The sequence below is a fragment of the Symphodus melops genome (assembly GCF_947650265.1).
Source record: "Symphodus melops genome assembly, chromosome: 19".
NCBI classification, from domain to species: Eukaryota; Metazoa; Chordata; class Actinopteri; order Labriformes; family Labridae; genus Symphodus; species Symphodus melops.
In genome coordinates this window covers 1,138,647-1,280,778 of record NC_136709.1, presented here as the reverse complement: position 1 = coordinate 1,280,778, position 142,132 = coordinate 1,138,647, and the positions used below count along the sequence as shown (strand labels likewise).

General features: G+C 43.8%; 2 protein-coding genes and 1 long non-coding RNA gene across 4 annotated transcripts; 2 read left to right on the top strand and 1 right to left on the bottom strand.

The window, feature by feature from the left end:
• Window positions 1-6,107: 6,107 nt before the first annotated feature.
• On the top strand, window positions 6,108-20,642 carry LOC306840158 (uncharacterized protein; the record flags this gene model as incomplete). The annotated part of the gene is made up of 5 exons (XM_079369252.1): window positions 6,108-6,170; window positions 8,830-8,905; window positions 12,242-12,327; window positions 19,464-19,542; window positions 19,866-20,642. The coding sequence occupies 5 exons, from the start codon at window positions 6,108-6,110 to the stop codon at window positions 19,892-19,894; spliced, it is 333 nt and encodes a 110-aa protein (XP_079225378.1). The 3' UTR covers window positions 19,895-20,642.
• Window positions 20,643-76,047: 55,405 nt separating this feature from the next.
• LOC306840938 lies at window positions 76,048-138,235 on the top strand. Its single transcript, XR_013781403.1, has 8 exons — window positions 76,048-76,096; window positions 76,261-76,368; window positions 128,746-128,812; window positions 129,299-129,364; window positions 129,701-129,800; window positions 130,547-130,808; window positions 130,965-131,047; window positions 136,928-138,235. It is a non-coding gene; the product is annotated as an uncharacterized lncRNA (long non-coding RNA).
• LOC306840935 (uncharacterized protein) lies at window positions 79,679-82,252 on the bottom strand. Of its 2 annotated transcripts, XR_013781402.1 has the most exons (3): window positions 82,156-82,252; window positions 81,710-81,792; window positions 79,679-81,271 (listed from the first exon to the last, which is right to left on the bottom strand). XR_013781402.1 is itself a non-coding variant. In XM_079370530.1 (2 exons), exons 1-2 carry the CDS (start codon window positions 81,778-81,780, stop codon window positions 80,917-80,919), a joined length of 426 nt encoding a protein of 141 aa, XP_079226656.1. In that variant the 5' UTR covers window positions 81,781-82,146; the 3' UTR covers window positions 79,679-80,916. The 2 variants fall into 2 exon arrangements, 1 of the variants encoding a protein (XP_079226656.1); XM_079370530.1 differs by lacking the exon at window positions 82,156-82,252 and having other exon boundaries at window positions 81,710-82,146.
• Window positions 138,236-142,132: the final 3,897 nt, after the last annotated feature.

Below are 142,132 nucleotides of genomic sequence, written 5' to 3'. Positions count from 1 at the left end.
TCTTTCTTCTATGACACCGACATGAGAAGTTAAATCAGATGTTTGTGTCCGTCGTCCTCGGCTCCTCCTGAGCTGCTGCTCGAGGCCTTTCATTCAGCAGAGGAATGCTTTGTTTGAGCTTCCCCCGACCACATCCTTTTCTTTGTCTGATTTGTTTGATTTAATAAAGGTAATGATGTTTCAGTGATTGGACATGGCGTATGTATTTTAAACAGTCGGCCTCTGCATCATAACCGCCACAGTCTAAATGGAGTAAGTGTTCAGATCAGCCACGTCAGGTCAGAGCCTGAATCCTCTGTGCGTTCGGTGTGGTTGATTGTTTCAAATACTACATTACCCATGAAGCACACGCAGAGTCAGCGAGACATGAATCAGAAGTACAGCAAACACTCATTTTATCATTTAGGAACAAAACATTTCACATAAACTCATTTAAACTGCACAATATTTTATCTTCAGAGTTTTCACCTTCAACTCAGCGACAGAGGTGCATCCTCCTAAACTCCTTATTGGACACATTCCAGTCATGGTTGGTATTTCTTCCCCACAGAGAGGTGTGACAAAGAGGTTAAATGCAAACGTTTTATTGTCTTCTTCTTCTTCTTTGAGAAACTCTGGAAGTTCTTCTCGGCATTTTATGGTCTTCCATAAAGGCAAACAACTCCAAAAAGAGGATGGAGCAGGTTTTTATTTGAATTCTCTGTGCTGCTGAAATCAGACAGAGAAGTCCACTTAGAGGGAGGAACAACTGGACTGACAAAGAAAAAGGTGACAATATAAATGTTGACTATTCACATGAATGCAGTGTGCTCTGTTGATTAATCTGGAACAAATACATTGGCAGAAACGTGTCATCGTTTGCTGCATGTCACACCCACTCATCTTCAGCAACTCTGAAACAGGTGTGCAGACTCTTTGCAATCTTTTGGCTCCGCCCCCTGCTGAGGACTCAACCAGGAAAAGGTGAGCGCTGCTACTCTTGGAGTTAACTTGATAACAGTGGGGAAAAGAAAATATCCTGACCTGTTAGTCTGATTGTTTGCTCATGTTCTGGAGCTTCCTGTTTGTTTGTTTTTTACACTGTAAAAATATTCAAAGCCTCAAAGTCATCAAACACAGCCGGCCTTCTGAGGGCTTCTTCTTCTTAAAAATGTAACCAGGCTGTAAACATGTTCATGTCTGCTTTTTGAGTGGGTGTGTATGTGACTTCCTGCAAACTGCAGGATTTTTGCACGTCCACATTGGCTGGTTGTGTGTACCACAGGTTGCTGCTTATTGTACATCCAGCTTCTCTTGTCCTCTGTAAACAAATGTCTGTGATCCGTCAGAATGAAAACACGTTTTTAAACATCAATTTTATTTTTCTTCTATCAATAGTGAACGTTTCAAACTCAGTTTGTTCTTAGATATTCATTAAAATATATATTCTGTGGAGACGTGCTGTTCAGCATGCTTCCTCACTGTGCGGTGATGAAAGGCACTCTGGGAATTGTAGTAGAAAGCTTGAACCGAGCAGATGGAAAAGTAAATTTCTGTGTTGCAGTAAAAGTCTTAAAGTGCAGTTAACATGACAGAGTGATGTTGTGTGACAGTGGCAGTGAGTGAGGAGGTGACGGCCGCGCTGCACTGTGTGTTTTTTTTAAAGAAGCTCTTCTATTCTGGAGGTCCTTAAGCCTGCTCTCGCTCTGATAGTGGGGTATAACGTGTTCACTGCGGCCAAAGCAAACACATGAATAATCTAGATGAAGTGTACCTATCAAAACACGTGTCCGCCGCGCCCGGCCGGCCTGCTGCGCACCGCAGTCTGGGGTAATTGTGGTTTTTCAATTGGTTGGTGATGGAGAGCAGAGTGAGCATGTAGCAGAGTGAATGTCTGACCACTTATTACTGCTGCAGGGTGAAGCCGAGGCTGCAGGCTCCCGGGACAGGGTGTGGTTTAGAGGCTGCAGGGTTACAGAGAGAGGAGAAGGCAAAGAAGGGATCGGATGTGTAATGGAGCAGACGTGTGCAGCACGATGTCAGAGATGGAAATATAAATTAGTCAAATTTAAAAAAGCTTGCACTCTGGCGATAACTGGCTCGTAGTTTTTGTTGGAAACATAATTCTCCTACCCGTCTTTAAACAGATGTGTAAAGTATTTTTTTTTTTTTACATGATTAAGATGAATAATAATAACGAGAACTTGGATGTCTGTGCATCTTTCACAAGCTGATGTTGATCGATTCATGTCGATGAGCTTTAATCAGAGGTCACCAGTGAACACGTGATGTGCTCCTCTCAATGACTGCTGACTTGTTGTGTTAGGCATTTGATATGAAAACAGTTAGAGTTTGCCTGGGTCGTGTGGGTTTGTGGTTCTGCCGGACGTATTTGTGCACATAATGAGGCTGTTTCCTCTGAACCCTGAGACCGCCGAGGCCCTGTGAAGAAAAAGCAAATTACAAAGAGGATGTATTATTTAAACCCAAACCAGCAAACCATCGCCTCTTCAAAGACCTAAACAAACTGTGACAGTTGGGTTAGTTTCGGAAAAGATTGTAGAGTGGAAGACAATATTACCCCCCCCCCCCCCCCCCCCCCCCCCCGATTTACAGTAGCCCTTTTGACTGCCAGAGTGTATTCAGGCTGTCATCCATGAATTATTAAAATATGAGCAATATTTTATGCTAGTAGTTTATTTTTAGGACCAGCAAAGTGACGCTATTTATTTTTAAATGGTAAAAATGATGACTATTTAATAGAGAGAGAGAGCGAGCTGCAGGAAAGGAGCCACAGGTTGCCCGCCGGGGTGCACAGAACAACCACTGGGCCACTGACGCTCCAACGACACATTGCAAGATCTTATCCAATAAGAAATGTTTTTTCAGCATTTTATCCAGTAGAATATCCACAACATGATCGGATCAACGGAGAGGTTTGTTTAGGTGTGAGATTCTGTTGATCTCTGCAGAAAAAGAGACAAGGGGAAGAAAATAAAAAATAGTGTGGTGACTGTGGCTCAGTTAGATTTGGTTGTCTCTCAACTGGAAGGTTGAGGGTTCGATCCCCAGCTCCTGCAGTCACATGTCCGATGTGTCCTTGGGTAAGACACTTAAGCCCAAGTTTCTCCCGCTGCTTGTTCACCGCCGTATGAACTTCTGATTGACTCTTCACTGCAGTGTGTGAATGCTGGTGATCACTGGATTTTAAGCTCAAGAAGTCGGGTTTGTGTTTGGGTATTGGGGGAGTTTGTAGGTGTTCTTGCCCCCGTCCCCCCCTCGACCCGCACAGGAATGTTTGCCCCAAGTTCAAACCCACCCTCGGGGGATTTCTGAGTTTGTAGCTGCTGCTCACCTCTGTCGCCGACACTATCCAGAGAACTCCACCACAGCTCCACCTGAAACGTCCAGCATATTTATATCACCCCACAACGTCAGCCCATCACCCCCCACCCGCTCCCCACCCTGTCGTCCCTCTCTCACAGTGGAACGCTTGTTTTTGACCCCGGAGTGTCCCCCCCCCACCCCCCTGTCCTCCTTCACTCTGTCTCCTAGCTGCTGAGAGCGAGGGGTAAATAAAACAATGTGTGGATTAATGATCAAGTGATTTGAAGGCTGTGTTCTTCCAAGAGCCGGAGCAAACCGCTCTTTATTTACCCAGAGGATAAATCAAAATTATGGCCTGTATCAACAATAGAGCAGCGCTCCCCAGAGGAGCAGAAGATGATAGATCATCAGTGGAAAAGAGAGCCATGAATTAGCAAAGTCCCCTCTGTCTAGTTATCTGATAATAGCTGCTCCTTCACACGAAACAACACGACACAGAGATTATTTCAACTGCTCCGAAATGATCCTCCGCTGATGATGTCAGAGGGTCAGAGGGAGAAATCCCACGTTCTGAAGTCAGTCCGATAAGATGATGTGTTTATTGCAGCGTAAACAGAAAATCCATGTTGATGAAGTTTGACAAAGATTTATCAATGCACGGTTTTCCATCTCACGGGGGGTCCTGACCCTTCAAACTCGAGGCCACGGCAGGAGGCTGGAAGGACCAGAAACACTTGAACTGGGACTTTGGGATTTTTATTTTCGAGCTGCATGAGAGGGTCAAGAGTCGGCACTCATTCTCAGCTTTTAAATGTGAAGCAGCAGAAGGGTTAAAACATGAATCCTCACACGGAAAAGGAGGTAATTCTGTGTTTATCATTCCTCCAGCAGTGTCCGACTAAAGGCGTTTTTTTTTTGTCTGCTGGTCCTTTCTGTCAAACACCTTTTTCCCTCCAGTTTGGGCTGCTGTCACATTTTTTCAAAGTCTGGAAAGTGAATTATTTATTCATTCACACTTCATAAAAACACCTTTAACTCTTTCAATGATCATGTTGCAACAACTGCACTCACAAAGATGTTTCATTCCTAACCTTTCACACCACCCACACTGAGTCCACTCATGGTAGGAAACGCGTCCTCTCACCTAGCTTACCTTTCTCTGACGACTCACTGCATCATCAACTGGCGGCCCACGGGCAACATCCGGCTCCCTAAAGCTTGCCGTCCGACCCTAAAAATAAAATCCCAAGACTGCAATACTCTCATTTCTCGGTTGCTTCTTCACATGGAGGCTCGACAGCTGCTGGCTGATGTGGATCATTTAAAGTCCAGCCCCCGCCGTGTCTGTCCAGATAAACGCCGACCCTGGTTAGCTGTTGACCCCTGCCCTCCACCTTCTCTCTACTTCCACTATGTCACATCAAGGGCCGTCCAAACCCTCTGACAGCAGGTCTGCACTGACTTACTGAACAGGTGCAACACCTTTCATGATCCTTCATTAGTTATTGATCAGTACCTTAAAGGTGAGGTAGGTCAAGTTTATCCATAACCCTCCATGCATACAAACAGAGCGCTTTAAGGAGGGAAATACGGATGGAGACTCGTCCTTCTGTTTTTTTTTCTTCTTCTTTGGTGCCATGTGGTTGTCTCTTTGAGTCTTTAATAACTGGAGAACACTTCATGCGTTTGCCTTTTGGTTCTGTTATCGTGGGGTATTTTCTGAAAGAGGATCTTTTTGAGCATGTTGGTGGTTCAGGTTGGGGTCTGAGAGTTCAGACCCCTCTGTTTGGAGCACTCCTATCAGGATCGTTCCCGTGTCAGAGAGAAAAGCCTGGACTTGTGGATTCTCTATATTTAGTCGTGAGTGCAGCGCTGAGTATTTCTTATCTTTCAGCATGTCTGTCTTTTAGAGTTTGGCCTGGAGCTGCAGCCATGAACAGCTGCGTCTGTTTACGGCTGACGTGCAGCCAGTAGATCCTAATTGACTGTTGCATTAGATTTGCTTGTCGGCCTTAAACAGCGAGCGGGCTGTTGTTTGCTTTCGAGGAGAGAGCAGCGTGCTTTTAGACGGAGACGCACAGGAGAGTGAGAGCTTTCAGTGCTCAGAAACACGAGTCTGCACGGGCCTCTTCAGCCCCCTGCTGGAGGAAATCTGAACTACAGTTTGAAGAACACTGACTTCAGCTCATCCGGGTCAATCTCTCACACTGCGAAACATTACTATGTTATTATTACATTATTATGTGATAGATTTACTGATTCACTGTGATTATTAGTAACAGATCAAACATTTATGAGAAGACTGGAATCATTGAAAGAAACGCATTCATAGTTTAATTACAATGAAATTGCTAAGTTCCAAATGGAGCACAGACACACAAACACACACACACACACACACACACACACACACACACACACACACATTTGCAGACGATGAAGCTCGTTTCCTTTGAGGTGTGTGCAATGCAGTCCAACCACTGAGTAATCCAGTCCATGAGGACTTTGATGCTGACTCTTAAAGTCACGTGATGCACTTTATAGAATCTGCAGACTTTTACTAATTATTAGTATTTAAAGGTGAATTTTTGCGCCAAAAAAAAATTAAATAATAAAATCACTAATTTGATGTTGCATACCGGCATTATTCTTTTTTTCTTGGACGAATGTTGTGCTTCATCTTTTTTCTCATACTGAATACAACGAGTCCTCTAATTTGAGAGCTGCCTTTTATTATTGTTTTTTTTCTCGTGCGGCAGCGACAGCAGGCGAGTCAAAGGGAGTGGGCTGCACGGGCCACGATGACGGGAGGCAGCAGCTCAGTCTGTCGCTGCTTCAAGTCACCGAGTCTGGATATCTGTTTGGTAGCTGGAGAGAAGCCAGTCCACTTCCTGAGCACTGCCCGAGGTGTCCTTGAGCAATGCACTGAACCCTGTGTGTCAGAGTGGGGGGGGGGGGGGGGCTTCTCCTCATGGGATCACTAAAGTTTATCTTCTTGAATTGACACCGGCTTCTATTTCATGTTTCACAGTTCAAACCGTTGAACACATAAAATCCACATCATGAAAACAGATTAAAAAAACAGAAACAATAGAGATACATAAGCAGTGAATATTGATGTGCAAATATTATAATTACATAAATATAATACCAGAAGCCAGCTCTTATCTTCATGAGGTCTGCTTCATTAATCAGTCAGAAGAGTACCTCTCCTTGTTGTCTGCTCCAAAAGTGAAAAACGGAGCTGGAAAAAAAAGGCGTTTAAATTAGCTCCGTTTACTTGCAACAAACGACAAAATGAAGTGAGACTTCACAAACTTGTCTTGTTGGAGAGGAAGTTCACTGACTTGGAGGCAGACACATCTGGCTGGAGATGTTCGTCCTGATACGTTTTGTGGATGAACCTGGAAAACATCTGCTGTTCAGATCTGTGATTTGCGTCTTTTAATCGCCTCAGGATGTGTTTTTGTGTTTCCACGTTTGGCTGCTTGCGTCTGTCTGAAACTCTGTCACTTCTGTCGCTGCTTGTTTTGTCTTAAAAAAGAGATTTTTTAAATCTCGATCAGTTTTCTCTCCTGGTTAAATAAAGGTTAAATAAATAAATAATCTGCAGGCCCTTTATACCAGATGTCTTCCAATGATAAATAGCTCATGAACATTATGATCTTGACAGTAGGATTTAAAGTGCTCTGTGTGGTATTAGGCAGGCTGCGGTTTCACAGCAGCTCGGTAAATAAAGGATAAATAATTCAAGCTAATGGCCGGGTGTTTCTAACTGAACGTCGGTTTATTAGAGGCGATTCATTCCCATTCCTGTGGACGGTTTAAGGCTGAGCTCAAACTGAATCCGGTGTGAACGTTGTTTTTGTTAACCAGCGAGGCAGAACACTCAGAAAGTCGATCCGAGTTGTTCTGCAGAATCTCAGGAGTTTGTTACGGCAGGATGTCCAATAAGTAAGCCTCCTCGTTCATGAGAGCACCACGCCATGATCACAAAGCGTGTCCAAATACCTCGTTGTTGGGTTTTTTTTTCCCCTTCCAGTCCAGATGAAATGAGATCTGCCTCTTCATCGTCAGCAGCAATCACAGCGGCGTCGCTCAGCTCCTCTTCCTCTCCTTCACTGCTCGGAGCTCGTGGGCTTGTTGCAGATCTTGATCCTTACTGGAAGACGAGCGGCCCTGGAGGGAGGGGGGAGGGGGGGGGGGGTTTAGCATCAGCAGGGGAGGCCGAGGGTCTGTGGAGGTCCGGAGAAAAAACTCATCTGGCGGTCATGGTCGGGGAAATGTTCATGCTCGTATGCCTGATTATGTCCGTGTGTGTGTGTGTGTGTGTGTGTTTACATGAGCATTACAGATATTGTTACCATGAAAATATAATGAAGTTATGAGTCAGAACACCATCTCTACATTTAGTTGTTGGGGCACCGCTGGCTGAGTGGTTAGCTTAGCGTGCTCATGTACAGAGGAAACGGGCAGCACGGGTTCAAATCCGACCTGTGGCTCGTTTCCAACATGTCATTCCTCTCTCTCTCTCGCTCTCTCTCTCTCTCCCTACCTGACCTCTCACTCTGTCAGCTGTCCCTCCAATAAAGGCTAAAAAAAAAAAAAGAATCTTAAAATGCGGTCGACTTTTCTAAACGTTCACAAAAATTAGGCGACATGAAATAGCACTCACTTATTTAAACAAAGATGGAAGACACACACACACACGCACACACACACTCTCAGTGTCATCAGACAGACCAACTCGTTTAATGCAAAGGACGTTACATAACGGAGGGATGGAAGTCATGACCCAGATTGTCTAATTTCAGATGTTTTTCACAGTTTGTATTTATTGACACCAGACGCTGATTTTCACGTTGACGATTTTACTCTGATTTCTTCTTCTTTCTTTTGGATCTTGTTGCTCCACACTTCTCCTTTTTTTTCTTTTCTTAACAACTGAAGTGCAGAATATATCAATGATGAGTTTGTGTTCTTTATTGTGCGTTGCCTTGGTTACGTCTTTTTTTTATTCTGTTGTTTTGTTTGTTTGTTTTGTTCTGTCAGTATGAATGTCATGGATGTGACATGTTGTGGTGAAGGTCGATGTTGACCCCATGAGGAGCTGCTGTTTAACACAGAAAAAAAAAAAAGTTCAAAGACTAAATTTTAAATTAAAAGTTAAAATGTTCTATGAAGTCTGTTTTTAATGAAGAATGGAGCAGATCACTTGGTGTGATTTTAAAAGGTGATAAATCTGCAGCTCCTACATGTTTGATTGATTCAGATATAAACAGCAGGGGGAACAAAATGTTTAAATCATCATATTTATGATCATGTTTCAAATTATTTTATATTTTGTTCTTGAACGCTGAATCAGACATGGAAAGTCAAGGTGATTTAAAAAAAAACAAAAAAAAAATTCATATCAAACAAAGTATTGAAAGTAAAGTCCTTTTTACAGCGCTGCTCATCTGCAGTTTGGTAACTTTATAGGTCTGTATGTGTAGCTTGATTTAACCCTTTCGTCGTTTACAGATGTTGACATCGAGAGTGAAGAGTCGTAACACGGACACCACCACTTCCTGCTTCACTTCCTGTTCTTCTGTTTCAGGTGAGTCTCATCCTAACCGTAAAGAGTAAGTTACACAGAGGCTTCAGTAAGGATTACATCAGAGGTGAGAACCTGAACAAGAAACAGATCGACTTCCTGTAACGTGGCCTTTTACTTTACTTGACTAAAATATCACCATCATGATGCAGATTTGTAAAAAAAGGAAAAAGTCGAGGCCCGTCCTCAAGACGAGAAGAAAATAACTTTTAAAATGTTTTTGTTAAAAGAGGTCTCAGTGAGGATTAGTGCTGCATTCAAGGAAGTCTGGAAATCTTAGCTGTGATTGGCTTTTGCACCACAACATCAAGCGTTGATATTTTTTTGTTTTTACATGCTGAGATCAGTTTCTAGAGGTGAATAAATCAACAACCGGCGCCTGCTTATCATCATTTAGATTTCAATACGTGTTTTGCCTGCTGATACTTGATTTGTCTGTCATTCAGTCTCCTAAACACAAACTCTGAATGTGTTTCATCTGAAAATAGAGATTAAGGTGTTTTCACTTCTCGCAGCCTGAGATCTGAAATCTGTCCAAACACATTTTTTGAAGTTTCATGAATTCCCTCAGAAGACGGCGAACACGTGAGCGTAAATATTTGACTTGTCTTTTGAGGTGAGTTGAGTTCGAGTGGAGTGGGTTCAAAGATGGCTGACGGGATGAGAGGGTGGCGGCGTGAGGCAGCATGAGGTGAGGGAGCTTAATGGAAAGCGATATAACGTGTGATTACAGTCATCTCCACTGACCCCAGAAAGAGTGCGGTGTTGGCAGCCGCTGGCTGTCTAATCTCCAGCTGCTCGGTGACTAATTGGAAGTGAGAGCTTATGTATTTTTGTAACGAGCTGACAGCATATTTCCACTCCTCGGCCCAAAGCCTCGCCTAATCAACATGGTCACGCTGTTTCTCTGTTAGTGACAGCTCTCACCACAATGGCCGTGACAAAACAAAACGTCAAGCGCAGAATGGACGCCTGTGTGTGGAGGCTTTGAGTGTGTGTGTGTGTGTGTGTGTGTGTGTGTTTTGGGTGGGCTGCAGCAGTCAACTCCGTATCAACATCCCTCGTTCACTCTGCAGCCTTGGACGAGAAGCCAAGCTGCCTTTTTTTTTTTTTTTTTTTTCTTTTTTACTCAAAAGGCCTTTTTGTCCCAGGAGCACGATCGATGATTTACACGGATGTGACATGTGAGTGAGGGTGACCTTCATGTGTCACACAAAAGCAGAGGATGAAAAATTCTCTGATTGTTCAAGATTAAACATTTGGATCAATTCTTCTAAAGGGAGTACGAAGGTTACCTCGAGTCCCCAGCTGCATGTTCTCCCCTGTGCACGAATACTCCGACTTCCTCCCACAGGCCAAAGTAAGGCCTGCTAACAGGTGACTCTTAATTGCCTGTAGGTGTGAGTGTGAGTGCGGCTGCTTGTCTGTCTCTATATGTCAGCCCGGCGCTCAGTCCAGAGTGTGTCACGCCTCTCGCCCAATGACAGCTGGGCTCGGCTCCAGCACCGCCAACACAGAAAACATAAGCAGTATAGATAATGGATGGATGTTATAAGGACATTTCAGACTTCTGATATAATTCTGTAAAAGAAACGCAGCGCTCAGGCTACATGTCATAAATTCAGCCTTTAATAGGAAAACAACCAAAAACAGAGCGAGCATGTTTTCACAGCTGCTGTTGGACTCAGAGTGCGGCTGAGTTGTGCGTCAGCTCCACTGATCGTCATCACCGCTGCGAGTTAGGAGAGTTTAGATTGTGTTCCAATATAAAGACTCATGAAAGTTAACTTCGGATTTTTTTTTCCTCTGCAAATCCTTTAACTCCAAACATCTCTCACCTGCTCTGATCGCCCGATCGTAAATCTTTACTCTCTTTAGAATCTGCACAACTTCAGATTTCTCTCTAATGATGTCAGCGGGTCACGCTGCAAGCCAAAACAGAAAGGGGTAGGTATGAAAGAGACGAGTCAGATGCATCATGGGAAATGTAGGAGTCAGGGTTTTCTGACTTAAACGTCACGTATTATTAAAAAAAACCTCTAACACGTGTCTCTAGTCTGTCTACCAACCCTCCAATGATGAGAAAAGTCCGTCCTCTCCGTCTTTACGTCTCCATCTGCATCTTAACACTTTATTCTTTTGTTGACTCTTTATCTTTGGTTAAATCTTTAGTATCGTATATATTGTCCATTTGCTGCTTTGTGCCTTTGAATTGTCCCCCTGGGACAAATAAAGTTTTTTGAATATGAATTTAGCCTGATCCACTTTTCAGAAATTATGTGCTGAAACAGGCTGTTTGGAGATTTTTCCCTTCATGACATCACAAAGGGCAGTAGCCCCTCCCCCCCAGGTGGGTGTTTGCTCTGCCCTCTGAGTGAGAGAGCTCGAGGGAGAGTCCACGTGTTTCATCGTGCTGAAGAGGAGGACAACATGTGACCTTTAAAGTTTGGTGTTTTTAGTCAGATGTGATCTTACCTTCTGAGCCAAGGTTTGAAGAAGCTGTTGGAAAGACACATTTAAAATTTAAATGGTTGGTTGCTTGTATTGAATTTGAATATTTAATAACACAAGGAGGGAGCTAAATATGTGTGGAAGTTGGAGTCCAGAAACAAATTTCTCTGAGGGGACAAAAGAAGAGATCTTCTGTCATGGTCGTAAAGCATCTTTGACTCGTAGAACTTCGACAACGGGTTTTTAAAGGAGTCTTTATTCTCCCTCACAAATGTGCATCTGCACCAAAACAACCAACAACCTGAAGCCAACATTTTTCTCATGAGTTTTTTTTTCTTCTTACTTCGGTAAGTGGAGACTTCTGTGATTGCTCGTTGCTTGGAAAAGTCAGGAAATATCGGAGCTGAAAGAGGTGAAAAGGCAAGCGATACAAGAAGGGTCCTGTCTTTTGAATCTGTAATTTAAGCTGACGGGGCTACGTGGGAAATAAGCTTTGGCCGAAGGCTTCGCGGATTAGACCCTATCTGCTGCGCTCCCTGTGGGCCGCCGGCCTCGACCGCACACCCACGACCCCTCCGTCTACACCGTGGGGAGGGACGGGACCGGGAGGGGTCAGCGAGGATTGCTTACGGAGGTGTTCCATTTAAAACGCCAAAACAATTTCTCCCCCTGAGCTGCTGAGAGTCCTCCTGTGCCACTTCACCCACAACGCCGCTGCTGACACGTGACACCGCTGAACCCGGGATAACCTGCAGATTTCATGTGGACCCCCTCTGCAGGCAAAGAACGACAAACTGTACTTGCGTCGTGAGCAGACCATCGCAGGCTGTGTTACATATTTCCTGCAGTCATTACAATCACGGCCCCTCACTCTTGTTTCCCCCTCAGCGTGTCCTTGCTGTAATCTGGAGCTCCTGGGCCGGTCCGGGGCCGCTCTGGTATCTGCAGCACGGGGCTCCAGTCCATGCATGACGGTATGTAATATAATCAAAAAGTCAGTGCTGTGTTTTATACAACCAATCAGAGCCAATCAGTGTGAGCCCAGTGTGTGATGAGAGGGTGGAGGAGGGGGAGGGGGGGCGGCTGAGGGGTTACAGGGGGCCCCGGCAGAGTGTGTTACTCATCAGTCTGCGGGGCCCGGCGCTCTGTTTGGATTGCTGTGTTTGGATAAAGCAGATTGGTTTGCACTTAACCCTGTAATATATGCAAAACTATTCTCCTGATAATTCCCCCGAAGCTCAGCAGTCAGCGCCGTGGCAGATCCCGTAAACGTGGCGAGGCTTGAAGAAAAATGGCGAGTAATAAATTGTGACATGGTCGCACACGGGGGCACACATGTCCCCTTAATTCCTCCCCCCCCCCCCCCCACTCTTCATCTAAACACACACGGAGAACTCACCTCTATGACTCCTACAAGCAGGATATGAAATGTGTATTAAAGGACTGCAGGTCAGAACGAGTCCGACTCGAAGCTGACGAGCTGGAATAATGAACTCATCGTGCAGACATGGAGCAAACTTCCAGACCAGCGGGGGGGGGGGGGACTTATTTAGAAGTGTGAACGGAGAAGATTAGTCATTGTTCACAAGTTGTAAGTGAGGGATGAATAGGATGCACGGTGGTGCAGCAGTTAGCGAGGAGGTTGCTGGTTTGAATCCCCTTCTGTGTGCAGTCTGTATGTTCTCCCCGTGCATGGCGTGGGTTCTCTCCGGCTTCCTCCCACAGTCTGAACACATGCTGCTTAGGTTACCTGCTGACTCTGAGCGGCCCGTACCGTCGGTGTGGCTGGATGTCTGTCTCTATATGTCAGTCCAGTGTGTAACCCCGCCTCTCGCTCCGGCCGCCCGCCGACCCAGCGACCGTTAGGAAATAATAAAACTATTTCACAAAGGAAAGAACAGAAAACTTTAAAATGTAAATCACATTTCTGGTCATTTCCTTCCACATCCATACGTTCATATTTTACCACTCAGTTATTTAACGTTGAGCAAACATCGTGAAATAAGGAAGTTTAATTTTTTATTGTTTTGTCTAAAATGTGATGAATTTTGAGACAGAACTACAATTCAGCTGTAAAAATAGTGAAATCAAACTTGGTGTCTAATACATACTCTCCTCCGAGACTCCTTTTTAATTGAAAGTAGAATTTAAAAACGATTTCTGAGGATGACCCTGATGAACGCAGAAACACGTCGGCCTAATTTCTTGATGAAGTTGAAGTTAAAGTGCTGCTGGAGCATTTTCACTCTTTACGCACCTTGTGCCCTAACAATCCTGCTCTCCTGGGTTTGAAACATGAATCAGAGGATCTGGACTGCTCGAGGTAAACCACTCCTCCGAGCACTGAAGAACGATCTGACTCTGAACATTAGACCCATGTTGACGAAAGGCTGCGGAGAGCTTCTAATGACCATGTGGGTATCTGAGAGATACAGCGGTCGTTTTCTCACAGCTCAGCATCAGATGAGATCTCTGTCCATGTCTGAAGTAACTCCTCCTCAGCCCACAGTTCAGCAGGAAACCTAATAAGAACCCGCTGCTGCAGACTGCGGGGGATGCGATGCAAATGATGGCATAATCAAATATGTCTGTTTTCCCAGAGTTCAACTGCACCCTCAAGGTTTCCTCCACTGCCAGGACTCCTGCAGGAAAATAACACACAGCTGAAGTTAAGATCTGCTCGCCTACTTTCCAGTTTGATTACATTCTGCTACATTCAAAAAAAAACTCTGCATATGTTCATATCTTAATATTTTCATCCTGCGTCCTCTGGAGCGCTGCCACAAACTCCACGCCAGGAACGCCAGATCTCTTTTATTAGACACACTAACCGGAGAGAGGGCCTTGTATGTACACCAAAAGATCCAGTAAAAATGATAAAGGAGAAAGCATGTTTTTAAGGCACCTTTTCTTTCAGGTGGAATAGGTAAAAAAAAAGAAAAGGAAAAAAAAGAAAAGAAGAAATGTGATGAAACAAGAGAAAAGAAAACAGACGCATTTAAACTGCACAGTAAACCAAGCAGTCAAAGGAAGAACATCCGAACAAGAAGTTTGTTTGTGACATCAAAAACTGAAAGGATGAAATGACAACTATCCGGGAAGGTTAAAGAATTTAAAGATGTGTAAAAATCATAAAGAAGAGAAACAGTCAGACGTCATGATAATGGGAGATTCATGTTTTGTCAGTGTGTTTGTCACAGAAGCTCTCGGCTGTTTTTACTGCAGAAGACTGAAGCAAACATGCAGCTCTGTGCAGGACACAGGATGGATTATATGAGGCTCTTCGTCCATCGATATGCTTCATCTAAAACCTTAAAGGTTCGATTTATAGAGCATCCAAACTCCTGTCTCATCACAGCGGTGTGATTCTGTTCATGAGAGCGACGCCCTCGTGTCTGAAGAATTCACCCGAGCAGAGAATCGATCTTTATTTGGATAAGGCCAGTAATCTTACCCAGGTTGAGCATTATCCGCGCCGAGTCACATGACGACACGCACGTCGCTTGGACACATTTTGTCTTCAGAGAAAACGAAAAGAAGTCAAATTTAAACACGAGTTATTTATTTTCTACAAGTTTCAGAGAAGATACAAAAATACGTTTTCATTCCAAGACGAGCTTTGATTTCAGTTTGTAAAATGTAATAAATAACCATAAAACAGTCAGACATGATCACTCTGTCATTAGAAACACATCCCAGCTTTAATAGTTTTACAGCAGAGAACATGTCAGTGAACTATGAGGGCCAAAATGGGATGTTGATTTTGACAGCTGATGTCTTGAGAGCTTTATAAACGAGCGGATCATACTCTGCACTTTGAGGTGAGGCCGGAGCAGGCTGTGCATGAAGGAGGACGGCGTTGGTTAGTGGACGACAGTCCAGTGTTGGAGGCACGTTGACTATTTTACACAAGTAGGAGAAGACGTCTGGGCTGAGTGAGTGAAAACAAGGTGCACAGTCACGTTCTGCTGCAGGCTCTGTGGCTTCAAACTGTTTTTTTTCTTTTTTTTTTATATTTATATCAAGTCAGAAAAACTTTTAAATTCCTGTCACATAATGGAACCACCTCTGGAGCTGAGGCTTCTGGGGGTGTAAGGCAGAAACACGAACAGCAGAGGGCAGCAGAGCTCTGCGACACGCCATCACACAGATCCAAAGATTTGACCTTTTAGTCCAAAGAGCTGAGTGTCGTTATAGGCTAAAATAAAGCTGCTCCAGATAATCATCTTGTTCTAAAAAGTTATTAACTTGAGGACACAAGATTTTTTTTTTTTACTTTTTGGGACGTCCGGGTCTCCGTGAGTCTTTCTCTGCTGCAGAAAATGACTTGATATTTAAAGCCGAGTCACCAATAATGTAAGAAAATAAAAAATAAGAAACAATGCATCATGTGTTTAATCTTGCACAACATGTGACTGAAGAACTGAACCTGAGATGTCATGAAGATCACAGAGTGGAAAAAAAAAAGTGAAAGAATTTGAGTATTTCTCTTATTTCCACGCTCTCTTTCTTTCCCAAACCGGAGCGCTCTTACATCACGTCCTCTTCATTCTGCTCACAGGAGGGAGAAACCCACACGTCTGCATTTGATGCTATAAAAAAAAAAAAAAAAAGGATTTCCAGGTGTCACTAAAGTGTTTTTGAAGTCAAAATAAAAAGCAGAAGTCAGACACATCCAACTGTCTAACTTATATCCAAATGATTTTTGAAGGGATTTGGAAGTTTCTCACTCACACGGACTTAAAAGCGAGGGAGGGATTAAAGGATGATGCATCTCATTCACCTCCAGCTTCCTCTGAGAGGAAGCAGGAGAGACTCACAGGATGTCAAAGAGAAGACGCTTTGATTAACACCAGAAGAGTGAGAACAGATATGGAGCATGTTAAGAAGAAACTCTTTTTGGTGCAATTTACTTTTTTTTTGACTCTGATGTCAAGAGGTCACCGAAATGAAACTACCTGAGAGTTTCATCAGCTCGTATGGAAATGTGGCCAATCTGAGCGTTCCTGTCCAGCAGCCAGTATGTCCTCCTTCTAACTTTAGATTCTGCTCCTGAATGCTCTGGATTTGATTGGACCAGAGAAGGTAGGCGGGGCTTTGAAGGCCGTTTTGGACGCCCCTGGGTTTGCCAGATATGAGAGCAGTTATCAGGTGAACAGGTGTTGCAGCGATGGAAGCGGGCAGTGGAACTGCTTCAGATAGAAGTGATTGTACCCGAGCTAAAAAGCCTCTGCATGTTTCTAATAAGCTCCAGCAGCAGAAAGCTGCTCAAACTAGGATCAATGTTGGAGATGCTTTTGAAACATGGAGAGAGGTTAGAACGCAGAAAGCTTTACAGACCCATGCAGAGCTGGCTAAACACTGAAGCTACAGTGTCCACCACATGCAGAGCTGGCTAAACACTGAAGCTACAGTGTCCACCACATGCAGAGCTGGCTAAACACTGAAGCTACAGTGTCCACCACATGCAGAGCTGGCTAAACACTGAAGCTACAGTGTCCACCACATGCTGACCTGCCATTTTGCCTGCTTTGCGCATTTTCTGCCCATATTTGTAGTCGTTCTATGTTTTGCGTTTTTAGCAAGAACTGTAACGAGAACGCCATAAAAAGACCACATAGTGCATCTTTCAGACCCGTCCAATAATCCGTATCTCTCTCTGTTTTTTGAGCTCATTAGCACAGCTATGGATCTACTTTGTTTGCTTTCACATCAACATCCAGGGACTCGCATGTTAACAGTAACAACCTGAAGTCTCCGGGGTAAACCTTCCCTCACAAACTCCTCGTCTCTGTGTTGTGATTTGCAGTCGATGCTCACAGAGGAGATATTCTTAGTCCCGTCGTTAGCCCGTGTTGTCTAACAGCGCCTCCTCTGCTTTGATTCCCCCAGAGACTCATTTGGACAGAATTCATTTCTTCTGCCTCTTTTTCTTTTTTTCAGTGAGGTGGATTGACTTTACACAGAGTGTTTTCATTTACTCCACTGCATGCTTTAACCCCCCCCCCCCCCCCCCCCCCTCCCTCGTCACACTGCAGGAAACTTCAGATGTGTATGTGAAGTTCTGACATCAGTTAGTTTTTATTTTGATGCAACCATCCGACAGGAGGAATGAAAGTTTCAGCAACAAACAGACACGGCAGGCAGCGTCTTCGACTAATTAACAAGAAACTCATGAAAAGAGCGCTTTAATTCTAAAACAACAATTAAAGCCGGGATCACGTTCAACCATTGTTTTAAGAAATGTAACAGCGAGATGAACAGAACACATGACAGCTTAAATGGTTTTGTTCCTGTCGTGTCTGAAGAGCAACATAACGGATCAGAGTCCGGACTCTTTAAACTCTGTATCTGGATCAGGTCGATCCAGTCTTCTCTGATCAACAGAGAGCTGGAGTTTAGTTTGATGACCTTGTTTAGTCGGGATCAGTTCCAGGATTTCTCTGACAGACGCCAGTTTCCAGCGTTCTGTTTCAGATGGCGGAGCGCCTTTCCATCTGTCTCCACTGAGTGACAGTTTCAGTGTTTCTGACGAGCCACACTGTCAGCTGAATCTGTCCTATATGAACCACAAATACACAGATTTAGCTGTGATTTAAATAGCACAACAAGTCTAAAAGGACATGTTGACATGCACATATTTTACCATCCCATGTGAATAAATGAATTTGCTTTGTGTGTTAAAGATCCTTCATAACTACTATATGAGATACTACCTGAGCAGAGTGATGCACGTCGTGAATGGAGTTTGTGAATGAAAACAAAAAGTTGCAAAAAACAGGATACTTGATGACAAACGCAGTAAGACGCTAAATGTTCTCGACTTCTTTGTGATATTAAGCCATCACAAAGGCGTGCAAACTACATAAAGACGTGCAAAAATATGCAGAAAAAGAGCTCGAGGCAAATTACTAAACGATGGAGGTTAAATGATGCAGTAGAGTCAAACAGAGAGATGGTGAACACGCCATTTTGTCGTGCTGTCTGATTTCTGAGTGAGCATGGTCATTCCCTATAGTCCACTCTATGTATCCCACAATGCATTTTGAAAAGTAGTGGACAAGCGATGGTCACTATCCAAGCAATATGTACCATCATGCATTGCGTTTGACTCGGCTGAACGACCAGCGTGAACGCAGAATCACAATAAAGTTTATTTTTGGAGCATTTTTAATAAGATCTTTGATCAGTTTAAATAAAGAGTCAATATGTTAGAAACAGCAGTTTGTCCTGATGATGATGATGACAGACACGAGAGTCTGTGAGCAGAAAGAAATGAGTCTGAAAATCAGTTTAATTACATGTAAAAGTTAATATTCTATCTGTATTTATTACATGTCAATGTTTTTGTAAAGTTTTCACTGAAATTCATGCCGTTATTTAACGTTATTATTGACAACAATGACGTCACTGTCAGCGGCCAGCAAGTGGGCGAGTAGTGTCCGAAATGTTTTTTAATTCTTCTGAGTGAGTGCACGAGTCCACTACATTAAACTCACTATATAGTGAACATAGGGAGTGAGTGTTTTCAGACACAGCCATGATGACAATTTGCACACAAAAAAAAAAAACTCACCACAGGAAGCTAGAAAAGATAGATAGATAGATAGATAGATAGATAGATACTTTATTGATCCCGAGGGAAATTCAAGTAAAGAGCACAAAGGGAAGAAAAGGAGGCTAAACGATAAGCAGGAGGTGTACGTGTGAATTAAATGACCAGAAAGAGAAGCCGTATGACCACGAAGAGATGCTAACTGGATTCAAAGAGACTCCATGTAATTCCACCTGGTACAGAAAAGGTCTCCAAACACACAGAGAAGTCAAACAGCTGCAAAGACGCACTGAAAAAAAAAAGAACAACACGACCACTGAGGGACGATAAATGACCATAAAGAGAGGTGACGTTTACACAACGAGACACTCATCGGCCACAAAGCTGAGTGACATCAGAGAAATGCACAATGACCGCACCAATGATTTAAAAAACCACCGCCATAGAAAAAAACAATCCAAAAGCTGTGGCTGAGTCAGAGTCAGTCTTCCTGTTTTATGAAGACGGGGGATGTTCACATATCTGTCCCTCTTGTCTTGTATTCTGTCCCTCCAGGTAGACGTCATCCTGTCGACTCTCCGAGAACAGACCTGCATCTCTGTTGATCTGTACCCGGCTCGTCCTCTAGATGGCAGTAAGACGTCACACTCCTGCAGCACACTCTGACACTCCATTTCCCGCTCTGTCTGTCACCACATTATTATTGCTTACCAGCGGGCGCCCTCAGGCACAAGGTGGAACTTTAATATGTATATTTTCCGCCGGTCGAGCCACATTTAAGTGTTTCACAAACAGGGATAATTATTTGTGAGCGGTGGAATTCGTACGCTCCCTGCTGACCTCTCTACCTTCAACTGCAGTGTCTCTCAGTCTGTTTCACTGACAGCGCCCCCCCCCACCATCCCCCCCAGCTCCCTCAAATCTCTGCTCTCTGTGTTTAATTGGCATCATCTCCAGCAGAACGAGGGAGCGGTAACACTGGTTAGGTTTGTGACGGCCGCTGCTGACGGTGTGAGATGAACCAGTATGGACGACATCATGTGAGCCACCACAGTGACGAGGAGAGGCCTCCAACCACACGTGCTTCATTCAAATATGAAAATGACTTCTGAAGTTCAGGAGACGGTTAGGCTTCAAAGACACACAGAGAGGCAGTGTGATCATCATGGACTGACATCGTTTCCTAAGTTGGTTAAAATAATGTAATGGTCGAACATCCGGTGTCGTTTCTGACCAGATTTCTACGTCTCGTGAGGGATGGATTTGCGTCTCGTTTGACGAGCACAAGGGCCGAACACTGCCCGATCAGCGGCTTGCACATCGAGAGCGGAGCCTTGATCCCATTCCCTACATCACTGTTTTTTTTACCTGATTGGAGCTACAAAAAAAGGCAGTTTTTTTAATCACCATGAAAACAAATCCAGCCTTCCTCTAATTCTCTTTGCAAATTGGTCAAACTGTCCCTGACTTCCCAGCCTATATGTGCAGGCGCCTCGTTTTTTTTACACGCCATCTTTCGGCATGCTCGTACAACAACTTGGACTTCCTTGATCTCTGACCTCAGCTTCGCTCTGTGGAAATCTTTCAACAAGACTTTATCGACAGTTGTCAACACGAACAGTGTGAGAGCTTTCGTCGGGCTTTGAGCAGAACTTGGTCGGCTGCAGGAAAACAGTGAATGCTTCAGCTTTAAGAAGCCCAGATGATCAGTGATCCATCATTCACAGCATTCCTTTGTCCTTTAAATAAAGGTATCTGCATGAGTGCAGATTAAATGTCACTCTGAGAATGTGTGTCTCCACTTCAGCTCATTTTAGTGGATATATGTCCTGGGTTTTAATTCTGGTGTCTTTGGCCTCCAGTGTAGTTTTGACTATTTCCACAGGTAAAAACGATGTCTCAGTCTTGATCAGAAATCACAGCTTCACTTTGCGCTTCGTGCCCCAGAAGTACAAAACAAAGTTGTGTTCACTGCCCTCAGTGACGTCCTCCTATCAGGACGTATAGCAGCAGACGTCAGCTGTCTGTGGAGTTTAATGTTCTGTTTTATCCTCCGTCTGGTTCACTCATCCAGAATACAAACAGCGATATGTCTATGTGTGACCCACCTCTGGGTTACATTGACAGATGTTGGCTCACAGACATGTCAAATGCAGAAGTAGTAAAACACGTGTCGATGAACAATGAGCTGAAAAAAAAGACATTTTCCACTTGTGAAGTCCGGTGAACCTGGTGCGGTGAAGGTTTGCTTCCTTTGTAAAGTCTGTCAAATGTTGTGTACCGCAGCCTCCCTCCACTAGTTGGAGCTGCAGCTCAGGTCAGCGGCAGTCAGTGTTTTGATCGATAACATGGAGATAAAGGAGATACGTTATGTCTGCTGTGCCGGGTAACGGCTGAATGTACAACATTTCACACATAATGACAGCAGAGTCATGACTGTCAGTTTGACACCCGAGCCACGCTGTGATGTTGTCTGAGTCGTATCTACACCGTGTTTACATGGACAGTCCGCTCGTCACCCTGCGGATAAAAGTTGTTTAATTTTGGGATTAGTTAAAAAAAAAAAAGATTAAAATACTGTATTGGATGTTAGTAAGCGTTTTGAGATTGTGGTCGTTTCATATAAATTTACATGCAGTGTGAATTTTGGAAGTAGCATCCTCTCGGTGCTCCGTATTCACACACCTCCTCCCCTCTGTGCTCCCTCATAAGCCACGCCCCCTCACTTACTCACTTGGGCCCATGCATGTATGGGGTACAGAGGTGTGACTGGTTTATAAAACGTGCAGACGTTGGTCGAAGTTTTTACAAACAGTTTTCTTTTTCAGAGCACATGAATTATTAATTCCAGGAATTTCAACCAAAATTGAAGAAAAAAAAAGTGGATCTGGAGAAAATGACCCACTCTGCCTTTAAACTGGCATTTCGACCAGAGCGATACATTTAACACACACGTGGACTTAAACCTGCAAAGAGGACTGAAGGCTGGTGTTGCTGGCAATGGTAACGTTAGCCATACTCGTTAGCACCTTCCCTTTGTCTGGCAGGAACATGTTCTCTTCTGGAGCACTTTGAAGCCAACCAAGACTGTTTTTAAGCGGACCAGAGTTCGGTTCTTTGGTCCCCCAAACAAACCGGACTATCCGACAAAGTGCACCAGAGAATATTTTTTAAATGGACCAAACAGCTCAGGTGTGAATGTGCTCACTGATTAACATGTCTGAAATGCATTCAAATACAAAACAATATCAAGCATGAATTAAAGAAATTATACATTTTATGCACTTGGATGAAGCCTATTCCATCCATTAGGTACATGTAGACTAAAGTGCATTCAGAGCGGGACACGTCTTGCATTTTAAACACGTTGTTCAACTTTGTGCACTTTTTCTCGAGTCTGCTGTGGAAGGAGAAAAATGTCGCCTTAAATCATAAATCTGTATTTGTTTTCATACCTGTGTATGGACGATAAATGCAAAATGAGGCAGGAAAATGAACAGTGCAGCAGTAAATGTCACACTGTCACCAGCTTTATGTTGTTTTATGACACTTTCATAAGCGGGGAAGAAGTTACCTGTCAAAGTGTAAAGAATGGAGACGGGACAAATTAGTTGGTGGAAGAAAAAAAAATCAAGAAAAGTGTCATTTCAGCCAAATTGGCTAATATAGTGTGGCAGGAAATGCAGACAAAAGCCCATCTTAGTTATTAGATTCAACGACATATTGGAAAAATGAGGATAAATGGAATTGACTCTGCCAAAATAAATGTGCAGAGGTCTACACTTCTCTTTATTAGTGTGCTGTAATGTCCTCACCGTAACTCTTCAGGACCTCTGAGCGTGCACACTGAGGGTAAATATTGTGCATGCAGGAACGATACGAGACGTGCATAATATTTATTGCACTTTGCATTTAATGTGTTCAGAGTGTTAGAGCTCCAAAGCTGCAGCCTTTCATATATTCCTGTGTTAAATGACGTGCACTTTCCCTCATCTGTTCTCATACATGTCTTCCTGTTTGACTCTCCTCACTGTCGTTGTCAGCAGCATGCAGCTGTGTACAATTTAAAAAAAAAATGCTGTTCACAACCTGCTCAGCAGCAAACACACACCTACACACACACCTACACACACACACACACACACCTACACACACACCTACACACACACACACACACACACACCTACACACACACCTACACACACACACACAGTCTGTAATAAGCTGGGGAGTTTTTAGCAGCACAAAAAAAGAAATGTCAAAAATACACGCAGGAGTAACAAGCATGACTCGACATGTTAGCTCTGATAGCATGGTAGCACAAAGTGCCTTCATGACTTCACACATAATGAGAGTATTATACATGTGCACACACAGCCAGTACAGTATAGTGTACCATGACAGTAAGTGGATGTGCAATCTGGTTGACGTAAACAGTAGAAAGTTTTGAGTGAAGGCGAGGTTGAGTTGGCAACAACACTGACTGACATAAAGACAAATCAGCGTTGCTAGCATGGTGTATTGTTGGTTAAAACTGGGAGAGGGACCGTTCAAACCCGGTTCATATTAGTGTGTTATAGATATTCGCAGGGGACATATAGTCACCCTCTTGAGGATTTTAAAGTTTGTGTTCATCTTGGTGATGCGTTACTAAAACTTTGCTTTGGTGCAAATTCAAGGAAAAGCTCCCACTTTATCAACTCCTAGTATTGTTTTTTTCAGTTCCGTTGGAAAATCTCTGAGTGCTGTTCACTCACTATTCCACTTTGAAGAGATTATAGATAAAGATACCCAATCAAATCAAATGATTAGCGATGCCAGCGGAGCTTTATTCTCGTATATGGATGCACAGTGTTGGTGAGAGTGAGCATGAAAAGCGTGCACACTGAGTTCTCATCAGTCATTTAATTCAAAAATGTTAAAACCCTGCAAATAATTTCTGTTTTAATCACAAGTCCCCTGATGACTGAGTACTCCAGAGTCTTTTTTTTCTCCCTTTCCCTGCAGCAGTGTGTTTGAGCTGTTTACTGCATGTCAGTGCATCATCAGTGACCCACTAAATCTGACTGTAATTATAATCAGAGCTCATTCATCTGTGAGTAAAACAGAGGAAAACCTGCTTTCATGGACAAATAACAAAGTGGGGATGTTTTAGTACTTCCATGCCTGACAGAGGATCTGCTCATCCGGAGGAAATCTTCCAAGTACAAAAAAAACTTCATTGAACTTTTTTTGACAGTATTTTTTATTTTAAAGCCCTTCTGGGCAAGCACAGCCTTCATCTGGGCGAGGGGGCGCCATTGCCTCATCACATATCTGTCTCTCCCCTGGTTAAGCCCCCTCACATATGTTAGCTTTTATTTGACAAAAAAAAAAGATGAGTAACTTTATTTAAATAGACTAATCAAACCAAAATCATTCACTGGCAGTCCATAGGGACTTGGGTTGGGAACAGGAGGGTTGCCAGTTCGAGTCCGAGTGTGGACATTTGTCTCATAGCTGGAGAGGTGTGTGTTGCATGATCATCAGAGTGTAAACACCTAATGTACACTTGCAGGGATCAATAAAGTTCATCTGAATCTTTCTTTTTTATACCAGACCGGAAGCATTTTTATTTCTGTCACATTCATACGAAATGTGTACGTGCAGGTCTTTTGAAGCCCCAAGTGGACACTTGAGGTACTTCAATTAGCTTAATTTTTTATCCCCACTCTTGATCACAGCTTAAAGTGGGACAGCAGAGTTGGAAGTCATTATAAACGCTTAAAAGCTCTTTTATTAATTATTTATTATTTGTAAGGCTGCGAATAAAAGAGACTTTATTCTAATTTTTTTTAACTGAATGAGTAACTTGGGAAGAAAGAAAAGCAAAGTACCATGTTTCCCATGGGTTTAGGTGAAAGTATGTTTCAGGAAGTGAGGACCTGTTTTACTGTCTGTCCCTAAGATTGATATGAAGTTAAAGTGTTGTAGATGTGTGAACACAAGTCCACTACATGGAAGACTCGCTCAGGATGTTTAAAGCGAGACACTACAGAGGATAGGGATTTTTTTTAAATAATAGATATCCCCATGAAACTTTCTCAGTTGATTACTTATGTAAATATGCAAATGAGGCACTATCTAACTAAATATGCACACATTTGCATACATTTTGAAAAACGAAATCTGATCATGCGATAAAGCCAGGTTCAAACTTTTTCATTCGCAGTGAGGCAGAGCGAGAGTTTAGTTTCTCGTCCTTCTTTCCCTGATCTGTGTATGCTTCGCCTTCCACTCTTGAAAAGTGGATCGAAAGCCATCACACATCTTTGCTGGTCATGAATACAAGGACACATCTTCCTGTCTCTTAATGCAGATCATGCCTTCAGCTCTGATTGTTTCAATAATAGCTGTTTACCCCTGCATGGATTCCTCTCTCCCAGATTGTGTTTTTTTTTTTTTTTTTTTTTTTTTTCTGTAACGAGCCTTTCTTCAAAACATCCTCATTAATCTTTGCTGGAACCATTTCAGACTGAAGGAGAAAATTGTTCTGTGAACCTTCTCGGACTTTAAATGAAGCTGCGGAGGAACGCTCCTACCACAGAGGTAGAGCTTCATTGTGACCCGTGTCTCCTGATTTCCCGGGTTAATTGTTTGTGCAGGATGTTACCCTGCTATTAGCAAATCCTCAGATCCCCAGCAGTGTCTTCTCACAGCTCGGGGGGGAACATCTCGGCTTGCTAATCCTTTCTCAATCAGTTGGCTTGGAGGCGAGAGAGAAAGAGAGAGAGAGAGCTGAGTTTGGTAAACCAAAGCCGTCTCACTGTTCTGTGGAAACACATTAGTATGATTACATAACACAATGAAGGCGCTCCGGGACGTGTTTCTATGGTGAACCGTATTTACATGTCATTCCTCTGCACACAGAATTAGGTCAAGTGTTCATTGTGAGGAGACATGCCACTTAATGATGCTCTGAAATCATTGTGCATTTCCAAGAAGCCGCAGTTTGTGGAGTCGTGAAAACCAAAAGATTGCCTCTGGCTCCGAGTGCTGCAGAGAGTAAGAGGCAGATTTAAATCAAACAATCTATGCAAATAATATTCAAATCATTCCAAAATATCCAACTATGAACACAGCGTTGCTGCTCTTTTTTTTTAATCTACAACACAGAAGCTACACTTTGTACCACTGTGGACCAAAAATCATTTTAGCATATTCAACAAAAAAAAGGTAAAAAAAAAAAAAAATCAATATTAGTTAAAAACAACAAAATGTAACTAAAGCTTCTCAAATAGTTATTGTGGATCTAATAGTAAAACTTTCAGCAGAGAGAATGGCGCCTCTCTCGTGTCCACAGAACGCCACAGCCGCCTGTTTTCAGTGCTATGTAGCTTTAGCATTGGGCCGCCTTCGAATTAACCTGACAAGTTTGGAACCATACAAACCTATAGCTCAACTAGCATGTAGTACATCCCCCTCTCTAATGCAAACATCTAGACGTGGCTCATAGACGTCATGGTGACAAATGCTGAATTTGTTTGGGCCATTATTGCCTTTATTGGATAGGACAGCTGAAGAGAGAATGAGAGTGAGGGATGACATGCAGCGAAGGGCCGAAGTCGGATTTGAACCCACAGCTGCTGTGACGAGGACTTATAGCCTCTGTACAGGGATTGTGACATAACCACTAGGCCACTGGCACTCTAGAGTTTTATTGCTCAGGTCTTCCCCAGACATTTCTTTTCCTGCGTTGTAATAAATTTGCACACACCAGTTTGTGCCGTTTCTGCATAACTTGATGATCATCATCTCATCAAGGACTCGGCCTCTCGCCTCTCTCCACCAGTTAAATCACCCAGCACTAAGCTGAGATGGGTTGTCTGTTGGTTTATTTTTTGGCTTTAGAGACGGGACAGTGGATAGACTCAGACATCAGGGAGAGAGAGAGAGACAGAGTGGGGAATGACATGCAGGAAAGGAGCCACAGGTCAGATCCAAACTCTCGCTTCCCGCTTTAAGGACTAAGGTGCACACACTAACCACGAGGTGACTGACGCCCCAGCTGAGGGGTTGTCTATTTACTCTGTAAAACTCCACTGCAAAAAATCTGAACTGGCCCTTTAAAAATCAAACACCTCTAAGGTCTGATGACAGAGGTAACACGAGACGATGGACTCCATGAACACCCTGAGCTCTGACTTTGACAAATCGCACATATTTACCACATCCTCACAGGTTCAAATTGACTGTAATCAAGATAAATGTTTCTCGCTGGTTCAATTACATCTGCACAGCTTGTGGTTCTTTAAACTCTCATGTTTGAGCTTTGCAGAAATCAATAAGTTATTTATTTTGGCCTTTTTTTCTCACCATGCTGAGCCAAACTGTAAGTGGCAATAATAAGCAAGAGTGGGCGTTTAATTCGGTTTCCCCGAGTTGGTGGAGTGCTTGACAGACAAATGGGTTTTCCTCCATATTACAAAGCACTTTTAGAAACGATGCTAATAAATATAACAGTCTAACTCTGGTGTGAGCGAGCATTAATAGATTCCCGAGCAGTGAGCATGTGCGGTGAGTGAGACTTTAAAATTGTAAAGTTTGCTTTTGTTAAAGCCGTAAATAAGTTAAACATAAAAACCTGTTATGGAATTTAAAAACACATCCAAAAGTCCAAAACAGACCGAACTACAGAAAGCTACAGCCTCTAACATAGAGGGCAGGTGAAAAAAAAATATTTATATAAATATTGAGATTCTTATCTTTCAAGATCTAATATATATTCATAACTTCCAAAATGTTTATTTTTATTTTATTTATTTATTTATTTTTTTTTGGGGGGGGTTGTTTGCTAAGTGCTAATGCTAGCCTAACAGATGACTGGAGCAGAGAAGTAGTACTTCTCTGTGTAACTCAAAATTAGATGTTAAACCACAAAACCAGAATTGTTTTGAGTCAAAAATTAATTTGAATTGATTCTTGACCCCAAGAATCCTAATCGATCGTTAGACGGCCAAAGATTCCCAGCCCGACTCTCAAATAACTACATGAACATCAAACTCAATGTCAATGCATAAACAATGTCAAACCAAAGACAAAAAATATACAGTATGTCCCCAAAAACGTCTTCAACAGAAGAGCTCCAGGCCTGAAGGGGGCGCTCAGTAGTAGACTATGTTTAGAAAGAGGGGTGAATGGTTTGGCGACACAGTAACAATGAATTTGCAACGTTGCTGAATGTTTTTTCTGACATACCTTGTTTCCGTTCTTGCCCATAATTTGCCTTTTTTTTGGCAGCTAGCATTAGCACCTTATTTTTTTATGATTGAACTAGATTATTTTTCGACTACGACTGTGTTAACAAACAGGAACCATGCCGATTCTTACACATAACTTGAACACAGCTGCGCACCTTCTTCCTGCCAGAATATCCTCACGCTAAGTACGGTGGCCTTGAGTCAACAAACAGGACGATCATTTAGTAAACAGCCTGCACTCTGGCCACACTCACAGTGAGTGCCAATGGACTGTCTGCATCACTGTTTCTGCGTTAGGCCTCACAGATGCTTCTCACCAGCAGACACAGAGACAGACAGGCTCATTCCACGCCGTGAACGCGGCCTGTCACACTCTGTCGCTTGCAGACATTGTGTCCTAAAGCTGTGCGGACACTCCAGCAGGCACAGAGGGTCAGGTCCCAGACAGCGTGCAGCTCACTGATATGATTGGAGCTTTTCTTCTGAGCTGTTGTCATGTTTCAGGCTCTCACTGTCTCCAGATGAAAGTTAGCGATGGGGCAGGGGAGGAAAAACTGGCTGCATGACCTGTAATAATTGGACATGGAGCACTGAGGAGCCCTGAGGGGAAAGAGGAGGAGGAAGAATTACATGTGTCAGAGAGGATGAGGGGGAAAAAAACTGGAGGACATGATCCAAAATATTTCAGAGGGATGTACATTTGAGGATTAGTAAAGTAGTTAAAAGATGTTCCTTGAGCTCCAGCAAGAAACCAAAACAAACTGCAGTTGGTGACACCTCCGCTATTCTGCTTCCTCCTCTAGACCCTCTCCACCCTCGTTCACATGAAGGAGTTAACCATTAGGATGCACCATAACTAGGAACCCGTGGACAAAATTGTCCTTTGTGTGAGCTGCAGTTACCTCTGTCCTGCGTTGTTGTGTTAGCATGCTTTGGTCCGCTCGTAGCTTCACGTTGCACGTAACTTGACACAGCATGACCATGTGCTAAAAATGCTCATGTGACATCCAAATAATCAGTGAGTATGTTCTTCTTCTCTCTAAAACAGCTTTTATACACAAGGGGAGGAGCCATGTAAACACAGCTCTGACAACAACACAGCCAGCAGGACTCCAGCTTCTCCCTCACTGGAGACAGTCAGGACTCACACACACATTTACACACACTGGAGTTCTGCTGCGTTTATGTGTAAAATGTTAAAGTAATAAATACCAGGAATGAGCATTGTTTTGGGCCAATGTGATTTGAGCCCAAAACGTTTTTTTCACGTATGATTATGTGTGCTGGGACCTCCAATAGTTTTCATGCATTCCCTAATAGTAAAAAGGCCTTTTACACACTGAGTCTGCATAGTCATGCTCGCTCCCAGGTTTGTTTCGGGTTCTCAGTGGTCCACTTTGATACGCTGCTCTCCACGCACATTAAAAAGAAGTCAATTTTGAAGACTAAAACAAAACGAACTCGGTGTGCAAAGGCGTTAACAGTGATGTGCAGCTGAGGAGTCCTCTGCACTTTATGCAGCATTTTCTTCTCGCACACGCTTGATTTCACCCCTTATTCCTAAACCGGGTCAGGAAGTTATTGCTTTGTTTCAGACCAGCCATTATCCCACTACGTTGAACATATTAGCTTCCCTCTGCAATTAATAATCACATTTTCATTTGGCTGCCATCAGAGGCCTTTACACGCGCTCATTTCCTTAATGACCTGCCTTCCACTAACATTTAGATTATTTTAAATGGAGCAGGGCCTAATTATGCCCCAGCGTTAATATTCATCAGTGATGTATTTCACCTTATTAAGCGTTTAGAAAAAAACACACCAAACTGTTCAGGATCATTAGAAGTGAAATGTAAAGACAAAAGATGGCGAGAAAGCGGGGGAGGAGGTATCTCACAGAAGCGTGTGAGTCCCTTTTAGCTGCTGATAAAGAGCGAGCCCCCTGCTAAGTGGATTAATAATTCAACAGCTGCTGGATCTCCCGTGATTCAGCAAACATGAACAACTTTTATTACCTGTGTTTAATCACATGAGGTGTCTGCAAACGAGTATAATATGGGAACAACAAGGAAAAGGTTTTCTGCTGAGCTATTACTCATCGTAATGACTCTGAAAAAAAAGGCTAAATTCAGCAAGATGAAAGCCGAGCGTTTGTGTTTCCAGAACTTTCACTTCTCTGCAGACTTTTTCCGAGGTCTGGGCAAATTTTAATAGAGCAGAATTGTTCGGCGCTGCATCTGGCAAAGGAGCGACTCATATTCTATTCCTTTTAATCAGAGCGGATTCCTTCCCTGTGGACGTAATTACACAGTTCATAATCCAGACCTGGCGCTCTGCAGCCGGCTCCACACAACACAAACACGTCCTCTGTTCGCCGACACGATCGCTGTTAGACGCAGATCTGAGCGTTAAACCTCCGAGCTGCACGTCGTCACAGACCTGGTGTTCTTCGTGCATCAATCGTGACTAATCTGACAGAGGTGTGATTAGCTTGTCAGTTTATTTTATGTACAACATGTTTTTAAAAAAGCACAGATACTCAATTAGAGCCAGCTGTCTGACAGATTGCCAGACGTTTAAAAACACTCCCAGTCGACTGCTGACTAAATGTTTTGAGTCATGTCATCATCACTTTTGAGTTTTCGTCTGTTTCAGGATGGTGACCGTGTTATAAAACCTCCACAACAGGGACGAACACTCAATGAGCTCATGGTACCATGAGATGAAAACATCTTTTCATTTTGTCCTTTCTATCACGCTTCTTCCTCAAACCTCATCACTACAAAACACAAGGATGGCATTGATGTCATACAACATTATTCACTTATCTATGAACCGATCAGGGACCTGCTGTGGTGACGGGTAAAGGTTACCTCGTAGCCTGTTAGCCTCACTGAAGTAAGTCACAGAAGTTATACTTCCAGCCTGTAGCCACTCTTTGTGTTAGCCTGTTTTAATACGGTCCTGGATGTCCTTACACAGCAGGTCCTGTTAGCATGATAAGCTATGCTAGCTTAGCAACAGCTAGCGACCCTGAGACTGACTGACACAGCTACAGAAAGATCGTTATTGAATGGTCGCGGTGCATTTGTGAAGTTTTTCTATTGGTTAAAAAAGAACCAGCACTGGTACCGACACTGATGACAGATCAGTGCTGTAAGCACGGTGAACTGTTTTTGAATTTTAATTATTTAAAACCAGGACAGGGACCGTTCAGGACCGAAACAAGTCTGGACATGGAGCTTAAGAACAGGACCGGACGGGTCAAACCGAGACCGATGATCACCCTCCAGTATGTTTAAGTCATCAGCAAACAGCGAAGCTAATGTGAGCCATTTAATTACTGATGTATTTAAACTTCAGGGTCTGAGGTGTCAAAAACAAACAAAATGTTTTAGGAGAAAAAAATCATGGCCAACAGAGACTTCAACATGTTGTGACGTCCTCACTCGTCTGTGCAATGAGTGATCAGTTACCATAGAAACCAAAAGAGCACAAACCTGGCTGCCGTGAACCACTTTTCATAAGGAGGTATCATCGCTGAAATATCAAAGCAATAAATTAAGGTCTCAACTTGATTATGATTTTACAAAATGTCACATGAGTAATAAAAACGACGAGGCCGTGTGCGGAAGCAAAATCACACAGAAGGATGATCAGTGACATTTTATGGTTTACACCTTCTGGGCGTGTGTCACCACTCTGTCGTTCCAGAGAGTTATGATGTAACTTTGTCTTTAACGCAGGAGCTTCTATCTTAGAAATGCAGAAATCCCAACTCTGTTTGTTTATGTTCGTCTGGGCGAAGCTGACTTTGCACCCAACAGGTTCAACCAGCTTTAATTGGACACGGACTCCCACTCTTAGTGATTCTCTGGAGATGGGCCCTGCAGCAGGTTGATATAGACTGCAGTACTCTGTGGGGTCACAGACTCCAGGAACAACAGGAGCCTGTTCAGCACTGTGGCTGTTAGCGATGAATAATGCGGCTATTAAAGTCAGCAACGTCAGTTTTCTCTACAGGGATGCTTGACTCAGCTCCTGCACTGGCAGCCTCTCTCTCCAGCCTGCACTTCTGTTGTTGTCTCTCCCCCCCAAAAATCATTTTTGTGATCTGTATATTTCAAAAAGATGTCTGTTTTTAAAGCAGTGATTGTGAGTTGAAGAAAGATATCTGCCTGTCATATACGGGATGTTCTAGAAAGAGTGTAAGGCTGTTCATGCAGCTTTATGTAATTAGGCCAGCTGCCTTTGGATCAAGCTTCAGATGACCCAGGATGACTGAGAACCTGCACAGACATCAGCAGAAATACGCTTTTCATGACTCAGCACGCAGCTGCCTCTTCAGTGAACCTTTTGTTTGCTACTCTCCCCCCTGATTTTCCGTTTCCTGAAAGGCATCATCCAGGGATCGAGAGACGAGATGATAATCTCTGGGGTCGTGAGAGCCAGACAGAGATTCACTGACAGCACGACGTTCACTTGCAACAGACCATGAAGGACACTCAGGAAGAGTCAAGTCTTTGGTCTCACTTATTATGAGACATTTGTTCCTGGGAGTAAAACATTGGTTCGCTTCATTTAGAGCCAAGCCAAGGGACATAATGTGGCCTATTTCCTCTGATTTATGATAAAACATCACACACACTCTTTTCAGATCTCTCTCTGGCGGGGGGGGCGCGCACAATTAGCTCAGATCAGAACGGGGCACACTGAACGGGGTTTCAGTGTGTGTCGGCGGGTTGGAGAAATTCTTTAATCAGTTTCCCTTATTGGAAATGAATGGTGCTGCAGAGTCAGAGGACAGGTTGGTGAGAATATGGGCGTCGATACGTCCTTTAGAGATCAGTGGAAATATTCAAACGTCAAATCATCTGCACGACTTGTTATTGAAGTTAGCTGCAAGCGGTTTGCACACTAAATATCCAAACAACCGTCCCCTTCAGCTCCCCGTTAGCTCACCCACGACGATCGTCCCTCCTTAAACAGGCGGCGTGAAGGGAGCTCAAACGCATCACACCTCCAACCCTGTGATTAGTTAGACACAAACTGAACAGTACCTCGTAAAAAAAAGACAGACGGCTCTAAAACTTCTGAAGGACGCCATCATTGTCAGGAGAAAAGAAACGTTCCACTCTGGAGGTAATTGACTTTTCGTGACAACATGTCGACCTGCACAGGTTCAGTCAGGATTTAATGAATCACGGTTTGAGAAGGTTTCCATACAGGATTTTATAAAAGATAGAATGCATATCCCTGAGAGAGTAAACGTACAATCGTTCTCTTCACACAAGATATTTAGTTTCATCCGCTCCCATATGTTTGAAGGTTGAATGAAGAGGTGCATCCTGGGACTGCACACTGTGCATCAAAGCTGGAGTATTTTTTTTTTGTCATTTGTGTCCCCCTTTCCAAAGGAAGACCTGCTCGTTACCAAAATCCATCAGATAGAGAATGATTAAGTTGTGCAATTATAATTCCCATTATTCTTCAGGCGCAGGCGGTGCAGAGGGATTTCACCTCCAGGCTTCTTAAACTCAACGGGGGTTCTTTCATCCGATGACTTTCCGCCCGTCTCTCAGGGAGGTGTTACATACAATTATCTGTCTAACAAGGCGAAGCAAATCTCCGGAGCCTCACATCAACATTCTGTAATTAGCTAGTAATGTCTGAACACGGCTTTTCCTCCTCTAAAACAAGACTCACTGTGTGGACCGGAGAGATCTGTAGGTAGCACCACGGGGACAAGAAGAGATGTGTGATAAATGATGCAATTTAGCTTTAGCTGACTGTCCCGAATGCTAATTAGTGCAGACTTGTATAGTTAAAGCTAAAGCAATGCTGAGTGGGTCACGAGTTTCTGCTTTTAGGCTGCGTTAACACCTTTACCCCCCCCCGGCTCGTCTTCTGAAACAGACCTTCACTTTATTTCTGTAAATCCCGTAAGACTTTTAAGGAGTAAAAAAATCTTGAAATAAGATTTTTAGGTTCTTTAACAAGTTTGGAAAAAGTCCGCTTTCTTCCACAATGAGAAACGATTTAGCAAGTGTAAACCTAAATCTCTGTGTGTTTAAATGGGGAGAGAATAACTCTTCATTCTAAAGCAGTGTGAGTTTCATTCATGCCCAGTATCCGAACCTTTAAAACAACCTATTAAAATAAGAACACCTTGACATGGAAGTGTAGCGGTAGTATCCTGCCTGCTTTCCTCTGGATCCTCCACACGCTGAAAATAAATAAAATCTCAGTCTATCTCTCAAATCTTCTGAGAGTCTAAAGTTTCTCCCCGTCCTTGGTCGGCTGATTTTACAAATGTTCTCAGCTACCTTACACTATCACTCCCTGCCTCCCACCAGCACTTGCTGTGAAACCTCCCCTGCACACTAGCAAAAGCTCACTTCCTATGAATAACAAACCAGTTCCCCAGGCCATCAATAATACATAGAAAAACAGGCGCAGCAGCGTAGCGATGCAGCAGCCCGCCCCTCCCTAACATCGATAACTACAGCTGATGCTCAAACTTCTGAGGCCTTCCATGTTGACTTTCTCTTTGTGATTTATTCCACACACACTCCGAGCTGCAGAAGTTGATATGCCCTTCATCTGGAAGGACGTAAAAAAATGGCTGGCCGTGATGTGTGAATAAAGGCGGACCCTGCAGGGCGGCCTGAATGAACCATTACAAAGTCATTATTACAGCTGCGTTTGATGGATCCTTTCCCTGGGACCTTCGGTACGCCTTAACAATTAACCTACAAGCCATTAAATGTTGGCGCTACGGCAGAGTGTCAAGTAAATCACAGCATTTTACACCTGCAGACTCAACTTGGACGAGGACTTTATTAAAGTGACATATTGAATCTAAGATTAAGATTTACATCGACTAGATTAAAACCCACTGTACGTGATGCAACGATCCTTAAAATGAAGCAATCCCATCACAGTCATGGCTTCTGATGACTTGGAATCAGTGGAACAATAAGGAAGGTTAAAACAGTGTTTTTAAGTTGGAAATGAGAATAAATTAAAATCTGCTTCTAAGGATGTTTTGGATAAAAAGACTTCTGGGCTCGTATTCACGAAAGCTTTACTCATTGTGACGAGAAGAAAATTTCCCATCAATTTTAAGACGAGTAAAGATGAAAGTTATTCATAAAGCATCGTAGCCCTTCACAGAGCTCTGAAGGTGTAAAACTGTGAGGATGACGAGTTTCTCAAGCTGGGGAGAAAATAAAGAAATGTTCTTCAAACACGACATGAAGAATAATTTTGACTCATCGATGGGCAGAACAGACAACAATGATCTGTGCAGACGTGTTGGACTTTTCTTCAGTACAAAGAGAGAGTGAACCTGCGCTGACCTCCACAGGTGAATCCAGTCAGGACTGAACTCTCTTCTCATGCTGATGACGAGATCAGGCATGTGATTTCAAACACTGCATACCTTTTTAAAGTACGACAAAATTATTGTCTTTTTTTTCTCAATCGTTTTGGATTCACAGCTTCTGAAGAAGAAATACTGATAAACGGGGTCAACCTGCCGCCTCACTGCGAGTTTCTGTCTCTTCCTCGCTCGGAGTTGCTCTGAGATTCTTCCTAAATCGCTCCCGGTCTAAAAGTCCTCGCTCAGAGTTTTTAATCTTAGTGTGGAGGTCTCGTGGGGCCTGCTCCTCTGAGAAACCGCTCAGATAGAGTTTAATGACCCGCTTAAACCAAATGACCCGGATCACAGAAGCACGCACAAACACGAGCATAAATCTAATGATTTTTTTCCCCCCCAACTTTGGATGTCTGTCTGTTACTTTGGAATCACTTGAAGAAGTCATTAAGTTTTCAGACCAGCATTAGTTGGAAACCTTCCTGTCTTTTAGTGCTGAGCTCACACTTAAGAAAAAAGGATTGTTGGGGGTGGAACAGACCAGAACCAGAACTTCATTTGGACGGGGATGTAACCTTTAATGTGAGGGTCTCAGGCATTACCCACAGTTCTCAGAGACAGACAGGTCCAACACTCAGCAGAGCCTGCAGGCTCACAGCACCACCACATTCCCCCTCCGTGCTGGAGCTAAAGTAATTGCTTCTCTGCTTTCAGTCTAAAAGAAGCCATCATGGCTCATCTGAGAAACAGAATTCAATTCCTCTTTTATCCGGCACTTTCATTCAGCCTGATGGACCTGAGCCACATGACATTTAAAAGCTTCTCATTTTACCCAGAACTCTGCTCAGTCCAAGTGGTGGGACATGGATTCCTACAAAGGTCAGAGACACAGCGGTGTGCTTTTCAGTCAGAAGGCCTCGATGCGGTGATATTTCTGAAAGGAAACGACGCAGGCACCAAACGCGTAGAAGTCATTTAAACGCCCGAGAAAACTTCAGTCCTTCCTGATCAACCAATCAAAGTTTATTCAGCACTTTACATGCAGGCATGAGGCTCAACGTTTACATGGAAAGAAATCGAACATCATTCATAAACAAGGTGAGAAAGAACGAGATAAAACCAGAAACTGACGGACGGAGGAAACGTGACTCATGAAGTGTTGATGAGGGATCACGAGACGTTTAACATTTTAAATTCAAGATGGAGTATCGCACAATAATAAAATAAAACATCAAATTACGTTCAGATCAAAGCTGGACTAAAATCCTTTTTAGTGTTGAGTTAAACTATAATTCTCGTCTGCTGTTCACTGAACAGGTTTTAAAAGTTTGATAACATGTTAGCTAGTTTTTCAGCTCCTGTCTGAGTCGACATTTCACTTCATCTAACGAGTCAAATCTGTCTGACTCGATGAAGGACGTTGGTTTAACCATCATGACGCAGATTTGTAAAGCTCGTACTGCACACTGTCCTCTTTAGGTCTAAGGTCTTCATTTGAATAGAATTTGCATTTACTGTGAAAATGCAATCACACAACCTATCCAAAAGCTAAATGATGCAAGGCTTTTGAAACACTAAAATGTCTTCCTGACGGTCACGGGTATGGGTTCCTTGCTCCTCCAAATGCAAATTAAGCCTTGCCTTTGACTGTGTGTGTAATCGTGCTGCATGAAGAATTAGCTCTCCTTTGGTCTGAAAGCCTTTCGACCCAAATCACACTCGCAGCTCCTTCGGCTGCAGATTTGACTTCCTTTATTAGTGTTTCTCACAGAGCAGAAGACTCCATAAAATCTCTCCTGTCTTTGTGTATTTAGCTGTGAGTCATCTGTGACACTCTGAAAACAAGATGGTGATTGCAGTAAAGGCCATGAAGAGAGGCTCCAAACTGCATCCTGTTTATCCGCGGCAGCAGAGTTAAGGTGTAACAGATCCGACACTGTGAACAACTCTCATATGCCTGAATTATTTTGTAATTTCAGTGCCACCACTTGGCTTGATTATATCTCCTCTCACAGCAGAGAGGGAATTAAAGTCCATCAGCTGGAGAGCTGCGATGCTATCTGAGAGGAATGACGCGGCGGTGGGATCGCTGCTTTATCCCGGCTCGCTCGATTGATCCTGGCATCTTTGATCTGCAGGACAAATTGATATGATTAAAACATGATGTAGCTTCGACACCAGCACTTCACAGCTACATGAGACTAACATAACACTGTCAATTTTCTGAATGTGTGTGTGTGTGTGTGTGTGTTTGTGTCCGCACTCAGGGAAGAGATGGTGATTTTAAATCCAAAGTCAATTTTGAGAGGAAAGCAGTTTGAGGCAGGGCCTTCAATGACTCCTTTAACACTCAGAGAGACACACGGATTTCCTTTCTCTCTGATTGCGATGAGAAAATCTCTATCAGTCCTTATCTGTTTGTTGGGGCAGAGTCGGCACACAGTAGCTAATCTGTAAACCAATCTGTACCCTCCTACTTGTTTGGTAAGGGTGAACTGCAATCCCTTGATTGGTCGAAAGAATCGTCACTTCCTGTGCGACATCTGGATTTGGAGCGATAGATTTCCAGGCTGTCCTTTTTTTTTCTTTGCGGCTCTTCTCAGCGTGTAGCAGCGCCCTGTGATCGACCTCGGAGATGCAGACCTTCCTAGGAATCATTGATCTTTGCTTCCTGTGTCACGTTCTTCTTCTTCAGCTTTGGAAACGCAAGATCAGAGTTAATTGTACCAAACTGTACTGAACCCAATCCGACCGCTTGCTGTTAACAGGTCTTTAGCCTAGCTTAGCAATAAAGAAAAGCTAAGCTCACTGAAACGCACGCTCGGTCTTGTTTCCTCACGCCATAAACAAACGGAAGTGTGAGTGTTTGTTGTGTTTTCACAAACACAGATAAAGCAGAGCAGTGAAGGAGTATAATCATTGAGCAAACATTGAGGATGAGTGATTAAAGACAAAGTATTTCTGAAATGATGACCAAGTTTGCAACTTTTCTAAAAGATGTTTGAATCCCAGTTTTTTTTTCAACCCTCCATTCAGCCTCAGACAATTACCTCCTCTCCTCTCTGTCTCTAGCTGTCAGAGCAAACCATCTGACGAGACAGTTAGACAAAGACAACAGAGTGCTCTCAGCGCTGTGTCATTGTGCAGGATTAGTAATGAGGAACATGGTCGGACAGTAATTTGACAGCGGATAATCTTGAGACACTCGGCTCGGCTCTGCTCGCTGCCACAGTGCTGTTAAGTTCCCGTAATTGATTTGTCGTTGTGTATTTGTGGAAGTGAGGAGCAAAACCCACTCAAAGCCTGTCTGGCTTTATTTGATCGGGAAAAAATCTAATTTATTGGAACCCTAAGAGGATGAGGGTCAATAGGAAATACACCAACCAATCAGAAACCAAAACGGATTGTTTTAAATGCAGAAGTTGAGGAGTAATGAGATAATATCTTAAACCGCCAGTCGGAGTGTGCAGATGGATGGAAGCTCGAGGGTAAGACGGGAAATATCGCAGCTGGCGTGCCGGGAGCCTAGTGGTCAGTGTGTGAGCCCCATGTACAGCGGCCTGTCAAACCTGACCTGTGGCTACTTTTTGTCAAGTCATTCCCCTCTCTCTCTCTCTCTCCCCCCAATTTCTGACTCTATCCACCATCCTGTCTATGAATGAAGGCATAAAAATCCCAAAAATAAATCCTAAAAATATCACCATATTGTCATGTTACACTGACAGGTGATCATGGTAACTGTGCTGCTTGCTCGAGCGAGCAAGCAGCCGTCGCCCTGTTCTCCTAAACCTCTTAACTTTATGGGTCATGTGGTTCTCTGTTGGTGCACATGCTGAATGTTCAACATATTGTTTATACACGGCTACGTGCTGAGTATGAGAGGGGAGAAATCCTTTGTATTGATTAATCTGCCTCGTCACTCCTGGAAAGGTTATTCTGGACATGTCCTCATTTTGTAATGTAACAAGGGCCGGTGTAATTACCTGACATCAGCCTTTACTTTGGTCTTTGCTGTAATCTATTTATCTGACATTTACGTATTGTGCAGATGTTAATTCTTTCAAAAACCTTTGAACCTAACTTGAAATTGACCACCATAAAAGGTCCTTCATGGATGGACCTTTTATTCTTTAGTTTCAAAACTACACTGTTTAAAGGTCACTTATTCCAGCTACCCAAAACGTGTGTGTGAAGTGTGTTGTTGTAAATCCACTCTGATCCTGTATTTGATCATGTCTATAAACCCCTCTATTTCAGCCCTGCTCAGAACAGGCTGTTTCTGCGTCTGTAGCTTTAAATATGTAAATGAGCTGTGTCTGACCACGCCCCCTCTCTGGAAGGGCTCGGGTGTACTCGCTGCTTTCTGGCTCCATGTCCTATTGTTTACGATGAGAAGGCAGACTCAGAGGGCAGAACAAACACCTAGCTGTGGGAGGGTCACCCACCTGGGGGAGGGGCTACTGCCCTTTGTGATGTCATGAAGGGAAAACCTCCAAACGGCCTGTTTGAGCACACATTTTCTGAAAAGTAGAGCAGGCAGAAGACGGAGAGGATGGACTTTTCTCATCATTGGAGGGTTGGAGACAGATAGAGAAACCTGTTAGAGTCAGAGGAACATAGTGAAGGGGGGTCTGTATGATATGTGAACTTTAATGGGCGGCAGTAGCTCAGTCTGTAGGGACTTGGGTTGGGAACCGGAGGGTCGCTGGTTCAAGTCCCGGCACGGACCAAGTCCAGAAACTGGGCTGGTAGCTGGAGAGGTGCCAGTCAATTTCCTGAGCACTGCCGAGGTGCCCCTGAGCAAGGCACCGAACCCCAAAAACTGCTCTGGAGCGCCCGTTGTGGGCAGCAACCTCACTCTGAGACCTCTCCATTAATGCAGAGTGAAAACCGAATTTCCCCTCGAGGGATTAAAAAAGTATATATAAAAAAAAAAAAATAATAATAATAATGTTCATCCTGCAGTCTCTCAAACGTTGTACTTACGCATCCACATGCAGACACACATTCTACGCTGATATCTCTGATTGCACTTAATGACCATAATTGTAAAAATCAGAGAATGTAATCAAGCCAGCGATCAAAGAAGTGGAATCAGAATACATTACTTTAATACACAATGCAGGAAACAAAAAATTGAGCTATTAAGTATAATCAGTTTACACTCTATGATCACAACCAGCTCATCAAATGAAAAAAAGACTGTGAAGCATCCTAATGTGAGACAATGAGCGTCACACAGACCTCAAAGACGACTTAAAACAGGCGACACACTCGAAGTTTGAAACTCTTTCTGCACACTCTCAGAATTAGAAAACTTTTGGGAGAATAAGTTCGGCACTCCGTCAGCAGTGCTTTATGGATGTTCAAAGAGTCTTCTGGCAGTAGTGTTCATTTTCATCACTGGATGTGTTAGAAGAAGAATGACTCCTTGGACCACTGATGCTCCTGCAGACCTGATCACAGGGACCAATCACTCTGTGGAGACGTACATTTGATTGTAAAACTGGAAATCTTTGCTGAAACTGAGGTCAGAGAGAAGGGAGTAAAACAAGAAGTAATGCTCATTTTGTGAACAGACCAACAGTAACAGTTGGTATCGCTGCACGATCTTCTAGTACAGTGTTTACATACATTTTTGGCAGCTTTGGTAAAAAGAAACCTTTTCACTCTTTGATTAAACCATAGAGTCGACCGTCTGTCCACTGGAAGCTTGAAGGTTCGATCAGAAGCTCCTGTAGCTACACGACCGATGCAGCGTGGGAATGTGTACGGATTATTTACAGTCTTTAAACAGCAGCCTCTGCAATCAGTGTGTAAATGTGTCGGTGTGACCTGCAGGGTGAAAGCAGTCAGCTCAAGTCCATTTATCCTTTTTCATTGTTTCCTGAATCCAGATAGTCATCTTGGAATGATGAGTTTTGAGATGTTTGTATCTCAGTTGCACGCCATTGGGATTCAGTTATATTCAGTCATGTCCTGATTTGTCTCAAGTCACCACATAGTCGGACTGAATGCATTTCTGATGCATGAAGAGACATTAGCATGTCTTATGAACACAGCTGATTCCCTCTGATCAGGGAGCGCTTTGCTTCTGAGCTGTAAAGATCTGAGGTGTCTGCACAAACTCGACAAAGCAACCAACCACATGTCAAACCCGCAACAAAATAAAACTGTTAAAGTGAGTAGTCTGCAAATGTTTGCTACTTAAATAGGTCTAATTAAGAGCTTCTGTTGGGAGTTTGAGGATGTGGTATCTCTGATGTCACTGCAGCCAGATCTCTCAGAACGCTGCCTGAAAGTTTACTTTGAGCCCAAAGTATCTGCACGAAGTTGCATCTTAACTGTGTCTCTCTTAAAGCAAAGTGTGGAGTGTGCATCTATATGTAAAGCAGCTGCCCGCTCCTGCCCGACTGCTGTCACACCAGTATCGCAATCACTAAAAGTTTGTGTGATTACTGCAGGCAAGGGCACTGACAACTGTGCTGTCTCAGGCACAATTACAACAGGACTATCAATAACAGTTGGAGCTGCTGCAGGCAGGCAGGCAGGCAGGCCGAGGAGACGCACACACAGGAGTCACTTTCACGACTTCACACTCGCCCTGTACCGGAGCTGTCGGGAGAGAATCTGCTGTTTAGAGCTGCAATGTAAAGTTCAGGATCGCTAACACAGTCAGTTTGAAAGTCTTATTAAGTTGTGCAAGTATTGTTTTGAAACTGTCATATAACTTTTCTTACAGTACACAAACGCATAACTTCCCTCCGTTCATCTTAACGTGTGCTTCAATAACTGACCCTCAATCACCTCGTACTGCGTGCACGCCAAGGTCCGTCAGCGCCGTGCCCTGTACGCCGTACTTAACGTGACGCCAGCGCCACGACGCTGTGCTCAGAATATACTGTAACAACCCCGACAGGAAGTCAGACAAGGAAACGCACAGGGCATCGAGTGAATTTCAAAATAAAACACAATACACCGACAAAGCAGGTACAAAACGAACAACCAAACCCTCCTCGGACAGACAAAGCAACATGGGATGTGTGTACGGGTGATCACGACTGCGCTCACGTTCCAGAAACAGATCCAGCTCTGCAGAAAAATACTGTAATTTTACAGGTTTTATTTCCCCAAATTATTACGAATCAATGCTTTGAAATGTCTATGTAATATACGTTTGCATACATGGCAGGCTTTTCATTACGATAAAGCAGGAAACACTGAATTCAGACATACAGTAAGAGACACTTAGAACACACACACTTGATTTCCACCTGGACTAACGAGGCGTTCCTCCACTGAGAGCCCTGGGACAGCTTGAGAGACGATGTTTATAATTGACTTCACACAGTGAACATGTTTAATTTCCATTCAGGCTGAAAAAAATCACGCACACTGATTACCTGCATCGTTGTGGCTCCAGGATTTATTCAGTCGCCATCACTGAGGCAAGCTGCTCATTGATCACTGCAGGGAGTCCGCATGGTTCATGATTAGGAGAGCTTTCTATGGAGGGTGGGTCAATGACAGGTCCTTTGGTGGCTTGTTTGATATAAATGTTCATAGCTTCATTCGGCATCAGAGACGGACTCACTGCATTCAGACCATGTGTGCATGTTTGTTTCCCTCTGTGGCTTCTGCTCTCGTATGCTAAAAAATTCCAGGTCTTGCCCTGCAGTGGATCAATTATGTGCGTCCTCTGTGAGCAGGAGCGAGGGCGCTCTGCAGAAACAATCACTCTAATGAAGCCAGAGATGTTTCTGTTTAAAAAAAAAAAAAAAAAAATGGCTGAACAGTCACCGTAACATACAAGGAGGAATCAACAACCTGCAGGAACAAGCTCAATATCTTCATCTCCTGTAAGACGTTGATGCAATCTCATTTTTACTTGAACATATTTTAACTTTTAATCATATCAAGGATTTTTAAATATTCAATTTTAAAGTTTCTTTTCTTTCCTCTGCCATGATGCACTTTGATTTGCCTTGTTGTTGAATTGTTCGACATGAATAAACTTGCCGTGCTTCATTTGATTTAACCACATTTTGGTCAAGTCGATTAGATCAGAATGTATCCGGATCTTTATATGAACCGGTGCTGGTATCACGCCGAAATCTCCGGTGTTGAAAAATTAAGCCAATGCAAAGGAAGCAATAAGTGCAGTTCCTCCTGTGTCCACTTGAGGCAGGTTACAAAAGCCTGGATGTGACGATGCGTTCATAGTCGGTCATTAACAGTCTGATACATCTTTAGGACCGCCCCTCCTGCTGTCGTCGAAACTCTGACCCAGAAAGAAATTCAGCAGTCTGACTTAAAATCCAAATAACAGTAAACTTGAAGCTGTAATTATGCTCATCAGCAGCTTTCTGTGTAATTAAATCTCTTCATGTTGCGTGTGTTTTTATCACCAGGGAACAAAACAAAGCTACTCCATGTTGAGTCTGACGTGTATATGTTAAACCTGTTAACTCGAGTGTGACGTCATTCGCAGATCCGAGGTACAGTATCTGGAACGCACCGTCATATCCGCCCCGTTTCCACCAAGCGGTTCAGTTCGGTTCAGCTCGGGACGGCACACATGTTGTGGCGTTTACATCGACTAATGTTCGTTAGTTATGTGGATTGTGTTTTTGTAACAAAGAGCCACATGCCTATGACAAACTTGAGTTTGTTTACTGCACTGTCGCATTTTTCTTCTTTGTTATATTTGTAATGCTGTGATGTCAGGCTATCACCTAGCTAACCGCTATCAACATCCGGCTTACATGAGTGCCTACCAAATAGTGCAACTAGTCCATAGGCTGTGGAAAGACAAACAGGATCAGACTTTACCAAACCAAGCCGTACCAAACTGTACTGATCCATACTGGACAGCTTGGTGGAAACTTTACTTAACACACCCATTTAAAACAATATTCAGATATTCATATTCACAGCCTGGTACAACAACAAAACGAGAAAAAAGAAAACAGGTTTAGTCTGAATAATTCATGTCTTTATGAGCACACAGTGTAGGGGAGGAAAGGATGATAATGAGTTAGAATAAAGGGCTCGTCTGATGTGATTGCTGGAGGGGGCATTGTAGCCGTTTGCCAAAAGGACACACACCACAGTAGTGTTGACCAATCACGTATCAGCAGGCTTTAGTGTATGCAGGAAGAAGTCTACATGGATTTGGCTAAAACCTTTCATCAGGTTAAAAAGACAAATCTGATTTGATCTATAATACTGCTGATTCTTCTCTGGCGCATCATTTCATCTTTCACTCCTGTAATCTGATCCCAGCCGGTCTAATTATCGTGCAAGTTAAACACAGAGCTCATGCTTCCCTCTCGTGATCTGCTCCCTGTTTGTTGAGCACTTCCTCTGTTGAAGATCGTAGCCCCTTAAATGATTAATTCCAGCCTGCTCACAGCTTGAGAGGCCATGAAGGCGCATTCATATTCGGGTTGGATGATTGAAAGAGAGGAGGAGGAGGAGGAGGAGGAGGAGGAGGAGGAGGAGGAGGATGAGGAGGGATGAGAGGGGGGCTGCATCATCTGTGAGGCCAAATATTCTCATTGATCCCTGTTTAAACAACGTTCCACAGAATGATCGTCATTCCTCCGAGCGCTCGCTCTGCCAGCAGCCTTTTTCCCAAACTGAATAACACTGTTTTATGGATGCATTCAAAGCTTTGACTTCTCACACGCACCGTCCAGCTCGGCCTCTTCGCTGCAGGCTGGGGGTTTCCACACGACGAGTGGCCTCCTGTAACTGGCTTACAGTGTGTGTGTGTGTGTGTGTGTGTGTGTGGTTGATTGTGTCATTTGAGGGAGGAGATAAACATAGCACATGCTTCGTTCATTGATCTGACCTCAGAGATCATTTCTCTCACTTTGAATCCTCAGGCTCATCACTAAGAACAAATCCTCCGCGGAGCCCGACGGAGGGTCTCTGATGCTCTTTATTGCATGATGGATGCCCTTAAAGATGAGCTTTATTGCCCTCAGTGAAGCCATCTACTTGCTGGACCTGGATCCCTATCGTCAAGCTTTTTGGGTTGAAAATGCTGAAGGGGGAAGGAATATGTATTTTCCCGACAAATGTATGTCAAACAGCAATTAGCAGGATTAAAGAGTTAATCCAGATGTTCGCCCTCCTCTGCTTCCAAGGCACTCTCAATAATGACCGTTTAATTTTCTTCACCTTCTCCCCGACTCTGCTCCTGGTCTAATCTAAAAGGAGGTGAAGCAGCACAGCTGTTGCCAGATGGTTGAGGGCACGGACCCAGACTCTCACTACTTTGTTTCTATTACCACCACGCTGCAGCCGCCTCCGAGGCGCTCTCCTGGCAGCCTGCTGCAGCCCTGGAACAAGGCCTTGGAGACTGCAGGACCCAGACCCATTCATCAAACGCCGTGCCCCTCGTGTCACCTGCGTCCAGGAACGAACGAGCCTGTCCTCCCAGCAGCTCTTAACAACCCCGCTCTGCAGCGTCCCCACATGCAAAGAGGACACTCTGTGGAAATAAGTCAGCACCCTCCCAGGGCTTTATTACCGACTGGCCTGACACCACAGGCAGCTGCAGGGGGAGAAAGGTCTCGATGGAATCAATTGTTCTTCATTATAGGCGAAGCCTTGTTTGACAGCTAAAGCCTTGACGTCAGGGTCTTTTCATACTCTGGAACATTTTAATATTTCAGGACAGCCTGCCTCTTACTTTCTTTCTAAAGTTCTCCTTTCACAGTTTTTGCCATCATGTCTTTAATACGTGTAACTGAACGTATTCACAATATGAACAGGAGAGTGAAAGAGAACATGCCGAGCAGAGATGAGCAGGAGGCACTCGCTCGGTCTCCATGATATATCCTAAATATCCTAAATGTTACAGACTTGAGAACATTTTGCGAGCAGGCATGTGTGCGCTAAAACTTTCTGCCCTCCCTGAAATTTCTGTCTCCGTTTGGGAGTCCATCGCAAGTGTAAAAGGGATTTTAGATAAGGCAGCAAACCAATTAATTTGTGAAACACCAATTCATAGCAAATGTTATTTCATAGCTCTTTCTCTTTGATGTATTATCCACAAATAATTGAAGGTTAGAAGTTTTTTTTTAAAACTAATCCAGGGACTCAAAACATAAAAGAGCTCATTTCAAGCTCCTGATATTTCAGTCAAATACACGATGAAGGAATGAAATGCATTCACAAACAGTCAGCTTGTGATTGGGGATCTGGTTTATTTTTACTCGTGTGTCGTCTTTCATGAATCGCTGCCATGTCTCAGGGTCGTTTCTCTGCTGTTCTGATGAGTCTAATTATTCAGATCTTCACGGTGGTTCAATGCAAAGTGCACGGTTATGTGAGTATTATGCCCTGGCTTTAAAAACATGTTTAAACACAGCAGATGGAAGATTAGATTTCTGAAGACGAGGAGAAAGAAGTAGCTGTGTCGTTTTAAATCTGAATAAAGGGAATTTAAATCCAAGACTTTAATTTCACTCCGTCAGAACTGTTACAGACTCCGGTCATTAGCATTCATTTTATGAGCTCTCATTGATTGTTTTTTCCCCCTCCATCATTTGGAGAGGGGGCCGTGCACCGGGGGCCTCGGGGGCCAGCTCTGGACACAAATGAAAAATGAAATGGTAATTAAGTGTGAGATGGAGGCAGCAGCATGGCTCTGACGGCGGGAGGGGGAGAGGAGGTGAAGGCGGCCGCACTGCAGGAACTCTGAAGGCTCAGTGTTTCACTGCTGACAGATCTCAATAAAAGCACCGAAAATTTATTTCAAGGCCTCTCATTACTCGCTCAGACTGCTCACACAGGTGTCGCCGTATCAGGACGAGAAGCTTTTAACCGAGCGTAGGACACAGAAGGAGCAGCGTGCAGGAAAGCTGACGTCAAGCTCAGAGAGAAAGCTCAAAGCAATTTAAAAACGATTCAGCAGATATCGAACTTAGAGAACATTCACTCTTATATTTACATGATCACTCTGAGAGTTTAAAATACAGAGGTGTTCAGGTTTGGATGCTTTCAGAGTGAAGAAGAGTCGACGCAGTTCTATGTTAGCTAACCTCTAGTGTTACTGTAATCTACTGTAACGGATCAGATTAAAATAACGTTGGCAGTGACTGAATTCTCCCGAATGTGTTAGCTTGACAGGACCAAGGATTCAAGGACCTATGATTGTGTTCTATGCAGGTTTAAGCGTGTGATTGGTCGAGAGCTTGAGAAAAGGTGGGACTGCGATGTGTGTGAGAACGGAGCCGATGTGTGTGTCTAGGAGAGAGGATAGGCTTGTTTTGTTATTTTGGCGTTGGCTGCGGCCTACAGTAGCCTGTGTTACGTTGTAATAAACCCCCCATGCACGCTGAATACGTCTCCGAACTTCATGACCCAAAACGCTACAATACTTAGAACTAATGCAGACAATGTATTCCCCTCCAGAACAATAACTTATGATGCACACACACACACAGACAACGGTATATTTAAAATATTTGACATTTAAACATAAAATCCAGAATATAAACTGCAGCAAGTTTACAGTGTGCACAGTGTTCAAGCGTTTGTGTGCAGCTCTTTCTATCTTCTGTTTCTACCACGTTGTTTTTGATAATCCTGATGGCTGCTGGTGCAGTATGAGCGTTCAGCCTGCAGTAATGTCGTGGAGTGCGGACACGCAGCAGGCGACCAATCTATTGAGTCGCTTGTTGTCTCTAATTAAAGAGTCCTTTCAGTCCGACCAGCACTCCGCTCGGCCTTTTTATTCAACAGTCTGTTTTCTTTAAGTGCTTGATCTCATGACCTGGTGAGGGAAGTGAGGCTGTTTCAAAGTGGCGCCACGCAGCCTGGTCCATGTTGCTATTCATCCCAGCATGCTACAGCAGCTTTCAACACACATTAAATGGAGGCAAGCTTTTCCGAGCATGCGTGGTCATGAATCATAACTTTGGACAGAAGATGGTGTCTGCCATACCTGTCACACAGCACGCAGCTGAGCAGCAACCTGTGTACACACTGTACGAGGGGTGAATGTTTCTATAATGCATCTGTTTTATGAACGACACGTGTTCCATAGTTAGTCCCCAGGCTGACATGGTGGACAAGCGGGCACGGTTTGTCCAGAGGTTTAAAGCCCGCCACAGCTCCAGCTCTCAGCCTGTCGTCAGGTTGACGGAAAGTTAGGATGAGACGGCATCGACTGCTGCTGATGGGCCTCCAAACAACTTTAAAACAAACAAGCATCTACTGAATGTACATTTACAACCCAGTAGGACAGAGGACATTTATTGCTCATAAAAAAATGACTTATACTGAGCAGAAATGAAACACTAGCATACAGTAAATCAAAATAAATCGACATATAATCAAAGTAAATGTGTAAAAATAGTATTTCTCTGATGAAAATCTGTCCTATTGTTGTCTTTAAAAGCTTTACCAAACATTTCTAGGTCTCATTTATTACAATGACTTATTGCTTCTCTGTTGATAAAATAAAGAGCTTCCTGAACCAACACAAGCGGCACCTGTTGGCAGGTGTGAAACAGGGCGCTGACTTTTTGCTTATTTAATTTGTTGGCGGATAAACAAGGCAGCGCTGAGAATCTGTTAGCTGAAACATGCACTGCTGATCGAAGCTGTTTCTGAAGTGTTTAATTGAAAGTCTGTGAAATGAACGTGGAGTCACACGTGATGCTGCTCTTCCTCTTACTCCTCCTCTGTTCGTCAGCATCACTGTTCGACTGCGAGCGTGGAGAGGAGCCGAGCGGAGTCGCAGCAGATGGAGAGTCACACACTTTGGCAAACAGCAGGGTTTCCTTTTCTGAACTCTATGTGACATATGCCTGACGGGATAACAATGTGTGGCTCTCTGCCTTCATTGAGGATGCAGCTAGGAGCTTTTTCCTTCCACAAGGTTAGAATAACGACCTGTTTTTTTTTAATCATTTGCAGAAAAACAGAATGAGCAGCCAAAATCTACAAAGAAAAGACTCCAGTGCGTCCGATTGGCTGCAGTCAGTGCTGTAGTGTTAAGATTAAAAACACCATCAGTTAAATGATTAAGATAATGAGCTGAGTAACCGTCGGTGAATCTTCCTGGCACATCGAGTCGATGAAAAGACAACAAAACATAAACTTGTTTCGGCTCTAACGATCTGCGAATTCACCGTTACCTCCAACAGCAGCTTTTGACTTCTTCAGAGAGACGGGTCGATGCAGAGGAACAGCAGCAACATTGATTTTAACGTCTGATAAGCAGGTCAGGGACATTATTTAGCCAAATTAGCTTGACTAACGGTAGCATATTGTTTGCTATTTCCTCTATTTTAAGGAAGAATGTGCAATATATTATACATAAATGCAGCATAACTCCAGTGTGTCCTGTGTGAATGTGTGTGTGAGTCCTGACTGTCTCCAGTGAGGGAGAAGCTGGAGTCCTGCTGGCTGTGTTGTTGTCAGAGCTGTGTTTACATGGACGGGACGGCCGGCTCCTCCCCTTGTGTATAAAAGCTGTTTTAGAGAGAAGAAGAAGAAGAACATACTCACTGATTATTTGGATGAAGAGTTTTTAGTCCATGTTCATTCTGTGTCAATGTGAAGCTACAAGCTAATTAAAGAGCGCTAACATTAGCATGCTAACACAAGGTGATTGCAGCGCTAGCAACGGACAATTCTGTCCGCCGCTCGTGCTAAATTATGGTGTATTCTTATTTAGAACATCTTCACCTGTATGTTACTCTTACCATCACCTGCCTGGGGAAAACAGATGGAAATTAGCTAGTTAGCTAAATCTGCATCTCTTCTCTTTTAGAGACTAAGGGTAGAATGTCCCTGATTCAAATAAACGTATACTATAAAATAAACAGACAGGAGTGGAGAGGGGTTGGAGGTTTGTCTCTGGAGGAGAACAGAGGCTTAAGTATGGAGGAGGCATGACCAAACAGAAGTTTGATTTTTTTTTTTTCATGTTGGAGCTCAAAGGCGACATCTACTCGATGAAAAAGTCACACATTCTTCCTTTAAGGCAGAAACCTGCTCCAAATCATAAAGACTGTTAACAGGATAAAGTTACAATAGGAAATTTCTTCCCTTGTCCACAACTACTCAAAATTAAATCCACATAGAAATTATTTACAAAGGTAGGCTGATAAACGCAGCTTATGAGCACACAAAAAATGCTTTTCAAACGCAAGTGTCCTTAATCACCTCTTTGATGGTCCTGGGAGCGATTTGCATTTCTCATTTCCACCAACCGTCACTCCTTTAACTTCATATGAAAGAATAAAACAATATTATCTCTCGTTCCATTCGTCTTTCTCTCTCCTCTGTCTTCGGCATCGCCCCTGTGAGATCGGCCCCTGCCCTCCCCTTCGCTCGCTGCAGATTGCTTTCCTTTGTCGAGGGCCCCTCAGGTGAAAGACGGCATCTGAAGTGAAGATGAATGGAGGCGAGGCAAAGGAAGGGAGAATAAAATATTGACAAAGTGAGAAAAATGAGACCCTGTGAGTCAAGAAATGTGGCATTTGTGGAGAAGAGAAAAGATGGAGTCTGTATTTGTGATGTGATAAAAGAACCGGGTCTCTGTCTTTGCACTGTCTTGCTGTGAATGATGTAACTCATGTCTTCAGGAGCACAAAGTATCCAGGTTCCCTTTGGATGGAGAAAACTCTTGGTTGTAATTTTGACTTTTAAAGTAATTCTGATGTTCACTGTGTGCAATGTGATTTTATTCTTTTGTGATCTTGATCTTGTCAACGTAAAGTTTTTAAATCTTTGTAAAAAACTTTGTTGTCGGTCTGTGAAACTTACAGAAGAGCTTTGCAAACATCTCCTTTTTATTTATATAAATAGACCTATGGGTCTGAAATAAAGTATAAATGAAAGTATCTCATACTTGCGACAGTAAAAACCCTCATTTTAGCCTCTTCCTCAAGAGGATTATTTTCAGCTGCTGTCTTTTGAACGCCTGCCCCTCTCCATGTACCCACTGTCTTCTGATTGGCCAGCTCTCTGGCAGCCTTCCCGGGGGCAGAACGCTGCAGGGCTGCCAGTGGAGAGTTGCTGTGAAGAGGTTTCACCAGCAGGAATCTGCAGAAGTTTTGTTGCAGATTAGGTGCATGTCAAGTTATCTATGAAGGTTCTGAGACGCCAATCAGACGGTAAAGAACTCGTGGCTTCAAAAACCACCCGTGGCAGCGCCTCACGTCGCCTTTGTCCTGTCCAAAAAGTTGCAGACGACAGACAACCACCACATACTTATTGGTTGCCTTTTAATTAAAATTAATGTCTGATAAAAGTTGAAAATAGCATTTATGTTGTCAGCCCTTGGTCTTTTTGTGGGAAAAAAAAAGAAGAGGCGGAGGCGACAAATAATGAGAAACCGCAGTGGGTGAAGGCATAAATAGAATATAAAATATTTTGTTTTATATTTTATTTAAAATATTTTGTGGACAAAAAAAAAGAAGAGGCAGAGGCGACAAATAAAATAAAATAAACCGCAGTGGGTGAAGGCATAAATACCACAGCGGCAGGCTCAAGGGTCTTTGACGAAACTGTGTCGAGAGCTGGAGATAAATGAAACCTCCAATCAGAGAGATTCCTTTCATCAACCGCACAGTCGCTGATTCAACATGTTGAATCGCCTGAAAAAGGACAAAAGGGCCATTGGAAGCTGGCTGGTAGCGATGGAGCTGGACACACTGCAAAAACAAGGGCGAAAATTGTTCACTGACGATCCGACTAGGACGGCCATCAATCCTCTTGGTGTGTCTGGGCTTTGAGCCTGCAAGGAAAGCAATATTTGAATAACCAAATGAAATAGTGAGGAGGATGTGAAAACTATTATTGAAATTCATTTTTCAGTAATAGATAACATGTCATGTCGGTGCTTCAGAAAATGCAAAAAGTGTTTTCTCCGTTGTGGACGGTGCGTTCTGTTTTTCAGCATATCGTGTTGTCGGGTCACAGTGACCTATCGGCTGCTCACTGATTTGTATTGCAGCCACAGAAATCCCTGAGCTGTGGAGGCTGTGTGGAGCTGTCCGTGCCTGCAGAGCTGATGCTGTGATCATCTCTCATCATTCCCCCCTGTGTAGATTGGGGGAGATGAAATTGATGGGGGAGGTTTAATGTAGTCCTGGAGAGTTCTCATCAGCAGGAGTCCGGACAGGGAGTGAAAACCAATGAGCTGTTTATTAAATCTCAGGACTTTCTGACACTCATTGTCGACACACTGACAGTACGGAGAGCTGCAAATCACATCCAGCGGGTGAGGAAGGGGGATTAAATCATCACATAGATGCGCTCCATGGAAATGCATTTAATACTGGCTTCATGATCAGTTTAACAATCTCTTCCCTCTGCTTTGTTTTCGGCTCTCGGCTGATTGACTCGCCCTGGGATTTGTGTCGATGAAGACAAGAGGAGAGGCCAGTTTAAAACCCCCGTAAAGGTCTGAATAAGTTGTGATATATTTCTGTTTCATTGCCTTATAATGCAGCTGTGTATTCACATAGTTCTGAAAAATAGCTTCATTCAACTGGACTTATAATTGAGTATAAATCCACGGCCCATGGTGTGTTGAACCCAAGCAGCAACATCTGATTTAAGTTACTTAAGTTACAAAGTTCCTGTGTTTTTATTGATATCTCCATCAGTGACGATTCAACATCGACTCGACTTTCATTACATGACTGCTGTGGTGCAACCCTTGCCTCAGACGCTTTGATCTGAGGAAGGAGCTCGAGGAAAATCCTGTGTCCAATGCTTTGACCTTACTTAACAAAGTATCTCAAATGCCCTCTCTCTCTGATTTACACGTTATAAAAGTACATCTTCCTGTTGATAGCGAAGCTGCATTCGGATCAGAGTTGTGAGGAGTCGGCGGGAGGACGTGACCAAACGGACAGACGGAGTATCTGGAGCCATCTGTGAGCTGATGTGTGAAAAGTGCGATCATGTTTCAGCTCTCACATCTTAAACCCCAGAGTCCGTGACGGAACTAGACTTTTATTTAGGTTGAAATCTCTCACAGCTGCTGCTTTAGGACAGTCAGTTTGAGTGTAATGATGTAAATTTGAAATGAAGCATGAAAAGTGTCAAATATGGCTGAGCGCTCAGCAGTGAACACAGACAGTCTGCTGGGACATTGAATGAGGCTGAAACACAGGGCGTGCTCTCTCTTCCATTACCTGCCACAAGTTTGTTTGTACTCTGGTCTCAGCCGCCGCATGCATCTCTTCAGCAAACAATGATTTGACCTAAAGATAGGAGCCTGTCTGACCACAGCTCGTTTTAACACCAACTTCCACTCTGTGCGACATTTCGGTCACTCGTACTCGAGCTACTATCTCAGATAATGTGAAATTCAATTAGCCAAGCGTGACAGTCATGTGCAGCTAAACGCTCAGGAAATGCTTAGCAAGTGGATCTTGAGTTGAGATTCTTCTGTCGTCATCAAATTATTCCAAAATGACCATCCAAACCTTAGTCAAGAATAAAGCTGCTCCCTTTAAAAAGGCCACCAATCATCCCTGTAATCAGCGGATAATTGACACACATGGCAGGCTTCCTGGGCACTGAGGTCCCTCTATAGGAGGTGACTCTTTGCTCCTTAATAAAAGCTGCAGCACGCAGCATGAAATGAGCTTTCCACAGAAACATATTGCTCTCCCTCCACTTGTTAATACAACAGCATGAGCCTCCAACAGGCACCACGCTAATTAACATTCTTTGTGTGTTGATGTGTTTCAGCATGTTCTGCCTGCCAAGAGATAACTGCTCTGTAGCATTAGCAACTCCATCTGCAACGCTCCGTTTTTATTAGCAGCAGAAGTATCAGTCCCATTAGCTCAGCTAGCCCCTGGCAGCCTCCGAACACTGAGACATCCGCGCTGCCTCTCGTTGTCGTGATGTGAGTGCAAAAACAAGAGCTCGCACCAAATCAAGGGGAAGTGATATAGTGGAGGGACCTGACACATAAAGGCACTGCTGTCTAAAGAACTGCAGGATTGTGTGGAATCTGTTTACCCACTCACAGTCCCGGGGGGGGGGGGGGGTAAATACAAATAACATTGAAGATGCAAGAACATACATGGCATTAACCGTTGCATTTAAGGCTTATTGTGAAAAGAATCCTTTCCTCATAACACTGTTGAACACAAAGAAGAGAAACGCTGCACAATGGCCTCAATACACTTAAGTTCATGCAACATTTAACATTTCGAGATATGGTTGGTGTTTTTTCTTTAAGATACAGTTTTTAAGACTTTGGTTGAAATTGTCTTTAGGTCCTGACAGAAATTAATAACTCATGTTCTCTGAAAATAGAAAAACTTCAACCAATGTCTGCCACGAGGTACCAATCTGATGAACCAATCACGTGCCTCCCTGTCTCCCTGCTCGCGGGCACGAGCCCCCAGCATCACAGATGACAGTTTACACTGTGAGTTTGTCGTTGACCGTGGTGAGTAGTTTAATAGTCATTGTTTTTCTGAGTCAGTAGAAGCGTTTCGCCTGCAGCTTCCTCGGGTTCGCCCTTCATAAAGCTGCAGAGCACACAAACACACGCTTTACTTTGTTCTACGAAACTTCAACGGACCTAAACTCTGTTGACATCCCTAATATGTTAGAAAGTTAGAAGGAGAGGAAATCACAGAATAGGATAGCACAGTGATTGGTTAGTCTGTGAGTCCTTCAGGATCAGGCAGGAGGCCAATGAGATTCCTCCCACGCTCGTTTTTTTAATGTAGATCATCTCTGTTGCCATTTTTATCAAATATGAACAATATGAAAGATGGACGACATGATAACTCCCTCAGAGCAAAGGAAACTAGATTGCCCCCTGTTGGCTCGCTGGCTGCAGTGTTGGTCATAAGCTCCGCCTCCTCCATTTAAACAGTGAGGACATGGGTCGCACTTTAAAGTCAAACTGTACGTCGTATATTTCTCTCTCAAACACACTTCCTGTCATTATCGTCTCACTATATCATGCTTGATGTCCAAGTGGTCATCCTTCTGAGAAATGAGTTTTGATTCGTGATTTGATCCTATAAAAAAAAAGGGGGGGGGGGGGGGGGGGAATGATTGACAGCTCTGTTGACAATTCAGGCTCCTGCAGTGCTGTGTGCACCGAATCATCAGTGTAACAAACACTGACACAAGAATCATTGAACTTTCAGAATCTGTGAGTGTCTCCTTCAGACCGGCACCAGAATCTGTTCTGAGCCCACCTGAAGGATCCTTGGCTTTTTTTTTTTATCACTGTCATAAATCAGTGTTTTAGTCAGAGGAAGGAGTGGGACATCAATAATGCAAGTCTACTGGCCGACCCCCCCCTCCATCTTTTGCTCTCCAAATGTCCTCACAGGAGGTATTTTGGCTTCACTTTTGTACAAGGCAAGAAGCCGGAGATGTGCCAGCCACCTTTATCTTACATTGTTCAATTCTTAAATACCTCCATGCAAACACCGCCAGCATCCAATATGTTATAATTACCCCCTTACAAAAGAGTGTGTTATCTTTTGACCTGTATTAAAACCACGAAACCTTCATCACGGAGGTTAAAAGCCAGTGTACAGCTATTAACCCCGTCCATAGTCACTGCTGACCGTTTTCCTTATCTACCGCTTGGAGCGTGTTTCCAGAGGATGCACATTTCTCCTTCTCTTTCGCCTGCAGTCTGATGTTTCATTCCTCTCTTCCCGCTCTGTGACAGCTCCCCAAAGGTAGGAATATATGCAGACAAAGCACCAACATTCATTTCTCTCTGGAAAGCCATCTTAAGGAGTATGATATTCAGATGGAGGGAGATAAAGTGTCAACCCTCACCATCACCCCAATCCCCATTCCTCTGAAACTGATACGTCTTATTGTTTTCTTATGAGAATCTGACAAGAGAACATCCTGATTGTGCGCTCGGATTCTGCCACGTTCCTTCACTTTCGCTTCTCTTCGGGGAGATGATATGATAGCTCCAGTCCTCATGTCTCTGCACCAGCAGAGAATTGTGTTTTTTTTTTTTTTTTTTGCCTGAGAGGAGGCGTACTCACAGGGGCTTTTGAATCTCCTGAATTCAGACAGACTGGTGATTAATTAGGCCCTGAAACCGGTGCTGCCCTCAGACCTGAGGGATGACTCGCTCTCATCCCCCAAAACAGACTTTTTCCTCCTGGTTTGGAGACTTGAGCTTTTTTCCCCCGACAGACTTACGTTTGGCCTCAAGGTGCCTGTCCTACATTTCACACAGCTCTGTTCTTACATTCTTTCAATTTGGACAAGGTGTTGTGCATATTAAAGCCATCTGCTAGGACTCACAACACGCAGAGTTCAGGCCACAGTGAAGCATTCTTGATGGTGAATAATGAATGACAACGTGTCACGTTGTCGCTCGATAAATATAAAAGCCAAACTACATTATTGACATTTTTTTTGGAGGAGTAGAAAACTTTTACCGAGCAGAGCCTTGAGCGATTTCCCCTGTCACATTATGCAATGCTTCATAACGTCACTAAGTTTTAACTCCTGTCTTGTCAACGTCAAACACACTGACAGACTTTGGGCTGCAAGTGTGAATTGGCCTGCATAAACTTCAGCTAAAGATAATCAGGGCAAACTTTCCTGACTCATAAAATGGGAGAATGTAGAGGACGCGTGCAGTGAGGATTATTCCTGAAAGTCTTCCAACATAAACATTTTTTAATCATAATGAAAAATGTGTCGCGTCTGGACTGGGGCAGCTAATAATCACTCGTAAATGATGCAACCCTAACAAGCAGCAAACTGCAATTCCTCAAACATCCACTAGAGGCTTGCTTCAAACGTGAGTCGATCCCCATAGAGCTCCATGTTAAAATGTCCAACATAACAGCAGAAATAAACCTGTTCACAGCCTGGTACAAACAGCTGCTTAAAGTTATGCATAATGAGGGGCGGGGCTTCTTTGATTGACAGGTGGGTGTTGGAAATGTCACCTCAGGTCGTTCAGTCACAGACCTGAAAATCAAGCTAATGAAGCTAAATGTTCTTACAATGCGGTTTATTATTCTAACAGATTGAGAAGTCTGAGCTCCAGTGAAGTTTCAATGTCACACTATTCATATTCTTTCCGATGTTTAGTCTATTCAGGATGTGAATCCTGTTACGTTCTGTATTTTCATTGGACTGTTCTGTGGGTAAGTCTGTTGTCCTCAGTAGATGAAATGTCTCATTCAGAAGCTAAGTGCCACTAAATGGTTTCTATAGGCCAACATGTCACCTGAATGACAAAAAAACCCAGAAGGCTGATGAATGTTTTCAAGTTTAAAAGGCTTTTTTACAGGACGAGAGAGGACTGCATATGTGGTTAAAGGCCAATGCTGCTACATAATAAGCTCCTGGTGTGCATGTAGACAGATTTCTGAGTAAGAAGAATTACTGTGGGAAACTTGCTACACCTCATGTGTTCACCAAGGGACAGTGTTGTAGGCCAGCGGATGGAGGTTCTGGTGACTCATTCTCTCTCTCTGTGTTGTTTTTTTTCCCCTTCAGGTTTTAGAAAGTATCACGCACAAAATGATCCACAGAGAAAACAATGAGGTAAAGGCTGCGTGCTCGCTGTAATCAGAAGGCTTGTCTCCACTCAAACAGAGTCACGTTATGCACGCTCCACAGATGCAGACCACACAAGGATTAGAACCAACACTGTGCAGACCCCAAAAAACTGGACATTTCAGGCCATATACATGAATGTCCACGTGAGGTGCAGGATGGAAGGATCCTGTGCAACAGTCTCCTACCCTCCAGCTGGCCAAAACCTCCTTCTATATGGTGCATGGACATCCTTAAAGCACACTCCTGCATTTCTTCTACGTCTTGCCTCAGCATGGGAGATTTTTTGGAAAAGATGAACGAAACCCTGTTGTTGGTTGATTCTCCAGCTGATGGACGAGAGAGTTAAAACATAAAAGACAGGACTGCTGCTGACCTGCCTGCACCTACTTCTCTGTCATAATAATGACAAAGATTTTAGTGCACATCTTGTTCAGTATTAATGTTTTGGAGTTAGATTGCACCTCCCACGTTCAGAGGCTTTCGTCTTCCAAGAGAGCGATCCAGGTTGAAGTCCGTCCTGTAGCTAATTTCCAACCCAGTCTCACAGTTTGCTCACAAATAACAGTGTGCAGTGCACACGCTAAATTGCAATTTTGCGTGCATATGATACACCTTGCAACACATATCGACTGGTTATGGTTAGGGTTAGGGATTGGGAGAGGTTAGAATGGTTGTCTATGGGTAACCCTTTGACTCCTCCTGACGGATTAGCGTATCATATGCACGCAAAATTGCAGTTTGGCGTATGCATTGCATGACATTACAATGTCGTGTTTTTTGTATGCAAAACTGTGAGACTGGGCTGCTAATTTCCCACATCTCATTCCCCAGTTTCTCTCGACACTGTCTGGAAGATTTTTTGACCGTACCATCTGTCAATTCTAAATGAATCCTTGATTGGACAGTTTCCAACCATCGCTGCGCCTTTCTTTTTCTTTAAATTTACAAACCTTACTCCTCACTGTTGGCGAACTTAATGGGGTTTTTAGAACAGATTTCCCCCAACAGCCACTGCTTTGTAAAACCTCAGTCATGAATCATCCTCCACGTCGTCCTGCAGAGCTCTCAGCCTGAGTTTCCCTCCTCGGACCACAATGTGTTGTGAGACCTGTGGGGAATGTCAGGATGTGGATAAGTTGCTAACAATAATAGAGGCAGAGTGCCTGGAAGTGCCACCTTTACCAACCATCCCGGGGATTGTGCTCAGTGAGATGGAAGTCATGTAAAGGTCAGATTAGGAGGAGAAAGACTACAGAGCACCTCAGAGGATGTTTCCTTAAAGGTCAGTGTTGGGACTTAAAAAGAATGCAAATCGTGAAGTTTAGAACGAGCAATGAAAGGTGGAAACACTTGGCTGTATTAAGGGTTGAAGAAAAAGCACAATGATCAGAAGCTTGGTAAAAGCCTGAGAAAATACAAATTCAGACGAAGTGAGAGTGTTGGCTGCAGGTTTTTTGTTGGATCTTCCGTCCTGTGTGATTTTTGTGCTGCGCTCTCGCACCGACATCCGTAAGGAAACCTGTTTCTCACATTTTTAGTCTGTTAAAGATCCCAGCAATAACTCCCAAAATGACTAATGTGGCTGCTATTTCTAACGACTTCAGAAGTTTAGAGGAGAAAAGTGTGCCATCGACAGATACCACACAGCGGGCCGAGGTAGTGAAGGTAAACTCTTAATGAACCCTGGACTTAATACTTCCAGCTGATTAGAGCATTAAAGAAGCGGCAGCACAGCTCAGCTTGACAGAGGGGAGGAAGAGGTAACGTGAAGGTGAAAGACTGAGAGGGAATGTGCGGGAAGACGAGGACAGGGAAGGACACCACAGGACAAAAAGGGTGTGAGATTCATGAATGAAGAAAAGACAAGAGAGACGAGAAGGAGACAAAAAGGAGACGACAGAATTACAAGAGTGAATAAATAATAGGATGAATAATATATAGATAAAAAGCATGACCATCAATCACAGTCGATATGATTAGATTGGGATGAAAGTGTAAAGTACCCCCAGGAGGAAACGGCCGCTTCAGTAGGAAGCGCTGATTTGATCTGTGGATATCAAAGATTTTAAACATTAAAGCTGTCGGGGGATTTTCAATAGAGAGGTCGAGATATGTTAAATAACATACAGTCTATTATTACTGCCCGTTCTCAGCAGGTTAGTTTCCGAACTCGTCCAATCACATTTTCTATAAAAGTTGTGAAATCGTGTTTGAAATGTAGAAAAAAAGAGACACGATGAAACCGCCGGATTTCTCGAAGGTCTTGTTCCTGACTGAGGGCGGAGTGATGGGGAAACTGACAGGCGGTCGGAGAGTGAGCTGAGCTTAGAGAAAGGGTGAGGGGCGGCGACATCCAGAGGAAGCTGGGAGTCGAGCTGGCGCTCCTTATGCATCGAGAGGAACCAGTTGAGGTGGTTTCAGGCCTCTAATGAGGATTCCTTCTTGATGCCTCCCTCTGGAGGGTTTCAGGCACATCAAACTGGGAGGTGACCCTGGGCTAGATCCCAAACACGGGTCTATTTTTCACCTGCCCAACGGAGAGTCCCCTCCAGAGACGGCCGGATTAGCTGATGAAAACACACGGCGGGAAGGAAACTGATGTAACAGAGTCACACATTTGAGGGCGAGTTAAATGAGTCCGAATATAGTGAAGAGCAATTTGGGCGTGCAGACGAGGGTTTGAATCCGGCCTGAGGCTCCTTTCCCGCATGTTGATCCCCACTCTCTCTCTCTCTCCCTCTCCCCGATTTCCATCTCTGTCTACTTTCCTATCCCTCCAATAAACGCACAAAAATAGATCTTTAAAAAAAAAGAGAGGAAAAAAAGGAGTTGATGAAGCAGCAGTGGATTTTACTGTGTTGTAGTTTTCACAAGCATTCATCGTCTGAGTGGTTTTTCATTCTCAGATCATTCAGCACATGGAGGCCTGTTTTGTGTTCACATTTGATCATCCATTGGAAGTGCTGGTCAACTTCCTCCTGTAGAGAACAGCCTGGAAGAGGCCTTAAGAGGCAATGAACACAGTGCATTCTGGGAGTAGAAGTACTTTAATCACAGTCGTTTTTCTGAAGTTGTCAAAACTGTCCGTACCATTTGACACTATGGCAGATCGAGTGATGCTTTTTCTTTTATGTCAACATTGTTGTTTATTCCATTGGAACTATGTTATTTATCACCGCAGCTTGAGAATAAAGAAGAAGAATGCTTGCTCTGTTTTTCACAGCTGACACATGCACACGCCAGTGATGGAAGAAAATAAGCCATTTAGAATCTAAATTGTTCCACTCGTCTCCTTCTTGACATCTCTCTCTGTTTGTGCGGCCTGGTCTCATCATTTTTTGGTCTCATCACCTTCAACCTATCAAACGTCGTCTCAGCTCCGCCATCTCGTCCGTTCTCAGTGTGAGTGAGGTCAGCCGTCCGAGACAAAGGCCGACCTCTCATTCTGTGCTCGGCGTCCGTGCTGACCTCTGTGCCGTGATGGATGGAGAGCGATTCTGAAGCTTTATTGACACGGGATGAGGCTCATTACGAGACTAAAGGGCAACGCTTTGGACGATCATTCAGCGCAGGGCCGATCAAATCTTTGATAATCACCTCGTTGAAATGCTTTAGTGAGCTACAGCTGCCACGTCTGCCAAACTACTGTCTGCATCTGTGAGGTCTGAAACATGAGGGAGCGATCACAGCTGACAAGAGATGTGGCCAATATTACAGACATAAAATGTAAATCACATCGTCTAACAGCTCATAATGAGAGGAGCCGCAGTGTGTATAACAGTGGAGGTGATGGGAGTGACGTGGGAACAGTTATGTCTTTTAGTGAGAAAATCCATCACGTTTGATTTTGATTTTCTTTTTTTCAGAGGAAGAAATGTGTGAAATTTTGGATTTTTGATTCAGTAGATTTTCTAAAACAAAACAAACACCTCCGCTGTTCTGCACCTTTCGCTCTCCTCCAACAACCTGAAACCCCTCTCCACTCACTTCCACATGAAGGAGTTAATTACATTAATCAGGATAAATTATAACACACCATAATTAAGCACGTCGAAGTGCAAGCGGCAGACATAACTGTCCTTTGCTTGAGCTGCAATCGCCCTGCATTGTTGTGTTAGCATGCTAATGTTAGCGCTCTTTTTGTAACTTGACACAGAATTAGCGTGATCTAAAAACTCTTCATCCAAATAATCAGTGAGTATGTTCTTCTTCTTCTCTCTAAAACAGGTTTTATACACGAGGGGAGGAGCCGGCCGTCCCGTCCATGTAAACTGTAGGACTCCAGCTTCTCCCTCACTGGAGACAGTCAGGACTCACACACACATTCACACAGGACACACTGGAGTTATAAGATATGTTTGTGTAAGATGTTGCACATTCTTCCTTTAAAAAAAAGAAAAAGTCAGCTGATCAGAATCAGATCACTGACATTTGTTGTCCAACACCTCGTATTAGAAGGACTTTATACTGTGGTTTATTTCCTGTTGTGTGTTTGTGACGGTGTGTTTGTATCCTGAAGCGCTAAACAAAAAGTGTTTACATGTGCAAAGTGTCTGGAATGAGAAACTGTTTCCACATTACCAAACCTGAGCGGCTGTCTCCGAACAGAAAGTCTCCCAGATAATTCTGCTGTTGTCTCCTCAATAACAAGGACGTTAGCGTGCTCCTGTCTGCTCCAGCAGCCTCGCTGTTTATCGCTGCTGTGTCTGTGTCGTCTCATTCATCATCCCAGGCTGAGTCCAACCTGTGCGTGCCGTCTGCAGCTTTTAAACTCTGTTAACACACAATGCTTCACTCTCCAACTTGAAACACATGAACCAGGTGACTGCAGGTTTTCTTTGTCACATACTCACACAGGATGTGCAGTGAAATGTTTTTGTGACATGGACTGAACTTCTGTGCTAAACTGCAGTAAAACAATATAAACTGATAAAATATACGAGGCCGCTGTGACGTCATCATTGGTTTTTAATCCTCTTGTTTTGTGACCTTGACTTTGACCATCTTGCTTTAGTTGAATCAATAGTGATTATATCAAGACAGCAGAGTGTGTATGTATTGGAAAATGTGCCACCTTGTGTGGAACATATAAATATACAGTCTAGGGTATATATTTGCAACAAGTCAAAGAACATTTTCAGTCTTTGGATGAAAAGTAGAATAATCAGGCCTTTGCTGACTTTTGGGAATCGGGCATCGAAATCGTCCCGATTACCTTGAAGTGTGGACCCCGCTTTCGCTGACCACTTAGCTCTTATTTTGCCCGATCAAGGCCAAAAGTGAAAAGCTTTCAGTGGGAAAATATTTGAGCTTAACCTTTAAAAAAAAAAAAAAAAGTTTCTGCATTCTCGTATGTGCTGCCAACAAGCATGACTTTATGAACCTTTATGCTTTGCTGTAGAGACGGTGTAGAGTAAGAACTTTAGGTCACTCGTATCTCTGCTAAACTTGGACTGTGTCCAGCTGGAACGTTCGAGTAAAGATCAAACTGTCTAAATGACGAATGAATGCAGGCAAACACACACTCATTGTGTATTCTCACTTTCAGCCCTGACGTGTTCAGAGAAACATCGCTCTGAAGCTTTACGTCTACAAAAAAACTATAAGTTAGGCTTCTCCTTTTAATACAGTTCGAGGTATTTGTTCCAGTTAGTCGCTGCACTGTTGGGCGCTGTCCAGAAACAAATGGGTTACTGTGGACAGGTCAGTGAACAGTGAAATTAGTAAAGCGCTGGAGGTGCCTCTTAATGCAAAGTGTGGCTAAAATTACCCCGAGGCTGAGTCGACTGCCATTATTCAAAGCCTTCCACGCTGTGCCTCTCATCTCGTCTTCCAGGGAAATTAAACGCTGCATAAGGAACTCTGGAAAATACATTATAATGCTACACAAAGGCTAACAATGTAGAGAGCAAAGACTGAACTTCCAAATGAGCTTACAAGTTCCTGCCTCCTGTTTTACAAGAACCCCTGTTTCAGGGCCAAACACCCCACTGTGAGCTTTTCCACTCTTTTTTTTATTTACGCTGCAGATTCGTCCCCTTACGTCTCACTTCGATATGCCCCTGGCATAGGCAGTATAGGCTAAAGCTAGTGGCGCCAGCCTCCATAGGGGGCGCCGCTAACGCCTCAAATGGGTGAGGAAGAAAAGTTGAAGATAAGAAGAAGAAATAGAAGTAAAAATGTGTCGTTTTTCTAAATACTTTTAATCTTCTCGATGATTCTTCAGCTCACAAAGTTTGAGGAACGTCTCGGATTTGAACAGACTGTACAACGTCTGAGTTTGAACATTAAACTGTGGGTCAAGCGGGTTTAAACCAGGGACTCTAGATTATATAAACTATTTATTGTATATGGAGGTCAAACTGAGAGCCAGAACTTCTGTGCAGAAACCAAAGTGTAACTTAGTAAGTCAACTTTGACTCCATGTTCTCTTCCAGAAACGTTTCTCTCGCCTGATTTTTTTTTTTTTTTTCCTAAACAGCCCTCGGCCTGTTTTCCTGAACTGTTGAACTTTCTGTCTGTGATGTTTAGGCATTTAGATGCCTGCAGTGTGAGTCTAAGAATAAGTCTGGATGTGCAGACCAAGCATTTGTTTGTACTCGTACAGTAGCTACAAAGATTTAAGAACCGCCTACAGAAACTTCAGCAGACCAAACTGTATAACTCTGAACACACTGTTCCTGTTGGTCGATAAGCTTCAGCACTGAGGAACTTCATAATATTTTAAAGAAAACCCAAAAAGGGAAAATTGTCATTTTGAATTGGACGTGTAGCTCTTCTAAGACTCAGTGAAACCTCTGAGAGCTGAAACAATGACAGTTGGATTTTTAATCTCTTTGTGCTCGTACAAAGACGTAAAAGAGCGGACGCTGCAGAACGCCTGCACAGTTAAAGAGAGCAGGGCCGGCACCGAGCACAGCTGTGTTTAAAGGACGTGCAGGGGAACAATGAAGTGATTTAGTTGCGAGGCTCCCCGAGCACTCGGCCCGATTTTCTGCAATAAAAACCCAAATGATTATTTAAGGAGAATAATGCAACCATTAAACACAGTTGACTTTATGCCTGTTGGGCATGGCACAGAGGTCTAATGTTCCTCTTACAAATGTTTGACTTTCCTGATAAATGAAACAAACACATAAACGTGCCGAAAACAAATCCGGTCTCTCCCGTAGGAGCTGCACGAGGAAGGGAGGGAGAGGGCTGTTAAAAAAGGCAGCTACTTTACTTCTGTAGATTTATGCACCAAACCTACTCCTGTTTTTAAAAGTGTCCCTCACCCTCCTCTGTACCATATTAAAAATACATTTACTGAGACTGAACAGTGGACAGTTCTCTCTCTCGTCCTATTCAGACTGCGGTTTGAAGCCGTGATGTGTATGTGACGTTTCACCTTCGATCTGAATGTTGCAGCGCTCAATGGGGAGGCGACGTGGTCCCGCCGTCTGCGAAGGTCGTAACAGAGGCCAGACAGTTTCAGCAGAGCCAATGAAGGAGCGCTGTGCTACGTGTGTGTGTGTGTGCATGTCTGACTTTGTGTGTATGTGGAGCTACCATTGGGGTGTGTGTTGGAAACGGCATAACAACATGTAAATTCAGAGACACCAATATGACATCATTGCTGAATCAATATACATGAACAGATCTAAAACGAGACATGATGGATGAAGAAGGAGTCAGTCAGTGTGGTGTCAAAGTGAAATAATCATTGGAGGAAAATAAGTAAAGCTTCAGATTGCAGATCCAGTCGGAGTAAAGGCCGACAGAATCGCGAGTACAGCTTTGGACAAACTGCAGGACAGAGCAGTGAGAGAGAGACCGAAGTATGAGAGAAGTCCTCCTCACACAAAGAGGATGAAGATGGCCGACATCATCTATTTCCCATGAGCTCTGTAGGCCTTGGCAGCTGCAAAGCTATGACAATATCAGTGTTAGAAGTGATGGAGAGTGTGTGTCACACCCACATTATTAACTGAGCTGCAGTCCTGAGATCAGCACACAGAGGCTGAGAGGAATGTCTGCTGCCGTCCTCTTAATGTACACTCAGGTTCTCCTCCTCCTCCTCCTCCCCCCACCTCCTCCTCCGTCTCCCTGCCAAGGTCAACTGACCTGATTGGTATCAAAACATATTAATAAACCATTTGTTCCAATTACACGGAGAGCAGTTGGCAGAGTAATCCTGCAGGACGTAGCTCAGGAGAGGCTTCAGTGGACATAATGCTCACGGTGGTGACTGCGTGGCGCTACAAGACCGGACAGAATGAACTGCATCACTTAACTGATCACAGTTTTCACCTTGACGGGGAGCTGAAGGAGATGACCGATAGAGCAGATCTGCCTCTTTACAATGGAGCCACTTTGCGCTGCTGAAGTATGATTGACCTTTTGTCTTCTTAGAGGCGGGACGCACAACAAATGTTCGCGCCATAGAGTCCAACAGTGCAGAGGATATATTAAGGTTGTGATTGTGATCATAATGAGCACATAATGTTTGGTTATTTCTAGTTTTTAATCACCAAATATTTCAGCTTAATGTCTCCACTTAAAACTTGGCAATGTTTTTCTGCAATGTGGAAAAGTGTTCTCTCCTGCCTGCTTTTAGTTCAAGGTCACATTATTATTAAAATCCACTTCAACATGTTTCTCTTACACTAATATGTCTGTAGTCTGTCTACAAACCCCCCAATGACGAGAAAGTGTGCTCAAACAGGCCTTCTGGAGATGTTCCCTTCATGACATCACAAAGGGCAGTAGCCCCTCCCCCAGGTGGGTGACACTCCCACAGCTAGGTGTTTGTTCTGCCCTCTGAGTCTGCCTTCTCACCGTAAACAATAGGACATGGAGCCAGAAAGCAGCGAGTACACCCGAGCCCTTCCAGAGAGGGGGCGTGGCCAGACACAGCTCATTTACATATTTAAAGCTACAGACACAGAAACAGCCTGTTCTGAGCAGGGCTGAAATAGAGGGGTTTATAGACATGATCAAATACAGGATCAGTGGATTTACAACAACACACTTCACAGACTTCAGTTGTTTTCATCATTATGGATCATTAAATAACATTGAGTATATCGGTTTTACTCAAATGCAATCAAAAACTATCGAAGTACAAAACATTTTGACAACCAGATGCAAAACACAAATCAGCAGGATTGATATTTCCACATGTTTTCTATCTTAACATTGGACCTGCTGACTGTGACGACCATACAGAGAAGTATGCTCTCTTTGCAATCACAAATAAAAGATTTTGCAGCCAGTAATGCCGCCCTTCATGGCTGTGAATGTTTTGTCACCATGGAACATGTGTTCTATTTGCTTCATTGATAATCACAGTCATATTTCAGAGACTTGGACACCCAGTCTCTCCACCAGCCAATCCTACGAGCTCCAGCAGTCTCTGCTGACATTTTGTGGCCTTTTCATATTTTCTCTGGGGAGCAGGAATAATAAATCCCCTGACTTCAGTGACCCTCGACTCAGCACAGGAGAAGAAGAGCCAAGAGGAGGTCCAGTCAGGACACACTGAGTGGTTTAGATATGCAAATCCATAATCAAGTGCACATTCAGTATGCAGATGTGTTGATGCACACACAGACACAAGCATGGACTCCAGAAACTGTGAGACACTTTGACCCAAAGCCTATTAGCTCGAGGCAAGAAACGCTGTAGTGTACCCTCCAGATCAGCAGTTGATGGTTTGACTTTAAAATGAATCAACAGGTGCATGGATGACATGCACATAAACTCTTCCTTCTGCAGAGCAGTGAGGTGTAAACATGTGAAAAACATGTGAGCAGCACATACAGAGCTCAGGAGTCTGCCATTGTTGTTGCTTGCCACCTACTGGAACCCCACTGGGCATGTGCAAAACCGACTTGTACATAGCTAAGGACTGGAAGCGTGATGCACATGTTCATGTCTGTCTCTGGAGGAACAGTGTCTCCAGGTGAGACACTGACTGAAAGGATGCTGTTTACAAAGGTTGCACCCTGGAAGCAGTGTTTTAAACGCTTTCCTTTCAGGCACCTAAAACGTCGTCGTTGTGTCGACGAGCAGCCAAAACACAACAAGATACAAACTGTTATATCTGAAGATTTTGTTGTGTGAATGTGGCCTCATGATAACATGCATACAACGATCGCAAAAACAAGCTTGCCACCCTAAATGTCAACGACTCCGAACAATCCTGTAGAGTAAACATGTTTATTTTATTTGGAGAAATGAGAACTAAAACAGATCAGTGAGTGTCTGAAAATACTGCCTGAGTTTCAGTGTCTCAATCAGGTCATTGATTTTCTCATGTTTTCTGCGAATGCTTTGTAGTTACATTTCCTGAAAGAATGAATCATTTTCTGACGTTTGATACTGATGTTAATGAAGTTGTGGATAGTCATTGATTACAGGTACATTATCAATTCGCTGGTTTAGTTTTCCACATCTGTGCAAGTATTGTTTTGACTGTTTTAGCTGAGATGCTAAGTCAATAGTCATTACAGCAGATTGTGGTGAGAGGACTTCTGCACAGTGTTTTAAACCCTGCTGAAGCAACACAATCATTAAGATTGCACTTCTCTCTGTGGTTCCTCTTCCCTGACAGGCCTGCAGATTACTCAAGTACACATCGATAAACCGAGGGCTGGAACAGGATGCGTCGACATTCATTTGTTGGTAGCTGCTGGTGCAGGGTCCTGAAAGAATAAAGGAACATTTGACAGGTTTTCAGAGATCAGGACTCACAGTGAAGATGTTAACATTTCTGTTTGATTTGATCTTCTGATTTTTAAAGGCTCACAAACAGACCAAAACCAACATCTATCAAGGCGGTTTTTTTCTGATTTTGTTGTCTGGAAATACCTAAACTCCCATCGCTGAAGGATCTCAGTAACTTCTAAAAGAATCAAACATGGTCATACCATTGCATTTGGAGGGGGACTCACACGCTCCACCCTGTCCAGTCAAATATTTAAAATGTTAGAAAGTCTCAAACTCTGAGGAAAAACCTTGTCAGGGGGTCAGGGGGAACCAGAGAGGGAGATTATGTCAAGCAGCAAATATCAACACTGGGGGATAAAATGTCAAAGTGAGAAATTTGAAAACACTCAACAAGCCACTCCCCCCCAAAACAGACAAAACAGTAAATATTCATATAAAAAGTGCAAAGCACATTCCTCTCAGAAATCTTTTTTTGTGCTCATTTATAAAAGTTATTTTTGGGAGATTTTGTCTTAATTATATTGAGCTGCAGAGCTCCAGGGAACATACGTGTACGGGGAGTTTAACCAGCAACCAGAGCGTTGACGCCACTGACTCAGATAAACATTGTTGATATGCTGCATACGTATATTAAATCTCCCTCAGTCACTGAACGAGGAGGAGGAGGAGGAGGAGGCTTAAATAAGGAGGCGGGGCTTGTCTCAGAAGACTCCAATAATCCAAACCCATCAGAGACGAACATCAGAGAGAAGTGCTGGAGACGGCTCTGAAATCCACCGACGACTCCCCACTGACGTTCACACACTGAAGTACACACACACACACACACACACAGACATGCGTGTACGCACACACACACACACACACACACACACCTGCAGAATATTAATAGATGTAACATGATTTTGAATCTAAGGGGGGCTTTTTTTTCTTGAACTTCAGTCAGGGGAAAGGTGAATTAAGAAAATGATTTATTTAATTGGATAACATGGAAATGTGACTTGACAGAAATGCCATGTAATGAGTTCAATGAGTACCACTGACGAGACCGCCGATTATCCAATGACAGCCCCAGAAAATGACAGGAGTGTGTGAGCGTTCAGAAACAGACGAATGAGAGACGGACATGATCATGACTGAAGTGACGCGAGAGCTTCATTTTTGTGACCTCGTTATGATTATGCAGGAACCCAACCTGCCTCATGTCTCTCTCTCTCTCTCTCTGATTACTAACTCTACCCACTGTCCTCTCTTTCTAATGGAGGCTGAAGCAGCTCTGAATTACAACAATCTTGATCACCTTTCAGCATGTCTTACATACTTATTAGATATGAGAAAATGTCAACAGGGCATGATTTCTAAAGCTCGAAGGTCAACCTAAAATACTGAGTTTGTTGCATATATCACGTGTATACAGTTTCCACTGTATATATTGAATCTTTTTTTCAAAGCAGAGTGAGGATGAAAAAAGCCACAGTGGAAAGTATCTTTCCTTCAGTTTTGAGTGAAGAGCGACCGCCCTGGTTCCTCCTCTGACCTCCTCCTGTCTCCTGATGTGAGGAAATGAAGTCCTGGCTCTGTCAGTGTTTCAGATTCCTGTCACACGGCGTCTGTGGAGGTGGAGGTGGAGCGCGGTGTGGAGCAGGAGGTGCTGATGTTATCAGAGAGACAGGCTGACAGTACACAGAGATGCTGTATCGACTGTGTAATCCTCCACCATAGACTCTGCCTTGATCTGTCATTGACATGGACTTATAGGTAATCACTGCTCCTCACCCGACCTCAGCCATGCAGGAGGAGAAGACAGCTGAAACCAAAACTGATACGCCCAAAATCTTTTGTAATCGCACACCGAGCACAGGGTGTCTCTGAACCACTCGGCATGTATTAAAAGCAGCATTTTTAAAGGCTTACAATAAAGTTACATGTTAGTGTTGTGACGAGAAAAAGGTCACCCTCCCACATTAAAATCTAACTGAAGGCTGAACCAAAGCGGTTCAGGTTACAGGAGCAGGTTTATTGTCCAGTATAGCTGGTAATCCTGCAGCTGAGTTTGTGGCAGGCGGACAATGAGGAAAAAAGGACAAGTGTTAAACTAAAGAAATACGCAAACAAACAACCCTGAGAGCCAACTCGAACTTCCACAGTTACGCTTGACCAGGTAACGAGGAGGCAGGACTGTGATGAGCCACACATAGACAAAACACAGACACACACGGGGAAACTGGAGAAAACAAAGGGAAGTCTGGAGTTTCTGTCAAGGCTGGAACAACGCAGCTTTGTGTGGAGACAGCAAAGTACACAGGGCAGGTGTGTTTTCAACAGAACTATTCAGCACTCTGTGCTCAGTGAATTAGACCTTTTAGAGGGAGCAGAGAGCTGGACAAAATCATACGCAATTGTTGGATCTATTAGAGGCTCAGAGTGAGTCAGGCCCTGAGAGTTATAAGTTGTTTGTGTTTGAATCTGTCGTATACGACAACTCACTCGTCAACTCCTTCAGCCTCCAGCTTTCTGTCCCCGTACAGTTTTTGTTTTTCGTTGATCCTTACATTAATGAGCAGTGTGATTGGATTAATCCACAGATTATGTGACTTCCTGTCTGAATAGACATTCTTTCATTTCATGACTCAGCAGCATCATCTCACTTTAATGTTCAGCAGTTTTGCAGATTTAGGTTCATTAACTAAAATGTGCACGCACTGATACTTGGATTACTGCTGACTGTTGATTGGTTTCTTACCTTGAAGGCATCCATCGGTCTCCACTCATTTGAAAAACCACAGGAAGCAGGATTTTGGGAAACAACAGTGAAACCTCCTGAAACGCTCCCCCGAGCGGGACTGGAACTTTTGACTCCGATGGAAAAGGAGCTCATGAGAAAGTTATCAGGAGGAGGAAAAAAGAGCTGTAGCTGTAGGCTTGTTACATGGGCAGCAAAGGGCAACAAGCTGAACCGAAACAAGAAAAGACGGGATGTGAAGATAATGAAAGGCCGCTGGGTGTGATGGGAAACTCGGTGAGAGGATTTTTTTATGATCACAAAAGTAAAATTAAAGAATTTAGAATTGTAAATCCCCCGCAAAACAAGAAACATTACATGATGAAAAGTTGTACACATGGGACGTGTCGTGGCGGTTACCATGACAGACACACTGTAGCAATTTGAATCGTTGCCATGGAAACGCCAGATGTTGCGTCACAGACCGCCGCAGAAAAGAGGTGTGAGCTGTCTGTCTCAGTCCAGTGTCGTCCGATCGTCTGAACGACATTCAACGAGAGAATCACTCCCATGATTCCCTGCTAGCGTCAACGTCATCTTTCTTTGTTATTGTTGCGATTGAGAGCCCCCTGGTGGTGAACTTTAAACACTGTCACTGCTCATGTACAAAGCGAATATCAACGTGACTCGCCTGATAGTCAAACTCCTCAAAGACTGATATTGACAAGAGCTTCATGCTGCTTATGAGAATATTAATGGAATAGTTTTGTTGGAAATGTTTTCATCATTAAATGATATATATCTCTATTTTTCTGTGTAAAATGTTTTTAAAAAAACCCTGTAAATAATAATAGTCTAAATTTGGAAAATGAGAATCAAGTTTGTATAAAAGTAAACTCTCTTTCAGTTCTCATGAATATTCATAATTTCCTCCATTAGCAGCTCTTGTAGTATTAGTGTCTTGACAGCATCATTTCACACCTTTCTGGAGCCAAAGTTCAGTCTGACCTGGGCGTGTCAGTCCTGACAGGTTATCAGGCTGCTGTCTGCCCCCCCCCCCCTCCTGCCTCCACCCCTGAATGGATCTCGATTAGAGGGGAGGCTGTCGGAGGAGGTGGACCCTGGTGGACATGCAGCTGAAGGCAGCACAGCACCAGATGAAGCAGCCGTAATAAGCCTCTGCAGCGTCTCCCTCTGCCCCAGTCCTGAGCCTGTCCGATCGCTCATCACCGTCTGATCACTCCTCTCCTGCAGATAATCGCTCCGCCGGGTCTCCTCAAACCCTCTGAACTCAGACCTCATCTCCTCCTAAACTGAGCGTGATGGACACGGAATAAATCGCTGTGGAGGTAGATGGTACCAGGCCAGATTTCATCCATTGATTACCGCACTCAGCTGACCAAAAGCCTCCAGATGGAGGAGGAGGAGGAGGAGGGGGGTGAAGGAGAGGCTGAGTGAAAAGTTTGCAGAATTTAAGGAAAAGGGCCGTGGGATCTCGAACGATATTTAAGCTGCTCTTGGTGTGTTTCAACAGAAGCTACAGGCTGCTGTGTTTACGGTCATGGTTTCTGTTCTTCTTCTTGGGGGCGGTTTATGATCATCATCAATATAAGTCACATTACACGTGTGACAATATTGTCTGTTGTACTCAAGCACATGATCAACAAACTGATCTTTTCTCCATCAAACTCATCTTAAATGTAAGCTCTAAACTCATTCCTTCACACACTCTGAAGATCCACAACCCACTTGGTATTCAGGCATTCAAGAAGAATCATCTCTTTTATCTGTACTCACAAAAAACAAGCAGAAATAAACGAGGAGGCGGTGTTTTGATCGTCACAATAAGCCTTTAAACTGTACTGATTTGTGTCCAAAGCTGAGGTCAGATGTTGGTATTTGAGACTGACGCCGGAGATAATAAGATTCATGATTTTAGAGACACATATTGTGATGCAAAACAGTGTGTGCAACATTAAGATCTGAAATGTCAGGGCTGTCATAATGTCATGCTGCACAAGCATATCTCTCAGCCAAATGTCACACCCAGACCCTGCATACAGATCCAACACAGCAGCAGCTGAATGTGCTATTAGCTTCCTCGTGAGCTAACAATGAGCGGCTAAGATCACAACAAATGTTGAGAGATGACAGTGAGTGTGAAGAACATCTGTCTGTGTGTGTGTGTGTGTGTGTGTGTGTGTGTGCGTGTGTGTGTGTGTGTGTGTGTGTGTGTGTGTGTGTTATGAGGTACGCGTCACTTCGTCTGAAGGCTCAATGAGACAGTAAGAGATAAAAGACGAGTCCTGAGTGTTAGCCTTCAGCCGCTCTGACCTGCTGTTATTAATCATTCATCCTCCGAGCCCTCGGCTGTACTTTTCACCGACACTCGATATTACAGCCCGAGGAGCTCACCTCCACCTCACCTGGACATTAGTCTGTTTGCTGAGAGATAACAAAGAAAATCTCTCTGATCGAAGAACGACACAGTGTGTTCCAGGCTGATCACAGAAAGAGATTCATAGTCACGGTTAAATGTACTCGTGTTAGAACTTGAGAATCATGTCATGACGTCAGTCTATGAAAGCTAAAAAGTCGCGTTGCATGATTCACAGCACAAACAAATCCTTATTTACCTGACTGTTGTCAGTGTTAACCCTCATGTCAGTTCAGCTGCTGTCTCTTTCGGGCCCGCCTACCCACATGCCTACTCTCCTCTGATTGGCCAGCTGTTTGGAAACCTTCTGAGTGGTGCAGAACGCTGCAGGGCTTCCAGTGGAGGGCTCCTCTCCAGTGTTTGGAGAAGAGAGCTTTTGTAAAAGAGGCTTACGTAGAGACTTGAAGCCGTCCCGTGAAATTCTTTTTTTTTTTTTTTTTTTAATATCAGAGATCTTTTGTTTTATTTGAAAAACAAGCTGTTTAGCGCGCTCTGCAGACTCATCCTGGGATTACTCCGACATACGTTAACCTCGTGGTCTGATACTTTGCCCACTTTTTAGTCTGGGCGACCAGCATTGTTACACAGTTGGTGATCAGAACAATAGACCAACTTGAAGTTACCTTGGAGACCTCTGCCGACCTGCAGCTTTGTTTTATTCTTTACTGTCTGCTGCTTCACTTTGTTTTCATGTTTCACCTACTGACAAACGTAAAGGATAGGAGAAATATGACCTCTCTATCTCTTGGTAACCCTTTATTTAATTTAGTGTGAATATGTTATATCCTGTTTTTATCCGTACACCTTGTAGGTCCAGGTGTCAAATATAGTGGTTAAAAATCACCGACCATCAGACCCGTCCAAAAGAGTCGACTCAGGTCATACCGTCTCTTTGAAGCTGATGCTTTTAGAAATTAAAAGCAGTCACATAGGATGTCTTTGAGAGTCCCCCCGACACTTTGAAGCTGCTTTTATCAAATACAACATGAAAAGAAAAAATCTATTAGCATAATCTGATTCCTTTAGTGCGGAGGAACAGGATAAAAGCTCCCTCAGAGGAGAGCCCGAGCCGAGTGTCCACCTCATACAAATGTTCCTTTGATAAGTGACCTGAAAATGAATGTGATAAAAGCTCATTTTCAATTTCATTAGCACAGATGTGGCTTTAGATTAATGAGAGGGAGTCTTTAAAAACAGGATAATCAGAGCATGAAGAGAAGAGCCAAACGACTCAAACCGACGACTAAAAACACACAAAGCAGAAAAGCACTTTCATAGGTTACTGCAATCACGACAGGAAATATTCAACACTACACTCAGAATCAACATTTTTGACATTAACAGAACTGCAGAATATAACCAAGAACATGTAAGCACGATTGAACTTTATTTACACTTTTATTTTATTGATTGTTACATGTAAACCTTTTTCACTAAAAGTCAGTAATCCAAGTTATTTCCCAAAAATATATCTGGTGATGGAGAACGGGGACGTCGGCCTCCAACCATCCAAAACCTCAAACAACCACAGTGTGTGGTTCAAATCAGAGATGCAACCTGCTTTCAGAAATATACATATATACATATATCTGCTTGAATGAACCGGATTTGAAACCTGCCAGGCATCTTTCTGCAAAGACTGAACCATGATGGTTTGATTCTTCAGATCATCGACTGAGTCCCTTTTAACCTTTTGTTTTTATACAGTTACGTGTCTGTGCACAACGCTGTCTTCCCAGTATCATTAAAACAGCTGCTAAAATAACAGCCGCTCCTCCTCGGTTATCTCAAATTATGAGCAAAGCAAAGTCAGTCTCTGGCGAGGCGTCGGCCGTCCTCTCTGGGCGGACTTTGTTCTTCTCCAGTCTGATGGGAGGCGTAGGCTTCCCAGGGCTCGGATGTTCCTTGTGCAATTAATGCACTTGATCTTTTTTGATCCTTGACTGCACTTTCAAGCAGCACCGTAGCCCCATATTCAGAGCAATACAATTTCATTGGAATATGCCGTTACATTTGTCTTTGTTTTCCATCAGGTTGTGTTGCACAGACTCATGTTGAGCAGCTGTCTGCTGAGCCAGCGTCGCAGCAGGAAATGCAGGGATGTCACCTAGCCCCCTATACCAGGTAACACAAGAAAAAGGAGAGGAGGCTCCTTTCCCCTTCTGCTACCAGGAATGCTTTTAAAATGTCATGTTTTAAAAAGATGATCTCTTAAGTCAGATTGGGATACGAGGAAGAGGCAGGGCAGAGTGTGTTCGATAAGTCTGTGCATTTTTATAGCCATATAGGTGACGGTGTGTGGTGTCTATGGAGAAGTGTTGATTTGATCTTCATCAGCTCCCTCTCTCAGCACTACGTCCACATCAGCAGAAACACCACACTGCATCCGCTCACAGGTGAGTGTTGACAGAGCTCTTTATGTGAAATGTCTCCATCTAACACCTGCAGCACGAGGAATGCATACATCACATAAATCACAGGTTACATCCCATATTCATTGGGGTTGGTGTGTCAGACACTCCTTACCGAAGGACAGCGACGACTATATATACATTAAAAGTGAAATTACAGAATGCTTCACGGAAATTGGATGGAAGCGAAGCGTCGCACAGAGCGGCTGTGTGAAAACTGTTTTGTATTCATTAGAAAGGCGAGCGGAGTGGCAGAGAGTTAAATTGAGCTTTATAGCAGAGATACTGCAGAGTGCAGCAACACACCTGCACAGCTCACGAGACAGAACGAACCACCCACACCTCACGCAGGCGCAGAGGTGAAGGAGACAAACTTAAACACCTTGAAATAACATAAATATGGTTTCCAATCTGAACATAAACAAAGAGAAAAGTTAGAGTCTCTAAATGCATGCATTGTCATTTTGAACAAAACAAAGTACACAATGGGAACCAAGGTTTTTATACGTATGTGTGTATTTGTTTGGGAAGCTCAGCTTTGTTAAAATAATTACAAACTATTTGACTCCAGAATGGATCTCTGATCCTCTGGTTCAACTTCCTTCTTCTATTGGTCCATCTATCATCCCTAGCAAAGCTTGTTAGAGACTTTCTCTTTACTTCTACATCAAAAATAATCATAGACTGGAAATATTAAAGGGCAAAGCCGAAGTGTCATCACCTGTCTGTCCCGCCAGGGGGCGCTGGAGGCTCATCAGCAGCAGCAGCCGCCATGATGGAAACGCTGTCTCAGGCTAACTTTGAGTCAAGCTAACGACAGGCTGAGAGCACCCCCCCAGAGTGCGTACCGATCAAGACATGAGCTAATCACACCTATTTGGTGTTTTTGAGGTCAAGAGAGGACAGAGAGAAAGAGGTAAAACTACAGAGTGATATGGAGACAGGGGAGGACAGGTAGACAATATTTAATGATGAGAAAGAGAAGAGTGATGAGAGAGAGAGAGAGAGAGAGAGAGAGAGAGAAAGAGAGAGGAGTTCTTAAACTGTTGCATTCAGCTTGTTATTGCTCCTAATGAATCTGTACCAAAAAAACCTAAATCTTAATATTATATCTGATTGTAACGTCCTCATTTATAGAGCTCAGCAGTGACCACTTGAGGCGGCCATTTTGTTTATGTTGAATTCACAAGCATTGATTTGAATGATGTCATGTCGTCATGGTGATAGAATGTTTTGTTAAAAAACAGAGACCAAAGAAATTCTGGAACTGGTGACCATCAAGGCTGTTTAGAATCTCAGCTTTCAAGCATAAGTACAGACTCTGACCCGAACCCTCTTCAGTTCACGGATCCAGTCTGAGACGAACAGTTCGCACACTCATTCAGAGACGAACAGGTCACATACTCATTCAGAGACAAAGCATTCTCAAATAGACTCTTCAACAACAACACAAAGAGTACATCTAAAGCCCTGTTTCACCTACGAACAGTCATGCAGTACAACAGATCCCAGCGCAGGGAAGGAGGGAGCTGGCAGCACCACTGGCAGAACCAGGGTGTTCCCCATCGCCCATCATATCAGGGACACACACCCTACTGGCAGATGGTCGCTGACTTCAAGAAGGAACTGCAGCGTATGGAAATCCTTCTGAAAAAGGAGAAGGATCTGAACACAGCCGGGTCAGAACAAAACATCCTCAGTCAGAACATCATCAAGGAGTTGGAGGAAAGGTTGAATTTGGAGAAAGCCAAGAGGCTGGAGTGCGAAAAGGAGAACAAGATGCTGAAAGATGAAATGAAGCACTTGAATGTTTCCTCTGAGATCCAACCAGACACGCTTGATAACTCTTCTACAATCAAGGAGGAGCTCATCAGTGTCATCTCAGCACTCCAGGAGAAAGACTCCAGTGGCCCAAAGCTACAAGAATCCTTCGGCAGCGGCATCAAGACCTCCACGCAAACTCTGACCTTGAAGAACCAGCTGGAGCAAACGACCAGCAGGTGTCATGAGCTGTCCTCTAAACTGGCAGCACAAGAAGAGACCAACGAGAAGCTGCAGAAGGAGGTGGAAGACCTCCACAAGAAAGCTGATAGTGAAATGTTGAGCGTTGACGGTGTCCATACACAGCTGGATGAAGTCGACCATCAGCATTTAGAAGCAATCAGGAAGAACCAGATGTTCATCCAGAGCCTGGTAGGTGTCGCTGAAAAGTTGACCGCAGAGGGGGAGTCCGTGGTGCAGGAGACGGAGGAGATGAAGGAAGAGGTCCTGAGAGATGAGGAGTTAAAGAGCAGCTGCCTTGACCTGTCCTCCAGACTCAGAGCACAGGAGGAGACAAGTCAGGCGCTGCAGAAGAAGGTACAAGACCTCCAAAAACAAGAGGAGGCCCAGTGGTTGAGGGCTGAGAGCCTCCAGAAGGAAGTGGAGGAGCTCAGGCTTCAACGTGAGGAGAGTCTGGAGCTGTCCACTAAACCTGCAGCACAGGAGAAAGAACTGTGCGAGCAGGAGAAGATCTCTACTTGGAGGCAGATCAAGAAGGCCTGCACTCCAAGTAATCGTCGCCAATACAAGCATCAGAAAAAAACAGACTCTGCTCCGTATGTGACCACCTCAGCCTCTTCATCATCTCCCCAACCTCCAGCTGCCCCGACACACCGGCTGTAACAGGCCAAGCAGGCACAGTGGGGACATGTAGAGTCCTGACAGTCTGAAGCCTGCTGGTCTGGACTCGACGTGTTCACACTGGGTCTGCGTGGGTTTTTTTCTCCGGGACGCTCCGGTTTATTCCCACACATAAATTTGGACTCAATTAAAGATTTGGCACAAATTACAATAAAAGTTTTGTTCAATAATTTAAAAAGTTGTGATATAAATATTCTTTCTGTATTTTAACAGTGAAAAGTTAAAGTCTGTAAATGCAGGCATCATCATTTTGAACCAAACAAAGACACAATGGGAACCAGAAGGTTTTTAGATTCATGTGTATATTTGTTCAGAAAACATCTTTGGAAGCTCAGCTTTGTTAAAATAATTACAAACTATTTGACTCCAGAATGGATCTCTGATCCTCTGGTTCAACTTCCTTCTTCTATTGGTCCATCTATCATCCCTATCAAGGCTTGTTAGAGACTTTCTCTTTACTTCTACATCAAAAATAACCATAGACTGTAAATATTAAAGGGCAAAGCCTCAGTGTCATCACCTGTCTGTCCCGCCAGGGGGCGCTGGAGGCTCATCAGCAGCAGCAGCCGCCATGATGGAAACGCTGTCTCAGGCTAACTTTGGCTGTGTCCCATTCCAGAGGCTGCAGCCTTCGGAGGGCGTGGCCTTCGCGGTCCACGAAGGCCACGCCCTCCGTGGACCGCGAAGGCTGATCCACGCGGTCTCCGAAATGAGACGGTCTGATCTTCCTTCTTGCGTCACCAACTGTTCGGTCTCCTAGCAACCCTGACAGCGTCCGTTTCTGACAGATCAATACGTTCGTTTGTTTCATGGTGGAGAAATCCCAGCAGCATGAGAATAAGGCTGAGAGTCCGGCTGTCCAGCTATGGTCCAGCACAGGAACAGCCTGGGTTTGTTTTTTCTTTCAATAAAATTAAATGTAAATACCCCAATATAATAAATATAGAATATTAGCGATAGATTTTAAATAATAGAAATAGACTTGACCTTTTTGTGTTAAATAAATCAAAGTTTAGTTTAACTTCATTTCTGCTGGTTGTTTTTATTAGAGCTATACTAGTTCATGTTGATAATCTCCACAATAGACAGGATACTGTGAAGCAAGGTTGTAATAATTCTCTTCATACTGTTACCATTAGGTTATCATTTTTCTTAATTCCATCAGAAAGTCCATTTCCCTATAGTGCCAGGCTAACTGTATACAGTCTGGAAGCTATGAGGACTGGAAGAAGAGAAAACTCAGATGCTTCCAACCTGCTCTTGTATTTCTGATATTCTTACCTTGTTTTCCTGAGGCAAAGTACGAGCAGCGACTCCTTGATACTTATTCATCACTGGGACTGAAGCTTTATGTCACATCCTTTTATTTATCATTTTAAATATTGAAACAAGTCTGCTTATTGTCTGCTCTCTAAGTTAGGTAGCTGGCAGTACAGTAAATAATGTGCAATCTATATATTTTCTTGGAGGATTAAAGCAGTGTGCGACAGCGAGGAAACTCAGATTATTTTCTTGTGATTTAGTTTGCACCTGTAGTGAATCATGCTGCTTTTCTCCAAATGAGTTAATCAATGAATTACAAGTTATCAATTCAATTCTTTTCTTGTTCAATCACTTTCATGCATTCATAGTCCAGATAAAATTAAAACATAGATTAAAATAATATTAAACATAGCAAACATAACAAATATGTAACAAAATAAATCATTTCTATTTGAATTTTTTATTTATGTAGTTTTTCTATTAAACATTGGAGCAGGGAGAACTTCTTCTCCATCTGCTCCTCGCTCTCCTGCGCCCTCGTCTCTGCTGCCTCCTACTGAAACCTCAAGTCCTCTTTGATGGGGTCCATCAGCTGCCTATCGAAGTCCCTCTCTTTTCTCCTGCCTGGCTCTCCTCTCTTTCTCTCCCTGACCTCTCCTCCTCCTGGTCCCCCGCCTCGCTGGGCCCTGGTCTTGACCTCTCCTCCTCCTGGTCCCCCGCCTCGCTGGGCCCTGGTCTTGACCTCTCCTCCTCCTGGTCCCCCGCCTCGCTGGGCCCTGGTCTTGACCTCTCCTCCTCCTGGTCCCCCACCTCGCTGGGCCCTGGTCTGTCCTCAGGGATGGAGGCAATGAGGACAGGGGTTGAGGTGGACTGCCTCTGTTCCAACACCTCATCCATGAGGACAAACCAGGGCCAAACTCGCACCTTCTCCTGATCCTGGACACTTGCAGATGAAATTAATCATGACAGTTGACAACAACAGCAACAGAAATGTTAGCAAAAGTCAGTTTATTCATTCGTGTGAATATAACTTATATACATTCAATGTGAATGCACCGATGACATGTATTTCTTTTTAAGGTTGTCCCTTTTTTTTGGCCCTGGACACACTTCCAGCCCAGCCCATTGACTCCAGAATAGTTCCTGTTACAGAGAAAACACTAGAAAACGGAAAGCAGGTTTACACCAGGGTGAAAAATAACACACAGGCCTAAAAATCATTTATTTGGATGCCCTATTTTGGATTTAAAAAACAGAAAGTTAGTTTGCATCCATTATATTATCCATATTATTGTGGGCTTTACATGGGATGAGAACTAATTATAGCCTTAAGTACAAGATGGTTAAATGGTGATAATATGGTTGTTTTCCTTAATGTTACCTCCAAGCTAAGCTGGCTGTGTTCTTCACTCCTGTGAACAGATGATCATGTTTCCCCTGCAGCTGGACCATCTAAGCAGTTTGCTCCCTAAAATCAAAACATGTTTAAGAAATGTGACGTTAAATTATGCTTTACTCTGATTGGCTGCTGGAGTCAAATCAAACCGTCTAAGTTCACAACCCGTCGAAATGCTTTTAACTTGATCATTTGTGTGCGTAGCAAAGTCTGTTAACTCCACTAAAACAAAGTAAAGTAAGAAATAAACTAACGTTAACTCAACAAACATCAGGTCGAGTTGTAACTTTAGCCTAGCTTATCGCTAGCTTTACAGCATTAACGTTACAGCATCGTCAGTGAGCAGGAATCAACAAACATTAGGCTTTTCAGTCGCCTTCCTCTTTAAACATGGATATCGTTACCCATTTAAATGAAATAAAATCAAATACTTGCATTTAATAGTGAAATTCAGATCAGCTGCGCAGGTCGGGCTTGAGGATGCCATTGTTTACATTAATGTTGAACGTCCCTTGCGCGCAATGCATCTTGGGAAGGGAGCAAAGGCAAAGGATCCAACCGTTGAAGCCTCCAAAATCGGGGAAAGGAAGGCTGCATTTCTCGGCTGCATTCGAAGGAGCCGCTGAATTGGGACAGCACTTGTCGCGCCGGTGTGACGTAATCGGTCTTAGAATGCAGCCCACGAAGGCTGCAACCTCTGGAATGGGACACAGCCTGTGAGTCAAGCTAACGACAGGCTGAGAGCTGGAGCTGAGGCGGGTTTTAAGCCTCCTGACAAACCGTTACACGGCACCCACCTGTCAATCAGCTCAGCTACACGCCTTATTGTGAATAACTCTGATCCTTCATCCAATCAAAACTGATGAGTCATCAAAACATAGATCAGATTGTAACGTCCTCATTTACAGTGCTCAGCAGTGACCACTTGGGACGGCCATTTTGTTTATTTTGAATTCACCATATGATTTGAATGATGTCATGTCGTCATGGTGATAGAATGTTTTGTTAAAAAACAGAGACCAAAGAAATTCTGGAACTGGTGACCATTAAAGCCGTTCAGAATCTCAGCTTTCAAGCATAAGTACAGACTCTGACCCGAACCCTCTTCAGTTCACGGATCCAGTCTGAGACGAACAGTTCGCACACTCATTCAGAGACGAACAGGTCACATACTCATTCAGAGACAAAGCATTCTCAAATAGACTCTTCAACAACAACACAAAGAGTACATCTAAAGCCCTGTTTCACCTACGAACAGTCATGCAGTACAACAGATCCCAGCGCAGGGAAGGAGGGAGCTGGCAGCACCACTGGCAGAACCAGGGTGTTCCCCATCGCCCATCATATCAGGGACACACACCCTACTGGCAGATGGTCGCTGACTTCAAGAAGGAACTGCAGCGTATGGAAATCCTTCTGAAAAAGGAGAAGGATCTGAACACAGCCGGGTCAGAACAAAACATCCTCAGTCAGAACATCATCAAGGAGTTGGAGGAAAGGTTGAATTTGGAGAAAGCCAAGAGGCTGGAGTGCGAAAAGGAGAACAAGATGCTGAAAGATGAAATGAAGCACTTGAATGTTTCCTCTGAGATCCAACCAGACACGCTTGATAACTCTTCTACAACCAAGGAGGAGCTCATCAGTGTCATCTCAGCACTCCAGGACAAAGACTCCAGTGGCCCAAAGCTACAAGAATCCTTCGGCAGCGGCATCAAGACCTCCACGCAAACTCTGACCTTGAAGAACCAGCTGGAGCAAACGACCAGCAGGTGTCATGAGCTGTCCTCTAAACTGGCAGCACAAGAAGAGACCAACGAGAAGCTGCAGAAGGAGATGGAAGACCTCCACAAGAAAGCTGATAGTGAAGTGTTGAGCGTTGACGGTGTCCATACACAGCTGGATGAAGTCGACCATCAGCATTTAGAAGCAATCAGGAAGAACCAGATGTTCATCCAGAGCCTGGTAGGTGTCGCTGAAAAGTTGACCGCAGAGGGGGAGTCCGTGGTGCAGGAGACGGAGGAGATGAAGGAAGAGGTCCTGAGAGATGAGGAGTTAAAGAGCAGCTGCCTTGACCTGTCCTCCAGACTCAGAGCACAGGAGGAGACAAGTCAGGCGCTGCAGAAGAAGGTACAAGACCTCCAAAAACAAGAGGAGGCCCAGTGGTTGAGGGCTGAGAGCCTCCAGAAGGAAGTGGAGGAGCTCAGGCTTCAACGTGAGGAGAGTCTGGAGCTGTCCGCTACACCTGCAGCACAGGAGAAAGAACTGTGCGAGCAGGAGAAGATCTCTACTTGGAGGCAGATCAAGAAGGCCTGCACTCCAAGTAATCGTCGCCAATACAAACATCAGAAAAAAACAGACTCTGCTCCGTATGTGACCACCTCAGCCTCTCCATCATCTCCCCAACCTCCAGCTGCCCCGACACACCGGCTGTAACAGGCCAAGCAGGCACAGTGGGGACATGTAGAGTCCTGACAGTCTGAAGCCTGCTGGTCTGGACTCGACGTGTTCACACTGGGTCTGCGTGGGTTTTTTTCTCCGGGACGTTCCGGTTTATTCCCACACATAAATTTGGACTCAATTAAAGATTTGGCACAAATTACAATAAAAGTTTTGTTCAATAATTTAAAAAGTTGTGATATAAATATTCTTTCTGTATTTTAACAGTGAAAAGTTAAAGTCTGTAAATGCAGGCATCATCATTTTGAACCAAACAAAGACACAATGGGAACCAGAAGGTTTTTAGATTCATGTGTATATTTGTTCAGAAAACATCTTTGGAAGCTCAGCTTTGTTAAAATAATTACAAACTATTTGACTCCAGAATGGATCTCTGATCCTCTGGTTCAACTTCCTTCTTCTATTGGTCCATCTATCATCCCTAGCAAAGCTTGTTAGAGACTTTCTCTTTACTTCTACATCAAAAATAACCATAGACTGTAAATATTAATGTTTGAAGCCTGAGTGACGCCAGCCGTCTGCTCCTGCAGGGGGCGCTGGAGTCCCATGGATGGCGGTCTCCATGCTGGAAATCCTCCTCCGACAGGCTGAGAGCTGGAGCTGAGGTGGGTTTTAAAGCCTCCTGACAAACCGTAGACGTTATGTTTCGACTGTAAACACTGAATGGATGTAAACAAAGGTGGGGGGAAAAAAAATCCCAATTCCTTTCAATCACATTGTTACCTTAAGCGACAGCGCTGTGATTGCAGTGTTAAAATCCTGCGTCACGAAACAATGATAAAAATCCGTATCACTCCAGGCTCTGAATGTGGATTCTCCTTCCTTCTCTCTTTTATGAAGAAGCTTTTCTGACACGCTGTTAAATTTCCTCATTCATGCATGCAGCACATATGATGACTTATCCAACACAGTCCGGGCTCATATCTGAGTGTAATAGAGGTTTATGTCGCGAGCTGTAGATTAAAATCAGCCGTGCTGTCAGAAGGGTTTCCTGCACTCGTCACTGATCTCTGTTTAGATGGAACGAAATGCGTGAAGCCTTTCACACAGGAGACAGTGATCAATGAATGATGAGCTCACATTTCACATCATGTTGTGACTCGTCACACAGATGAAACATCCTCATAGTTCTGATCGTATGAATAAGTCTCAGTCAGCTGAGCCTGATTACAAAGGTGAGTTTATAGTGATGAAATGTAAAAGTTGTTCAGTGGCTGCTCGGAGCATCGGCACAGCACCAGCTGAGAGGATGGACATGGATGTACACGCTTTCTCTACACGTCGGGAAAAAAACGGATTTTATGAATAAAATCACTTGAATATTTCGACATTTAAAAATCTATTTCTTTTCAAAGAACTACAATATTTATTTATCTCTTCATTTGGCTCTATGGGCCCTGACACAGCGAGGAGATCGTCGGCCGTTTGTCTTATTTGAACCGTCGGTGAGCGGTCGTCGTCCGAGGTTTTTGCGGCTGCATTGCTACCCGTCGGCTCCCGTCGACCTTCGGGAACGCTTCTTGATCATCTTGTGTTTTCACCCATTTAGTGCAGTTTCTCCTTATTTGCTGCCTCCGCCTCTCCTGTTCATATTTCTGTGAAAGAGTACGGGCGCCATTTTCAACTTTTTATCAGACATTATTCTCGGCTACTTTTAAAATGAGGGTGAGCGACAGTGGCGTCCCCTCGTGTCATAAAAACGGACCAGCGCCACCTGCTGGCCTGGAGAGTTGTTTCCTTTTATTCGTGTGCAGAACGGACGTAGTGGTTGGCCGAAAACGTGAGGCGACACCACAGTTCATTCACCTCCAGTTCTTTGCCTTTGTGCGTTTTTCTCTCTGTAGTAACCTTTCCTGTTACAGAACCTTTTCCTGTCAGGAAGTAAATCCATTTAAAACAAGTTCTCTCACAGAACAGCTTCACCAATAATTAATTAACGACCTCCTTAAGAGAACACAAACGATACCGATGATGTGGGCTTAATAGAATCCAGAAAGTCCAGTGTCTGAGGATTGCAGTGATTTAAATTGAATCCCACATGCAGCCAGGGAACGACTAACTCAGGTAGATTTTCTTCTTCCATTTCGACCTTATTCATTCGTGTGTGACTGGTAAAAATTCAAGGCAGAATTCCCTCTGTATTTGCAACACGAGGTTACAGTAGTTTTAAAACGCTGTGATTTCAATCAGCTTTTCATGAGTATTGGATTCTTTTTCTGAACTTCATCCTCCTCCTCCTCCTCCTCCTCCTCCTCCTCCTCCTCTGTCAGTGTGGAGGTGGTAGCAGAGCGCTCCTCTTCCCAGCTCACCTCAGAGACCCAACATAGACATCCATTAAAGAACTTCATAAATGTGTGCAAAATGGTGTTTGAGCTAATTCAACATGAAGTTTAATAGGACGCTATAAAGAAAAAAATGAAACATTTTCTTTTGCAAAGACAGTTTCTGGTTCTTGCTCGGTGTGTACAGATGAAGTGCATTAAAGGAACACTGTGCGACTTTTTGATCCAGTAGATGTCACCAGCATGAAACAAACTGCTAGCTGCTATTTGCTAATAAAAGAGAGAGCTTTAAAGATACGTACATTGCTGTATGTTAAAATACCCCACTGGCCAAATACAGATGATCCTTCTGGCTCCATTTTCATTTCATGCTTTAGCTCTGTGTGCTGTGAAAGGATGGATGAAGAAAAAGTGGCTCCTGTGTTTAAAGATGGCGCCCCATTCATTCCCATTAAAGTTGCATAATGGGCACATACACAGGAACGGATTTTCACACGTGCTTATTTTAGGGTCATTAAACAAGAGCACCGAAAGCGAGCGGAAGAAGAAGAAGAAGTTTGAGCATCGACCATGTGCAAAGATGAGTGAGAAGCTGACACATCCCGTAAAGTTACAGAGGTCATGTCTGCTTTCTATTTATTTATTTATTGTCCATTCCTGTTTTATTAGTCCTGTTTGTCTCTGTCTTTGAGAGTCCGCTCCTCGTGTTCACCTGTGCAGTGTTGCTAACTTGGAGACTTTCTTGCTAAATCTGCCGACTTTCCCTTTCCTCTTGTTGACTTTTTTTCGTCAGAAGCTACTCGTGACAAATGTATGTTGAGAAGTGATGTCCTATTTCGATGGCAAAAGAAGCTAAAAACCATGAAGATCAACAAAAGAGAATTAATTTCTAGTTCAAAACACATTTTGTTTCTTTTCTTTTTACTTCCCTTTTTTGTCTCTCTTAAAACGCCATTTCTCTACTACACCATTAATTACCATTACGTGCTTATTGCCAATTATGCAAACTAGTCAATGACGTCATCTAGCGACTTCTAGGACAGCCAATAGCGACTTTCCTTCTAGAGGATTTGGCTACGCTGCACCTGTGTCTCGTTAGTCGCTGATTGTCTGCGTATTTAGCCGTGCTGCTCGGGTCAGTGAGTTTGTAAAGTCTGAGAGAATAGTTGATGCTACAAAGGTGATCAAAGGAATGTAACTGTTTCATTAAGATTAGAGCAAAAAGTGAGACGTGCAATACGTGAATTATTCAAAAAGGATTTTGATTTTTGCCGTTAAAGTGATGACGATTCTGACGTCACGCTGCAAGTCGGATACTTAATTAGTTTCCTGATTTCCGAGTTGTTGTTCCGACTTGAGCAGCTGTTCATGTGCTTTTACAATTCAGAAACTCATTTTTCCGATGTGTCCAACACCGCATGAATGCACCACGCAAATCCAGTCGGTCCTCCCTCATGTTGCCAGTCCATACTGTGTTCCTGGTGTCCAGCCTTTTCCTTCCAGTTAGCCTTCTAGTGTTTTTATTTTTACCTTACCTGCCTTCTAGTTTTTGTCTTTTACCTGCTAATTTTGGATTTGCTTTTTCTCCTCTTTATGCTTCCCTGTGTAGTAAACTCTGCTTTTACTGAATCTGGTCCTTTTATCTGTGTGGCTCTGTTCAAAGTCAGATTTGATTTAATTTGAACGTGCCTTATCTTGGTTGTAAATACTTAATGTAAGCATGGGAGCAGCAACGTACTGCATTTAGGCATCGAGTCGAGCTGGTCTCAGGCAGGATTCACGTGTTCTCACATAGGCTCCACATTTATTTCTCTTTTTATAATTCCCTTCAGAAAAAAAGAATTGAAACTTTCAGCGTTCATATGAAAGTTGTCGAAGGTCAAATAAACACTGCTGGCTTCTGTCCTTGGCTGGTGGTTATTTACACAGTGCTTAGCTCTGGAAACGAGGAAACACAACAGCAGCAGTTACAGACACGGCCTTATGCTATGATTAATTTGCATCCAGCTTTATTACTCGATGTGATCCTCTCACAGGAAGATGAATTAAAGAGCAGCCGGGGCCGCAGATTTAATTAAGATTCAGCGCTCACCTTTCGCCGAGGTACCTTTGTTACTTCATTCTAATTAGACCGCGGACCTGGCTAAGTGCTGGAATTTAAAGCTCGACACTCTGCTGATATCCTTGCTTTGCCCTCCAAGTAACCACTCTAATTATTCCAATATTACAAAGCCAATGTGTGGGAAATATGTTCATCAACATGTGCCTATAGGTTATACTGGGCTAAAGGCAATATTTATTATTGCATCAATGTGAGGGAATCTCACCGACAGGCTCTACATCAGAGCGGGAAAAATACTGAAGGTGGAATATACGTTAGCTACCTTCGACTGCAGCTTCCTGATGACCTTGACTACCTGTGCTAACTTAATGTAGCATCATCATCATTGTTAACACCCCACAGAGCAGTGGCTTTAGCTGTGAAGTCTTGTTATCATCAAAATGTACCAAGTAGGCAGTTTGAAGTACGCCTGATGGTGGAGCCCAAGAAACACCTCAGGAGGTCAATAATATAATGCAGGATGAGTGCTTAAAGCTCTGCATAAAGAGCGTGTATGTTCACACACACTCCTGAAAATGTCTCGAGAATTTCAGCTCAACATAAACAAAGAGAGCACAGAAGAACCTGCTGGAGAACAGAAAACATGGCGCATGCTAACGGGCTTTGGACTAGCACTGATGCAGGGAACAAGATGGGATCTCCTCGTTATATCCCGCTGTGCTCTCACATCAGCTTCTTTGGATTTAATGCTGATAAGTTACTAAGGGTACGAAGGGTACTGACCCCTAATGCAGATGGATCACTTAAAAGAACACATGCCCCGAGCTCCCTCTCAAGGCTCGGTGTTTCCCTCTTAGTAGAGGAGCAGTGGATGGTCCGCCCAGCTCCTGTAGGCGACACCAGCTTCACTGATAATCTGTTAATAACATTCAGGCAGGAAACGATGGAAGTACTTCTCTATGGAACGCTGCTGCAAATAAGCAGGAAGTGAAGATTAATCAATAACAGCTTGTTTTAATGGAGGCAACAAAAGGCTGTTCACCTTGTTCAGGTTACGTGCATCACTACTGGGGAAAGCTTGTCGCGCAGAAAGAACTTACTGAGGCTGATGATGGAGGTGATGAAGAGGTTCGCTAAATTTGACGAGTCCAGCCTTGTGTTGTGCTCAACTGACTGCTTCAAAGGCAAAGTTTGGATTTATTTTTTTAAAGTTGTGAATCTTTATTTAGGCTGCAGGGTGGTGCAGTGGTTAGCCTCACAGCGAGGTTATCCCTGGTTCAAATCCCTGTTGGACACGGGCCTCTCTGTGTGGAGGTTGCATGTGGGCTCTTCCTCCCACCGCCCGGTCTTAAGGTCCATTGGCGACTCTACATTGGCTGTAGCTGTGAATGTGAGCGTGGCTGGTTGTCTGTCTCATCTTGTAAGTCAGCACTGTGATTGACTGGCGACCACTCCAGGGTGTTCCCCGCCTCGCCCAGCTGGGATCGGCTCCAGCCCGCTGCCGCCGGGAGTGGGAAAAGTTGCTGGAAAAAGACGGTGAAAATCAAAATTTAAGTTTGGAGATTGAGTGAGTGACATCAGAGTTTATCCTGCAGAGTTTCCCAGTTTGTGACTTCGCTTGAAGTGACAGTTTGAAAAAAAAACAACATAAAAACGTCCAGGGCTCAAATGTTTTGGAAGCCTGTGAGCGTCGTCTGTGTCGACGTCTATATGCAGATCAATCATCTGTAAATCTGATTACAAAACTCAGGATTGACAGGCGCGTGGTCGCAGACGACGCTGCCGGTGACATTTGAAATCCTTCGGTAATAAACAGACTGAAAGTAGGAAAATGATGCGCCGGTGTTGGAGACGGTACAGCGGACAACGTGATTGACATCTCAATATACAGCACATGCAGGGTGTAGATTTAATCTGAATGTGAGCATCCTGACTCATTCGTCGCCTCTGAGCGAACACTGAGCTCATCAGGACGCTGACAGGTCCATTTCTGCTGCTCGCTCAGATTGCATTATGACTCCATCTGCTGTATGACAGCCCCAGTCCCTGCGGTCCAATCCGCAGCCTCCCCGACGTCAGACCTCTGCAAATTAATCATTTTACTTCATTAATAATTCAGACCAAGAATCAGAAGTTACACGCGACCCTCTGTAGCTTACACAAAAGACCTGAGTGACATGATTCAGGAGAAAAAGGAGCTTCTGGGCGAGCTGCGATAAGAGAAGATTCGTCTTTCAGTCCACGTCTCTCTCTCATCCTCGACTCTGCAGGAATCTGAATTCTGCTTTTACACTTCATCTGTTACTTGTGAGCTGATTTATAATTGTTATGTGGGGACTCTGAGCGTATAATACAACACACATTTCTGTATTAATAGATCATATCTCCTCTTTATCACGGACTTCACCAACAAAGATCATCAGAAAACCCCGTCACCATGTGCGCTCCACACAGATGCTTCCTCTTGTCAGGTTACAAAGTTAATGTTGGTTTCTCTCAGTAGTGGCTCTAAGGTCGTTTAATATTTTCTTTTATTTCAAGAAATGTCACCTTGAACATATGGAACGAACGTCAAGAAATCCTTTTTGTGGGATTAGCAGCAGCTAAGTTTTTCAATTCAATTCAAAAAACTTTATTTGTCCCCGGGGGTCAAGGTTTTTTTTTTTTTCAGCCCATCTGTTGTCTGTGTGAGCCTGTACTGTTAAAGACACCACTGCCTGTTAAGATACCTTTATTTTGTATCCCTGTGGTCACTTCCTGTTTTATTTTGTTATCTGCTGCTCTCTTTAGTGCGTCATGCTTTCCAGCCTTGTTTTTGTTGAGTTTTGGTCGCCTGGTTTTTTCACTTCATGAACTGGACTTTGGGATTTTGTGGATTTGACCTTGTTGGATTTTTCGGCCTTCCTGCGTTACGACCTCCCAACGTTTCAGTTAAAATGTTTCCTCTGCATTGAGTGTGGTTTTTACCTTGTTCAGCACATATTAACCCTTTAACAACATATTATTGTTTTTCTATAGATAAAAGAAAGCAAGCAAGTCCTTCAGTGAATTCCTTTCATATTCAAGTGATGACATTTAGCTTCGTTGCATTTTTTCAGATCTTTAAACTAAAAAAATGAAAGTTGACTCCCTCGTAGCTTAATTTAATATCTACTATATTGTAGTCCAGATTTTGTTTAATTTTTTTACTCAATTCAATCAATCTGACCTGCTGACAGCAGTGGAGGAGAGAGAAGCTTCAAACTAAAGCATATAGTGATAAAAATACTCAGGACCCCGGTCCACCTTAGTGGTTTTTTCCCGCGCAGAAAAGCGCTGGCTGTGCTCTCAGGAATCCTGGAGAAGAAAGCCCTGTACATCCTTCCTATCTAACAGTCTGTTGACAGCCACCGCTGTATGACCGACTGTTGCTTGTTTCTGCAGAGAAAAGTCTTTCTGTCCACACAGAGCAGGCAGGACGTGGGTACATGACACGATCCGTGGGACCAAAAATAGGAGAAAGATAATTTGGAAAGAGCGCCAGTGATGCTTTTTCTCCAGGCGCCCGTCTGCTCCTGTAAACGCTCTCTGCTTATTACAAACTATTCACAAAAAGAAAAAACTGGAGGTGGACTAAGGGCCTTCGATTTCAAGGAAAGACTCCAAATCCCACCACGTTTCAGTAAATTTATTCAATATTCTAGGATTTAATGTTGATTCCATTTTCATTGTAATTCTGTGATTCTGTCCGTGCTTCTTCCTCATCACAGACATCACGAGGCCACATTTAAAGCCTCTCTTCTTCAGTAGGTCAAACATCTTCAGACTTGTTGAAAAGTTTTCCAAAGTCCCCCTGAGAGTGCGAGGCCGTACGTGAAACGTATTTCTTAATAAGACGCTCCTTATTAAAAGATTCATCAGCTGTGGCTGGAAACGCGTGGACCCATTTTGTGGGTTGACAGATGCCCTTTGGTTAAATGACTCTCCCTGCTGAGCTTGCCCGCTGAAACATCTATCAGCCGGCCTCAGAAAGTCGATACAATGAGAGCTGCCTGCAAATGAACACATTTACCACTTCACTTGTCGGCCTCACCTCTGCAGGGCAGCGCTCGCGGGAACAGAGAGAGAGAGAGAGAGGGACAGTCTTTGAAGGCTGCCTGGTAGAAATAAAGGACGAGTTTGGACCTAAAGGAGGAGGAGAGAGAGTCTCACTTCCTGCGCTCTCCTGTCGGCCTCCTCTGTTGTCGACACTTCTTCAAAGCTGCAGATCAATGGACGTCCTGCGAGCCGTTCGCTGTGTGCTGACCAGCAGCTTTCATTACAAACACCTCCGATGCTCCGAATGGAGAACAGAGCCAAATGTGAGAATTGGATGTCTTTGTGTTCGAGTTCGGAAAATACCTCAGCAGCTCTCTCTTCCACACAGACAGTTCCAACGCAACTCTCTTTATCTGTTACTGTATTCATGCCTTGTTATGTCAGTTGTGTTTTTCTTTTTTAAATTTGCAAAAAAGCAACAAGCAACAGGATGTAACCCGTCCACAAGTCGTTTCAGAAGTTGATAGCACAATAACTCTTTTAAATTGCATGTTTCTATTCATACATTTCTCCAAGTTTAAGTCTATTTTCAATTATTTAATATTATTCATATAGGGGGCCTTCTAAATCTTGTTTATCTATCTTTGAACAGGGAGAACGTGTTTCTTTATTCCGTAGCCCGTTTCATCTCTCGAGAGCTGCTTGCGGCTTTGCAGCAGCATGGAGTTATAAAAAGAAGTCGAGGACGAGAGGATGGTGGGAGATTCAGCTCAGAGTGGCAGAGCAAGAAGAAGAGTGGTTAAATCTGCTGCACATTTAGTTCATATTGCATGCTGGGTTTGGCCTCTGCAGGTCAGCTGCTGTCATCTGTTTCACTTTCCTTACTGGATCCCGTCAGTGCAAACATCAGTCTTTAAAAAAAATACATTTGCATGTGTTTTTGTCAGACAGTGTTGTTGTTAATGTCCTCACACTGCCTCTGAACCGTAATGAAACACGGAGAGTTAAAGCTGAACAAACTGCACAAACACGGAGCTGCTCTTCCTCAGCTGCAGACACCTGGGGCTAATTTACAGCTCAGAAGTTCAGCTTCACCTTCACCGTTAATTCCACCCAGCGCTCCTCTTCTCCTGTCACCCCCACTTAGAACCCGTGCACTCTGCCGAGAGGTCACTGTCGCCGACCTGACTCTTCTGACGTCTGGGGCAGGGAAGAGGACGACCAGCCGTCTCCGCTCTCCCCGCCGTGACCCCTGGTGACCTACAGGTGTGTTTTTCAGGTCGTCCAGCCAATTAGGGGGCTCATGTGTATGCAAAGGTAGCAGCGCTCATTAAACCAGCATGACTTCAATCTTTAAAAGCCCGACGTACAGGATTTTTTTTTTTTAGAAGTCAGAGTGAAAACAGGATGATTTGTGTGGATGCTATACTGCAGCATGTCTTCATTAAGCTCTTTTTAATTGGTTTTAAGTTTGTCATCATGTCAAAAGTTGTCCGATTTCTGACACATATTTCATCTGGAGTCTGTTAACTCATTAGTTTGTCTGCGTGTGTTTGCATACAGCACTTGAGATAAGAGCCCGCATTTCACTGAGGGCAAAACAGCAACCGGGTCAAAACACCGACTCCAATTAAGGAGAACTGCTCGTCACTCCAGCGTAAGCAGAACCATCGAAGATGTTTTCCCCTTTTTTCTGATCTTAAAGTAACGAGTGCCACAAGGGCAACATGTTGACCGAGTGAACACAGCTGATGAAGTATGTTACACTGCTCGTGTTGCACCCTTGGTAATGAACCGGGTCAGAACTCGTCCTTCACTCTGTGTAACTTTTATTCAAGAAATGCAAGCTTCGTTCTTCAGCTTAAAATCCTACTTTTTTCAGTCTCTCTTAAAGGGCCAGTGTCATCTTAAAAGGTGAATAAAACATACAGGATTTACTATTTAAAACTTTTACTGAAGAACTTTAGAAATATAAATTCACAGAATCACTTCTGGAAATTAAATGAGTTTAACGAATCATACTGATCACTTATAATATTAATATTAGCATGTTACACTTAGCCATGCATGACTTTGGGCTTTTCCCCAGCTATCGTATGATCCACAATATTTTGTCTTTGGGATGAAATAAATAAATGATGCCTCAAGCTGCTGCTGCTTCTTCTACCTCCCCCTACAAGTCAGTAAAAACAGCATTTATATCAGCAAGTCGTCCTGATGTGAAACTTTTAGTTCCACTCTCACGAGCCTGTCCTTCACCAAGCGTCAAATTACGACCCATATTTACATTTTAGAGGCAAGCGACCTCTAGCGGACGTATAAATAACCTCAGCTCGGTGAATATGTGTTTATCATCGAATGACGTTTGACCCCTAACCCTAAGCCAAGTCCAAGCTAGCTAACTTTTTTAGTTAATTAGCACTTACCTTGGTCAGCGCATCAAGCAGTGTGAGGGTGCAGGGTGACGATTTACGAGCATTTCTCCAGTTCGCCAGTCGGGGCGCTAATTTAGGAAACGCTCCTATGGGTCGTATTACGTGACAGACGACCTCTACGGTCGTGTAGGTTGGAGGACTTTTGTTGGTCAACAGCCAGCGGCTGCGTTCTCCATCTGCAGCACGGAGAGCACAGCCGGAGTGATGAGTGACACATTCACTGTTGGCTCTCTATAAACCTCATCAACACATTAACAAACACATACGGGTGTTTTATTCTGAAAATAAACCGGATGTTTTATTGTCGTGTCTGTGTCCGACTTCCTGTCCCGCTTGTTCTTTTCTCTGCTAAATTGATGCGTCGTGCTCCAGCGTCCAGCAAAGCCTTGTGTCTCTGCTCTGGAGCCAGTGGAAGCACGTGAACACCGATCAGCTCGTGACAGTCTGTGTGGCGTGAGGTCGCTCCTCATGAGCGGAGGCTGGAGCCCTCCAAGCGGACGACCCGGGTTCAAGTCCTACCTGTGGTTACCTTCTCGCATGTCATTCTCTACTCTGAGTGTCCTCTGAAGCAAAGACAAAAAAGCCCCGAGAACATTTCTTCAAAAAAAGTAGCAGAAGAATCGTCCTAAAAAGATCCAGTTCTTACATCACTAAACAGAACAGACGCCACTCTGTTGCACTTTACAGAAGAATTATAAACAGATATACTTCACATGTGTGAGACAAGTTTATCACAGGCGGTCATTTTGAAAAGATAAAACAGCGAAGTAGCTCAGGAGGAAACTTCATCTTCAGCTCAATCAGTGTTCAAACGGTCACAGGGCCCAAACACGTAAAAGTGGCTTCAGACGTTTAATCAAACCACAGTCTCTTCACCGATGTTATCCTGTACTTTAAAAAATGTCGTAATGCTTCTATTTAAGAATGATTCTTGGTAAAATGACACCGACGACAGCTCATTTGTTCTCATCAGGACATCCTCAGTGAAAATCTGCATCTCTTAAAGGTCACTCTTCCTCAAGCTGTCACATCACGGGACAGAGTCTCGTCGACTGCGCCGCTCTCCTCTCCTCTCCTGCTGCATCGCTGCTCACCGTGACGTTACTTCATTTCTTTTTTTTCATTTTAAAGAGAGAAGTTATTAAAATGACATTGTTGTCAAGAAGTCTAAAGGACAAACCGAGCCAAGTTCATTAAATCAATGGATGTGAAGAGGTGCTTTAAAATGAGAAATGACATGCATAAATGAGTCATAATGCAGAGCCGCAGTGACGCCTGGCACTAATGTATGCCTTTATAAGAATCTCATTACTTACGCACAGACACATCCAGCTTCCTTCTGTGACACTGATCTCCGTCGACATGAGTAAGATTGAAATGCCATCCAAAGAGCCTCGCAGCACTAATTGACATTCAGCAGAAATAAATAAGAGCGTCTCAGCATGTCGATGTGATGATGCCAATCATCGAGTCCCGCACAGGGGATGGATCGAGTAGGGCGGGGTCAAAGCCAGCCAGAAAGTGTCTGATTGGAGAAATGTTTCAGATCAGTCTGAGGGAGAGCACGTCGCTCCTCAGACCGCCGACGCTAAAGCGCAAAATCCTGCAGTTCATCGAGTGTCCACTTGAGGCTCTCTCCAAGATCCTGGGAAGTCACCTACACACCACATTCAACAAAAGCCAGTTTTACAGCAGACATTAACATGTTTACAGCCTGTTTTAAAAAAACAATATTGCTTTTAAAAAGTTATTTTCCTCATGGGCTGAATCGCTGAACGGTGAATTTTGTTCTAACGCATCTGTTTTGATTTAAACAAGGATAAGTTGTTCGCAATAAGGCGGGAAGCGTGCAGTGTAACTGTTAAAACACGCCTCCAGCTCTCAGCATTTCCAGCATGGTGGCTCCCGCCAACGAGCCCCCCCCCCCCCCCCGTTTTCCCTACATGACACGAGTAACCCGAATGTCTTTCAGCTGATGCACGACACCATCTAACCCCATTCTGACTCCAGTCTGACCAGGTGTGAACTGAATCAGCGTCATGCCTCACTTTTTTCCAGCTAGGTTAAAAAAATTGCAAATGAATCAAAGTGTGTGTGAATGTGTGTGTGCTGCTCAATGCCCTCACAGCAGCTGCCCTGTTTTCTAATTGCTTCCATCTTGCAGCTGAAATAAGACAGAATTCCTCTCCATCCGTCCACGGGCCGAGCAGCTCGCACGGATCAATGCAGGACTCGCTTCTTTGAAAATTGAGGAGCCGTCACAAATAATTCATCAGAGTGTGTTCGGGGTGGAGTGTGTGTTTATGCGCCTGCGTGCTTCGGCGCACACACCTCCAAGAAAATACAGTGTTATTTCACCAGCTGTGTATCATGTGGAGGGGACAGGAAGTCATTGGGCTGCAGGTAAATCAAAAGTAAGTGCTCCTCGGAGATGTCGATAGCCTTCCCCCCCTCCTGCATTAGTTTCAGTCAATGACAGCTCGCGTCTCCTGCTTCTGCCCACTCAACACTTCAGACTGAGAGTAATCAGAGCTGGCACTACATGTGTAATTACCAGCAATAATAGAAAACCAGATTAGATTTGATTGATGCAAGATTAATGAGGATTAATTAGCCAAAACAATTTCAGAACGAGGAGTTAGACGAGGAGGCACACCAGCGTTTCAGACACTTTGTGTTTCTGTGTCTGGAGGTGGAGGCAGGTTATGTCCATCCTCCTCCACCCAGAACATCCAGGGCCTCCAAATGGACATGCAGAATGTGCCAACAGATCTTTGGATAAAAAGGGCTGAATAGATTAAATACTACACACGCAACCAGATCCAAAAAGTCTGAAGCCACGGTACAACTCAATGGTTTTTAGACACCACTGCCAATAGAACAAAAAGCCCTTTAAAACACATTTTCATTCCATTTTAGAAGAGATTTACATCATCTTTTTCCATCATGTGCGTCTGAAATGGGCCAAAATGGAGCCCGGCTCTGCAGTTCTGATGGTCCTAACGGCCCTGTTACTGTGGGAGATGAGATGAAAAGCCCACAGAAGAGAGTCACCATCAAAGCACCATGAAGGTGAACCCTGAACTGTGTAATACAAACGGACAGTGCGCCTCAGCATCCGAACCGCTGACCCGGATAAAGCCAAAATATCCCCATGACAGGCGTGGGCATGTGGCAAGTTTGAAATCCGTGCAGCGTTGGTGACACGCTACTTCTGTTTAAATAATCTGAGGGTGTATTCACACCTAACTTGTTTGGTTCGCTTGAAACGAACTAAAACCCTGGCGCGCACCAAACAGCCGGACCGAGACGAGGCCGAAGAAGTGGTCTCGGTCCACTTCCAAACGAACCCTGGTCCGGTTCGTTTGAGGTGTGAAAGCAACCAGACCTCAGTCCGACTCAGCTCTAAAAATCGTACGGCTTTTTGGACATAACAGGCTCCCGTAGCCTCGCGCATTAAGGGAAATAATTGTTTGGTTAGCAGCACAGTGTTCTTGTTTGTTTGCCTGCTTCTTTGTTATAAGACACAGAGGTAATCTTTAGTCAATCTTTCAGACACTGGTGTTTCATCTCTCTGTTCCTTTATTATCCAAAACATTTAAATCACACAGACTATGAACAGAACAGCAGCAGTCTGATCCTCCTCCTTTCCCCTGCGCCACAGACTTCATTTATAACCTCGGCCACATTCATCATAACACCGGTTGATTGCCCACACATAGATCTACATTTTTTACACAATTACATATTTTTGTACCTGTACTAAATGGATGAAATTGTTGCTAATATGTTGAATACCAGGACAGCGAGTGCAGCATGCAGGTTCTCCATGATTGTTTACTTTCATCTTGTGATTACGGCTTTACCCCGCCCTAAACCTTTTTATCCAATGAGTGAACGATCTTCGCACATGTGGTTTTGGTTATGATATCTGGTCCTCTTGCGTAAAGTGCAATGTGAAAACAAACCGCACCAAACCAAAAAAGAAACATTGTATTTGGTCCGAACCAAAGAAAGCGGTGTGAATACACCCTTAAAGATGCCTTCAGGTGGGTTCAGCCCGCAGCAGAACAGATTCTGACGAGCGTGCTCACTGTCAGGTCTGGTTTCGTTTACGCCTCTCTCGACGTTTCTGCTGTACTCCGGCACTTCATTAACAGAGATGTCAACTTCTCAGTGTAAGGGTGACGTGATCACAGATTGGTGAGATAATAACAACGACAAAGAAAGGTTCAGACATAAATGTACCACATGCTATTGTCTTTTATAGTTTGACCCATGTCCGACCTGCAGTCAGCCACGAGAAGGAGCGTGATGTCGTCTGGCTTCACTCGAGCAGATTAATCCACTGCCAATAAAATCTATGGGCTGAACATCAAGCCAGTTTAGGAAATTGAAGATATCAAATCCTGTAAAACACAGAACATGTCTGTTTTTGGGGGGGTCTCCCAAAAAGGGTTTAAATTAAGTGTTCAGCAAAGTCCACACAGTGTGGTCTCTGTGCAGCTGTTGGAACTCTTTCTTTACCATCTGTTTCCTCCATGTGGAGTTTGCACAGTAGTTAAGCTGGCAGCCGACGGTAACATTGACAGTCATCAGGTGCGGCTCCGCGGCCCGTTTGATTCAGGTCACGCTCGCCCACCTCCACCGGTCAGCAGTTGTCTTTAATTGAAGAGTCTTTACATCAATACTCCACGAGCTTTCCACTTTCTCGATGAATATCCAACAAGGGAGAAATGGCGCCTGGTCGTCATCGCTGCACGCTTTGAGCAGCCGAAGTCAGAGGCGTATTTTTAAACGCAGCAGGTCGCACGCCGTGAGCGATGATGTTGGCAGCAGTTGTGTATAATGGTACAACAGGCAGTAGATCAGAGCAGCAACTGTTCTAAGTGTGTCTCATCCATCAGGTTGTTTCTGTCGTTGTGTGTATAATGTGTTTCTAAACTCCGGGACATGCTGTGTGGTAGCGTTTGAACCCCAAATCATAATTCATCCTTTAAAAAGTCCAAACTATGTCATCAAATCAGCACAGGCCTTTACCAGCTGTAAACTTTGACGACAAGCCATCGGCCTCCTCGCCGTTTCTCTCTCTCTATTGTCTGTCTGTCCGATGAAACGGAAAACTCGTCATCGCTTTCAAAAACATGTGCATTAAAAAGCGATCCAGCCTCTGCAGAATCCAGATGGTCTCTTATTTTGTGTTTGGAATTGTTGCTTTTAAACAGTGATTGCTGTTTGCCTTCTCCAAAGTGCATGATTAAACTATAGGATCAACCGGGGTGCCGTTTGGCTCAGCGTAAGCTTTATTTTTTATTTTTTATGATTGTGCCTCTCGTCCCGCTCCATCAGCGGCTGCCAGCCTTCCCACTGAGCCAGGCACTGCAGAGCTTTGATGGCCCGCTAAACAGGCCGAGCGAAATAAGGAATGACACTCGTTACAGAAATGTTGGGCCACAATAGAGAAAATGCTGCAGGTTTTTTTAGAGCCCCAGAGTGTTGTAGGGACATCATTTAGTGGGAGAGAATAAACACATTACTGACGGCTTTAAATGTCACATCTATTGTCCACTAGTGATGGGAGGGTCGACTCTTTTCAGACAGTGTCGACTCTTTTGGCTCAGCTCCCAAAGAGGAGTTGTCTCCCAAACGGCTCTTTTGAAGCCTCGTGTTTTATCTGTGCATTTACTCTGTTACAAAATAATTCTTTCTCTTATTTAAGATTTCAATCAAACGTTTGAATTGCACAAATGCAAAAAAGCAAATACAAAAAAACACTACGAACAAATCCACAGAACAGAACAGAACCAGTACTCTTTAATCAATGATCTGCAGACTCACTCACATGCCGCCATGCTGGCCAATCAAAACACAGTTCTGCCATAAGCAGGGCTCGGCACTGTCTCTCACTTAATGAGAGTTGGCTCTTCTGATTCAGCCTCCAAGATGAGGGGATGGTATCCGTCAGAGAACTCCTGGTACTCATCCCATGTCAAACTGGGCACCGGTCAGGAGCTGGAAGGAACCGGAAAGTTCATCCAGACACAGTCCATGGAGGAGGAGGGGAGATTAAAACATTTGCATCCAGCATCATCTAGTCTTTCCTAATCTCCTCTGTTTTTATTCATGAATAGAAATAACCAATATTTGACTTGCTACCTACTGTGGTGAAACACACCCTTCAGCTGTTATCATATAAATACTGGATGTGGTGTATTCTAGCAGTAAACTGCAGCTTCTGGTGCGTTTACCCTTGTCCTCTGGGCAGTGTGACTTTTACAAGCAGCGTCCTCTGTAATGTAAATGATGGCATCTGTGCCGCGATCAACTTGATTACACAACCCTTATGCTGAGATGAAATAAGATAATGATGGAAGATGTGCCAGCTCTACATAGGAGAGGCAAGTACACCTGGAGGCCGTCCAAGTTAGCAACACTGCAGAGTGAGCTCAAGGTGTTCACTGAGGTTCTGAACAATCGGCCTCTCTGAACGACGGACGCAACACACGTCTGAGTCTGTGGAGGGTACGAGGTCCAGTCCGGAGATTATAAAAACAGAGTGACATCACCAATTGGTTTCTGAAGAGGCATTTTGAGACCATGTTGGAAATGCTATCTCCACCTCGCATTGGATCGCTGTTGAAAATGACAACCAGGTGAAGTCATTGCACAGGTAATAAAGAAATGAGAAGTTAGTTGAGGCCAAATTCACTTTTTTTTCTGCTGTGACATTTGAAATTTTAAAATGGGACGTAATGGGGATTTCTTTGTGTAACCCACTTGGAAAAGTCACATTAACAAGGAATTGAATAAATAGAGAATACTTTGTTAAAATGCATAAATAGGTTAATTATTAAGAAAAAGTTACATATCTCATTCAGTTAAACTATTTACAAACTGAAACGCATAAATAACAATCCTTAAAAAAAAAAGTTAGATGCATGTTTAATTCATTCAGAGTGGGTTAAAACAGTCAAACCGTTTAATTAAGAAAGTTAAATAAAGTTATGGCTGTGAAAAAATAATAGACGCTGTCTCTTTAAGAGATACGCTGCTCTCTGTGTGTGGAGCGCGTGCAAGACAGACGCACGAGTGAGAGAAGGAGAGAGAGAAGCTAGCGAAAGGCTAAAGAGAAAACAGTGAGAAAAATACAGTGAAAGAAGTTTATTTAGGCTGAAAATCGACACCTACATGGTGATTGATAAAAGGAATGTTGTGACTGAGTTTAGTGCAACAGTTTTTGATTTTGTTTACTTGGAAAGTGTTTGAGAAAATTAGCTTTTCTACCGCTGTGTGAGACGACACGCGACGCGGGACACAAGATGGCGAGCCAAACCCAAGGACATCGTTTCTAGAAGCAAGACATCACTTTCATCGTTCCAGTGGGAGAATTCGCTGCTACGGTTGGACTGTTGGTGAACTCGCTGCCAGAGCGGTAGGAGTGTTGGACCCTTTTTGTTTTTGAGCTGAATTTAAGAAGCTGACCTGAACTGAATCGAATTCGAGAAGATAACTTTGAACTGAACTTATCTGAAATTGAGGTTTACATTTATACTGTTTGTCCATGATTGTCACTTGTGAACGTAGTGTAATTGTGGTTACTTCATTTTCATGTGTGTCTTTAACCTGTTAGGAGGGAAGACAAGAAACTTAAAACCTTAAAATAGGTACAAACTTAAAACCTAAGAAACAAAGGAAATATTTACAGACCGGTCTGATCATAAAATAGGAAACCTAAAAAAGGGAACTAAAGTGACTTACCTTTACATTTTATTTTACCTGCAGGAGTGTTTCCATATATTTAAACAGTTATATTGTTCTGTCTTAATTCTGTGTTAACTTCAGTAAAGTGCCAGCTTTTGTTTAAAGTATATGGTCTCTGGTGTTATTTTTATCTTGTTACCCCACTCGAACAGAGCCTAGAACTGGTCCAGTAGCTAAACTTAGACACTCATTTGACACAAGTGCTACATTTGGATTTACTGAAAGCATTCATGTTAGCAAAAAGTCAACGTCTGTCTTGTTTGCTTTTCTGAGTCATATCAAGTCATCAGTAAGGATTATGACCAGGTAACCAGCTAAATTCTCCTCACAGGAGCTTGAAGTTAGCGGCCTGTCAAATGGTGTTTGAAGTCTCCGCTGTGGACCGTTGTTAGCCAACAACTCGCACAAAAAAGTTCCCTCAGATGAAGGCTTGCAAAACACTCTGGTGATTGTTTGTTGTGCGTGATGGAACAAAGTTTGCATTCTTTGTTTCCTCCAAAGCTTTTGGTGTTGTCATGTCATCAGTCAATTGTCTCGGGCACTGTACCGTGTTATTTAGAGACAACGTTTCTGCCTTTTCAAACATCAAACAGTGACATCCACGACTGCTGCAACACAGAGACGAGCTTTGATAAGACGACAGGAATTAAACCCAACAACAACAACTGAGAGTTTAGTTGCACAAAAGAGGGAGCATGTCAGAGCACATTCATATTCATAGCTCTGATATGGAGACGGCTCCCATTGTTCTCTCAATAAACTTTTCTCTCTTGCTCTTGCATGTTATTATCAGCGGTGGCACAGGCCCTGACAACTTGTAATTCATTTGGACTTCCTGTGTGAACCTGCAGACAGAGTGCAGAGACAAAGAGGGAGAGCTAATGAAGGACCAGGTGCAGCTCTTTGATTGGACGAGGAGCAGAGCCAGGTTCCTGCTGCGTAGGTGCCAACGAGAGAAATCCCTCCAAGTAATCAACGGCTGCTGGTGGTTTCACCAGGAGCCTGGACAGTGATGAGAGATCCCCCCCCTCCCCCCTCCCCCCAATGACAATAAAAAAAGTTCAGTGAATTAAAGCAGACAAAGAAAGGGAATTATTTGGTGATCTGAGCAGCGGGAGAAACAGAAGGAAGAACAACAAGGCAGCACCTCCATCTGTCACGACGTCCTCCACCTGCTCCTGCTCTGTGCTGCTAAATACTCCGAAATGACTTTTATAAAAGACGAGTTAAATGTTAAACATGTTTGATTTCTGAGTATCTTATGACCACCCTCAGCTCAGGGTATGAACCTCCGCTTCAATCATAACCGACACAATTAAAACATCAACATCAAGTCTACCTTAATTTAAATGTGTTTGCATGTATGTGTTCCTCAGTTTGATTGAGGTTTTCATGTTGTGCGTGCTGGTTCTGCTCTGAAAGGAAGTTGAGGCATGCATATGACCAATGCCACGTGGTCTGAACGAGCACTACATGGCTTTTACTTTGAAAAGACTTCTACAGAAACGCTGCAAACGCTGCAATCACGTGCTCCCCGGGTGGTCCAAGTTTCCAAGTTTGGAAGTCGAAAAAGAAGTGAAATGTAACAATTACAAGTTGGATTTGAGCAGGGAGTTGATGTTGATAGATTATCTATCTATCTATCTATCTTGTTCTTGTTTTGTTCGTGTCGTGGAGCTGCTTGCTCGTGACGTGATTGTGCGCTCTTTTGACTTCGCTGCGTCGTGATCTCCTCTCGGTAAACTCACGTGTCGTGATACAGGATGAAGTCAAACTTTTTAGTGGGTTTTGTTTTGTGGCATGAACTCTTCTCCCCCTCTCTCTTCCATCAGTCTGAGCCACTGAGCGCTGAGAAGCTACAAAGTGTCAAGAAGACATTTAAGTGCAGTAAACTTTAATCTTGCAACATGAATGATGAGATCTGAACCATGACAGGAACCCAGTTTTACTGTGTAAATGTGGCTGCTATGTGGACTGTGAATGTTCTGAGACTGCTTTTATGTATATGGGGAGCCCGAGGCAAATTTCCACCTCTGGTTGACAATAAAGATTTATTCTATTATTCTATTCTAACTCCCGAAGGCGAAAAATAAAAAGCTGCTCTCTTTATTCTTCCATTTTTTCATTTTTAAATAAATCTTTAATCTGTAAAGGCAGTCTCAGTCTCTCTCTCTCTCTCTCTCTCTCTCTCTCTCTCTCTCTCTTTCTTTGCAAAGTGTGCTAGTCCTCAAACTGTCCTGACCGATCGTTAAACTAAAACAAACCATGCAGAAAAACTATAATCAAAATGTCTCTGTATGAATCAGAAATACTTTATTGATCTCAGGGGGGGGGGGTTCTTTTGTTGCCGTGGCACCAGCCGCCTTTCTTCTTACCGCCGTCGGTGGCATCCCAGTCAAGCTGGACAGTGTGGAAGCTGCTCAGGGAGACGTTGTTGTCGGTAACATCCTGACGCAGCCTCATCTCAGACCATGTGTCACAGAAAGGTTTACCATATTTACGACTGATAAACAGCAGCGTTACGTACTCTTCGAGGCTCCAGGAAGAAAAGCATCCTTCCCCGACAGCCAAATGTAGTCATGTGATCCGACAACAACAACCATGAGGAGACCTTTCTGTTGCCATGCAAACTGTTCGACAGCTGCCTGCTTGTCAAGTTAACGTCTGAGGCAGACACGGCACAGGAAGTGGCTGATGATACCTCCACTCCCATTGTTCTCAACACCCACAGTCTCCGGCCTGCCAATCAGCTTTACATGAGAGCAGGTCTGTTTAGGATTACAAAAGGCTTTTCAGGTGCGTTCCAATGTAAATCATTCCTACATCAAGATCTTACAGCTGCAGCAGCTTAGAACAAATGTGCACTTCATAGTCGTCTGAAAATGCACAAAGAAAAGTTTGTGTCAGTCTCAGCTGAATACATCATCGTCAGCGTTGTGGCTCATAGTCTTCATGAGAGGGAAACTGTGTGCATGCTTTGAGAAATCAGGTTTGACGTAATGCTAACTATGTATTCTGTTCAGAGTGTGAGTGAGAGGACTGAAGCTGTAACGTCTCCTCCATCATTAAATCTGCTGAGGAGAAGCAGCCATATGCTCGTCATGAAGGTATCCAATCAGATACGTCGAAATCAAGGTGACAAGGACGGTCCATCAGTGATCATCGTGTTGTCTTCTACATGTTACAGACGAGTCATCACAGGGAAACAAAGGCGTGTGTGCAAACAGAGTTGACTCAAAGTTAGACTCAGGATTTCCAGCATGGAGAACACCATCCATGGGACTCCAGCGCCCCCTGCAGGAGCAGACGGCTGGCGTCACTCAGGCTTTGACCATTAATATTCACAGTCTGATTGATGTAGAAGTAAAGAGAAAGTCTCTAACAAGCTTTGCTAGGGATGATAGATGGACCAATAGAAGAAGGAAGTTGAACCAGAGGATCAGAGATCCATTCTGGAGTCAAATAGTTTGTAATTATTTTAACAAAGCTGAGCTTCCAAAGATGTTTTCTGAACAAATATACACATGAATCTAAAAACCTTCTGGTTCCCATTGTGTCTTTGTTTGGTTCAAAATGATGATGCCTGCATTTACAGACTTTAACTTTTCACTGTTAAAATACAGAAAGAATATTTATATCACAACTTTTTAAATTATTGAACAAAACTTTTATTGTAATTTGTGCCAAATCTTTAATTGAGTCCAAATTTATGTGTGGGAATAAACCGGAACGTCCCGGAGAAAAAAACCCACGCAGACCCAGTGTGAACACGTCGAGTCCAGACCAGCAGGCTTCAGACTGTCAGGACTCTACATGTCCCCACTGTGCCTGCTTGGCCTGTTACAGCCGGTGTGTCGGGGCAGCTGGAGGTTGGGGAGATGATGAAGAGGCTGAGGTGGTCACATACGGAGCAGAGTCTGTTTTTTTCTGATGTTTGTATTGGCGACGATTACTTGGAGTGCAGGCCTTCTTGATCTGCCTCCAAGTAGAGATCTTCTCCTGCTCGCACAGTTCTTTCTCCTGTGCTGCAGGTGTAGCGGACAGCTTCAGACTCTCCTCACGTTGAAGCCTGAGCTCCTCCACTTCCTTCTGGAGGCTCTCAGCCCTCAACCACTGGGCCTCCTCTTGTTTTTGGAGGTCTTGTACCTTCTTCTGCAGCGCCTGACTTGTCTCCTCCTGTGCTCTGAGTCTGGAGGACAGGTCAAGGCAGCTGCTCTTTAACTCCTCATCTCTCAGGACCTCTTCCTTCATCTCCTTCGTCTCCTGCACCACGGACTCCCCCTCTGCGGTCAACTTTTCAGCGACACCTACCAGGCTCTGGATGAACATCTGGTTCTTCCTGATTGCTTCTAAATGCTGATGGTCGACTTCATCCAGCTGTGTATGGACACCGTCAACGCTCAACACTTCACTATCAGCTTTCTTGTGGAGGTCTTCCACCTCCTTCTGCAGCTTCTCGTTGGTCTCTTCTTGAGCTGCCAGTTTAGAGGACAGCTCATGACACCTGCTGGTCGTTTGCTCCAGCTGGTTCTTCAAGGTCAGAGTTCGCGTGGAGGTCTTGATGCCGCTGCCGAAGGATTCTTGTAGCTTTGGGCCACTGGAGTCTTTGTCCTGGAGTGCTGAGATGACACTGATGAGCTCGTCCTTGGTTGTAGAAGAGTTATCAAGCGTGTGTGGTTGGATCTCAGAGGAAACATTCAAGTGCTTCATTTCATCTTTCAGCATCTTGTTCTCCTTTTCGCACTCCAGCCTCTTGGCTTTCTCCAAATTCAACCTTTCCTCCAACTCCTTGATGATGTTCTGACTGAGGATGTTTTGTTCTGACCCGGCTGTGTTCAGATCCTTCTCCTTTTTCAGAAGGATTTCCATACGCTGCAGTTCCTTCTTGAAGTCAGCGACCATCTGCCAGTAGGGTGTGTGTCCCTGATATGATGGGCGATGGGGAACACCCTGGTTCTGCCAGTGGTGCTGCCAGCTCCCTCCTTCCCTGCGCTGGGATCTGTTGTACTCCATGACTGTTCGTAGGTGAAACAGGGCTTTAGATGTACTCTTTGTGTTGTTGTTGAAGAGTCTATTTGAGAATGCTTTGTCTCTGAATGAGTATGTGACCTGTTTGTCTCTGAATGAGTGTGCGAACTGTTCGTCTCAGACTGGATCCGTGAACTGAAGAGGGTTCGGGTCAGAGTCTGTACTTATGCTTGAAAGCTGAGATTCTAAACAGCCTTGATGGTCACCAGTTCCAGATTTTCTTTGGTCTCTGTTTTTTAAGAAAAACATTCTATCACCATGACGACATGACATCATTCAAATCAATGCTTGTGAATTCAACATAAACAAAATGGCCGCCCCAAGTGGTCACTGCTGAGCTCTATAAATGAGGACGTTACAATCTGATCTATGTTTTGATGACTCATTAGTTTTGATTGGATGAAGGATCAGAGTTATTCACAATAAGGCGTGTAGCTGAGCTGATTGACAGGTGGACGCCGTGTAACGGTTTGTCAGGAGGCTTAAAACCCGCCTCAGCTCTCAGCCTGTCGTTAGCTTGACTCAAAGTTAGCCTGAGACAGCGTTTCCATCATGGTGGCTGCTGCTGCTGATGAGCCTCCAGCGCCCCCTGGCGGGACAGACAGGTGATGACACTTAGGCTTCGCCCTTTAATATTTACAGTCTATGATTATTATTTTTTTTTTTTTTAACTCTTTATTTAGATTTTTTCAGTTTAACATAGAACATTATCTGAGACACGATCAGTGGTGCGAGAAAAAAGAAAAAAACAAAACAAAACAAACAAAACATGTTGCATACATAAATATTGCTGGATATGATGCAAATATACATCCAACATACATTACACATTGCAGTAATAAAGAAAAACAAACAGAAAAACATACAGACAGAAAAAATAAAAAATGCAATAAATCAATTAAATAAATAAATAGATTCACTCCATATCAGGGCCCGTTTTTATTACTTAAGGAACCACCTCAACAACCCAAATAGTTCACAATATCAGGTCTTTTCTGACCATGCTCCACCTCCGATCAAAACGCTCCATTTTCAGCTGTAGTGATGCAGTCATTCTTTCCATAAGATACACCTGTCTCAACCTTTGCTTCCATTCAGCAACAGTTGGTGATTTAACCTTCTTCCAGTTTGCTGTTATATTTTTCTTGGCAACCAATAATAAAATATGCAGAATATATCTTTGTTCAGCAGTGAAAAGGTCGACCGGTATGACACCAAGTAAGTAAAACAGTACATTTGAAGGGATTTCTCTTTTCATAATTTTCTCAATTTCGTCTTCAATATTTTTCCAGTATTCAAAAATAACTGGACAGTCCCAGAATATGTGCGTATGATCTCCTGTTTTACCACATGGTCTCCAGCAAAGAGCTGCTGAGGGATCTTTAACAAAATTTGAAATAGCCAAAGGAGTATGAAAAAACCTGTTTTTGAGTTTCCAGTCGAATTCCTTCCACTGCTGACTGTTGATACCTTTATGACTGCTGTTACAAAGTTTGTCCCAAAGTTCATCTTCTATTATTGTATTAGATTCCAATTCCCACTTTACCTTAATATTATAAGTATTCTCACAAAAGTCTGATGAAAGTCTTTTGTAGAGATGGGAGACATGTTTACTTAATGGAAGACGTTTTTCCAAGATTGTAATAAAATATAGTTCTATACTATTTGGGGTTTTGCCAATTCGTTCTTTTTCTTTATGATTTGTAATGTAGTGCCTAATTTGCAAATATCTATAGAAATCATTTGAGGGAAGGTCAAATTGTTCCTGAAGTTGGGTAAAGGACTTTAAGTGTGTTTCTTCAAATAACTGGTTAAAAATAATGAGACCTTTAGCTGCCCATCTCCTAAAGCCATGATCTGAAATGGAAGGTGGAAAATCAACATTGCCCACTATGGGCATAGCTCGAGACATTGATCCACTGTCTTTAAGCATCTTTTTAACTTCTGCCCAAACCTTTATAGTATGTTTTATCCATTCATTTCCAATCCTCATTTTATTGACATGTTTCAAATCCAAAAAAGGCAGGACAGATAACGGTGCACCTTTAACTTCACCTTGTTCTGTTTGGGTCCACTTTGCTTCCTCGTCTCCGCTGATCCAGGTCACAATCGCTGCGAGCTGAGCTGCCCAGTAATAAAATTTCAAATTCGGCAATGCCAGACCTCCTTTATTTTTAGCCAAATAAAGTATTTTCAGTCTAATTCTGGGTCTCTTGTGTTGCCATATAAATTGAGATATTAATTTGTTTAACATGGTAAAAATGAAAACTGGAACTCTTATGGGCAGCGATTGGAATAAAAACAGGAGACGAGGAAGCAGATTCATCCTTATGGTTTCGACTCTGCCAAACAGAGACAGGGGGAGGACTTCCCAGCGGTTCAGATCGCTCCTTACTTGTTTAATTAGCTTATTATAGTTTGCTTCAAATAGTTTTGTGTTTTGAGGTGTTATAATAATTCCTAGGTACCTAAATCCTTGTTTAGACCAGTGAAATGACACTATGTTGTTAAGTTGATTTGGCCACACTCCTGATATCATCATTGCCTCTGATTTATTCTGATTAATTCTATATCCGGAAATGTCTCCATACTCTCTTAAACACTGCATGAGTCGAGGTATTGAAGTAACAGGATGTTTTATAAAGAGCAAGATGTCGTCCGCAAATAAAGAAATGTTATGAATTCTCCCCCCACCGTCCTCAACCCCCTCAATCTGAACGTCCTGCCGTATGGCCTCCGCCAGAGGCTCGATGCTAAGAGCAAAGAGGACGGGGGACAGAGAATCTCCCTGTCTTACTCCTCTCTCTATGTCGAAAAAATCTGAACAATGCCCATTTACTCTAATTTTCGATTTGGGATTCTTGTATAGCAACCGAAACCAACTAGCAAATTTTTGACCAAATCCCATCTCAATAAGTGTTTGTTCTAGAAATTGCCAATCTACCTGGTCAAATGCTTTCTCAGCATCTAAGCTGAGAAGCATTGACGCTTGTGTATCTTTTGCCATAAGTGACTGCAGGTTTAATGCTCTCCTGATATTATTTGTCCCATGACGGCCTGATATGAACCCTGTTTGATCTGGATTTATAAGTTTCTTAATGTATTTTTGTATTCTAGTTGCCAAAATGGATGTTAATATTTTGTAGTCCACACATAAGAGACTTATAGGGCGATAACTAGAACACAGCAGCGGATTTTTCCCTTCCTAAAATTGAACAACCTTATTCTGATGATGTTGAAACAAGCCCAAATACAATATCAGATGCCTTTGCTAAATATTATGAACAACTATATAAGGGTCACTTAGAAGAATCAAAAGAAGAAAAAATTAATTGTTTCTTTAAAAATCTTAAGTTGGCCAAACTGACTGCTGATGAAGCCTCTGCATTAGTAGAACCAATTAGAGAAAAAGAGATTAAAGAAACAATAATTAAATTAAAAAATAATAAGTCACCTGGAACAGACGGATTTTCTGGAGAATATTACAAAGTATTTGTTAATGATCTCACTCCTGTATTATGCAAGCTATATACCGTAAATTCCGTACTATTGAGCGCACCTGGATATAAGCCGCAGCGGCTAAAAATAAGTAAATAAATGTATTTGTACATATATAAGCCGCACTTGATTATAAGCCGCAGGTGTCCACGCTATAACAAGAGCTATTTACACAGACGTAGGCTACCGGTAACATCCGCAAATACTGTAGCGTCCGTACGGACGTTAAAGGACGACGAGAGCGTTCAAATAATAACTTTTAATAACCCGGTCACTGTCGGCCGTGACCACGCCGTTTACAGCAGAGAACAACACATAACTTGCCGTAACAATCCAACTCTCTCCCCCAGCGTTCTCTCATACAGCCACTCAACACGTTCGCTCTGGTGCATTCACTGACTCTCCACATAATCGGAATTATGAACACATTATCAACTACTGACTTTACAACATGAACCGTTACAATACGAAGCCTAGCCGACGGTGTCTGTAACACGTCTGATGAAAAAGATGACCGTAATATATTTCACAAGAAAAAGTCCATCCATTCACTGCCTCAGAATGACTTCATTACTCACTTCCTCAGTCTCTGTTGTCGCTGTCAGTGTCATCTTAACGTGCAGCAGCTCTGTTAGCTTCTTTGACAGCCAGGTCGATCGCCTTTAACTTGAAAGCTGCATCATATGTATTTCTCCGTGTGTTTTCCATGATGAGGGTGCGTGCATGAAGCGCAAAATGACTGATATTAAGATCCGACGTGACGAAGTCAAATGTTTTTGCGGCAGAAGCTCATTGTCCCCCATAAAAAATCCATGCATTAGCCGCACCGGAGTAGAAGCCGCAGTGCTCGAAGTGTGAGAAAAAAGTAGCGGCTTATAGTCCGGAATTTACGGTAATTATGTTTTAAACTCGGGAAAACCTCCAGAATCATGGTCAGAGGCTATCATCACTGTCTTACATAAGGAACTATGCGACTAGCTTGCGCCTTCTGTAATTGAAATGATAATAACCTGCTGGCCTTATTTCCCAGTTCGTAGTATTTTCTATCAATGAACCTGAGGGCGCCCTCTGCCTTATATGTTAATATCTCATCTAACTTGGTTCTATTTTCTTTAAGTTTATCAAGCACTTCCTGTTTCCCGTGTTGTTTATGTTCACCTTCTAATTTCTTAATTTCAGTTTCTAATTCCACTTGTTTTTTAAGTCTGTCTTTCTTCAACCTTGATCCTATTGATATTATTTTTCCCCTTATTGTGGCTTTTCCTGCGTCCCACAAGATGGAGGGTGAGACTGTTCCATTATCGTTCAGAGCAAAATATTCAAGTATAGCTGACCTTATTTCTTCTCTGGTTCTAACATCTGTCAGTAATGAAACATTAATTCTCCAGTACTTCATACACTGCTCCAATCCCAAGTCTAGTGCCATTACAACTGGGCTATGGTCTGAAATGGTCATTGATTCAATCGCACAGTTCTTAACCCTATATATGTCTTTTTTTTAAATTAAAATGTGATCTAACCGTGAGTAACTTCCATGCACTTGTGACATAAAGGTGAAATCTCTCTCGTTTGGGTGAAGATGGCGCCATGCATCTACTAACCCTAGTTCTTTCAACATATTTAATAGACTTTTAGACATTCTGGTTTGAGGTTTTGAGGATATTGGTAGTTTATCTAATTTATTATTCAGTACACAGTTCAAGTCCCCGCCCATTATAAAAATGCCTTCCCTATTGTCTGCTACTAGATGTGTGAGCTTCTTGAAAAAATAAGGACAGTCTTCATTAGGTGCATAAGCATTCAAAATCGTTATTTTAAGTCCTGCAATTGTCCCTATAGCCATAACATAGCGGCCCTCTGTATCCTGACAGACCTTTTCACAATGAAAGTACACGGATCTACTAAACAGTATAGCTACCCCTCTCTTTTTGCATTTCCCATAAGAACTACTATAAACTTGATCCACCCATTCCCTTTTTAATTTTTTGTGTTCTATTTCTGTAAGGTGCGTCTCTTGAAGTAAGGCTATGGAGCAGTGCATTTTCTTCAGCTGTCCCAGTAACTTTTTTTCTTTTAATTGGGCTGTTTATTCCCTTTATATTGTAAGTAATTAAATTAAGTAATGTCATCGTTGTACATAGATTGTTTCATGTAACACAGGCCTGTCCATTCATTAGCATCTGCTATAAAGAAAATTATATATATCTCCCAGTGTATAAAACTAAACAAACTGAAATTCACCACTTGTCTCAGGTACAACAGAATAAGAACATCAAGAACACAGAACAGAACTTCCACATTTCCAGCCAGACACAGAACATAATCTGTAACTATGTCTGACCCCCGGTGACAATGGGGCAGAGAGTGGTGACCTGACCCCTCTGTGGTAAATAGCACACAATGTGCAATAATGACCAATATTACATTAACGTGTAAAAAAGGTCTTAGTGAGTGTGAATCACTCATGTAAACATAAAGAGTCCTCCGTCAGAACATATTATCTTTTGTTTTAACACTTTGTGACACCTTGAGGTTTTATATCATGTTTTAATAGCCTTCAGTCATGGTCCATACATTCAGTTCAGTTCTATAGGTTTAGTAGCCTCAGCCTCAAGTCACATTAAGATAGTTTTAAGTGTCATATACCTTGTTTAAACTATTAGCCCTCCTCCTCTTCCTCCATCATGGCCTTCAGATCCAATGCTGCCAGCATGCTGCTTCTCTTCCTCTTTGCGGTGATGTTCCATCCTTCAGTCAGTCTCTCTTCGATGCGCTCCTTCTCTCCACACTGCACCTGGACTCCCAACTCTCTCAAAGTGTCCACGGCGCTCATCAGCGTGGGGAAAACTTTTTCTCCTGAGTCCATCTTGAGCTTCAGTCGCGCTGGATATAGGCACTTAGCCTGTATGCCGTTTTGCTTTAACTGCTTGATGACTGCGTGTACCTGAACTCGCTTCTTTTGTAGCTCAGGAGAATAATCTTGATCGAAGAATATCCTCTTATCTTGAAACATCACCTGTCCTTGTCTCCATGCTTGCTGCAAAACAATGTCCTTCACTGCAGCGTCCAGGAATCTCACGATGATTGATCTGGGGGGTGCAGCTGGGTTTGTCGGTCTGATCTGGAGCGAGCGGTGCGCTCTTTCAATTTTAATGTCCAGGTCAGGTGGCAATTTCAACACTTTGGTTAGCAAGTCTTTCACAAACTCAGCCACACTACCTTGCTCACTCATCTCTGGTATTTGGAATATTCGAAGATTGTTTCTTCTCAACCTATTTTGTAGGTCGTCACATACATCCGTGAGTTGTTTGTCACGTTGAAGCAGGTACCGTAGCAGGCGGTGCTGTCTTGTCCCCGCATCTTCCACTCCGTTCACTCTCCCTTCCAGCTCGCAAATCCTCTGCTGATGGTCACCAAGCTGCCCTTTCATATCGGCCACGGCCTTTTCCAGGCGTTCAAGGGTCTGTGCAGTTTGTTTATGCCCCTGAGTATTTTCTTCGCGAAGTTTTCTCACTTCCTCTATCATCAGCGACTCGACATCGCACAACTTGTGGCTAGTTCCATTTAAGCTAGCGCTGTCTGAACTCGGTATTTTATCGCTTGTTTCTTTCAGAGTCCCCTGTTTTTCGGATCCTTTGTTCCTCGAGGAGGAGGACATCTTATTCAAATATTGATTTCCAATCTGAAGACCTTAAATATCTATAGTTGTCACAGTTTTCTATTTTTTTTCTGACGGAGCTTCGTCTCTAACCTGTTGTTCCTATCATGACGTCACCGGAAGCCCCGTCTATGGTTATTTTTGATGTAGAAGTAAAGAGAAAGTCTCTAACAAGCCTTGATAGGGATGATAGATGGACCAATAGAAGAAGGAAGTTGAACCAGAGGATCAGAGATCCATTCTGGAGTCAAATAGTTTGTAATTATTTTAACAAAGCTGAGCTTCCAAAGATGTTTTCTGAACAAATATACACATGAATCTAAAAACCTTCTGGTTCCCATTGTGTCTTTGTTTGGTTCAAAATGATGATGCCTGCATTTACAGACTTTAACTTTTCACTGTTAAAATGCAGAAAGAATATTTATATCACAACTTTTTAAATTATTGAACAAAACTTTTATTGTAATTTGTGCCAAATCTTTAATTGAGTCCAAATTTATGTGTGGGAATAAACCGGAGCGTCCCGGAGAAAAAAACCCACGCAGACCCAGTGTGAACAAGTCGAGTCCAGACCAGCAGACTTCAGACTGTCAGGACTCTACATGTCCCCACTGTGCCTGCTTGGCCTGTTACAGCCGGTGTGTCGGGGCAGCTGGAGGTTGGGGAGATGATGAAGAGGCTGAGGTGGTCACATACGGAGCAGAGTCTGTTTTTTTCTGATGTTTGTATTGGCGACGATTACTTGGAGTGCAGGCCTTCTTGATCTGCCTCCAAGTAGAGATCTTCTCCTGCTCGCACAGTTCTTTCTCCTGTGCTGCAGGTTTAGTGGACAGCTTCAGACTCTCCTCACGTTGAAGCCTGAGCTCCTCCACTTCCTTCTGGAGGCTCTCAGCCCTCAACCACTGGGCCTCCTCTTGCTTTTGGAGGTCTTGTACCTTCTTCTGCAGCGCCTGACTTGTCTCCTCCTGTGCTCTGAGTCTGGAGGACAGGTCAAGGCAGCTGCTCTTTAACTCCTCATCTCTCAGGACCTCTTCCTTCATCTCCTCCGTCTCCTGCACCACGGACTCCCCCTCTGCGGTCAACTTTTCAGCGACACCTACCAGGCTCTGGATGAACATCTGGTTCTTCCTGATTGCTTCTAAATGCTGATGGTCGACTTCATCCAGCTGTGTATGGACACCGTCAACGCTCAACACTTCACTATCAGCTTTCTTGTGGAGGTCTTCCACCTCCTTCTGCAGCTTCTCGTTGGTCTCTTCTTGAGCTGCCAGTTTAGAGGACAGCTCATGACACCTGCTGGTCGTTTGCTCCAGCTGGTTCTTCAAGGTCAGAGTTCGCGTGGAGGTCTTGATGCCGCTGCCGAAGGATTCTTGTAGCTTTGGGCCACTGGAGTCTTTCTCCTGGAGTGCTGAGATGACACTGATGAGCTCCTCCTTGGTTGTAGAAGAGTTATCAAGCGTGTCTGGTTGGATCTCAGAGGAAACATTCAAGTGCTTCATTTCATCTTTCAGCATCTTGTTCTCCTTTTCGCACTCCAGCCTCTTGGCTTTCTCCAAATTCAACCTTTCCTCCAACTCCTTGATGATGTTCTGACTGAGGATGTTTTGTTCTGACCCGGCTGTGTTCAGATCCTTCTCCTTTTTCAGAAGGATTTCCATACGCTGCAGTTCCTTCTTGAAGTCAGCGACCATCTGCCAGTAGGGTGTGTGTCCCTGATATGATGGGCGATGGGGAACACCCTGGTTCTGCCAGTGGTGCTGCCAGCTCCCTCCTTCCCTGCGCTGGGATCTGTTGTACTGCATGACTGTTCGTAGGTGAAACAGGGCTTTGGATGTACTCTTTGTGTTGTTGTTGAAGAGTCTATTTGAGAATGCTTTGTCTCTGAATGAGTATGTGACCTGTTCGTCTCTGAATGAGTGTGCGAACTGTTCGTCTCAGACTGGATCCGTGAACTGAAGAGGGTTCGGGTCAGAGTCTGTACTTATGCTTGAAAGCTGAGATTCTGAACGGCCTTGATGGTCACCAGTTCCAGAATTTCTTTGGTCTCTGTTTTTTTCTTCAAAACATTCTATCACCATGACGACATGACATCATTCAAATCAATGCTTGTGAATTCAACATAAACAAAATGGCCGCCCCAAGTGGTCACTGCTGAGCACTGTAAATGAGGACCTTACAATCTGATCTATGTTTTGATGACTCATCAGTTTTGATTGGATGAAGGATCAGAGTTATTCGCAATAAGGCGTGTAGCTGAGCTGATTGACAGGTGGGCGCCGTGTAACGGTTTGTCAGGAGGCTTAAAACCCGCCTCAGCTCCAGCTCTCAGCCTGTCGTTAGCTTGACTCAAAGTTAGCCTGAGACAGCGTTTCCATCATGGCGGCTGCTGCTGCTGATGAGCCTCCAGCGCCCCCTGGCGGGACAGACAGGTGATGACACTTAGGCTTCGCCCTTTAATATTTACAGTCTATGGTTATTTTTGATGTAGAAGTAAAGAGAAAGTCTCTAACAAGCCTTGATAGGGATGATAGATGGACCAATAGAAGAAGGAAGTTGAACCAGAGGATCAGAGATCCATTCTGGAGTCAAATAGTTTGTAATTATTTTAACAAAGCTGAGCTTCCAAAGATGTTTTCTGAACAAATATACACATGAATCTAAAAACCTTCTGGTTCCCATTGTGTCTTTGTTTGGTTCAAAATGATGATGCCTGCATTTACAGACTTTAACTTTTCACTGTTAAAATACAGAAAGAATATTTATATCACAACTTTTTAAATTATTGAACAAAACTTTTATTGTAATTTGTGTCAAATCTTTAATTGAGTCCAAATTTATGTGTGGGAATAAACCGGAGCGTCCCGGAGAAAAAAACCCACGCAGACCCAGTGTGAACACGTCGAGTCCAGACCAGCAGACTTCAGACTGTCAGGACTCTACATGTCCCCACTGTGCCTGCTTGGCCTGTTACAGCCGGTGTGTCGGGGCAGCTGGAGGTTGGGGAGATGATGAAGAGGCTGAGGTGGTCACATACGGAGCAGAGTCTGTTTTTTTCTGATGTTTGTATTGGCGACGATTACTTGGAGTGCAGGCCTTCTTGATCTGCCTCCAAGTAGAGATCTTCTCCTGCTCGCACAGTTCTTTCTCCTGTGCTGCAGGTTTAGTGGACAGCTTCAGACTCTCCTCACGTTGAAGCCTGAGCTCCTCCACTTCCTTCTGGAGGCTCTCAGCCCTCAACCACTGGGCCTCCTCTTGCTTTTGGAGGTCTTGTACCTTCTTCTGCAGCGCCTGACTTGTCTCCTCCTGTGCTCTGAGTCTGGAGGACAGGTCAAGGCAGCTGCTCTTTAACTCCTCATCTCTCAGGACCTCTTCCTTCATCTCCTCCGTCTCCTGCACCACGGACTCCCCCTCTGCGGTCAACTTTTCAGCGACACCTACCAGGCTCTGGATGAACATCTGGTTCTTCCTGATTGCTTCTAAATGCTGATGGTCGACTTCATCCAGCTGTGTATGGACACCGTCAACGCTCAACATTTCACTATCAGCTTTCTTGTGGAGGTCTTCCACCTCCTTCTGCAGCTTCTCGTTGGTCTCTTCTTGTACTGCCAGTTTAGAGGACAGCTCATGACACCTGCTGGTCGTTTGCTCCAGCTGGTTCTTCAAGGTCAGAGTTTGCGTGGAGGTCTTGATGCCGCTGCCGAAGGATTCTTGTAGCTTTGGGCCACTGGAGTCTTTCTCCTGGAGTGCTGAGATGACACTGATGAGCTCCTCCTTGGTTGTAGAAGAGTTATCAAGCGTGTCTGGTTGGATCTCAGAGGAAACATTCAAGTGCTTCATTTCATCTTTCAGCATCTTGTTCTCCTTTTCGCACTCCAGCCTCTTGGCTTTCTCCAAATTCAACCTTTCCTCCAACTCCTTGATGATGTTCTGACTGAGGATGTTTTGTTCTGACCCGGCTGTGTTCAGATCCTTCTCCTTTTTCAGAAGGATTTCCATACGCTGCAGTTCCTTCTTGAAGTCAGCGACCATCTGCCAGTAGGGTGTGTGTCCCTGATATGATGGGCGATGGGGAACACCCTGGTTCTGCCAGTGGTGCTGCCAGCTCCCTCCTTCCCTGCGCTGGGATCTGTTGTACTGCATGACTGTTCGTAGGTGAAACAGGGCTTTGGATGTACTCTTTGTGTTGTTGTTGAAGAGTCTATTTGAGAATGCTTTGTCTCTGAATGAGTATGTGACCTGTTCGTCTCTGAATGAGTGTGCGAACTGTTCGTCTCAGACTGGATCCGTGAACTGAAGAGGGTTCGGGTCAGAGTCTGTACTTATGCTTGAAAGCTGAGATTCTGAACGGCCTTGATGGTCACCAGTTCCAGAATTTCTTTGGTCTCTGTTTTTTTCTTCAAAACATTCTATCACCATGACGACATGACATCATTCAAATCAATGCTTGTGAATTCAACATAAACAAAATGGCCGCCCCAAGTGGTCACTGCTGAGCACTGTAAATGAGGACGTTACAATCTGATCTATGTTTTGATGACTCATCAGTTTTGATTGGATGAAGGATCAGAGTTATTCACAATAAGGCGTGTAGCTGAGCTGATTGACAGGTGGGCGCCGTGTAACGGTTTGTCAGGAGGCTTAAAACCCGCCTCAGCTCCAGCTCTCAGCCTGTCGTTAGCTTGACTCAAAGTTAGCCTGAGACAGCGTTTCCATCATGGCGGCTGCTGCTGCTGATGAGCCTCCAGCGCCCCCTGGCGGGACAGACAGGTGATGACACTTAGGCTTCGCCCTTTAATATTTACAGTCTATGGTTATTTTTGATGTAGAAGTAAAGAGAAAGTCTCTAACAAGCCTTGATAGGGATGATAGATGGACCAATAGAAGAAGGAAGTTGAACCAGAGGATCAGAGATCCATTCTGGAGTCAAATAGTTTGTAATTATTTTAACAAAGCTGAGCTTCCAAAGATGTTTTCTGAACAAATATACACATGAATCTAAAAACCTTCTGGTTCCCATTGTGTCTTTGTTTGGTTCAAAATGATGATGCCTGCATTTACAGACTTTAACTTTTCACTGTTAAAATACAGAAAGAATATTTATATCACAACTTTTTAAATTATTGAACAAAACTTTTATTGTAATTTGTGCCAAATCTTTAATTGAGTCCAAATTTATGTGTGGGAATAAACCGGAGCGTCCCGGAGAAAAAAACCCACGCAGACCCAGTGTGAACACGTCGAGTCCAGACCAGCAGGCTTCAGACTGTCAGGACTCTACATGTCCCCACTGTGCCTGCTTGGCCTGTTACAGCCGGTGTGTCGGGGCAGCTGGAGGTTGGGGAGATGATGAAGAGGCTGAGGTGGTCACATACGGAGCAGAGTCTGTTTTTTTCTGATGCTTGTATTGGCGACGATTACTTGGAGTGCAGGCCTTCTTGATCTGCCTCCAAGTAGAGATCTTCTCCTGCTCGCACAGTTTTTTCTCCTGTGCTGCAGGTTTAGTGGACAGCTCCAGACTCTCCTCACGTTGAAGCCTGAGCTCCTCCACTTCCTTCTGGAGGCTCTCAGCCCTCAACCACTGGGCCTCCTCTTGTTTTTGGAGGTCTTGTACCTTCTTCTGCAGCGCCTGACTTGTCTCCTCCTGTGCTCTGAGTCTGGAGGACAGGTCAAGGCAGCTGCTCTTTAACTCCTCATCTCTCAGGACCTCTTCCTTCATCTCCTCCGTCTCCTGCACCACGGACTCCCCCTCTGCGGTCAACTTTTCAGCGACACCTACCAGGCTCTGGATGAACATCTGGTTCTTCCTGATTGCTTCTAAATGCTGATGGTCGACTTCATCCAGCTGTGTATGGACACCGTCAATGCTCAACATTTCACTATCAGCTTTCTTGTGGAGGTCTTCCACCTCCTTCTGCAGCTTCTCGTTGGTCTCTTCTTGTACTGCCAGTTTAGAGGACAGCTCATGACACCTGCTGGTCGTTTGCTCCAGCTGGTTCTTCAAGGTCAGAGTTTGCGTGGAGGTCTTGATGCCGCTGCCGAAGGATTCTTGTAGCTTTGGGCCACTGGAGTCTTTCTCCTGGAGTGCTGAGATGACACTGATGAGCTCCTCCTTGGTTGTAGAAGAGTTATCAAGCGTGTCTGGTTGGATCTCAGAGGAAACATTCAAGTGCTTCATTTCATCTTTCAGCATCTTGTTCTCCTTTTCGCACTCCAGCCTCTTGGCTTTCTCCAAATTCAACCTTTCCTCCAACTCCTTGATGATGTTCTGACTGAGGATGTTTTGTTCTGACCCGGCTGTGTTCAGATCCTTCTCCTTTTTCAGAAGGATTTCCATACGCTGCAGTTCCTTCTTGAAGTCAGCGACCATCTGCCAGTAGGGTGTGTGTCCCTGATATGATGGGCGATGGGGAACACCCTGGTTCTGCCAGTGGTGCTGCCAGCTCCCTCCTTCCCTGCGCTGGGATCTGTTGTACTGCATGACTGTTCGTAGGTGAAACAGGGCTTTGGATGTACTCTTTGTGTTGTTGTTGAAGAGTCTATTTGAGAATGCTTTGTCTCTGAATGAGTGTGTGACCTGTTTGTCTCTGAATGAGTGTGCGAACTGTTCGTCTCAGACTGGATCCGTGAACTGAAGAGGGTTCGGGTCAGAGTCTGTACTTATGCTTGAAAGCTGAGATTCTAAACAGCCTTGATGGTCACCAGTTCCAGAATTTCTTTGGTCTCTGTTTTTTAACAAAACATTCTATCACCATGACGACATGACATCATTCAAATCAATGCTTGTGAATTCAACATAAACAAAATGGCCGCCCCAAGTGGTCACTGCTGAGCACTGTAAATGAGGACGTTACAATCTGATCTATGTTTTGATGACTCATCAGTTTTGATTGGATGAAGGATCAGAGTTATTCACAATAAGGCGTGTAGCTGAGCTGATTGACAGGTGGGCGCCGTGTAACGGTTTGTCAGGAGGCTTAAAACCCGCCTCAGCTCCAGCTCTCAGCCTGTCGTTAGCTTGACTCAAAGTTAGCCTGAGACAGCGTTTCCATCATGGCGGCTGCTGCTGCTGATGAGCCTCCAGCGCCCCCTGGCGGGACAGACAGGTGATGACACTTAGGCTTCGCCCTTTAATATTTACAGTCTATGGTTATTTTTGATGTAGAAGTAAAGAGAAAGTCTCTAACAAGCCTTGATAGGGATGATAGATGGACCAATAGAAGAAGGAAGTTGAACCAGAGGATCAGAGATCCATTCTGGAGTCAAATAGTTTGTAATTATTTTAACAAAGCTGAGCTTCCAAAGATGTTTTCTGAACAAATATACACATGAATCTAAAAACCTTCTGGTTCCCATTGTGTCTTTGTTTGGTTCAAAATGATGATGCCTGCATTTACAGACTTTAACTTTTCACTGTTAAAATACAGAAAGAATATTTATATCACAACTTTTTAAATTATTGAACAAAACTTTTATTGTAATTTGTGCCAAATCTTTAATTGAGTCCAAATTTATGTGTGGGAATAAACCGGAGCGTCCCGGAGAAAAAAACCCACGCAGACCCAGTGTGAACACGTCGAGTCCAGACCAGCAGGCTTCAGACTGTCGGGACTCTACATGTCCCCACTGTGCCTGCTTGGCCTGTTACAGCCGGTGTGTCGGGGCAGCTGGAGGTTGGGGAGATGTTGAAGAGGCTGAGGTGGTCACATACGGAGCAGAGTCTGTTTTTTTCTGATGCTTGTATTGGCGACGATTACTTGGAGTGCAGGCCTTCTTGATCTGCCTCCAAGTAGAGATCTTCTCCTGCTCGCACAGTTCTTTCTCCTGTGCTGCAGGTTTAGTGGACAGCTCCAGACTCTCCTCACGTTGAAGCCTGAGCTCCTCCACTTCCTTCTGGAGGCTCTCAGCCCTCAACCACTGGGCCTCCTCTTGTTTTTGGAGGTCTTCTACCTTCTTCTGCAGCGCCTGACTTGTCTCCTCCTGTGCTCTGAGTCTGGAGGACAGGTCAAGGCAGCTGCTCTTTAACTCCTCATCTCTCAGGACCTCTTCTTTCATCTCCTTCGTCTCCTGCACCACGGACTCCCCCTCTGCGGTCAACTTTTCAGCGACACCTACCAGGCTCTGGATGAACATCTGGTTCTTCCTGATTGCTTCTAAATGCTGATGGTCGACTTCATCCAGCTGTGTATGGACACCGTCAACGCTCAACATTTCACTATCAGCTTTCTTGTGGAGGTCTTCCACCTCCTTCTGCAGCTTCTCGTTGGTCTCTTCTTGAGCTGCCAGTTTAGAGGACAGCTCATGACACCTGCTGGTCGTTTGCTCCAGCTGGTTCTTCAAGGTCAGAGTTTGCGTGGAGGTCTTGATGCCGCTGCCGAAGGATTCTTGTAGCTTTGGGCCACTGGAGTCTTTGTCCTGGAGTGCTGAGATGACACTGATGAGCTCCTCCTTGGTTGTAGAAGAGTTATCAAGCGTGTCTGGTTGGATCTCAGAGGAAACATTCAAGTGCTTCATTTCATCTTTCAGCATCTTGTTCTCCTTTTCGCACTCCAGCCTCTTGGCTTTCTCCAAATTCAACCTTTCCTCCAACTCCTTGATGATGTTCTGACTGAGGATGTTTTGTTCTGACCCGGCTGTGTTCAGATCCTTCTCCTTTTTCAGAAGGATTTCCATACGCTGCAGTTCCTTCTTGAAGTCAGCGACCATCTGCCAGTAGGGTGTGTGTCCCTGATATGATGGGCGATGGGGAACACCCTGGTTCTGCCAGTGGTGCTGCCAGCTCCCTCCTTCCCTGCGCTGGGATCTGTTGTACTGCATGACTGTTCGTAGGTGAAACAGGGCTTTAGATGTACTCTTTGTGTTGTTGTTGAAGAGTCTATTTGAGAATGCTTTGTCTCTGAATGAGTATGTGACCTGTTTGTCTCTGAATGAGTGTGCGAACTGTTCGTCTCAGACTGGATCCGTGAACTGAAGAGGGTTCGGGTCAGAGTCTGTACTTATGCTTGAAAGCTGAGATTCTAAACAGCCTTGATGGTCACCAGTTCCAGATTTTCTTTGGTCTCTGTTTTTTAACAAAACATTCTATCACCATGACGACATGACATCATTCAAATCAATGCTTGTGAATTCAACATAAACAAAATGGCCGCCCCAAGTGGTCACTGCTGAGCTCTATAAATGAGGACTATACAATCTGATCTATGTTTTGATGACTCATCAGTTTTGATTGGATGAAGGATCAGAGTTATTCACAATAAGGCGTGCAGCTGAGCTGATTGACAGGTGGGCGCCGTGTAACGGTTTGTCAGGAGGCTTAAAACCCGCCTCAGCTCCAGCTCTCAGCCTGTCGTTAGCTTGACTCAAAGTTAGCCTGAGACAGCGTTTCCATCATGGCGGCTGCTGCTGCTGATGAGCCTCCAGCGCCCCCTGGCGGGACAGACAGGTGATGACACTTAGGCTTCGCCCTTTAATATTTACAGTCTATGGTTATTTTTGATGTAGAAGTAAAGAGAAAGTCTCTAACAAGCCTTGATAGGGATGATAGATGGACCAATAGAAGAAGGAAGTTGAACCAGAGGATCAGAGATCCATTCTGGAGTCAAATAGTTTGTAATTATTTTAACAAAGCTGAGCTTCCAAAGATGTTTTCTGAACAAATATACACATGAATCTAAAAACCTTCTGGTTCCCATTGTGTCTTTGTTTGGTTCAAAATGATGATGCCTGCATTTACAGACTTTAACTTTTCACTGTTAAAATACAGAAAGAATATTTATATCACAACTTTTTAAATTATTGAACAAAACTTTTATTGTAATTTGTGCCAAATCTTTAATTGAGTCCAAATTTATGTGTGGGAATAAACCGGAACGTCCCGGAGAAAAAAACCCACGCAGACCCAGTGTGAACACGTCGAGTCCAGACCAGCAGGCTTCAGACTGTCAGGACTCTACATGTCCCCACTGTGCCTGCTTGGCCTGTTACAGCCGGTGTGTCGGGGCAGCTGGAGGTTGGGGAGATGATGAAGAGGCTGAGGTGGTCACATACGGAGCAGAGTCTGTTTTTTTCTGATGCTTGTATTGGCGACGATTACTTGGAGTGCAGGCCTTCTTGATCTGCCTCCAAGTAGAGATCTTCTCCTGCTCGCACAGTTTTTTCTCCTGTGCTGCAGGTGTAGCGGACAGCTTCAGACTCTCCTCACGTTGAAGCCTGAGCTCCTCCACTTCCTTCTGGAGGCTCTCAGCCCTCAACCACTGGGCCTCCTCTTGTTTTTGGAGGTCTTGTACCTTCTTCTGCAGCGCCTGACTTGTCTCCTCCTGTGCTCTGAGTCTGGAGGACAGGTCAAGGCAGCTGCTCTTTAACTCCTCATCTCTCAGGACCTCTTCCTTCATCTCCTCCGTCTCCTGCACCACGGACTCCCCCTCTGCGGTCAACTTTTCAGCGACACCTACCAGGCTCTGGATGAACATCTGGTTCTTCCTGATTGCTTCTAAATGCTGATGGTCGACTTCATCCAGCTGTGTATGGACACCGTCAACGCTCAACATTTCACTATCAGCTTTCTTGTGGAGGTCTTCCACCTCCTTCTGCAGCTTCTCGTTGGTCTCTTCTTGAGCTGCCAGTTTAGAGGACAGCTCATGACACCTGCTGGTCGTTTGCTCCAGCTGGTTCTTCAAGGTCAGAGTTTGCGTGGAGGTCTTGATGCCGCTGCCGAAGGATTCTTGTAGCTTTGGGCCACTGGAGTCTTTCTCCTGGAGTGCTGAGATGACACTGATGAGCTCCTCCTTGGTTGTAGAAGAGTTATCAAGCGTGTCTGGTTGGATCTCAGAGGAAACATTCAAGTGCTTCATTTCATCTTTCAGCATCTTGTTCTCCTTTTCGCACTCCAGCCTCTTGGCTTTCTCCAAATTCAACCTTTCCTCCAACTCCTTGATGATGTTCTGACTGAGGATGTTTTGTTCTGACCCGGCTGTGTTCAGATCCTTCTCCTTTTTCAGAAGGATTTCCATACGCTGCAGTTCCTTCTTGAAGTCAGCGACCATCTGCCAGTAGGGTGTGTGTCCCTGATATGATGGGCGATGGGGAACACCCTGGTTCTGCCAGTGGTGCTGCCAGCTCCCTCCTTCCCTGCGCTGGGATCTGTTGTACTGCATGACTGTTCGTAGGTGAAACAGGGCTTTAGATGTACTCTTTGTGTTGTTGTTGAAGAGTCTATTTGAGAATGCTTTGTCTCTGAATGAGTATGTGACCTGTTCGTCTCTGAATGAGTGTGCGAACTGTTCGTCTCAGACTGGATCCGTGAACTGAAGAGGGTTCGGGTCAGAGTCTGTACTTATGCTTGAAAGCTGAGATTCTAAACAGCCTTGATGGTCACCAGTTCCAGATTTTCTTTGGTCTCTGTTTTTTTCTTTAAAACATTCTATCACCATGACGACATGACATCATTCAAATCAATGCTTGTGAATTCAACATAAACAAAATGGCCGCCCCAAGTGGTCACTGCTGAGCACTGTAAATGTGGACGTTACAATCTGATCTATGTTTTGATGACTCATCAGTTTTGATTGGATGAAGGATCAGAGTTATTCACAATAAGGCGTGTAGCTGAGCTGATTGACAGGTGGGCGCCGTGTAACGGTTTGTCAGGAGGTTTGTCCTCTTTGTACACCAAAGTTAGCCATGGAGTGCCTCAAGGATCAGTGCTTGGTCCGATTTTATTTACATTATATATGCTTCCTCTAGGTAGTATTATGAGAAAACACTCCATGAACTTTCATTGCTATGCAGACGATACTCAGCTCTACATAGCAATGAAGCCAGAAGACACCAACCAGCTTCGTAAACTAGAAGCCTGCGTCAAGGACATCAGGACCTGGATGACCAGAAACTTCTTTCTGCTCAACTCAGACAAGACTGAAGTTATAGTGATTGGTCCTAAGAACCTTAGAGAGACTTTCTCTGCCGATATGACGGCCCTTAGTAGTATTAGCGTAGCCTCTAGTACCACTGTTAGGAACCTAGGAGTTCTGTTTGATCAGGATATGTCCTTTGATTCCTACATTAAACACATTTCAAGGACAGCTTATTTTCACCTTCGTAATATCTCTAAGATCAGGCAGATCCTGTCACAAAATGATGCTGAAAAATTAGTTCATGCATTTGTTACCTCCAGGTTGGATTACTGTAATTCTATTTTAGCAGGGTGCTATGGTAAATCTCTAAAGACCCTCCAACTCGTCCAAAACGCTGCAGCTCGTGTTCTTACTAGAACGAGGAAAAGGGACCACATTACTCCTGTATTGGCTTCTCTCCATTGGCTCCCTATAAAATCTAGAATAGAATTTAAAATCCTTCTGCTCACCTACAAAGCTCTAAACGGTCAGGCACCATCGTATCTTAAAGAGTTAATTGTACCGTACTATCCATCAAGAACATTACGTTCCCAGAATGCAGGCCTGCTCATGGTGCCTATAGTCTCTAAAAGTACTATGGGAGGTAGAGCCTTTAGTTATCAGGCACCGCTCCTTTGGAATCGTCTACCAGTCGGGGTCCGGGAGGCAGACACACTAGGTACTTTTAAGAATAGACTTCAAACTTTTCTTTTTGATAAATCTTATAGTTAGGGCTGGCTTAGGACCAGCTCATAGTTATGCTGCTATAGGCTTAGACTACCGGGGGAACTGGCACCAGGATCTCTTATCTCTCTCTCCCTCTTTCTCTCCCAGCTTTCTTACCTTATAGTAATAAGATATGTCTATAGTGACAAGCAGTAGCTTGTCACTATCTTTGTATTCTAACCTCTCCTATTGAGCTCTCTTAGGTTCCTTGAGCTCTCTTAGGTTCCTTGGGACTGTTGGTGAGGATGGCCTGCCCAAACAACCCCCCCCCCCCCCCCCCTGAGGATGGCCTGCCCAGACCCCCCCCCCCCCCCAACCTATCCCATCCTATTCTTCTTTCTGCATCTTGTCCCATCTCCCCCATCCCATTTTCAAGCCCAGCACAGTTTAGCAGATGGCTGTTCCGTCATGATCCGGGTCTGCTGAAGATTTCTGCCTGTTAAAAGGAAGTTTTTTCTTGCCACGCTATGACGGATTAAGCTGGGCTCTTGTAATATAGCCATCAGTAAGGTCCTTTACCTGCTTTTTGTAAACATAACAATGAGCATGGTCTTGTTACCTGCTCTTTTGTTAATGTTAACAGACAAACAGTAAGGTCCTTTACCTGCTTTTGTAAAGTGTCTTGAGATAACGCCTGTTATGAATTGACGCTATATAAATAAAGATTGATTGATTGATTGATTGATTAAAACCTGCCTCAGCTCTCAGCCTGTCGTTAGCTTGACTCAAAGTTAGCCTAAGACAGCGATTCCAGCACGGAGACCGCCATCCATGGGACTCCAGCGCCCCCTGCAGGGACAGATGGATCACAACACTCAGGCTTCTTCTATTCGTATTCACAGACTATACTATCCACCTGCAGGTCGTTTTCAAATAACATTTATTCCAAGGTCAAGAAGGTTCCCTTTTTTTAATGCATATTAAATTGATCTGAGGAATCATACGTCCAAAGTGTCTTTCTTCATCTGAGAGAAAGTCCTCTTGTAAACGCATCTCCATTTAAACTACAAACACAGAAACTCACAGCTTTAGTCCTCTAAATGCTGTGAAAATGACCTCTTTGGTGTTTCTCTCAGTCAATATCTTTGTTGTCTTTCTCTCACAATCCCCACAATCCTTGACTGAAAACCCCTCCCAGCTGCGGTCACCTTCCCCGCCCTGCTTCGTCCTCTCACTTACAGCCAGGTTTATGTCTCTGTTTCCCCACAGGGACCTTTAAAAGACACCGGGAGGCTAAATGATGCTCTTACGCTGCAGCCCTGCTGCTGACTGACAGGTATACACAGCTAAACATCTGCTGCTGCTCGCGCTCAGCGCCGGGACAGATGCGGCCGACCCGTTTGGTGGCGTAAAGCGAACACAGCAAACGACACCGACCATCTGTCCACAACATCATCAGGAACATGTGCTCCGTCGCTGCTCGTTCTGGACTGGAAATGAGACGTGTTGTACGAGTGTTGTTGTCATATTGTTTCTGTAACTTTCAGCTGAACTCGACCTCTGCTTCTTTCACTCTTCATTGAAGTTCATCACCAGATGAGAAATATATTCATATTCGTTCATGAAGAGGAAGCTTCTGACCTTGCTATTTAATTTTTGTGCTGAGCTAAAAGAAGCTGTTGCAGTTTTGTCTTTGCATTAAATCCAAAAAAAACCCATCTCGTTTTGTGGAAATAGTGATGTTCTTTTTCTAATGATCATGACTTTATTTCTTTTTTAATTATAATTGAGATTTGAACTGGATCCTGTTATCTGTTCACAGCAAAGACGTTTCTCCCGGTGACGCGAGGAAACATCGGAGAGCTGCAGGTTACTGCGGGAAAACAGAGTGAGTGATGTTTGGATGCATGTCCCTTTCGGGCCTCCGTAAATTAAGAACGGTTTACGAGGGTTTTTATAGGTTGTAACTGGCGGCTCAATAGATATTTTGTCTGCGCTTTAGAGATTTCATTAGAAGCCATCAATCGCTGAATTCTAAAGGTTGTCCTGCTGTCAACAAAACATTTTCATATTTCCATGTTATAATTTATTATTTGAACCTTGTTTTCATTTTAACTTACAAATTATTTCTTCAGTGTTCTGACGACTCAGCGTGCTTGTACATTCACACACCGCTGAAGTATTTCAATTCACCATGAGAAGTAACTCATCTATTCATTCACAGGAACTCACGACAAAGCAGACGCAGCAAATCAGGGTCGAATGTCTTGCCCGAGGACACATCAGACAGCAGGAGCTGGGGATCGAGTCCCCGACCTCTCCGGGTGAGAGGTGACCAAGTTTTTGACCGGCTGCCATAAATTAGTGAAATACAATGAAAACAGATAACAACAAAGCAATAACAGCTCGAGTAGTGTGAAAGTGTCTGAACATTTATAATGCTTCATCCGACGACCCTCCTCTCACACTAATAACCAGTAACCATTAACTATTAGTTAATACAACTATTATTAGTAACTAGTAACTATTACCAGTTACTTTTATTGTAATTGCTTTTATCCAATTTTTAATTATCCCTTAGTAGATTTTTAGTTTGTTTCATGCTTATAGTTTTTAATGTTTGTCTTTTCCTTCTGTTACACTGCTTGGGGGGCTGGGAGAACAGCATTACATCTTTTTTTTTTCTTTTTTTTTATGTATGTGGATACATGACTTGGAAAAATGACAAATGAATCTTGAATCTTGAAGTTGCTACAGACTGAGCTTCGACTGCGATTTTGTGTTCAACTTGAGTTAAAAGATGTGCAGGAAGAATCCCGTTTAGTCTGCTATTAAAGTGAATGAAGATCTTCTGAAAATGTGTCTCTCTCTCTCTCTCTCTCTCTCTCTCTCTCTCTCTCTCTCTCTCTCTCTCTCTCTCTCTCTCTCTCTCTTTTTCGAGGAACATACAGAAAGCATTAAGTGTCTAGGTTTACCCTTTACAGAGATGCTGCTCCATCGGTTAATCACCCAGAGCATCCATCAGGTAAAGAACATTAACCTCTAACAGCAGCATTGTTTCATGTTGTAGATCAGAGCCCGTGCTGATGCTGCCGTGTACATGCAGCTCGCTCTCCGGGACAGGTACGGCTTCATTTCTGTGATGGAGCCGAGTGACGCGGCGCTGATGGATCGCTCGAGGTGTCGCATTCGCTTCTGTCATGAGCATTAATGAAAAAGCACAGTTTGATTTTCTGTGTGAGAGGAAAAAGCTGCAGCTGTCGGACAAATTGATGTGTGCAGCCGAGGGAGGCCTTTACATTTCATGCAGGATGGATGTCGCTGGATATCAGGTGTGTGTGTGTGTGTGTGTGTGTGTTTACATTTTTATAAGGTGGGTGCTTGAGTAACCCTGTGGAGAACGCTTCAATGATTTGATTCCCAATTAAAAAAAAAAAAAAAAAGTGTTCAAAAGGAATAAACAGAATCATTGAAATGCTTCATTTCAGCTGCTGTCTCTTTAAGGCCCGCCCTCCTGCCCTCCCCTTGTGCCCACTCTTCTCTGATTGGCCAGCTCTGTTTGCAGTTACAGGTAAATTTAAGTGAGCTGCCGGGGTGGGTGTGTCCTAAAACTTGTCTCCATGCTTTGCTCTGATATGTGGGCAGAACCTGGCGTGAGGTTCTGGTCCAGTCTCGTCTCATTTAGAGCAGCAGGAAACCACGGCAACAACTGAATATGCACGATGCTCGTAACGACAGCCAACACTGTAATATTATGTGGATGTATTTAAACATGGATCGGCTGATTGGCTCTTCTTTAAAACAACACCAAGAATTGTCCTCTGTTATTATCGTTTCGTGTTTCGAGTGCGAACAGTTATGTTGTTTTATTGAAGGCTCAGCTGCATGTGCTTTAAAATCAGTCCATACACTTAACTGAGAAAGTTTTCCTGCTGAAGGTGTGTGAGTTCACTGTAACAAATAGACTTGAGTTGCATCACAGAAGTGATGTGGGGATGTGAAGGGTGGACGACTTGTTGATCCTGTTGATGGATCCCGAGTAGTCTTGACAGCAAAAACACCTGGAGACATGTAACATGCCCTGCCTGACTATGATGAGTCTTTTCGCACCGTGTTTGCTGGCTACGAGGTAAAAAGTTTTCACACTCAGCAGCACAGAACAGCCTCCTCTATCAGCTCAGTGTCTGAGAGGTTGCATGTACCCAAACAGAGATGCTCTTTAAAAGAGTGAACCTTCGAGATAGACTCCAGCCTGCCGGACTACCAAACAGCAGGATTCTGTTTTCATATAAATCACGGTTCACCAGCAGCTCTCAGGTTTGCCCACAGTGAATTCCCAGCGGTCTACAGATTCAGTGAGGCGAGGGTAGAATAAGGAGGGAATGCAAGAGAAACATGTCCATATAAAAAGCACATGGAGGGGAAGGAGATACAATTCATATGGGGATAGATAAACTTCTAGGCTTTCACTCCTTCCTGCACAGAGCGAGGAGGCGGTTGGCTTGGGGAAACAGAGCTCAGAGCTGCAGCTGGAGGAGAGCTTCAAAGAGCATCTGCAGGTGTGGAAATCTGCAGCGGGGCGGGAGTGGACCTTCAGTGGGAGACAGTCAAGCAGCCTAAAGTTTCCCTCCATTTCCACATTGCCTCATTTGTTGGTGCTACTTTTCTTTTGTGACACGAAGAACCAAAACGTCACAGGACAATAGATGTAAGATCGAAGAAGATCAACTGTACCTCTTGTACATTATGAAAAATGTTGTTTTGTGACCACATGTTTGCACAACTAATGAAAAGTCATGGGTCATACTTGTGAACTAGCATGACAGGTAACTGCTTACGGCCCCGGGCCAGTATAGGGGCCCCTATTGCTAGCAAACGTCAAACCACAGCATTGACTCAAAATATGCTAAATTTGGCAGTGACAGGGGGCCTCGGGGGACCGCTCTGACAGCACTCACTCCGGCTGTGCTACCAAGCATCTCATGCATTATTCCTGCAAAAAAACAAAGTTTATCAATGAAGCTGAAGTCAAGTCCCAAAGCAAAACGAGGAGAAAATATTAAGACAGCAATGAATGGAGGAGATAGTGACGAGTAAATAAAATATTAAGATGACTGAATGCTGCTTAACTACGAGGGAGAAACGATTTAATAACAGGAATTCTGTCAGCGTTACATCAGGACGTTTTCTTCTTTGCTGTTTAACATCAGTTAAATAGCAGAGCTGCTGGTCGTCACTGAGTCGAGACACAGGAAGTCAACTTGCTAGGTTAGCCTGCAGGCTCAAAGAATGTGAATAAGCTAGAGCAGCTATGATATCAACACTTCATAACCAGCGAAGTTGGTCTGAGGCAACATTTTCTGCATGTGTCTGACCTACGATTAACAGACTACGTATTACTTCATTGTTGACTGTTTGAACTCGACCTGTGACTAACTGATCATTGAAACTGTGGACATCAAAGCCTCATGGAGAAGGATGGACACAAACAATAAAAAGCGTAATTTCATTCAGACAGAGACTGTAAGTTATGAAATAACCCTGGATAGAGCAATCTTTTACAAACCCTGTGAAGATGATAATATCAGAAAGACTTGAAGAAGTGTGTTCACTAAATCAAAGAAGAATGTAGTAACCTCCACATGTGTAAATATGAGCATAAATGTGTTATTTGATGTTTTTAGGATTTCACTGAAGGTCTATAACTTCCGAGTGATTAAACCTGAGGAATGCTGCCTGAACAGTAAACACTTTCAGATTCTCCATGTGCACTTAAGACGCCTTAAAATGAATCAGATTTGAACATAAAAAAAAACACATTAAATAAGTCAATCAGTGCTTGTGACCAGATGTTGAAACTTCACTCTTACATGGAAAAAGGAAAGAAATCTAGAGGGTGCAGGAACATGATCTTTTTTTCCACACCTGGTTAGCTCTGTTTTATGTGTCCTAAGTGTTGATGGATAAGACTGGAGAGGTCAGGTCGGCGACTGGCCACACAGTGTGCAGCCCTCAAAATAACCACAGACAACAGAAGGGTGAAACTAAAGAACACAAATTCACTTTAACATAAACACATTGGGAGAGATCTACGGGGCAGTTCAAGGAGCGGCGAGGAGCTGGAATAATATTAGCCAAATGTCCGGTCTGGTCTCTTGTCTTGTGTTATTGCTTTCCCTCACAGCAGGGCGTGTGATCTCTCTGTGATTGGGTACACACACACACACGGCTGCTAAATTGCTGCAAAGGAATTTGGCACATCAGAGAGCCATGTTGAGAGACATCTGGGCAAACTGAGTCAGCTGTAAGGATCGTCTTATTTCTGTCCTGTCTGTTACGCTTCATTCACACTGAGGGGAAAACAAGACGCGTACACTTCAACACATCTGCTGGCTGAAATAAACAACCTTTGAAGGCTTTTTGTGATCGTTGGTCTTCAACTGAACCCGGCTATTCTCACTTTTCTGATTCTATGCAAAAACACGCGTGTATAGTCACAAAGCTCTCAGAGTCTGAACTTAAATACAGAGATATCAGACAAGCCACATAACAAAGGGTGAAAAATAACATTAAATGGGAACTGCAGTCTAAATTCAAATCATTACAGAGAGCTGTCTGGCTCCGCCCCCTCCTCTCTAGAGTGGATGCTCACACAGGTGAGCATGTGGTGGCCACTGTAGCTTCAGTGTTTAGCCAGCTCTGCATGTGGTGGACACTGTAGCTTCAGTGTTTAGCCAGCTCTGCATGTGGCGGACACTGTAGCTTCAGTGTTTAGCCAGCTCTGCATGTGGCGGACACTGTAGCTTCAGTGTTTAGCCAGCTCTGCATGTGGTGGACACTGTAGCTTCAGTGTTTAGCCAGCTCTGCATGTGGCGGACACTGTAGCTTCAGTGTTTAGCCAGCTCTGCATGGGTCTGTAAAGCTTTCTGCGTTCTAACCTCTCTCCATGTTTCATCTCCAACATTGATCCTAGTTTGAGCAGCTTTCTGCTGCTGGAGCTTATTAGAAACATGCAGAGGCTTTTTAGCTCGGGTACAATCACTTCTATCTGAAGCAGTTCCACTGCCCGCTTCCATCGCTGCAACACCTGTTCACCTGATAACTGCTCTCATATCTGGCAAACCCAGGGGCGTCCAAAACGGCCTTCAAAGCCCCGCCTACCTTCTCTGGTCCAATCAAATCCAGAGCATTCAGGAGCAGAATCTAAAGTTAGAAGGAGGACATGCTGGCTGCTGCATTGTTGTCAGAGAAGCTTCAACACAGCAGGTTTCCTTCATGATCACAGAGGAAGAGAGCAGAAGATATCTTACTGTATTGATTGTAAATGTAAGTCTCCTCTGATGTCATACTCAGTGAGTGTCTCTAATGTCCTCACATGGAAATTTGGTTTGCAGCCAGAAATATACATAACGTCATCAGGTAAAAAAAAAAGGAAGAAAAAAAAAAAAGAAAAAAAGCCATTTGCAAACCAAGCTGCCGTGTTTGAGAAGTTAATGGTGAGAACGACTTGACCTTTATCTCCTATCTCCACATTTCCCTCCTGGATCCCCTTCCCATTTGATCCTGATATGCATTAGGTGATTTGGAGATAATTTCATGCCTAATGTGGCCTTTTATCAGAGCGCCTCCCCGAGCTGCTGTCAGCACAGGCAGCTGTAGATTCTTGGCTGCTGTTCACTCACAGACGCAAACATCCCATTTCCCCGCGCAGCAGCAAATGCTTTCTATTAACATTAATCACTTTCCAAATATGAAACAGATTAGTCACTTTCAGCCTGTCATGTTCCTGGTTGTTCAGGAATGTGATTTCAGTGAAATCCCTCTCAGATTGTTGTCTGCCGCTGTGTCTGGTTATACAAGAGGTGTTAAATTGATACAAACGCGGCCAGATGCCACACACTGTTTAGATTTGCATAAATGTGAAATTCTGCAGCAGACAGGATAATATGCAGCGTGGATTAACACCTGGTTTCAGAATGTTTACTACAAGCAACAAGCCGCAAGAGGAAGGAGCTAGCAACGTTTGATCCCCCCTCCCTGAGGAGGCTGCGGCCCCCCGACCCCCAGCTTATATGATATTTATGAGGTTAAAAGTCTAATCGATGGACACAAGGATGAGATTTGCAGCTAGTTCATCCTGGATTCATAGCTAACTGTAGCCCTAAATGAGCAACACAGGGTTGTTTGAATCTAGCCCTAGCTGCAGGACTTAGTTAGCTCCCTCACTAACACGTCCACAGTAGCTACTCAAAGCCCCGACACCTGGCAGAGTAAGCTAAATGACCACTTCTGAGTTAAATTACCTCCAGCTTCAGAGCTCAGTTAGCTTTGCACCTAGCAGTACGATTAGCTATCTCTAAATACTTCAGGCTTTAAGTTCTATAAAGAGCAAGACATCATTATCATCACCGTCCATCAATTTGTTTTACAGCCCGGATACATAAACAAACCATCACGAGCAATGACAAGAACAAATAAGAACAATGCTCAGCTAGCTTTGATGCTAGCGCTAGCTCCAGTCGTCCTGGGATTAGTGGCTTTGTTTGGGTTTTTTTTGCATGTGTTTTTTGAATTTGATTCAAGAATGTAAGTCATTTCTACAGTCTGGTGCCCTCTTCAGTCACTAGTCTCATGCATTTTTTAATTGATTGACAATGAGTCAAATGTGTTAAATGTAAAGTGCATAGATGTGTAAATTCTGTCACCAGGGGGCATTTAATCACCTTAAAAACAAAAGATGACGTCAAGGCTGGTATCATGGTCGTGATTTACTCTGCTATTTCTCCCCAACCCAGATGAAATATTTTGTAAGACATATAAATCGGCTTTATATTATTGCACGTTTGCTCACGGCAAAATAAATGTGTTTCTGGTTTTTATCTGACTGTATTTTAAAAGTTAGTGTTTTACTGTTTGAGATAACTTTTGTTGCTTTTTGTTAAAATTTGCTTTTTATTCTTTATTTCGTCCACTTTTTGTTTTCGATTTTGCAACATACTGTACATCTCATTTAACACAGAAACAGTTTTATCCTGTTTTGGTTCAGTAATTATATTTTCATTTGTTATTCTTTCTTAATATGTTATTCCCATGTTTCCTCCCTTATTCAGGGCTACTTGGTGCAACTGCTGACAGGAAGCTTTTCCAAAAGAAAAATACATTTTGTTCGGCTACAGTAAAGTTGGGCTCTAATTAGTGGGTGCTTCTGCAGCAGCATCACATGTAGCAGCAGACTTTTACATTACAAAAACTGTGAAATTGGAGGAAGATCTAAAAACCGTTTCGGCCGATTCAGCAGCTACGTTTCCCTTTAAGTCCAGCCAGGCTTTTATTCTGAAGCCAAATCTGCAGGACTCACCGCAGTTAGCTGCCCTGTAATGAGCTCGGGCTTGAAAACTTTCCACCAGAGCAGCGTGCTTCATTTTCTCTTATCCTCTTGTCTCTCTTTAAGAAATTCCATCGGTATCCACTGACTCTGGGAACGCATAAAGTACAACAAACATCCCTGACGGGAGAGCAGCGGGAGCCTTAAACACAGGAGAGGATGTCTGGCTCTGACATCGACAGAGGACCAGTTGTGTGTTTCATCTTTGGGACGTACAGTTGAGCGTGGATGTGAACACGATCCTACGTGCCAAACTAAATAACCGCAGCACACGGCTTGCACGGAGAGACCGAGCACCGCCGCGACTGAAAGAGACAGCTGTTGGTTTCCCTGCAGCAGCTTTTGCTTCAATGGCACATTCTCTTTCATCCAAGAAGGGAGGTATGGATTTATAGAAATGGCGTGTTGTGCTTAAAGCTAGGCACAAGGCCAGTTCAAATACAGATGTGGGCCCCACAGAATGATCCGTTTAGCTGCTGACAGGGCCATGTAGGTGGTGAGGCTTTTTCGGGGTAACGGGGCGAGTCAAGGAAGGTGTAACTAATAGCACAAGAGTTTTTATTTCATGAGAAAAGCAGAGAAATGTAATAACAGCCATGACCACTTTAGAAATGTTTATAATCGCAGCGCAGTTTGATTTATTAAATCTGTATGTATACATGGATGACATGCTAAATATTTAAAACATTCAGAAACACTTCTCATCATCCCGCAGCCTCTCCACAGTCAGGCACAGATAACAGCCTAAGTAGTGATTTATGATGCTAAAGAGCGCCGGATCAAGATTCATAAGTCAAGTGTGCATAAATTCTGCGCTGTAATCCATCAGGCAGACAAAGGAGAGGGCTGCAATAAAAGCTAAACTTCCTTGAGAGGAAGGGGGAGATTTATCTGCTGCTCAGAGGGGTTTACTCAAACACGGACGCATAATGTTGCAGCTTCAGCCCACAGACAGCTGAGATTATTAGGAGCCAAAGGTTTGAGCCAAAAGAAAGTTTACAAGCTGCTCTGCAGTGTGAGAGGGAGCGCATTAAACATACGGAGGGAAATGAGGAGTCTTAAGAGTAATAATGAGCTTTTGGACGTTTAAATATCACGTTAAATCCAGCGCTAGGCCGAGCCCGTGCATCTGTTTGTGGACCAGCAGAGATCACGTTGACAGAGAAGATAACATCGTGCAGGGATTATGTTTCTCAACGGCCAAATGTCTGATTTACGTTGTTCTCTGAGGCCCACGAAGCGTTTTTTTTCCAGGCTTAAAAACACCGGCTGTGCACGCAGAAGGGCCCGTGTGTAGTGATTGTTCGCTGGGGAGAAGAGCGCTGTACGTCCGTCCTGTCTCTATGACAACAGTCTGTTGACAAAGGCCGCGGTATGACCGACGTTCGTTACTTTTAAATCGTTTCCTCGAGCAGACACGGAGCAATGAAGGATGTGGGTATAAGAAACTATCCGTAGGCTACAAAACCATGAGGAGCGTCATGCGTGTGGAAAAGAGCGGCGGTGACGTCAATGGCACCTTTGAACTCGAGCGCTCAGAGCGGCCGCACTATAAAGGAGCGAGAGACCTCAAAAAGATGCTCTTTGGTTAAGACCTCCAGTTCCTGTAACTCTTTACGTATTTGAGGTAACTCGTGGTGTATCTAGATTTAATACCTCTGTTAAAATGTCAGAAATGTGTAAACGCTTGTTGCTTTTCATGAAATATCCGACTGCCACATTCAGGCGTGAGTTTTCTGTCTTGAAATATCTGCCACTCCTCTGAACATCAGCTAAACTTTTACAAATATCCTCTCTTCTCAGAGCTGTAATTCAAGTCAAAAATGTAATTTGTGCAAATGTACCTGGAGTCTATTTCTGAACCTGTTTAGTATTCCTAACTGTAATGGATTGGGGTAATTACTACAACCCTGTTTCATCTCATGACTGTTTCCATCCTGTCCAAAGTGAACAAGGAGAACACTGAATGTACATTTATGGTTGCAGTGCAAACAGGAAAGAGCTAATGCAGCATGACTATGCACGGTGCAGATTTGCATAAAAAGTAACCAAATATATTTTTGTAAAGAAGGAGTGATTTACGAAGCACGGCAGAATCATAAATCCTGTATTCATTCACCAAATCAAGACTGAAACCCTGGTTGGGAAATGTTAAAATATAGTTTCCATTATGTTATGTAAGTAATCCCGTAACACTTTGAATAGAGTCAATGCCAAACCTGGAGGTACGTCAACATGCTTCCCTCGGTTGGTTCTATTTGTGGTTTGTTGGAAAGGAGAGAAAATAAATCATTCACTTTAAATAAATTCAACCACATTCAACTGAAAACCTGGAACGTTTAGAGCTAAATTATGCCTTCTCTGAGTAGCTTTTGTCATTCCAATGGAGGCAGTACAGTCTGTAAAAAGCCTCACAAACTAAAAGGCCTCATATTCTACGCCTCTTCTTCAGTGTAAATCAGTGTCAGAGCTCCTCTTCAACATGTGTGTGAAGTGTGTTGTTATAAATCCACTCTGATCCTGTATTTGATCATCTCTATCAACCCCTCTATTTCAGCCCTGCTCAGAACAGGCTGTTTCTGTGTCTGTAGCTTTAAATATGTAAATGAGCTGTGTCTGACCACGCCCCCTCTCTGGAAGGGCTCGGGTGTACTCGCTGCTTTCTTGCTCCATGATCTATTGTTTACGGTGAGAAGGCAGACTCAGAGGGCAGAACAAACACCTAGCTGTGGGAGTGTCACCCACCTGGGGGAGGGGCTACTGCCCTTTGTGATGTCATGACGGGAAAATCACCAAACGGCCTGTTTGAGCACACATTTTCTGAAAAGTGGAGCAGGCAGAAGATGGAGAGGATGGACTTTTCTCATTATTGGAGGGTTTGTAGACAGACTGAGGACACGCTAGAGTCAGAGAAACATGGGGAAGAGAATTTTTTTTAAATGTGACCTTTAATGCGTAACGCTGTAAAAGAGAAAAACAACTCTCAGGTTCAAATTGAATCATGTTTTTCCTGCTGGTACGCAGCTTTATTTTTCTAGCTGATGCAAAAGCACATCCTGTTCCTGTCTGCTGACACAAATGAACTCAAACTAAGAGCACCGTATTTTATTTGTGTTACTCGCTGCTTTGACTTTTACTTTAATTTTGTGTTTACAGACAGACCAACAATTACTACATAGTTTTATCAAAACAGAGACTGAACAAAGCAGATTCAGAGTGAGCAGAAAGCAGGCCCTACTCTGTGGTATTTATCTGTATTATTTTATTACATTTGTTCAACTGATAAATGTGCTGCCAGTGAATCAAATCATGTTCTTCTCAAACGTCTCAGGAATATTCCCCGAGAGGAATTTCATCTTTTAGCAACAGAGAAAACACAACACAGTGGCGTCTCGATTATTGTAACACCTTGTTCACCTGCCTCGATGCGAGATGTGCCGACTGTGCAGAACTCTGCAGACACTGCACACACAAAGAGAGGAAACACTCCTCTGACATCAGCCCAGTTTTAACCTCCTTGTACTAGTTACGGTTTAATATTTGAATGCATATGAAAAGATCAGTCATGACGTGCAGAACTTTGCAGGGCTCGTGTCAGAGTGAATCTGTCATTTTAAAACACCTTCATCCCAGTGAGGCCTCTGGGACTGATCTGTTGGCTGCTCAGAGTCTGAATAAGAGACGGAGAGTGATCGAGCATTTGCTCTACTTTCACCTTACTCAAGAAAGTGTCCGACAGTTAATATACGATCTGCTGACACTTTTCTTTTAAATCCTGTCTTAAGACACATTTTCACTGACAAAGCTCTTTCGTCTTAGATTTATTCTGTCTCGTTTCTGTCTCTTTATTCACAGAGGTGAAGGGTGAATGAGTAAGTGGTGCATTTGAGTTTAATCACATGTCTGCAAACATTCAAATGTAATACACTGCAACTAGTCAAGCTGTAATTACTATCAAGAAATAGGGTGATCAAAAAGTGTGTGTGAGAAGTGCGCTGCACTCCTGGTGACCAGCAGTGGATGTCTCAAGCTTTGCATGTTTGCATGGATATGAAAAAATCATCTTTGCCAGTAAGTAAGTAAAGTCTTGGAAGTATTGAAAAATGGACGAGTGATATCAAAGGAAGAGTCAATCTACACTCGTCTGTTCATAACAGGCAGGAGGGCAGAAGGGTTATTCTTGATTGCATGAGTCATCCACACCAGTGTTTTCTCTCCGGCTGTAGTTTCAGCTGTGCAGGACTTGAAAACTCAAAGTTATGCTTACGAAAAAATAACAGGCGGTCAATTAGAGGGCTGAGGCTCTCATTAAGACTGTGTGTGGTCCTCCACTGTTGGGGGGGGGGGGGGAGCATGCTAAAGGTAGTGTACGTTGGATCTTTGAAAACTAATCCACTTCTGTCCGAACGGCCTTCAAATGAAGTTCATGTCAAATATCAGACGTGTGTGTTTGTCATGTTTTGAGACGCATGTGTGGAAAGGGTTTCTTGGCACTAGAATAACACCTTTCACACAGGAAATTTAACTGCCAAGTTCACTTTTCAGCACTCCGTTCACTGCAGAGAGAATTAAGAGACAAAAGCTGGCATTGGAAGTCAGACCTCACGTTGTGTTTTCTCCCTGAAGCTCTTCTTAAGATGGAAAAATGCTCCTCGTCTTCTTGTTTCACCGGCATGAAACTCACACAATACGGACGCCACACACTCTTCCTCTCACACAAACAATGCAGAGACTGTTGCCTCCCTCAGTCGTGCAGCTGTGGTTTGACCTTGCCGTGTTCAGTCGCAAACAAAACACTGCTAAATAATGATATTGTTGTCTTTGTATGAGACTTTTTATTAAGGCTCGCCGGGCACAATGACTGTTACTTTCTCTTCTTGTCCACCTCTGCTGTGCTGTAAGCTGCTGTTACATGTTCACATTAACTCTGTCGCTTAAACTCCCATCTGTGTTCACATCAACCTCTGGACTCGATGACCGGGTAGCTCGGATCAGTCCTGCAGCTCTGAGTCCACCACAGTCTACCTGACTCAGAGTCAGAGGATCCACAGATTCACTCGCCTCCTCTGTGGAGTGACAGGCAGAACAATGGCTGCTTTCTCCCCGAGGAGAGGACACTGAGAGCCTGATCTGCAGGATGTGGAGGACATGCCTCCTGCAGATCAGGCCTGCTGTTCTGCACACAGCGTTCGTGAATTCAGATGCACGGTGGAGGCGTTCGCCGACTGTCCTGTCAGTGGGACTGGAGGAGAAGTGGCTCATGTCTGGATT

Bases quoted from the DNA above. Each gene is read 5' to 3' on its own strand.
- LOC306840935 (XM_079370530.1), bottom strand. From the start codon at position 81,780: ATGGTCCAGCTGCAGGGGAAACATGATCATCTGTTCACAGGAGTGAAG. The intron at 81,272-81,709 runs GTAACATTAAGG...TTCATCTGCAAG, and splicing joins ACAGCCAGCTTAGCTTGGAG to TGTCCAGGATCAGGAGAAGG.